This window comes from Pagrus pagrus (assembly GCF_965226575.1).
Source record: "Pagrus pagrus genome assembly, chromosome: 13".
Lineage (NCBI taxonomy): Eukaryota > Metazoa > Chordata > Actinopteri > Spariformes > Sparidae > Pagrus > Pagrus pagrus.
In genome coordinates this window covers 18,844,001-18,949,719 of record NC_140197.1, presented here as the reverse complement: position 1 = coordinate 18,949,719, position 105,719 = coordinate 18,844,001, and the positions used below count along the sequence as shown (strand labels likewise).

General features: G+C 37.7%; 4 protein-coding genes, 1 long non-coding RNA gene and 1 pseudogene across 10 annotated transcripts; 5 read left to right on the top strand and 1 right to left on the bottom strand.

Moving 5' to 3' along the window:
- The first annotated feature begins 12,578 nt into the window (after nt 1-12,578).
- Nucleotides 12,579-21,947, top strand: LOC311268497 (nuclear GTPase SLIP-GC-like; annotated as a pseudogene). Its single transcript, XR_014624910.1, has 17 exons — nt 12,579-12,661; nt 15,064-15,292; nt 15,425-15,634; nt 15,927-16,103; nt 16,230-16,401; nt 18,625-18,685; nt 18,771-18,783; nt 19,046-19,164; nt 19,584-19,766; nt 19,885-20,027; nt 20,186-20,303; nt 20,635-20,743; nt 20,835-20,962; nt 21,179-21,260; nt 21,385-21,466; nt 21,560-21,610; nt 21,749-21,947. The product of XR_014624910.1 is annotated as a nuclear GTPase SLIP-GC-like (transcript).
- A 7,629-nt stretch (nt 21,948-29,576) lies between these two features.
- Nucleotides 29,577-36,356, top strand: LOC311268496 (nuclear GTPase SLIP-GC-like; the record flags this gene model as incomplete). The annotated part of the gene is made up of 14 exons (XM_084372164.1): nt 29,577-29,660; nt 30,607-30,823; nt 30,959-31,186; nt 31,955-32,161; nt 32,289-32,464; nt 32,926-33,019; nt 33,110-33,197; nt 33,304-33,425; nt 33,844-34,017; nt 34,109-34,266; nt 34,444-34,561; nt 35,714-35,822; nt 35,933-36,066; nt 36,252-36,356. Exons 1-14 carry the CDS (start codon nt 29,602-29,604, stop codon nt 36,354-36,356), a joined length of 1,989 nt encoding a protein of 662 aa, XP_084228290.1. The 5' UTR covers nt 29,577-29,601.
- A 2,897-nt stretch (nt 36,357-39,253) lies between these two features.
- LOC311268620 (nuclear GTPase SLIP-GC-like) lies at nt 39,254-53,061 on the top strand. The gene is made up of 23 exons (XM_084372360.1): nt 39,254-39,354; nt 39,761-39,839; nt 40,789-40,901; nt 41,044-41,091; nt 41,219-41,257; nt 41,592-41,625; nt 41,792-41,884; nt 44,115-44,205; nt 45,394-45,610; nt 45,745-45,972; nt 47,255-47,461; nt 47,589-47,764; nt 48,184-48,277; nt 48,369-48,456; nt 48,618-48,739; nt 49,158-49,331; nt 49,427-49,584; nt 49,764-49,881; nt 51,293-51,401; nt 51,517-51,650; nt 51,862-51,943; nt 52,031-52,112; nt 52,246-53,061. Exons 2-23 carry the CDS (start codon nt 39,773-39,775, stop codon nt 52,277-52,279), a joined length of 2,508 nt encoding a protein of 835 aa, XP_084228486.1. The 5' UTR covers nt 39,254-39,354; nt 39,761-39,772; the 3' UTR covers nt 52,280-53,061.
- A 6,463-nt stretch (nt 53,062-59,524) lies between these two features.
- LOC311268042 (nuclear GTPase SLIP-GC-like) lies at nt 59,525-86,042 on the top strand. 5 transcript variants are annotated; one of them, XM_084371380.1, is made up of 24 exons: nt 59,525-60,627; nt 64,225-64,299; nt 64,489-64,601; nt 64,788-64,835; nt 64,975-65,004; nt 75,109-75,142; nt 75,317-75,412; nt 75,889-75,976; nt 79,496-79,730; nt 79,863-80,072; nt 80,736-80,912; nt 81,039-81,199; nt 82,557-82,629; nt 82,715-82,802; nt 82,983-83,101; nt 83,507-83,680; nt 83,772-83,926; nt 84,085-84,202; nt 84,556-84,664; nt 84,761-84,888; nt 85,114-85,195; nt 85,321-85,402; nt 85,496-85,546; nt 85,685-86,042. In XM_084371380.1, coding segments are annotated over exons 2-23 (2,388 nt in total). In that variant the 5' UTR covers nt 59,525-60,627; nt 64,225-64,232; the 3' UTR covers nt 85,497-85,546; nt 85,685-86,042. The 5 variants fall into 5 exon arrangements, with proteins under 5 accessions (XP_084227506.1, XP_084227504.1, XP_084227508.1 ...); XM_084371378.1 differs by having other exon boundaries at nt 75,314-75,412; XM_084371379.1 differs by lacking the exon at nt 59,525-60,627 and adding an exon at nt 61,571-61,773 and having other exon boundaries at nt 75,314-75,412.
- On the bottom strand, nt 61,169-62,215 carry LOC311268043. The gene is made up of 3 exons (XR_014623906.1): nt 62,122-62,215; nt 61,440-61,504; nt 61,169-61,350 (listed from the first exon to the last, which is right to left on the bottom strand). It is a non-coding gene; the product is annotated as an uncharacterized lncRNA (long non-coding RNA).
- Nucleotides 86,043-88,339: 2,297 nt separating the features above from the next.
- On the top strand, nt 88,340-105,396 carry LOC311268495 (nuclear GTPase SLIP-GC-like; the record flags this gene model as incomplete). Its single annotated transcript, XM_084372163.1, has 16 exons — nt 88,340-88,406; nt 91,255-91,345; nt 93,355-93,568; nt 98,204-98,368; nt 98,732-98,932; nt 99,019-99,194; nt 100,188-100,260; nt 100,349-100,436; nt 101,749-101,870; nt 102,238-102,411; nt 102,506-102,660; nt 102,810-102,927; nt 103,402-103,510; nt 103,600-103,733; nt 104,088-104,169; nt 104,316-105,396. 16 exons carry the CDS (start codon nt 88,340-88,342, stop codon nt 104,399-104,401), a joined length of 2,055 nt encoding a protein of 684 aa, XP_084228289.1. The 3' UTR covers nt 104,402-105,396.
- Nucleotides 105,397-105,719: the final 323 nt, after the last annotated feature.

The window sequence follows — 105,719 nt, the reverse complement described above, 5'->3', positions numbered from 1 at the left end:
TATCTTATGTTATTGATTCATTTTTTTATTTTTTGAGTTTAGTAGTTAAGTTTTAGTTGAGTTTAATGGTTGATTGGGATCAATGCACTGCATTTTAAATGATACTTTATTTATGGGTGTCTTTATTAAACCGTTAATCGTGATTACAAGCTATAGGTTGGATATGACATGGACATCAGGCTTTTCAAACAAATGATCTTGAATTACCATTTTGTCTTAATGCTAAATAATTTTTCTGTGCGTTCATATATGAGAAATAGAGAGAACTAGATGATAGTGATAAACCAGTTGATTGTTTTGTTTCTGATTTTAAATGCATAAATGTACAGACAGGTGACAAAGGAAAACCTGAATGAATGAGTGGAGATACATGACAAATGCAGATGCTTTCATACAGGACTCGAGGGGTCATTGATGTTTTTATGTGTGAGAAAATTATCTTTTGGTGACAATTATTAAATCGTCACCAATCTTTTCAGATTTTGTATACTGTTCAATAAAGTTCTCTTCTGAGTGAAAATGCCACTGGTTGTTTTTGGCTTCTTTGTCATTAATGTTGTCATTAAAGCAACCAAAAGCTGTTCAAGGTTCTGCCTGACATTTATTTTCATTGTTTTTGGTCTTCATGTTGTAAACGAAGAGAAAGAAATCTGCACAGTCCTGATGCTGTTCATCTTCAAAACTTCTTTCAGGGCAACGATGTTCAGCTGTTTTTCTGCCAATAATTAATCTACATGTCTAAACAGGTTCAGTAGAGGCGTGTTGTTATTCATTTTGGATTAATGGTAACTGCAGGTATTTGTTCATGTTTGGTCATGTTAGCAAACTGCAACTTATTGATGCAAGAAAATTGAACATGTTGACTCATAGATGACCCATAAATAGGGATGGGCATCAAGAGGACTTTTTTAAATTCTGCTTTTTCAGCCTAGAGTTTCATCAACACTCTTATCAGTTCCTTTTTTTATTTCTGTGCTAGAAAAAGACTAAATAAATAAAATAGAAGTTCCTTTATAAACCAGAGATAAAGAAAAGTGTGATTGCTAAGAGGAAGAACAATAATATCAGTGACATGATATCAGGCAACCACTTTATACAACAGTTAAACACTCTGTGTTTAACAGGTGTGGATCTGGTATTCTTCCTCTTCAGGATAAATAGTTTTCATCCTTTTGCATGGCTTTGTCTGTTTTCAGTGTGTGCAAGTTATGAGTGATGTGTACACAGGGTAGGAACAATTTTCATAAAGAAATGACTTTACTGAAAAAAGTTAAGCTTTCTGACAGGTCCAGAAGTGTGATTTGCAAAACATAATAATAACACAATACAACACAGTAACACAATAATTCCATATGAAAGTGGTCAAATAAAAAAAAACACTGTAAACTCCATCTCTAGCTGTATATAAGCCATATCTAACCTGTTTATTGATGCCTTTATCATATCCGTACGGTCTTTCATTGACCAACAGATCAAGAGAAGAGCCCAAACAAAATACCTGTTGTTTTAAGACTATCTTTCCATGCTGAGGTTTATAACTACTCTGATCAGTTCTTGTGTTAAAAAGTGACTCACCTCGTATGCCCTATGGGTTATTTCCACCTCAGGATAAATGTTTTGCATTCTATTTGCATGAGTTTGTCTGTTTTGTGGGTGTGCTACAGTAATGACACTGCTACAGATACAATGCACCAGCAAGTTACAAAGTATGAGTACACATTATATTAACTATTTAAGCACACAAATGGCCTTAGAAAGAAAAGGTCTAGAGCAAAAGTGAAAAAACACTACAATTACTTGAAGGAAAAAGAAGAAACTCCACAGATTTGGTAAAACTTTTGTTAAAATGTTCACATGATGTGCTGATTCTAACCTGTTTAAATAATGCTACACATGTTCAAAAGTACAAAGATGTAAAATATATCAAAATATTTTGCAGGTATTCATGTTAACAAAGCATCACTGACTGATGCAAGAAAATGGAACATGTAGCCATGAATAGGGTTGAGAATCATTAGCGTTGTTTTAAGACTATTTTTCTATGCTGAGGTTTATAACTTCTCTGATGAGTTCCTGTGTGATGACTGTGGCTGAAGGGGTGAGCATTCAGGTTAGATCATCCTCAGGATAAACGATCAGATCACAAAGTGTTTTGAAACACCTTGTGTTTAAAGGTGACTCACCTCGCATGCCCTATGGGTTCTTTCCACTTCAGGATAAATGTTTTTGCACCAGCAAGTTACAAAGTATGAGTACACATTATATAAACTATTTAAACACACAAATGGCCTTAAAAAGAAAACGTCTAGAGTGCTCAAGAATTTCAAACAAAATGTGATGAAGGTGCTCTTTGGTAGGGAGTACTGAAGTTCAAAAAGAGAAAAAATAACCAAGGCACTCTGGCAAAAAGGTTAAAAAGCCTTTATTGAGATGGCGAATAAAGAACTATGAAATAGTCGTCTCAATAAAGATCTCGAACCTTTTAGCCAGAACAGTGCCTTCGATATTTTTCTCTTTTTGAACACAGATGGCTTTACTATAAACAAAAGTTGCAAAACAACTAAAGCTTCCTTAAATACAGTGTATTAGAAGTGAATATATGATTGCAACACCCACATGCAATGCTTGCAAATGTTTTAAAGTGCTGATTTCTACATTGAAAAATCCAACCTAGACAGTCCTTCTCACAGATCTGATACACTGATAAGGTTGTGTTCTCTCAGGCTGTGTATTGGTCTCAACATGGTCCAAAAACTAACCTCATGTGAACCATATCTAACCGGTTTATCCATGCCTTTGTCTTTGTCTTATGGTCTTTCTGATGTAGCAGACCCATTGAACCATGTGATCTCTGTCACTGCAGGGAGGGGACAGTCATTATAAGAGTCAGAAGTATCCCGAGCATCAGAGGAGCAGATTTACAGAAGTTCAAAAGTGGGAAAAAACAGAATGTCAGTACAACTTAATTACCAAATACTATATTGTTACCATTGAATCATTAAGTTACATATTCTGTTGCCCAAATCAGAAATTGTGATAACACTGATTTTTGGTTTATGTCCGCAGGGCTGGTTATGATTATACAGTTGTGTTTTTGGTCTCTGTGGTTTTATTACTAAAGAGAAGCCCTGCTGTTTGTTGACATGCTGCAGGTGTGGTTCTCGTGGGTAAACAGCAGTAAAGGCAGTTGGAGTGATCAGTCCTGTATATGAATAGCATCTACAAATCAACTGACTGGGGACAATTTCATCACTAACTCACAACCCTTTCAACCTGTTAATCACACTTAAAACAACAAACATGTGATATTCTACATTCTACATCACTGCATCCAACAAATGACTTAAAGATATAATATGTAGGAATTCTGCATTAAAATGTCTAAAAACAACTCAACCTTTGTTATATATTTTGTTGAGTTGTGTACTAACATTAGCCCAAATGTCTCCAACAATGTTCAAACCCATGTTTTAATTAAGGTGATGGTACTTTTCATGTGGTTGCGTGTCACTACTTCCCGGATAGGGAAGTGCCTGATTTACATCAGATAGATTATCATCAGCAGTGGCGGTTGTTTAATGGTGTATACATCATCAGTGAAGCCAGTTTGACAGCAGGACCATTGTGGTCCACCTGTGTGACATCAAACCTGATACATCGTTCCACAAAATACACCCCAACCATCCATCAAAGTCTTTGAACAAGTTTGAAAAGACAGATCAACCTAAAGTCATCTTCTTAGAAGATATCAGGGGTAAATGTATGTATGTGGATGGTTGGCTTGTGCCTCTGCTGCACACATAGGAGAGATATTAGAGTCACTGCAGCAGGGCTGAAACATCTTTGCCTTTTTGACATCACACTTGTTAAAAAGGCTGCCTGTTGCTTTCTGACTGTGGAGACTGATTAGCCAATCACTGGTCAGCAGAGGGAGCTATTCTCAGCAGTGATGGAGACAGAACAAACCAGCTCACCTACTGCATGGAGGGCACACAGTTCATGGCTTAGTTACATGGTCTTTCGAACAGTTACGTGTTAATTGACTTCAACTCCATCTCCAGTGTGGCTTGTGCGGCCATAAAACAGTAAGTGGTCCCTTTTTGGCTTTCATTTACCGTGTTAAAGTGTGCTCCCTAATTAGCCTGAGAGGCTGTTAGTTTTGTGTTAGTTAATTACTGTTTGGAGTGAGGAGCCTTATTTAGACATGACAGAAGAGTAATTATGTACTGTTAACATTATTGTTTGAAGATGCTGTATGTTAATTAAAATGTGTACTGTAAGATAATGCTATTTAAAAGAGATTTTGAGGAGATTGACCAATAATAACTGTTGTGGGATTAAAGTTATGTGGCAGTGATGTTGCAGATCATACTGTATATAAACTGTTTTATATCTCACCTGTTTTTTTACGTGTTGTCTTATATTCATGTATTTTTTATGGGTTTCAGAAACCACAGAAATTGTCATCACCGGAAGTGAATTATATGCACCTTGAAGAGAATTAAAGGACACTTTCATGCAACAAGGCCCAGTTATTGGAACTACTCTGTGAAGGCAAATCCAGAGTTCTGACCAGACTCTCCACAGAGATTCGAACAATTATCCAACCACTCCACAATATACAGTAATCACTATTTTTCAACACTGTTTGGTCATAATCTGTAACTACATACAGTATGTGTTACTTCCCTTTTTATAACTTTTAGTGCAGATTATTCAATTGTAGGTATCATCAACAATCCATCGTGGTTCCCTGTTCTTTTATCAGTGTTCAAATATCAAGTTTTTTATTTATTTCCTGCTGTCAGCCAGTGAGGTGCTCCGTCAAATCAGGAAGGTCAGAAAGGACTACTGGCCCCTGGTCATTGTCTTTGATGTGTTATTATGTTAATGTAAATAATGTATGAGTGAGTATTTATTGTGTCACTTTTACTGATACTAGTCTAATGGGAAATAGGTTAAAGAAACATACATTATATGTATGCTGTAAACGCTATTTATTTACTTTGGTCAAACACAACCTTACATTTCTTTATCTGAGGTGACTTCTGACTTATTAGGTTCAGAGGGTAATATATCTTGATTGTATCTCCAATTGAAACCACAGGACATCTATTGTTCTTATTGACATTGTGAGATGTTTGTGTGCATTGTGCTTAATGTTAAAAACTATGTAAATATATTAGTATGTAAAATATTTTTGGATGGCTTCATGGTTCACCTGTATCATGTTAAAAGTCACTACTGCTGTACTGCAAGAACTACTGATAAACCTGTTTACTTTTATTTGGTGAAGCTCCAAATGTGCTGATGAGGCCTTCTCCATATGATCTGAAGATGTGTGCCAATCTTTTGGATTTCTAAATCCAGTGACAACGTTGATAACACAAAGATTTTTGTCAGTAAAAAATGCCTACTGTGTGTACTGCTCTTTTCGTTGCAAAATGTAGGGACAGCTACGGCATCGGCCAAAAATTCGTACAGGTTGCCATAGTGGAAAACAAATATCACTAAGAAACATTTAACTTTTACAACGACTACTTCTATAACTACCTTCTAACACTTTTTGACGTACTTCTGGGTGCGGCAAACCAGGTGTTCTCCCATCATAGACTGTTGTGCTACAACTTCAGGAAGGGTCGAGACAGAAAGGCGCAATGTGAAGCTTTTTTTTATCTCAAACACCAGAGCCGTCCCTTCAACCATCGCTGCTTAAAGTCCCCATTGTCATTAAAGTGTCACTGCTTGAAATGTGTGTTTTGTTTTTTTTAAATAAATGAAAAACAAAAAGCTTTAAGTTTGCTTCTTTACATGTGCCAGCAGGTTGATGGTGTTTACAATGGGTTTCATTCATGATCAATTTTCTCAGCAAAAAAAGTATAAAAGTATCTATAGATTTTTCTGGCCAGTAACTTCACTGTTTTGGTTTGCTCTCACTGCTCTCATAACGTTTCAGCCGCAGTAGCCTTTGTCAGAAAAATGTATGCTGTTACATAGAGTCTTTCCAAACCTTCAGAGAGAAAGAAACACCAGAGAGAGCTACGTTTGATCAAATATCTTTTACTTGCAGCAAGGGGAGCAATCATACACAGTTACAGGTTGTAAGGCTGTTTCTGCAGATCTCCACAGAATTATGTTAATCACAGTCTTTTATAACTCTGGATACAAAAGTCACACCCAATGCCAGATGACAAGTTTTCACAATACATGCCCTTATGTGTCTCATCTCCTTATACAGACTTTTCACAATCTTGCTTCTGTAAGTACATGCAAATTACACATTCAGCAAACAAGACAGTCTCACAAGTTGTCTGTCACAGTGGGTCAAGCAGGGTCAAACATAGACAAGAGTTGAACAAGTATTTCTCCATCATTTCCCTCCTGTTTAAACTCTTCACAATTACAAAGCATTCATTGAATATAATGTCATTCACTTCAACAAATAAGTTTCCTGTAGCATGTATATACAATGGTGATACAAAACAATCTTCGGGACCATGCCCCACGTCTCACATCAGCATTTTGGAGGCAGTGCTGGATGTGCCGAAATCGTTGATACGACTAATCCCATGTGGCCACACAGGCCAGTACCTTATAGTCATAGGCATACAGCGGTGTTGTATTTTCACAAAGCCACAAACAATTCAAAAGGGCCGAGAGCACAGAAGAATATGTTTTCATCAAACAGTCATTAGTCATTCTTATACAGGAGCAAGGCATCATGGTAATCACTGATAATACATCATCATTGAGAAGCATAATCATATACTGTCCAGGGGTGAGGACAGGCAAACCTGTGGAACAGCGGCATCCCCAGCTTCCCAAATACCAACAGTAATGAATGCAATGGATATTACACAGTGTTAATCCTGAGGCGTGTTTATAGTTTCCCTCAATTCTCACCCTCCTGAAGCAAGGTATGACTTCTCTGCATAAGGCTTTTGCAACTGTCAGTGCATCAGGACTCACACATGGAAATGCTTCCACCCATTTGGAAAATGCATCGATGATCACTAAACAGTATTTCTTGCCTTCACATTTGTTTAGTTCAATGAAATCCATGTGTATAACTTGAAATGGGTGTTCGGGCGCCGGAAACTATCTCCTGGTCTGTCTAATATTGCCCTGCGGGTTATATTTAGCACATATTTGGCATGCCAAACAACATTTTTTAGAGTAGTTTGTATATCCTGGTGCATTATATACTCTGTTTATTATCTGTACCATCCCTCCTGTTGACCCATGGCTTGACCCATGGCTCAATATTGCTGCCCATCTAAACAGAGAGCGTGGTAGGAATGGTTTCCCTTCAGGTCACAACATGAGATCTTCATCTGTATTTATGCCTATTTTTGTCCACACTGACTTCTCAGAATCAGGTGCGGTGATTTGCATACCGCGGAGAAGAGTAACATCAACTTGCTGTTCTGCAATAAAAGTACGTGCTTCATCTACATAGACATTAAAACAAAACATTAAAACAAGTTAAGAAATAGGAAAGTAGGCTAAAATAGAATAGATTTCCTACGCCAGCATTGTTCTACTTGTCACTCGTCCCAGTGCACTTTATATTTATCCTTAAGACCCGGTCATCACCGTGAATTCAGTCTGTTTACGCTACATATTCTGAAAAAAAGCAGGCAACCAGCAGTGATAACCTTAAGATAACCCTTGTCTCCACTTGGTTCCACTTGGCATCACTATAACAAATGCTGATTCAAGCCTTCCTACAGAGAGGAGGATGTTTACCATTAGTGTCAGTACCTAACTTAGGTCCTAAGACAAGTCACAAAACAAGTAATAAAACAAGATCATAGAAGAGGTCACTAGTCACAGGTCACAGTTCACATTTAACAGTCCCTCACAAGGGGGCTGTGTAACATCAATTCACATTCTTCTACATGTAGTAAAAAATTCTTATCACATCCGGCATTCCCAGAACCCGGTATTACTCTGCCCTGAATTGGTCCGAGTCGCCCAACTATCACAATGATCAACAGAAATCCAGCAAAAATTACTATTCACAATAATAGAAAACAAGTCACAGAGAAAATAAAAGTTACAGTGCAGTTCAAAGTCTTAAACTTGCTTCAGTGAAAGGCAAAATAGAATAGGTTTCTGGATCTGTAAACAACACCGGTTTTGACAAGTCTTCCATGTAAGAGCTACCATTAGCTGCTTTAACAAAAATGTTCTGTCTTGAAGGCTTCAAAAATGGAGCACAACTTGGCCTGATAACTGTTTTTGTTGCTCCTGTGTCACACAAGAAGTTGATCATTCTTCCTGCTACATTTAATACAACATCTGGCTTGCTCTCCTAGCATGCAAATGATGTACCTAATCTTAACACTTCCTCTTCTTCCCTTCTCTCTTCTATTCTCATGGGTCAGGGGTTCCGACCCCAGATAGTCATGCTTGATTTTGCGGTCTGCCCCCACTTACCCCTAATCTACCTTTCCTTTCAGGGCAATCTCGTGCCCTGTGTCCTGACTTCCCACATACATAACAAATATCCCTGCCTCTTGGCCTATGTCCTCGGCCTCTGAATCCTCCTCTGTAACCCCCTTTCCCTCTATAGTTATATCCTTCTCTGCTCTCGTTTGTGTCATACACTGTGTCGTCTTCTACCACTAATGTATGTGTATTTATTTTATTTTTTTTTTCTTTCTTCTTATTCTCTTATTTTGTGCCTGTCTTTCAGTGTGTAAGGCATAATCCTCATACTCTGCCATTGTAGCAGTATTGAAATTTACCATGTGTTTTTGCACAAAGTGCTTGATCTCCTCCTTACTATTTTGGTGGGTGACATTCTTCAATTGCTGCCAATAAGCTGCATTATCAACTGGCGGGTCAGGAGGAGTCAATCCACTATGTGCATCAAACACTCCTTTCATTCTCTGAGCAAATGTCTCAAAGGTTTCATCGACTCTCTGTCTGGTTCTCCCTATGATGGTCCAATCAGCCGTCACAGTATATTTTGTATATTCATCAGCGTTTGTTTTCAGCAAAAAAGTCTATAAGAAAACACTGTACAGAACCTGTTCAGCACCAAACAACAAACAGACACAGTTAACACGCAGCTGGAAAACATAAGCCTTTGGGAAACTTTAAACTTTATTTATTGATGTGTATTTGGTTCAATTTACTGTTATAGTGGTTTATTTTATTTCTTTGATGAGCCTTCAATAACCTTAAATAAATAAAACTAACATTAGCATACAGGCTTGTAGAAACCACTGTGACACCAAGAAAAAACTCTTGACGCCCTCAACACAATTTAGCTTATTCTTAAAGTCTGAATGCGAAGGGTTTAGATTCAGAATACAAGACGATGATACTTCTCCCAACATTCATTTTTAACCTAACCTTAGAGCAGTCTTCAGACACATAGTCAGATAAATAGAACTTAACTGATTCTTCGCTGTGATGAAAAGTTCTGATCAACAAACTTCCCAGGCTCTGTTTGGTGACAGCCAGCTCGTATTGCTTTCTGATTATAACACAACACAATGTTTTCATTAAAATGAACCAATCTTGGTTATGCAAATGATACAGCTGCTTTGAATAAAAGGATATAAAATGGTTTAAAATATAGAAAACACTTTCATTTCACACCACCCCAAACAACCAGCAGGAGTCCCCAGTGCACCAATAATTAGACAACCTTCTCTCTGTATTCTCTCTGTATTCACACATTTGAATTGATCTTGCTGAACCTGCTTCATGGGCAGAGAGGACAGACTGTTAGTGATGGGTGGAGACGATATAAAAGGAAGAGCTCAGAGTACATCAAGCACAGGAGGAGTCGTGTTCGTGCATGAAGGAGGAACAGACTTAATGTAAGTACACTAACATCTATGCATTACATTAACAACTGAATATGTTACTTAGATGTAGGGCTGGGCGATAAATCGACATTATCGAATAATTCGAGTTTGTGATTTAGGAAGATTTTTAAAAAATGAAAATCGTTTTTTCTCTTTAACTCTTTAACTCTTTAACAGCTCCCCATGGGCTCCCGAAGTTCATAGTGGGCTCATAGCGCTCTCCTTACTGATGAACACCTTCACTCAATCCTGAGGATTTCCTCATTTTCAGTTTTTTAATGCAATTTCATTTTTGCATTGTTTGTCTTGCTACTACAAGATATTTGATTTTTCATTGAGGGAAATATTTTTTTTGTCTGTTGTTTGCCTGTAGAAAAATCATGATGATCATAACTGTCTCAAAAAAAAAAAAGTGGGAATGATTTATTAAAACATAATTATTTGTCTCCCTTCCAGTTGCTGTCATGGATGATTTTGTTCGTAACAAATTAACTGAATGGAATCTCAGCAATCTCATACCAACATTTGAGGGTAAAGTATTACCATGCGTCCTTTCTTGGGCACAATTTTTATACAATATTGGAATGACGTGCACATTGTTAACATTCAAATAGTGAAATTAACCTATTTTTCTCTGTATGAAATATATTTCTGCAGCAATTTTTAAAATAATTCTTATTTCTGTATGACTAAGATTAAACTGATGTTTTTAAATTACAGCTGAGGACATTGACAAGGGAAATATTTGCAGTCTTCAAGATGATACAATCAGGGAGATGATCCCAAAAGCTGGACCAAGGGATCGTTTCAAGGCTAAACTCAAGTCGTTAAAGGTAATGTGTGAAGATCAGTTACATAAATACTGAATGTATTCATGTAGATACGTGCATTTACAATTTACAGGAGCTTGAAATTCTGTTAAAAGTTTTGATGACATCTAGAGACAAATGATTATAATATCTGATTGACAGTGACGCATTTACTACATTTATTTACTGTTATTGATCTTTTGTCACTAGAAAGAACGAAACAAAACAAATCAGGAAACACTGGATTCTTCTGCTCAAGTAAGTTGAATACAGTTTCATAAAATTAAGTAACATCAAGGAAATTAATATAGTCATACCGATTATACTGTCAGTGTCTGCTGTGGAAGCAGCTGGTTCTGCTCAGGTAAGGATGATACTGAATTTCACAGCCATGTAAGCAGTGAATGTGCCTCTTTTTTCATACATGTACAATTAAGTCACTGACTTGTCCTCAGACAAAGTCATCTTTGACTGGAGAATTGCCTCATTGGATCACAGCACTGTTTTCTGAGGAATAAAGGAACCTTACGGATCATTTGTTAGCCTCTTTCAGTACTCTACTTCCCAGAACTTTGCCAGGTTGTAAGGGAAATTCTCCTTGTTGAAGTAGAGAGTTGCTAATTCTCTGAAGAACTTTAGAATCAGTATCATGAATCAGATCTCTTTAATACATGCTGCATGGAGAGAAGACCCAAAGTGTTCTCTCTAGTCTTCCAAATGTTTCTGACTTAAATACAGTGGTTGCATACTTTACGACAGTCATGAATTACTTCTTCCCAAAACAATGACCCCCTGGTGTTTGTTTTGATCATGTCTTTCACAGGGCATTGACCACTTGCTGTTTTATTGAAATGTAAATGTCATCTTATCATCCTTTCTGTAAACACCTCAGACAGAGAGAATTGCCCTTCACGTGACTTTATGACTCTTACACCTGAGGAGGATTATCCCCTCCTCCTCTCACATCCTGATATGGTCGTTACAGTACATTGATTACTGAATGGAAAACTATTTAATTTCTCACAAGGTTCATCCCAGATTGGATCAGAACATAAATGCCATTACTGTTGTGTTAATTGTAAAGACGTTTGTTCAAGCCTGTAGAAACCTGTTAAAGGACAAATCCTGTGCGAAAATAATTTCTTCAAACATTCTTGCTTGTCCTCAGGTTTTGCCATCCACCAGTGGCACAGATTATAAAGGTGAGAAACACGGTATCTTATTGATTACATGTAGAACTCGTTGATGGTTTCAAGGCAGTAGTATTTGCTTTTATTAATTATATGGAGACCAAGTTTTATATTGTTAGAGGAATATACATTAACCTGTCTTTGACTTTGTTTTTAACTCTTTTCATTTTTTCCCCCCAAAAACAAACAAGGAAAGAGAAAGTGCAATCTTCAGGATGAGTCCAGCAATTGCCAGTCACCAACTAGCAAACGACAACAAGCCACTACAGCACAATCATCTAGTCAGGGTATTTATATAACTTTTGAAACAATTACAGCTTACTACAGGGTTTAAACTTTTATGTAATGTCATTTTTACTAGCAAATGTCCTAATAGCAAATGTCTATGTCTTGGCCACAGTAAATACCTTCTAACTGGCTGGCGTTAAAATCTCATCAGAACACCTCAAACAGTCAACAGCATACATGTTATATATGCCATTAATATTTATTATACCACAAGTATCCATAGCAACAAGAGTAATACGTAAATAACTTAACCATGGCATTTAACTGAATAATGTTTTGAACCCAGCCAACCTTTTTATTCTGTCAGAAGTAACCATAGTATAAGCCTGATAATACGGGGCTTCTAAATTGACTTGGCAGAATAATTTAATCTCACACTTTACATTATTTTCAACTCATTTTGCGTTACTGCTTGGTTTGTGGTTCCTGCTTAATAGTTCTTTACTTTTACTCTGACAGAACAAGACATACTGTTTCATGTGAAAGTCATCATGCGAGGTGTACTTGAAAAGATACCTAAGGAGGATAAGCTCAGTACCTTCCTGAAGTAAGTATTGAATATTACATATTCTTCTTGTGTTTTAGCAGCGGGTCCTTTGTTTGTCTCTGTTTTGTATTATGGGCACAACCAGAATCACATTTGCCACATGCTGTACATGATACAGCACAAATTCATGTGTTAAAGTTACCAATGCTGAACTTGATTGGAAACACTATAAGGACTGACCACATTCTCAAGCAAAACTAAAAAAAAAATGCTTTTCATTCAAATGAATTCAATGTGTTTAAGATTTTTTCTGCCACTAGTGCTGCTCTGATCCATCTTAATTGGCAGAATAAATGTTAGCCAAGTACACTAATGCAAAACCACAGATAAGTTGCAAAACCACAGATTTCCTATGTTGCAACTTTCTGTTTGTTTGTTTGAATTTTCTATTTCTCTTTTTTCCCAACGCTGTGCTTATACTCGGTTTAGGTTTAGGCACACCACTTGGTTAGTGTTAGAAAGCACCATGGTTTGTTTTAAATACCTGTTTTAGTTTCGACTTCCCGTGAAAAATAGCAAACTTTATGTAAATAAGCAAATGAATACATGAGCGTTATATATATAAAAAAAGATTGCTAAAGATTATTTCCTGTATTATTGGGGAGTAAGAATCCTTCAGGTGTGAATGATTATCAGGTCCTTTAAACAACACTATATAAGGGCTGTAGCTCTGCGTAATGGCTGTGCCACATGATACAATAGCTACTTTGGTGTTGCCAGAGGACATTGCCAATGCTCAATTTAGGCTAGAACGAGTTTTCAGGGACCGTACTGATGTTCTGGCCCATGATGATGACCCATCATCAAGCAGAGAGAGCGGGGGGATCCCATCTCCTAAAGTAGCTTGCACACTCTCACTGTCCACAGAGATGTGCTCTTGGCCTCTCGCTTGAATTCAGACTATGCAAAAATTGCGGCGTTCACTTCCTGCTATTTCACTTGCTTCATTTTATTGCTAACGACAAAAATTAAGCTTCCAAATAATACTCTTTTTCATCAGTTTGATCGATCATTACTTCAAGTTCATGGTCCATAAAATTACGCTTCCTGTTAGGGTTGGGCGATGTCTGCTGAATTGGCATATGACGTTTACAGTGAAACATTTTGATGGATGATGACATCGTTGTTTCCAAATTTGAGGCAGCATTTCCCCTCAGTGTTGTCGTTAGGCAGCAGTTGCTTTTTAGCTCACCACTGTAGCCGCCGCTGGTTCCCACCGTTGCTCTGACATGAATCTGCGGCTGTCTCACTCTGCAGAGGAAACTATCTCCCATCACCACCGACATACATCCCTGTGCCAGCTTTGTGTCCTCGTCTCCGCACCACATGTCTGTAACGTGGCTTTGTTTAGCCTCATAAGCATAAAATAAAGTTGGCCAACTAGCCAAGGAAGCTAAGCTAAAAAACTCTAAAAACAGGGGCCCACAGGAAAAGAAACACTGCTGGCACAAATATAACCAAGTGTCTTTGGTTCTCCTGAGCTGGTTTAATAAGAAAATAATAAACAGGATATGGACACATAATGTTAGTGCACCAACATACTTCTTTAATTTCCTACTTCTTTTCACCAACGGCAACGGCAACTTTGAGCCTTTTAAATCACGATGTTGCGATGGTCAGAGATTAGTAGTCGATGGCTGTCAGCCATTGGTGATGGACGATGGCATCGTTCATCGGCCCAACCCTACTTCCTGTTCCTCAACTGCTTCTTTGCTTCTGACTTTTCTCCTCAACACTAAACTACATTAGTTGGTAATTGGGGGCGTGTTTAGAGCGATTTATAGTAAATTGTGGGGACGGTCAGACAGCTCTTGCACGTGCGTGAAATTTGAGGATGATTGAGACTTATGAGCAAAAGACACCTGGGAACAGACGTACGTGGTATTTTATAAATCTGACGAAAACACTGTGTATGCATGTTTTCTGTTTTGTGTATACACAGATTTCTACACCTGAATATACACAGGTATAGGAGTTTTATACATTTGGACCCAGGTGTCTTTAAAAATGTCCAGTAGTGCAATTCTAAGTCCGGGTGCCCGTTTGGCAGCCTTGTTGGCTTGAAAGAATGCCATTACCTTCCCCTCCACCTCCTGCTGAGACAGGTGTCTAATAAGCAGATAATGTTACTGTGATATGTCACATTCGGTACACATGTAAACCTTGGACATTACTTTGGTTTGAAGAGAACTGCAAAACCTGGTGATAATTCTGTTTGATTTAATCTCTATGAGTGACCCATTTCACATACAAGAAGTACCATTGTAAATATAGAAATATTTATGTTATGTTTGAGTAGACTGCTCATAGACAGATGCCTTCCTGATTTTGACACATTATTTCAGTGTGTATACATTTTCTGAATGAATCAATTAACTTATATTCAAAATCTTGTACAACAGGGATAAAATCAGAGAAAAAATCAAGGATTTGGAGAAGGACAAGAAGGAGCTGGTCGGTGTCTTTGGTAAAACTGGGGCTGGAAAGAGCTCTTTGATAAATGCTGTCATTGGAGAGGAAAACCTTCTGCCTTCAGGAAGCATCCGTGCATGTACCTCAGTGATGATTAAAGTGGAGGCTGACATGCAGAGCGAAAAGTTTGAGGCGGACATTGAGTTCATCACAAAAGAGGTAAAATTAGTTGAATACATTTTGATTTACTTGAAGCTAGTTGAAAAGCAATGACATAGCTACAAATACAGCTTCTGGACATGTTACATACCATTTAATTAAACTAAATAAAACATAATTTTCTTTTTTTAGGAGTGGAGCAGAGAGGTGCATCATTTTCTTGGGCAAAATACAGTTCAGGAAGAGTACGATGACGATGATCAAGCCTTTGCTGAAAAGCTGTCAGCACTGTATGGAGATGAATGGAAAAACAAATCATTTGAAGACCTCATGGATGACAATAATTTCAAAGAAATTCCAGAGTTTCTCCTTTCAGAGAAGAAGACTTTGACATGTGACTCAGTAAGTAAAAGAAAACAAAAATGATACATCACTTCATAGAGAGCATTCTTGCTTATTTGATGGATGGTGAAATGTTATGGATTTTTAAGTATTACATACTGTAAACTCCAGCACGGTCCAGTTCAACAGTTGTAAAATCAGTGGAAAAAGTCAATGTAAATCACTGGGGAATGACCGTGGCCTTGACACTTATCCTGTTCTATTTTTTTATGCTACTTGTAGATCACTTTGAATGCCCATATAGATAAAATCACGTTGTGTTGCTTTTATTTTATTTTCTTTTTTATTGCAGGGTAAAGAGCAATCTGAGAAATTTGTCACATACGCAGGAAATGAAGAAAAGTATTGGCCACTAGTGAAACATGTGACTGTCAGGGTGCCTAAAAAGGATCTTCTCCAGCATGTCACACTTGTGGATCTTCCTGGAACTGGTGACCGCAACAAGACCAGAGATGAAATGTGGAAAAAGGTAATTTATACAAATGCACTTCTGTTTTTTGTGTGTTACTGTGTAATCTGTAAACAGCAACATTGTGTTATTACATAGCACTGATAATTAACTATTCATAATAAAGTTACAATTATGCCCCTTCAGTTGTTGGAAGTTGTTCTACCGTGTGGATTGTGACTGACTACAAACGAGCAGCAGCAGAGAAAGAAGCCTGGGAGATCCTGGAACGTACCTGTAGCCTCATGGGAAATGGTGGCCAGTGTCAGCAGATTCACTTCATCTGCACACAGATTGATCTTATTGATTCAGATGAAAAGTAAGTGATTTAAGATGCAGTACATGGTTTAAATTAACATCCAAATGAAACACTGATGCATATGGTGGCGTAGAGTTAGTAAGTTAATGTACATATAATAATAATAAAATTAATAATAATAATAATAATAATAATAATAATAATAACTCTTTATTCAACACCTTTTAAAAGCAATGTTATGAAGTGATGCTTCGTTGTTAGTTAAGGGGCAGTGTTTTTCAAAGTCTGACACTGTGACCCCCCCAAAAAACACAAAACTGAGACAATTGCACTCCCACAACATCCTCCGTCATCGCATTAAAAAACAAAAAAATGTGAAAGGAGTCAGTTATGAGTTATGGGGGTTAATTTTCAATTGGCATCAGAGATAAAATAAATAAATAAATAAATAAATAAATAAATAAATAAAATGTGTTATATATGTAAAAATGTGTGTACAAACATCAAGCTAACTGGCTAACAACATAATTGAGATTTGAGACACAAGCCTTAGGTGCTGGTGACTCTTCATAGTAGCAGAAATGATTGGATTTGACTATAGACTATATATATTGGAGAATGCATCAGGGCACTTCAACCACAGTTGTCCTCTCCACGTTGCTAATTGATTTGTTAACGAAATTCATTAACAGAAATGACTATTGCATGCATACATGAAGAGATCCTCAAAACACAAAAACAGTAAAGATGGGTTTGAATTAGTCCTTAATTAATCTTTAATCTTTTTTAATGCTAGTAAAATGCTAGCCAAATTAAAGTATCACACTACTTATGAAAAGGCACCAGAATACAGGAAATGACATCTGCTCTGTTAAAAATTGTCAAACCCCTGATTGTCCCGCTCACATTTGTCAAATCTTCCGACACCCAGAATATCCAGGTACCTGCATACAAGCAGTGTTGGAGTCGTTACTCAAAAAAGTAATATATTACACATTACTTATTACTTAAAAAAAAGTCATCCTTACTTCATTACTCCAGTGGACTGGTAATTTGTTACACTATTCATTACATTACGTTTGCATTACTCTATTATTGCCAGTTAACAATATATAACATTAATACATCTGCAGCACAAATTCCTTTCCTAATAAGGATGACATGTACAAGATCTTTCTTTTATGCACTTTAAGACCATGTGCTACGAACATTGCTACAAGCCTGTCCATCTCTGTTTTTGTTACCTGCTGTTCAACATCAAGCTTTTGCTGCTTGGGTGGGCTTGACAAACACTCTCGGTCATCACTCTGGCCCTGGGTCCGGGGGTCTTTCACAACTAGTTTTGTCTTGGCATGCTGCCTTTGTAGGTGCTTAGAGAGATTTGATGTTGTGTTCACAGTGGATAGGTGTTTCTGGGCTGAGCACAGTTTGCACTTAACTGTGATTTTCTTGCCCTTTACTGCAACAAATAAAAAAAGAAGTGCGTATCTCCACCCCTCAAAAGTTGTTGCCCACTCTGCCATTTTTGTCCTTTTATCTCCAGACTTTCCAAGTTACGACTAGTTGTTGGGCGATTGCTGCGCAAGCGTGAACTTACATTAAAGGGGTACATCAGCCCATTGTGTAGACAATTGAAGAAGAAGTTATGTAACGTTTTAACAACCTTGTTAGAATAATAACGATTACTTTGGGATTGATGAATTTGGAACCTTAATTCAATCCACTACTCATTACAGACAAATGTAATGTGATTACAGTAATTTGTTACTTTGTAATTCGTTACACCCAACTCTGCATACAAGTTTAGATAGTTTCCAAAATAAAACCAGAATACTAACATAAATACACTCACTAAGCACAGCTGACTTGCAATGCAGTTTAGTCCACAAAAATCATTGTTGCTGGACACTCTATTGAACTGTTTATGTATTTGCTTGTGCTTTATACATGGGAATGACTTAATACCTTACGGTTCTAAATTAATGGGGAATTTCCTGGAAAGTTCTATGTAATTATGTCATTTTTTGCTATTATTGGGAAATGGCACTGAGACTGTTTAATTGGCACCCTTCCAGTAACTTGATTCCAATTAATTCGTAGTGAAATCTAGACAGTCTTTTCAGTCAGTTCACAGCAAGTCAGCTGAACATGAAAAACTGTCTACAGGCAAGTAATCAGGGTAATATATGTGGACCATAAAGTTAGAGATAAATAATGATTTTGAGACAAAAACATGTTGGAACTTTCAGGTACACTCCACTTGATACAAACCTTTTCTTATAGGTCAGCAGCTGATGTCAAGGAAGAAGTGAGCAAAGAGTCCAGAAAACTCACCAAGGTTGAGGTGAGTTTTATAGACTGACAGAAAGTCTTACACAAATTCTTCCTACAACTGCAAACCTACTTTAAAATGTAAACCTTTTTTTCAGAGACAATTCAGTCGTGCTGACTATTTCAAAGTGTTCACAGTGAGCTCAGTTTCTGAAGAAAAATCATCCAGAACCAGAAAATGGTAGGTGAAGTCTCCATATATGAACACTCACTCTGTCTATCACAGAAAATGTAGAGTTCAAATACATATTTTGTTTTGTTTTAGTTTACTTTAACCCCCTTAATTCAAACAGGAACGACTTATTAGATTGTGACATTTAGATCTTAGTTTTTAATGTAAATATGTAAGAGACAAACTAATTTTTTTTCACAGAAATACCCAAACTTCAGGAGTTCTTGCAAGATCTCAATGACTGTCACTCCGAGACAAAACACTATGTGTCTGGAGCTCATGGGATTCTCTCTCTGATTAAAGGGGCCCGCAGCAGACAGGTGAGATGATTTGATTGACTGACTTTAATTACCTTAATTATTAATATTGCCAATAAATCAAAATATTAAGTAAGATGAAGTAAACTGAAGCTGAACTCATGGTAAAATCAAGTGACTTCTACGCAAATCTATGCATGTGGAGAAACTAAGTTTTAATATGAATGAAACACTGAAAGGGCTGACATGTAATGCCATCTCTTTAGAAACTTAAGCCATTAGGGGTAGTTGATTTTCTGAATTTCATTGCTTTAGAGAGGTAATTAAGTCATTAATGGTTGGTCATAGACAAGACTAAAGAATAAAGTCAAGAATAAAGACACATTGAATACTATCTTGAAAACAAAACAGAAACCAATTAGGTAGCAGTAAAGTGATATTGTCTATACTGCTACAATACTAAATGTGTTGTTTCATTTCAGGCTGGCAAAAAAGCAGATGTGTGCAAGGAGCTTGAAGACAAGATGAGGCGTGAACTTGAAAAAGTCAATAGAACCATGGACGAGGCCTGGAAGGATCTTGAAAAATGCCTCAGTGAGGGGGTTGAAAAATCAAAAAGAACAAGTGAAAGCGTCTTGAAGCCCATCTTATACTCATCTAAAAGTGTATGTATTTGAATAGTAATTACATTAATAACTAACACAATAACACAATAACTGATTGTGCACCTTGTGTGATTTGATATGTCTTTAAAATGTTTCTCTTTTGTTTTAAACTGGAAAGGGTTATTACGGGATCTTGAAGTGTGCGGTTGAGAAAAATGGCTCCTACAAATCAAAAAGAGCAGGAATAGAAATAGACCTCAATAAGGACTTAGCTTCATGTCTGACTGACACCATTGATGAGGAATTCAACAAGACCTTCCCGTAAGAAATTACTTCATGAGAACATTAAATCCCATTTTACAATATATTAAAAATATCTAGAATTAACAAATTCTACGTTACGCATTGATAATGTGCTAAAATCGTACATATATACAAATTATTTAATTTAAACATTTCAACTTGTTAACATGTTTCAGAAATGATGGAAAACATGGACCATTCTACAGGACCATCGATGCGTTTTCCCTTGACACAGAGGGGCTGATAGGAAAGTACAGAGATGTCGAACTGCAACTGACATTTCTCAAGACAGAGGTACAATATGAGAATAATACCATCCTACCTGTCAGTACATTATCAAGCCGTTGTCCAGCAGAAGGTTGCTCAAACCAACCAAAACATCAATTTGTGACTATTAGTGAAGAATTAAGGCAAAAATATTTATACTGTAACCTGTAAACATGCTTATATACACTGTTAATGAAGAATTTTATCAATGCAGTAAATGTTAAAAATGCAGCTAAAGCCAGGTTGTGTTCTGAAAATCAGTTAAATAATATACTACCTGTTGGGTAAAATCTATATTTGTATAACCCTGATTTGAATTTTAAATATCTTGATCTACATTTTATTTTCCCTCCTTAAGGAAGAAAAAATTAAGACAGAAACCAACGAAGGTGTCCAGGAAGACAAGAAAACAGTCTACAACAGTGTGAAACCAACAATCGATGAAATCATGAAAGAATGCTATAAAAGTAAGATAGAAGATCACGACATAGTATACAACAGTTTAATACACATTTACATCATCATGGAAGTTAACAGCTATTTTCTGTCTTCTTGTAGAAGCAGCAGAATGTAACGGACCGGGCATGCTGAAAGCCATGGGACACATTATTGAAAAGCATGTACAAGATTCAAATGTGTTTGAGCGGGCTAAAGATGAGATGCTGAGTAAGCTGAGAGCCTTGAAGGTTTGTTACATTTTATAATACATCATACAATGATGATATAGTTAAACATGGTCTGCTGAACACCTTTTTCTTTAGCCACAATTCTGGTTGATCTTTTTTTGTAATTTGCATCATTCTGAAAGCTGCTTTTGCTGCTAAAACACTGCAGGCACTGCTACAAAAAGAATACAACGTTTACAATATTATATTATAATAAAGTTTTTGATACTGACTTAGGAGGAAAGCCTGAAGAAACTGGACGAAACAATGCAGAAATCAATTGAGATGTCACTCAAGACAGATGGTGACTCAATACCAGGTAATGAGAAATTGTGGGAAAAAAACACTCTAAATATTTAATTGAAATGAATAAGTCACAATTTAAATAGTGTCATTAATAGTGCTGTAGTTGTTAACAATAGGTTTTGTGGTGTTTTTCTAAGATGTTACACGTGAGCTTGTCGCTGTGGAGAAATGCTGCGAAAAACTGATTGGGAGCTCTGATGAAGAAACATCACTTATTTGGTAAAACTTTTTTTAAATGTCTACATTGTGTACAATGTGCCCTGATTATACGCTTTTCTTAATAATGTTAAAATTGCTTTTAATTTCACTAAGGTCCGATCCAACCGACCAGGCAGCTCCTCTGTGTCCATGACATGTGCACAGGTATGTTTTAGTGAAACTGATGATCCGAACTGAGCATTTAAACAGATACATGATAGATGATACGACAGCCCTACTGTTTCAGCTCATTACTGCTCAATGTCACAGTCTTGCTGTTTGTCTCTCTGGTGGATGTTTCAGTTTTGCTCAGTGGGGAAAGGGAAGCGGAGGCCCTGTGGACCGGCTGCGTAGAGATGGGAGGCCTCTGAAATTTGGTCTCAACCATTTTTGTCCGTTGATTCCCTGTTTTCTTTGAGGGTTGTTTTGATATGTACGTTGTACTCAGTCAAATTTAAACCAATTTTCATGGTACCAGTCCTAGCCACTAGGCCATTATGATGCAGAGACTATTTTGTTTATAATTTTTTCTCTCTCTTGAGTATATATACTATTATTTTCATGTTTTTATTTTCTGAGTGTAGTAATCGCTGATTGGGATTAATGCACTGCAACTTTAGAGATGTTTTAGTTTTGGGTGTCTACACATTAAACCTTGAGCCTTAATTTCAAGCTATAGGTTGGATTTAAAATGAACGTTAGGCTTTTAAATTACTTTGTTTTCTTTCATTTTCAAGGATAAAACTTGTTTATAGGGAGAACTAGATGATAGTGATTGTTTTCTTTTAATCTACACTGATGATTTTAAATGCATAAATGTACAGACAGGTGAAAAAGAAAAACCTGAATGAATGAGTGGAGATACATTATAAATGCAGATGCTTTCATACAGGACTCGAGGGGTCATTAGATATTTTTATGAAATGAAAATGATGTGAATCAATTAAACACCTGTGGGAGACGGTTCCAGACACTTTGAGCCTCAAGTTTTAAAGTGTCACCAATCTTTATTTGATTTTGTATACTGTTCAATAAAGTTCTCTTCCGAATGAAAATGCCACTGGTTGTTTGGCTTCTTTGTCGTTAATGTTTTCATTAAAGCACCCAAAAGCTGCTCAAGGTTCTCCCTGACATTTATTTTCATTTTTTTTGGTCTTCATTTTGTAAATGAAGAGAAAGAAATTGTCACAGTCCTGATGCTGTTCATCTTCAAAATTTTCATACAGGGCAACGATGTTCAGCTGTTTTTCTGATGATAATTAACAGTTCTTATTTATTCGGGATTAATGGTAACTGCAGGTTTTTGTTCACATTTGCTCAAGTTAGCAAACTCACCTACTGATGCAAGAAAATGAAACACGTTGACACATAGATGGCCCATAAATAGGGACGGGTAGCAACAGGCCATGTTTGGTTTTTTATTCTGTTTTTTCAGCCTAGAGTTTTATCACCTCTCTTATCAATTCCTTTCTTTTGTTACTGTGCAAGAAGACTGAATTAATTCAGTTTCTTTATAAACCAGAAATATAGAAAAGTGTTATTGCTAAGAGGAAGAACAATAATATCAGTGGCATGATATCACATGTGTTTAACAAGTGTAACAAGTGGCAGATCTCGTATTCTTTAATTTTTTATTTCTCTTCAGGGTAAATAGTCTTCATCCTTTTTGCATGGCTGTCTGTTTTGGGTGTATATAAGTAATGAGTGATACACAATACACACAAGGTCCAACAGGATTTTGTGAGTGTGATTTGCAACAAGGATATACAATATGTCCATAGTACAGTGGTAAAATCAGAAGAACACTATGAAATTTGTATAATAAGCACTGATTTCTACATTTAAAAAATCTAGTTATTTTTACAATCACTCCTCAAAAGACTCAATCCTGGACTTCTATAAGCTTTTTTACAAGTAGGTAATGGTTTGATACATTGATTGAGTTGTTTTCTCTGGCAGCACTCAGGGTCGGTTTTGTCTCTAAATGCTTCCAAAACCATTTGTAGCTACACATGAACAATATCTAACCTGTTTATTTCATGCCTTTACCATAATTTTAAAGTCTTTCAGTAAACACCAGATTAAGGATATCACTGTCAAGATACTGAAAAGTCTAAGTTCAGTTCACCTAACTTCACATTAACTTACTCCTTATAGTACGTAGCCAAGCAGATACATTAAAGATACAGTTTGTTTTTACATGAACCATTTCATGCAGTAGAAATTATAAAACTGTTGATAGTGAAGTCTGTGGATTATTATCTGGATTGATATATTGCTGTTAAATCTAAGTGTAAAATTCAATGCGTCAAGCAGCACAAACCAAATTCCATTTACTTTTGTTTTATTTGTTTCATTTTGAGACAACTGGCCCCACAATGACTGAATAAATCCACCCAAACAAACCTGATGTGATTTTCTTTATATAACTCCCACATCATCATGGAGCAGGTGTTGCTGTGTTGAGCCAAACCGGTAACGTTTAGGGGGAAATCTTTACTTTTTGTTCCTGTAAACAACTCAGATACATTGTTTTGTAAAGCGCATTTGTGTGCGGCATTTTAGTGCTGCAGATGTTTAGCTACTTTAAACACTGCTGCGTTGTTAAATCAGTGCCATTCATATTTTGTATGTGGCTGCCCTGTAAGAAAAAACATCTCTAAAAAGTCAACTTTTGACTTTTTAGCTTTGTGATAATGTATTTTTCAGCTAATCCAAGAGGATTTTAAGATTTCAATCCCACTTGCCTGTGCACTAAAGGGCCTCATGCATGTGCTTGGTTTAAAGACATTTAGCCACTTTCTGATGAAAACCACAAATATGGGTCTATGAGCCCCATGTACAGAGGCTGTGTCCTCGCCGCAGCAAACCTGTGGCCCTTTGCTGCATCTCATCACCCCTCGTCTCTCATCCCATTTCCTGTCTGCTCCTCTCTCTGTCCTATCTTATTAAGCCTTGAAGAAGGCAAGGTAGTACTGCGTTCTCTGGTCCTGGCATCAAGCTGGAAAATAGGTGTCATTTTTGGGACTGCCTGTTTTGTCTAAATCAAAAGGGGAAAAAATCTTCAGTGCTCAAATGTTACATACATAAATTCTGTGAGGATAAATACAGTATCTGTCCAGCAAAACATTGACTTCTACTCCCCTCTGGTGTTCACAGCAGGAAAAGCATAGAAAATAGTTTCAGTGTACTACTGTATGTGCGCCCACATGCATGCACAAGAAACAGACAACTGATAATGTATCGTATCAGATGTAGTCATACACATGATTAAATACCTACTTCAGAAGTTGCTTTGGCATTATGATAGTCAGTAGCTGCTAAACATTAAACTTTATTAAGCTTTATTCATTAATGGGTGATCTGATTTCATTTGCTAGTGCAGGCCTGACTAGTTTTAGCCAGTGAAGCACTGTGGTAGGGATTTATTTATTTAGTTATTTATTTATTTATTTATTTAATTATTTATTGATAAGCCTTCAATAAATAAACACTAACAGGCAAGTAGAAATCAAACACTTTTGCTTTCATTGATTAAAATGAACCAATCTTTGTTATGCAAATAATATAGGCTAGTTGTTTGCTTTGAATAAAAAAAGCTCATCTAGGATTACTTAAGTACAGTCTTGAGGTACTTGGAGATTGCTGTTTCCTTTTTATGTTACTTTGTGCTTCAACTCCATTATCTGTATTCACACATTTGAATTGATCGTGCTGAACCTGCTTCATGGGCAGAGAGGACAGACTGTTGGTGATGGGTGGAGACGATATAAAAGGAAGAGCTCAGAGTTCATCAAGCACATGAGGAGTCGTGTTCCTGCATGAAGGAGGAACAGACTTACTGTAAGTACACTAACATCAATGCATTACATTCAAAACTGAGGGTTAAACTAAAGTTAAACATTAGTGTAATATGTAAGAAACTTACTGTGCTATTTTGTATGTAATTAATGTAATACAGATTTATTATCTATAGGCCTACATAATGTTGCTACAACTCCTTTTGTTAAAGCTGCACTCTGTAAAGCTCAGCCCCTTTATTTCCTTTATTGCAAAGCTTTTATAGCGGTAGGACTCCGCAGTGGCGGTTCCTCATATGGGCAGTATGGGCAGCCGCTCAGGGCGGCATTTGTGGAGGGACGGCATGAGCGCCCGCAAAAAAAAAAAAAAAAAAAGCGAGCGGACAGTCGCCCACAGTAACCGGCTCTGTAGCAGCCGCCTCTGGGCTTATCTCATCTCGGCGGATCGCCCCCGGTGCCGACCCGTACTGGCTGCCTTAAATTTGTTTGCATTCATTTCATCCGGTTTTTGTATTGCTCATTCACTCAAGTCTGAAGTCATGTTGCCTTGTGGGGAGCGGGCAGCTGGGCGCCCTCTGTTTTGTAAAGGTGCGTCTGCTGCTGCAGAGAAAGTCTCACATACAGAGGTTGTGGAAGAAGCGGAGGGGGGCGGGCTGTGGCGGATTTAGCAATTTGGGGACCCAAGGCGAACTTAGCTAGGGGGCCCTCCACATCTGTTCTTTTAACACAAAAAAAGTAGGAAGGGCCACCCCAAAGGCACCTGCCAGTACTTGCTCTAAATAAAGAGTGAATGGAATGCAATAATTAAGGTTTAGTTATAACACCAGTGTATGTCAAAATGCCAAATGTTTGTTTTTTCTAAAAATCTCACCAGACACGCGCGTGTGTGTCTGTGTGAGAGTGTGAGAGAGAGAGTGTGTGAGTGAGAGAAAAAGAGAGAGAGAGAGAGAGCAAGAGAGAGAGCTTAGTTGGACTAGTAGAGAGTGAGTGTATGGGAGTGAGATTGTAATAACGAAATGGTAATTATTAACAGACATTGTATAAAGCAACTAATGCTAGAGAGCTTGTTTTTTGTTGTTTTTTCTTTATTTTCTGTTTAGAAATACACAATTATAATTTACAAAGACAATGATGGGGGGCTACTGGCCGGAGGTCCCGGGCCCTGCTGGTCTGGGAGGGGGCAGCTGGTTGGGGGCCCCTGCAGGTTGGGGGGCCCAAGGCAATTGCCTACCTTTGCCTTAATGATGAGACCGCGCCTGGGGGCGGGGGCTAGGTTCACCTCTGGACCTCAGCTCTCCCTGCTGGTGTTGGGGAGCAGAGAAGCAGGGCATTCAGAATCAGAATCAGAATCAGAATCAGAATCAGAATTCCTTCATTTGTCCCGCAAACGAGGAAATTTGTATTTTATATTTTATATTATATTTCAATATAACAATAAACAATAATAATAGTAAAAATAAACAATATAATAAAAAGGTAAGAAATAGAATAGTATATGTACAAGGACAGGCCTGGCGCTGAGGGTGAGGTTCGCCCAGGGCCTCATGCAAGCTATGGGTAGGAGGTAGTGGAGACTAAAACAAACATTTTAAAATGCTTTCAGTTCAGCAGGTGTTTCCAGTTGTGATAGAATTACATTATTAAACATCCATGAAATGGTTTTTTTTTTAATCAAATATGGAAATAGAAAATACATTTTTAAAAATTGCCCTTTGGTTAAACTTGTCTCTTTTCACTAAGAATATCAAACACTGATGATTGCTTGTATTATGATTGTTTGCCTTCTAGTTGCTGTTGATCATGGATGCTTTTGTCCGTAACATATTAACTGAATGGGGCCTCAGCGAATATATCCAAAGATTTAAAGGTAAAGTATTTCAGTGCTTCTTTGTTGGGCACAGATATTATTGTATTGGTGCTGGCTCAGAACTGGCATAACACGACATGTATGACATAGAGCAGCATATGTTAGGAGCAAAGTTTTAAAATCCTTGTTGAATCAGGGAGGGGTTCGGGCAAGCAGGATGAGGAAAACAGGAAACAATGAACACTGGACAATCTGGCAGAGGGCAAGTGGAAGTGGGCCAGTATCAGAACTTATTAAATGTTTAATGACTCACTATGTTTCATCCATTTATAACATTTTTGTTTTGTGAGTAGCATACATGGACTACAACTTGCATTCTTGTTTTACAACCCTGTGTTGTATAAATGTAAATAAATGAGCCTCGTATGTTGCACTGAGGTAATCAGGAGGAATGAGGAGTAAGTGGGTGGAGCAGGTCAGGTGATGAAACTGGCGGGAGCAGTGTTAAGAGAAGGCAGGAGGGTGTGGCTGGGTCTGTGTTGATGGGAAAAAACAGGCAGAATATGTGACAGTTATACATTATTGATATGACCAACAGATACTGAGACATCTACTACAGACACAAACAATGCTGGATCATATTTTTGCAGTTCTGACATTTTAAGAAAATGGGAGAGCTCAGTGTTAATAAATTCTGTCAATTCTTGTCTGTGTTCAGAGTACAAAACCACTTACAGTAAAGATCTTGTACATTTTCACACAATTAGAGGAGCACTTAACTAACTTGAGAGCAGCAAAGTGACAAATACTTAAAATACAATTAAATAAATAAGCAATCAGCTCAAACAACAATGCTGTTTGTTCTGTGAGGCTGTAGCACTTTTAGAAAATATTAAATTAAATGATGTTTTCATGACTGTTGCACCTTTTAGTAAACACATTTCTGCAGCAATTGAAATAATTCTCATTTCTGCATGACCAAAATTCACATGACTATTTTTGGATTACAGATGAAGGCATTGATGAGGAAAGTTTTTTCTACCTTGATGATCAAGACATTATTGCTAAAATGATACCACAAGTGGGACCAATGCTCAAATTCAAGAAAAGATTCAAGTTGTTAAAGGTAATGTTCTGCACCATGAAGATACTTTACTGTATTTGTTCTCATTAATCTTACTTAAAAAGATATATGTTTCATCACTGACAGGAGCATCAACAAGTTACTGTATAACATTTTGGATTTGCAACTATTTTCTTTTGTCACTAGGGAGAAGAAAACACAACAAAGCAGGAAACAATTGATTCTCCTGCTCAAGTAAGTTGACTTCAGTCTGTTACAATGTTTTTTATCTTCTAAGGAATTTATCACAATCACACAGGTTGTTTCAATGTCTGCTCAAAATTTTACATGGCCGTCATCTTAGAGTGTTATTTATATTTGCAGTTGCAACAGGAGAATGAAGAAGCAGCTGAATCAGATCAGGTAAAGATCACACTGGATTTCACAGGCATGTTATCAGTGAATGTGCCTCTCCACTTCTGCGTATGCAACTAAGTTACTGGATTATCCTGAGACAGTCATTGTTGACTAAAGAAGTGAACAAGCGATCACTTGTTATCCCCTTCCCGGTCTCTATTTCCCAGGGTTTTGTCAGGCTCATCCCAGATTGGATGAGAACACAAATACGGATATTGTTGTGTGAATTGTAAAGATTTTTGTTCAAGCCTGAAGACCCATGTTACAAGGGAAAGGCCTCAGTGGATATCATTTCATGATCAAATCATCAAATATTCTTATTCATTCTTCAGGTTCTGCCATCCACCAGTGTCACAAAGAATAAAGGTGAGATACACATTATCTTATTGATTACATGAAGAGTTCATTGATGTTTTCTAGATAGAAATATCTTTAAATCTTAAATATCCATGTTTTAATATCGTGAGAGGAACATTTAACAAACTCTTGATTTTGTATGTAAAAAACAATAAGGAAAGAGAAAGCTGGATCTTCAGGGTGAGTCCAGCAAATGGCATTCACCAACTATTAAACGCCAACGTGACAGTGGACTGGGATCATACACAGGTATTTAAATCACTTTCTAAACAATTAAAACATACTATATGGTAAAACCTGTTATGTAATGGAATCATTTACCATCTGTTTCTATATCTTGGCAACAGAAAATGCTTCTGATCAGAACACCTCAAACAGTTAAACCATACATTTTATGAACGCCCTAAATGTATGTTTAACTGCACGTATTTAGCAATGTTATGTAGTCTTCTTTTTTACTGGATGATGTTTTCAACCCAGACAACCTTGTATCCTGTGGCCCAAGTGGCCACAGTATGAGCCTGATGATACAATCTAAGGCATTCTAAATCAAGTACCGCTCACCCTTTACATTATTTTTCTCCTTCTTTGTATTTTAATGCACTCGTTGTACATTACTGCTGACTGGATACACTGATTCGTTGTTTCTGCTGAATAGTTATTTACTTATGTTCTTACAGAAGAAATCATACTGTCTGATGTGAAAATCATCATGGGGTGTGTCCAACAGAGGCTACTTAACCAAGACAACAACCTCAATAATTTCCTGAGGTAAGTATTAAGTTTATTAAGATTTATATATTTAACAATCCTTGTTGTATGAGCCTCGTTCTACTTTTGGCACATTTCAGCTCTGCATGCTTTCAGCAACAGAAACCATTCAAATATGAAAACATTCAGCTCTTTTCAGGAACAGTGTGTTTATATTCACTATCATATCTCTTGCACTTTTCAAAAGAATAAGCTATTTTCCAACAACATTTTACTGTAGAGAATGAATGAGAGGCACATGATGATCACTAGGTTGGCAGTTCAAATCCTTCCTCTGGCTACTAATACAACCTTTACCATGACTACTGCTACTACTACTGCTACTACTGTAATAGCCTACTGGTACTACTACTACTACTAGTGCTACTACAACCGTCGCGTATCGACTTCTTAATCTTTGTTCGTCCAAAAAGGTTTTTCAGAGTTTCAAAAATTCACCAATAAAAAGGAAATAATCTCCAGGAGTCTTCCAAAGCTGAGTGCAGTAATGTTTACATAAACATACTCCTTATATTCACTAATTCGGGGGCTGGGCACCATGGTTTGTCCAATCCTCGCTCGTCCTTTTGTTTATGTCCAAATTTTGCTGACTCTGGTATTTTCCTGCATGAGGCAAAAACACGTGATCCAACCTGTAGCAGTATCTGCTTGATGTTTTAAATAAGTAAACAGAAGTACTGAGGCCTGCCACTTTAAGAAGCCACAATATCTCAGCTCACTGAAGGTCTGCACTACATTGAGATTTTATGGTACTAGAAGTTTTTCGTATGATTACATCCTTCACTAAATTTTACTTATTTAGGTCTATTCCCTCTCCTTTAGCTGTCATTTTGGTCTCCACCAAATCCTGAAGAAAATATTGTTAATATTGTCTATGTATTTCTTTGATCAATTGATCAATCAACAAATATTTAAACTAAACTTTAACTTAAATCTGTTGCAACAGGAATAAAATCAGTGACTTGGAGACAGACAAGAGGGTCCTGGTTGGTGTCTTTGGTAAAACTGGGGCTGGAAAGAGCTCTTTGATAAATGCTGTCATTGGAGAGAAGAACCTTCTGCCTTCAGGAAGCATCAGTGCATGTACCTCAGTCATGATTAAAGTGGAGGCTAACATGAAGAGCCCAAAGTATGAGGCGGACATTGAGTTCATCACAAAAGAGGTAAAATGTTTAGAGTTTAGTTTAGATTTAGTTAAAGCTAGTTAAAAAAAAAAAAAAGATATAGCTACAAAAATATAGTTGTTAGATATGTTACATGCCATTAAACCAAGTTAAACACAATCATTTATATTTTAGGAGTGGAAAGACGAGTTGTGGTCCTTGTTAAATTTCCTTGGCGATAATGCAGATCAGGGAAATGATCAGGACGAAGAGGAAGATAATCGTGACATTGATGAAAAGCTGTCAGCAGTGTATGGAGAAGAATGGAGAAACAAATCCCCTGAAGACCTCATGGATAACAAATATTTCAAAGAAATTCCAGAATTCCTCCAATCCAAGAGGAAGATTTTGACATGTGAATCAGTGAGTAAGATAAAATATTATGTTTACATGGTCTATCTCATATCGCCATGTTGATGTTGTTCTTGGAACATCATAATTAACGTTGTTCCAGGATCATCATTTAAACTCCAACTACAAAGCCCATGTTTGCAATGAGCTGATGTGGAAAAATGGGTTAAAGGTGCACTATGCAGTTTTGGAGAAGAAGAAGATTAAGATTAAGAAATCTTAATCAGATCTTCATTGGCTGATTTTTAATGTCTAAACAAACTACATAAACAAACTCTTCATTTTCATGACTGAATAAACAAACTGACCTTAAAGGACAACACAGTTTCATACTGTTTTACTTTGTTTATATTTGGCGGACCCTGCCACCTTTGTAGCTTCAAACAGTGTTCTGAGGACCTTATTTTCCTCTGAGAACAGCTTGTTTATTCAGTTATGGAAAAAATAAATATTTCTGAGTTTGTATTATTACCTCATTAATACTGTAAATATTAAAATTCAGAGTTTGAATTTCTTCTCCAAAACTACGTAGTGCCCCTTAAAATACAGAACTCTCACTCAAGACACTGAGGTTCAAAACCAGTTTGGAACATAGTGTTATACTGTTCACTTATCATATCCATAGATATACGTATATATGGTTAGAATTCGGCAACACAGTTACCACTTTGGTGGTTGGCATTATACTGTGTACCACTGCATGTACCAGTACACACAGTAAGGAATTTGTCTACCAGTATCTAAATGAATTTATATAACTGCTTTCATTATTTGTTGCAGGCTAAAGAGCTGTCTGCAAAATGTGTCAAATACACAAAAACTGACTCAAAAGACGGAGATGGTAAAGAAAGAAAGAGATGGTATTGGCCACTAGTGAAGTGTGTGACTGTCAGGGTGCCGAATAATGATCTTCTCCAGCATGTCACAATTGTGGATCTTCCTGGAACTGGTGACCGGAACAAGAGCAGAGATGAAATGTGGAAATCGGTAATTTAATTGTATGACTGCTGTTTAATGTGCATTACTTTGTTATCAGGAAAACTGTTACATCATATTATTACAAAGCACTGATAAAATACCTTTTCATAGTTACCTTGGGATTATTCTCCTTCAGGTTGTTGGACGTTGTTCCACTGTGTGGATTGTGACTGAACTTAATCGAGCAGCAGCAGAGAAAGAAACCTGGGAGATCCTGAAAAGTGCCAGCAGCATCATGGGAAATGGTGGCGAGTGCCAGCAGATTCATTTTATCTGCACCAAGTCGGATAATATTGAGGATTCGGATGATCAGTAAGTGATTTAGCAAACCAGTAGATATTTAAATACTGTATAAGATCCAAATTAGACAGTGACACCCAGGAAACCAAGACCTCAAAACTAGTAAACGCAAGCAAATGCAATACATATAATATCAGGGATATGACCCAGTTCTGGGGTCACAGTTTGGTCCGTTTCTGGTGCAACAGGGAAAACAAAGAATGTGTAGTATTAGTAGTATAGTAGAAAATAACATTTCATTCACTTCAAAATGTAAGATTCAGTAGCTCATTAGTTCTGTTGGATTCTTACTGTAACCAATAGTGCAGTTCAATGTTAAATTAAAGTGTTACTGCTTAAGATATGAATGATAGAAACATTAGTAACAGGCACAGGTTTACAAAAAGATCTTTTTGACAGGAAAGAACACTGTATGCAAAAAATGAAACTTTATACTGTACGAGGTTCCTCTTCATACAAATCTTTTCTTACAGTTCAGCAGCTGGTGTCAGTGCACTCATATTTAAAAAAAACATGAAAGCCAAGGAAGAAGTGAGCAAAGAATTCAAAAAACTGAACAAGGTTAAGGTGAGTTTTATAGACAGACAAAACATCTAACCAAAGATTGTCTACAACTGCAAGTCGACTTAAAACCTTTCAATTTTGTTTGTTTTTCAGAAACATTTCAGTGATGACTGTTTCAAAGTGTTCACAGTGAGCTCCAAAGAGTTTCTCAAGAAAAAACTTCTAGCACCAGATGAAACTGGTAGGAGAAGTCTCCATATATGAACACTTTGTGGATAACAGAAAATGTACAGCTAAAAAACATACAGTATATACAGAATGTTTTTGTTTTTTGTTTTTTTTAATAGAAATACCCAAACTCCAGGAATTTCTGCAAGATCTCAATGATTGTCACTCAGAGACATTAAACTATGTGTCTGGAGCTCTTGGGATTCTCTCTCTGATTCAAGGGGCCCGCAGCAGAAACATGGTAAGATGAATTAATAAAACTTTTCTTCATTTTCATCAATTGTCTTAATTGTCATTAATATATTGACAGCAAACATTTAGAGCAACTCAGTAAGCTTCTGTAAACTAGGCTCAAATGTAATTAAAACATGGCAAAGTCAAATAACAGACTTCTGTGTTGATTGAATTTTATTACTAATTAAAAATTGTAATGGAAGAAATTTACAGTTACAATAACACTGTCTGCCAAAGGCCAAGTTAGTTAATTTCCTGATTTTTTGTTTGAGAGGCTGCATAATCACAGTAAGGCTGGTCATACCGTGAGCAACAGAATTTCAGAAATAAATAAGCCTTATCAAACAATGTGCAAAAATAAACTCTGATCACTGAAGCATTATGGTTTCATTTCTTTAAATACTGAATGTGTTGTTTCATTTCAGACTGCCAATACAGCAGATGTGTGCACAGAGCTTGAAGAAAAAATAAATCATGAACTTGAGAAAGTCAAAAGACCCATGGATGAGGCTTACGTGGCTTTTGAAAAATGCCTGAGTGAGGGGGTTGAAAAATCAGAAAGCTCATGTGAAAGAGTCTTAAAGTCCCTCTTACAACCTGTACGTATTTCAAACATTATTAAATCAAAATTGATTTTGGTCTTTATATGAATATGTTAATTGTCTTTTCATTTGTTCTGTTGTGTTTCAGAGAGGGGTATCAGGTTGTGCTTTTCACAGGACATTGAAGTGTGTGGTTGAGAATGGTGGCGTCCACAAACCAAAAAAAAAGAAACCAATAAACTTTAATGTCAAGTTAGCTTCATACCTGACTGACAGCATTGATGAGGAATTCAAGGGGACCTTCCCGTAAGAAACTAATTAATAAGGGTATATAACTGTGTAGAATGTACAGAATTAAGAGATTCTTCAATATACAGTTAATATAAATGATGTCAGAAAATACATATGTACAAATGTAATTGCTGAAATCCAAACTTGTCAGTGCTTCTTTCATGAAACGTACAATTTGTTAACATGTTTCAGAAATGAGAGAAAATGTGGAGCATTCAATGGGGTCATCAATACGTTTTCCCTTGACACGGAGGGGCTGATTCAAAAGTACAACGATGTCGAACTGCAACTGATATTTCTCAAGACAGAGGTACAATATGAGAACAATACCATCCTATTCATTAGTCTATTGTCAAGCTGTTTGTCCAGGGAAAACATCCATCTAACTATCATCTATTCACTGCATTGCTGTGTAAGTTACGCAGAATTTGATACTGAGATGAAATAATGTACGCGTGTATGTACAGTGAGCAATAAACACACCCGGGGGTGAGATCTTAGCCAGTGCCTTGGTCATGGGCACTGACTTGAGAATAAACCTAATGAAAACCAGGGTGCACAGGGAGAACATGCAAACTTGGCAGAGAAAGGCCCTGCCCCAGTGGGAATCCAACCCAGGACCTTCTTGCTGTGAGGCGACAGTGCTAACAGATAAAAAACGCTGACTGCCAAAGGTCCTGCTATGAAAGTAAGATTAAATTGATAAATTAAAAAAATAATATATATATGTATGTATGTATATATATATATATATATATATATATATATATATATATATATATATATATATATATATACAGGGGCGGACTGGCCATCTGTGTGTTCTGGAGAATCACAGAAAGGCCGGTACTCCAGGACGGCCGGCGGCCGCCACGCAGTCATCACCAGTTTTTTGTTTTTTGTTTTTTTTTCCTGCTAATCTACTGTTTCACACTCACCTTATAATCAATTGGATACATAAAACCTGTTTTTTTTAAAAAATCCATTCCATCATTTGTTTATTCAGGTTGAGCTTAGACCAAGGGCAGAGGATGACTTTGTGAATATTCAAGTAAGACTAGAATACTATGCTCTAACCCAACCCAACATCTAGTCAACATCAGTGCTATTGCTGTAATTTGGATGGTATAGTGTCATGAGTCATGATTAAAGTATTGTGACACCTGTGCCAGGCGTTGATGACTTTCCACGTACCGATTGTTGTGGGCCGGCCGAGTCAAAGTCCAGGGCTGTTTTGTAGTCCCAGTCCGTCCCTGTATATATATATATATATATATATACAGGGACGGACTGAAACACAGAAACACCTGCCAAAATACTTAAAATCCCTTTTGTGGTAGTTTCCACCACAATAGTTAGTCTCCAGGAACACATTTTGCGATGATGACAAAATGACACACACACACATTCCACAAGGTGAAAACATAAAAAATATGGTGCCCTGTATTGTTTTTTCTCTAAGGAAGAAACAGTTAAGATGAGACTCAACAAAATCATCCGGGAGTACAAGAAACTACTCTACAATAGTCTGACAAAGATAATCGAGGAAAAGATGCAGGACTGCTATCAAAGTAAGATAGATGATCATGACATATACAACCTGGTAGTATAATAATATACATTTACATCATTATCATAGCGCAGAAAATGTAGTTGACATAATTTTTCTGTTTTATTGCAGAAGCAGCAGGATTCAGAGGAAAGGACTCACTGAAAAATATGAGGGACACTATCAAGCAGCATGTACATTCTTCAAAGAACATCATGTTCAAGCAGGCTAAAGATGTAATGTTGAGCCAGCTGAGAGAACTGAAGGTTTGTGACAGTCTATCACATCCATTGATGATATAGTCAAGGCACATCTTTCTTGTAAGTCTTTTTTTTCCCTTTTGATCAGTCTGAACACAAATGTAGACAGTCAATTCACATGGGATTCAGTTTAATATTGAACACTGTTTGACAGTGAGTGATAACTAATAAAGTTTCTGATGCTGAATTAGGTTTTCATCCTGAAGAAACTGAAGGAAACGATGCAGAAATCAATCGAGCTGTCACTCAAGGCAGATGACTACACACTCCCAGGTAAAGGAGATGTATCAAAGTAAAAAAAATAAAAGACTCAAAATGTAAATACTGTAAATGTTTATTGAAATGAATGTCAAGACATTTCCAATAGTGTTATTGATAGTGCATTTATTGTGAACAAAATGCTTTGTTTTTCCTTTCATTTTATTTAGATTTCACAGTGGAACTTGCAGAAGTGAAAAAACACTACAATGACTTGACTAAAAGCCAAGAAGAAGAAACTCCACAGATTTGGTAAAATTTTTGTTAAAATGTTCACATGATGCGCGATTAATTTCTAACCTGTTTTAAATAATGCTAACAATGTATTTACTTACAGTAGCAGCTGATTACTGTTCAGTGTCAAAGTCTTGCTGTTAGTCCCTCTGGTGGATGTCTCAGGTTTGGCCTGACTACCAACTCATGGTCCCTGCAGACCTGCTGATTTGAGATGTGAGGCCTCTGAGATTTGGTCTCAACCATTTTTGTCAAATTGTTATACCTGTTCTCTTTGAGAGTTGCTTTGGTATGTTCGTGAGTTAACTTGTTGTAAATTACAGTCAGTTTTCCTGAGTAGGACATTTTCACTTTTAATTGATTAAAGATCAGAGGCAGACAGAAAAAAAACGTGTGTGTGTCATAGCAAAGTTCCCCAGTCAGATTTTTTTTCTCCTTCTTGAGTATATTTTATATGTTATTCGTTCACATTTTTTATTTTTGGAGTTTAGTTGTTATTTTTTAGTTAAGTTAAATGGTTGATTGGGATCAATGCACTGCAATTTAAATGATATTTTATGTATAGATGTTTTCATTAAGCCTTGATTACAGGCTATAGGTTGGATATATCACGGACATCAGGCTTTTCAAACAAATGATCTTAAATGACCCTTTTGTCTTCATGCTAAATATTTTTTCTGTGTGTTCATATTTGAGAAATAGAGAGAACTAGATGATAGTGATAAACCAGTTGATTGTTGAGTTGTTGTTTTGTTTCTGATTTAAATGCATAAATGTACAGACAGGTGACAAAGGAAAACCTGAATGAATGAGTGGAGATACATGACAAATGCAGATGCTTTCATACAGGACTCGATTGGTCACTGGATGTTTTTATGAGAATGAAAATTATGTTTTGGTGACAATTAAAAAATTTTCACCAATCTTTTTAGATTTTGTATACTGTTCAATAAAGTTCTCTTCTGAGTGAAAATGCCACTGGTTGTTTGGCTTCTTTGTCATTAATGTTGTCATTAAAGCACCCAAAAGCTGTTCAAGGTTCTGCCTGACATTTATTTTCATTGTTTTTGGTCTTCATTTTGTAAATGAAAAGAAAGAAATTGTCACAGTCCTGATGCTGTTCATCTTCAAAACTTCTTTCATACAGGGCAACGATGTTCAGCTGTTTTTCTGCCAATAATTAATCTTCATGTCTAAACAGGTTCAGTAGAGGCATGTTGTTATTCATTTTGGATTAATGGTAACTGCAGGTATTTGTTCATGTTTGGTCATGTTAGCAAACTGCAACTTATTGATGCAAGAAAATGGAACATGTTGACTCATAGATGACCCATAAATAGGGATGGGCATCAGGAAGACTTTTTTAAATTCTGCTTTTTCAGCCTAGAGTTTCATCAACACTCTTATCAGTTCCTTTTTTTATTTCTGTGCTAGAAAAAGACTAAATTAATAAAATAGAAGTTCCTTTATAAACCAGAGATAAAGAAAAGTGTGATTGCTAAGAGGAAGAACAATTATATCAATGACATGATATCAGGCAACCACTTTATACAACAGTAAAACACTCTGTGTTTAACAGGTGGTGGATCTGATATTCTTTAATGTAATGTATATATTAAATCAATCCTAACCTCTGAACTGGTCAGTTCTCAGTGTGGGCCTCTTCCTTCAGCTACTCTCTGACGCACACTACAGGCTAAGGACTTGTTGTTCAGTACATAAGACCTTTACGTCGTCATCTTCCCACATATACTTTAAGGGAAGCATCTGGTCCTGTCCCATCCTGTCCTGTCACTCAGAGCACAGGAGGTATAAGAAACACACAGACACTACAAGTGCTCAAATGTTACATACATAAATACTGTGAGCGTAAATACAGTATCTGTCCAGCAAAACATTGACTTCTACTCCCCTCTGGTGTTCACAGCAGGAAAAGCATAGAAAATAGTTTCAGTGTACTACTGTATGTGCGCCCACATGCATGCACAAGAAAGAGACAACTGATAATCTGCTTTTTATCTTATTGAGCACAATGATTCATTTAAAAAACACAAACTTCATGTAGTATCAGATGTAGTCATACCCATGATTAAATACCTACTTCAGAAGTTGCTTTGGCATTATGATAGTCAGTAGCTGCTAAACATGAAACTTTATGAAGCTTTATTCATTAATGGGTGACCTGATTTTTTTTTACTAGTGCAGTCCTGACTAGTTTTATGTGAAGCCATGTGAAGCACTGTGGTAGCGGTTTATTTATTTATTTATTTATTCATTTATTGATAAGCCTTCAATAAATAAACACTAACAGGCACATAGAAATCAAACACTTTTGCCTTTGTTGGTTAAAATGAACCAATCTTTGTTATGCAAATAATATAGTTGCTTGCTTTGAATAAATTAAGCTCATTTAGGATATACAGTAAAACAGATCATACAGAAAATGTCCTTCACCACCACCCCAAACAACCAGCAGGAGTCCCCAGTGCACCAATAATTAGACAACCCTCTCCTGCCGTTCCATCCTTTTAACAGAGGTGGAAAAGTAACTAGTACTCTAGCACAGTACTTAAGTACAGTCTTGAGGTACTTGGAGATTGCTGTTTCCTTTTTATGTTACTTTTACTTCAACTCTACTCCATCATCTGTATTCACACATTTGAATTGATCGTGCTGAACCTGCTTCGTGGGCAGAGAGGACAGACTGTTGGTGATGGGTGGAGACGATATAAAAGGAAGAGCTCAGAGTTCATCAAGCACAGGAGGAGTCGTGTTCCTGCATGAAGGAGGAACAGACTTAATGTAAGTACACTAACATCAATGCATTACATTCAAAACTGAGGGTTAAACTAAAGTTAAACATTAGTGTAATATGTAAGAAACTTACTGTGCTATTTTGTATGTAATTAATGTAATATAGATTTATTATGTATAGCTACATAATGTTGCTACAACTCCTTTTGTTAAAGCTGCACTCTGTAAAGCTCAGCCCCTTCATTTCCTTTATTGCAAAGCTTTTAGAGTGGTAGGAGGCAGTGGAGAGTAAATCAAACAAAAGAAATGCTTTCAGTTCAGCAGGTGTTTTCAGTTGTGATAGAATTACATCAAAAATCATTTTTAAAAAATGGTCCTTTGGTTAAACTTGTCTCTTTTCACTCAGAATATCAAACACTGATGTTTGCTTGTACTATGATTGTTTACCTTCCAGTTGCTGTTGATCATGGATGATTTTGTTTGTAACAAATTAACTGAATGGGGCCTCAGCGAATATATCCAAAAATTTGAAGGTAAAGTATTTCAGTGCTTCTTTGTTGGGCACAGATATTATTGTATTGGTGCTGACTCAGAACTGGCATAACACGACATGTACGACACAGAGCAGCATATGTTAGGAGCAAATTTTTAAAATCCTTAATTCAAAACTAACAGAGATTGAATCAGGGAACGGTTCAGGCAAGCAGGATGAGGAAAACAGGAAGAGGGCAAGGTGAAGTGGGCCAGTATCAGAACTTATTAAATGTTTTATGACTCACTATGTTGCATCCATTTATAAAAATGTTGTTTTGTGAGTAGCATACATGGACTACAACTTGCATTCTCGTTTTACAATCCTGTGTTGTATAAATGTAAATGAATGAGCCTCGTATGTTGCACTGAGGTAATCAGGAGGAATGAGGAGTTAGTGGGTGGAGCAGATCAGGTGATGAAACTGGCAGGAGCAGTGTTTAGAGAAGGCAGGAGGGTGTGGCTGGGTCTGTGGTGAGGGGAAAAAACAGGCAGAATATGTGACAGTTGTGACAGTTATACATTATTGATATGACCGACCAATACTGAGACATCTACTACAGACACAAACAATGCTGGATCATATTTTTTGCAGTTTTGACATTTGAAGAAAATGGAAGAGATCAGTGTTAATAAATTCTGGCAATTCTTGTGTGTGTGCAGAGTACAAAACCACTTACAGTAAAGATCTTGTGCATTTTCACACAATTAGAGGAGCACTTAACTAACTTGAGAGCAGCAAAGTGACAAATACTTAAATACAATCAAATAATTAAGCATCAGTTCAAACAACAATTCTGTTTGTTCTGTGAGGCTGTAGCACTTTTAGAAAATATTAAATTAACAATGTTTTCACGACTCTTTCACCTTTATAAAACACATTTCTGCAGCAATTGAAATAATTCTCATTTCTGCATGACTAAAATTCACATGACTGTTTTTGGATTACAGATGAAGGCATTGATGAGGAAAGTTTTTACTGCCTTGATTTTCAAGACATTGCTAACTTGATACCAAAAGTGGGACGAAGGGCAATATTCAAGAAAAGATTCAAGTTGTTAAAGGTAATGTTCTGCACCACGAAGAGACTTTACTGTATTTGTTCTCATTAACCTCATTTAAAAAGATATATGTTTCATCATTGACGGGAGCATCAACAAGTTACTGTATAACATTTTGGTTTGCAACCATTTTGTTTTGTTGCAGGGAGAAGAAAACACAACAAACCAGGAAACAATTGATTCTCCTGCTCAAGTAAGTTGACTTCAGTCTGATACAATTTTGTATCTTCTAAGGAATTTATCACAATCACACAGGTTGTTTCAATGTCTGCTCAAAAGTTTACATGGCCGTCATCTTAGACTGTTATTTATATTTGCAGCTGCAACAGGAGAATGAAGAAGCAGCTGAATCAGATCAGGTAAAGGTCACACTGGATTTCACAGGCATGTTATCGGTGAATGTGCCTCTCCTCCTCTGCTTATGCAACTAAGTTACTGAATAATCCTGAAACAGTCATTGTTGACTAAAGGAGTGAACAAATGATCACTTGTTTGAGCCTTCCTGGACTACACTTCCCAGCGTTTTGTCAGGCTCATCCCAGATTGGATGAGAACACAAATACAGATATTGTTGTGTGAATTGTAAAGATTTTTTGTTCAAGCCTGAAGACCCATGTTACAAGGAAAAGGCCAGTGTGGATATCATTTCTTGATCAAATCATTTAAAGAGTCAACATTCTTATTCATTCCCAGGTTTTGCCGTCCACCAGTGGCACAAAGGATAAAGGTCAGATACACATTATCTTATTGATTACATGAAGAGTTCATGTTCATGTTAAAGCTAGCAATATCTTTCAGCTTTGAGTAAACCAAATTTTAATACCTTGAGAGGAACATTTAACACATTTTTATTTTATTTTATTTTTTTTATTTTGTATGTAAAAAACAATAAGGAAAGAGAAAGCTGGATCTTCAGCGCGAGTCCAGCAAATGGCATTCACCACCTTTTAAACGCCAACGTGACAGTGGACTGGGATCATACACAGGTATTTAAATCACTTTCTAAACAATTAAATCATACTATATGGTAAAACCTGTTATGTAATGGAATAATTTACCATCTGTTTCTATATCTTGGCCACGGAAAATACTTCTGATCAGAACACCTCAAACTGTTAAACCATACATTTTATGAATGCCCTAAATGTATATTTAACTGCAGCTATTTAACAATGTTATGTAGTCTTCTTTTTTTACTGCATGATGTTTTCAACCCAGACAACCTTGTATCCTGTGGTAAGTGGCCACAGTATGAGCCTGATGATACTAAGGCAGGGGTGTCAAACATACGGCCCGTGGGCGAGATGACTTTGCGAAGTGTAATAATTACAGAGAAGACATTAACTGTGACCCTGAGTGCTGCCAGAGCAAACAACTCAATCAATGTATCAAACCTTTACGTACTTGTAAGAAAGTTTATGGAAGTCCAGGATTGAGTCTTTTGAGGAGTGATCTTAAAAATAACTTGATTTTTGAAATGTAGAAATCAGAGCTTATTACATAAATTTTGAAGTATTCTTCTGATTTGACCACTTTACTATGAAAATATTGTATATCCTTGTTGCAAATCACACTCACAAAATCTTGTCGGACCTATCAGAAAGCTTAACTTTTTTCACTAAAGCCATTTGTATGTCGAAATTGTTCCTAGTGTCTGTATTGTGTATCACTCATGACTTGCATACAGTCAAAACAGACAAAGCCATGCAAAAAGGATGAAAACTATTTATCCTAAAGAGAAATTAACTCTTAAAGCAGGGGTGTCAAACATACGGACCGTGGGCTAGAACCGGCCCGCCGGAGGGTCCAATCCGGCCCACGGGATGACTTTGCAAAGTGTAAAAATTACAGAGAAGACATTAACTGCAGTTTTTCAACAAAAGTAACTGCTATTTCAAATTCGCACTGAACACTGTCAAGCAAGCAAACTGTTCTGGCAAAGTGAAAGAGGATGTGGTCTGTGTCACATCCTCTTGAATTAGACCGTAGTTAACAGCAACAGTTTCAGATCTCTGGTGAACTTGAGACAGATTTCACTCTGACATTTTTCACTCGCCATTCAGAGTCAAGGCTTCTGATCTGCACGTCAACATCAACACAGCAAGTAACCCTACTTACCGCTGCCGCTGGTCATTCATTCCAACTACTGTCAGACTGTTCAACACCACTAACCTTTAATGTAGCACCATAAGCACCTACTTATCTTGCACTACTTCCACTTCTACCTCCGCCATCTTGTGCAATATTTATATTTTGTGCAATATTTATATTAATATTTTATATTTTTCTTTCTCTTATCTAAATATTTTTTAGTATTTCTAAGTCTACTTGTTTTTGTCTACTTGTATGTCTGTCTACCTGCTACTGTGACCAGTAAATTTCCCCGATGTCTGATGAATAAAAGTCTAAAGTCTAAAGTCTAAAGTCTTAAGTCTACTTAATGTAAAATGCTACTTTTACACCCTGAAGAATATAGTTCTGTGAAAATAAATACTTACTGTGGAAATATGATTGTGCAATATAATGTCAGTGAGCAGCTTCAGTACAAAAGAGTTTGGTTTGATGGAACGGAAATGGTTCATGCATTGCCACAACTTTTATGGGTTTTTTTCATTGTATACATTTACAAGGCAGTGGGATAACTCAACCCTCTTCTTTAATGGTTCCTACTTTAGTTTGTATGCTGTGTAGTGTCAGTTGGTCAGGATTACTAGACAGATATGGAAATTAATGTAAATTTAAAATAATTTCTTGTTGTATTGATCACAAAGTAAAACACTATATTGTTCAGTTCCAGGTACCTGTGACTGAATGTTTTGTGTCTTTGTAGATACACTGTGATCTGTAAGTTGTAATGCACATGTGTAAATGATAAATCGAGGCATAATATTGTTGAAATTGCACTTTCAGGTTGTTAATAATGTTTTGTAAAAAGATTGTTCATTAAATGTGAACATTTTCAGAATGTACTTGTTTTTTGCACTAAAATGTGGCTGTATGTGGCCCCTGAACCACAATGAGTTTGACACCCTGCTCTAGGCTGATAAAACAGAATTTTAAAAAAGTCCCGTTGCTACCTATTCCTTTTTATGGGCCATCTACGCTCACCCTTTAGAATTATTTTTCTCCTTTTTTCTATTGTAATGTAAATTCCTGCTTACTGGATACACTGGTTTGTTGTTTCTGCTGAATAGTTCTTTATTTGCGTTCTTACAGAAGAAATCATACTGTCTGATGTGAAAAACATCATGAAGTTTGTCCAACAGAGGCTACCTAACCAAGACAACAGGCTCAATAATTTCCTGAGGTAAGTATTAAGTTTATTAAGATTTATATATTTAACATTCCTTGTTGTATGAGCCTGGTTCTACTTTCGGCACATTTCAGCTCCTGCATGCTTTCAGCAACAGAAACCATTAAACAATCAAAACATTCAGCTCTCTCAGGAACAGTGTGCAGGGGCGAGGCCAGGGGGGGGAAGGTTAGGACGATTCCAAGGGCCCGGCACTGACAGGGGGCCCTTTGAGGGGCTAATAATATTATTATCTATCTTGAATATTTTAATCTGTCATGGGGCCCAAGATTTCTGGCGGCGCCCCTGACAGTGTGCTTATATTAATTATCATACCTCTTGTACTTTTAAGTTATTTTCCAACAAAATTTTACTATAGAGAATGCATGAGAGGCACATTAGGTTGGTGGTTCAAATCCTGCCTCTGGCTACTACTACAACCTTTACTATGACTAATGCATCTACTGCTGCTACCAATTGTTAAGGTGAGGTTATATCTTAGCGCGCACACACACACACACACACACACACACACGGCAGGATATGGGGGAAACAAAAAGCGAGCTTTATTAATAAAAGCTGACTAAAAACAAAAACCAAGGGAACCTAGACCCACAAGCAACAAGACAAAATGCAAAGTAGCAACTAAAAGGCTCAAAAAACAAAGCGCAAAGAAAAAGCAAAGTTCAAATCAAAACGAGAAGTAGGAAACCAAATCATACCAAAGGGGAGACAAAAGGAACGACAGACCAAGACAGGGTAGCCAGGAACAGACAGACTGACAGAGTACGGGGGACATCACAAACAGAGGCTGATGGATGACAGAACTAACTGACAAAGAAAGGAGGTAGGACAAAGACTATATACAGACACTAATGACAAGACGAGGAACAGGTGAGGAGAGTGAGGAGGGGAGAGGACAGGTAACAAAGGGAAAAACACACAGGGAAGATCACACAGTAGAGATTGAAAAGGAAGAAGAGACACACCAGGGCCTGATTTCAAAATAAAACACAACAAAAAGACACTGAATCATAACACTAATAGCCTACTGGTACTACTACTACTACTACTAGTGCTACTACAACTGCTACTGCTCTTCCAGATTTTGATCTCTTCGTGTCTATGTATTTCCTTGATCAATTGATCAATTAACAAATATTTAAACTAAAACTTAACTTTAACTTAAATCTGTTGCAACAGGAATAAAATCAGTGACTTGGAGACAGACAAGAGGGTCCTGGTTGGTGTCTTTGGTAAAACTGGGGCTGGAAAGAGCTCTTTGATAAATGCTGTCATTGGAGAGAAGAACCTTCTGCCTTCAGGAAGCATCAGTGCATGTACCTCAGTCATGATTAAAGTGGAGGCTAACATGAAGAGCCCAAAGTATGAGGCGGACATTGAGTTCATCACAAAAGAGGTATAATGAGTTGTTTAGATTTACTTGAAACCAGTTGACAAATTGTGATATCGGTGCAAAAAGATCTATTAGCATAGATATTATTGTTGTTACATGCCATTAAACCAAGTTAAACACAATCATTTATATTTTAGGAGTGGAAAGACGAGTTGTGGTCCTTGTTAAATTTCCTTGGGGATAATGCAGATCAGGGAAATGATCAGGACGAAGAGGAAGATTATCGTGACATTGATGAAAAGCTGTCAGCAGTGTATGGAGAAGAATGGAGAAACAAACCCCCTGAAGACCTCATGGATAACAAATATTTCAAAGAAGTTCCAGAATTTCTCCAATCCAAGAGGAAGATTTTGACATGTGAATCAGTGAGTAAGATAAAATATTATGTACATGGTTTATCTCATATCGCCGTGTTGATGTTGTTCGTGGAACATCATAATTAATGTTGCTCCAGGATCATCATTTAAACTCCAACTACAAAGCCCATGTTTGCAATGAGTTGATGTGGAAAAATGGGTTAAAGGTGCACTACGCAGTTTTGGAGAAGAAATCTTAATCAGATCTTCATTGACTGATTTTTAATGTCCAAACAAACTACATAAACAAACTCTCTTCATTTTCATGACTGAATAAACAAACTGACCTTAAAGGACAACACAGTTTCATACTGTTTTACTTTATTTATATTTGGCAGACCCTGCCACCTTTGTAGCTTCAAACAGGGTTCTGAGGATCTTATTTTCCTCTGAGAACAGCTTGTTTATTCAGTTATGGAAAAAATAAATATTTCTGAGTTTGTATTATTACCTCATTAATATGCAAATATTAAAATTCAGAGTTTATCCGTATATATACGTTCATGATTAGAATTCGGCAACACAGTTACCACTTTGGTGGGTGGCATTACACTATGTACTGCTGCATGTACCAGTACACACAGTAAGGAATTTGTCTACCAGTATCTAAATGAATTTATATAACTGTGAGGTATCTGAACAACAGCACAATCTGTATTATGAGTAATGAGACTGTGATAGGGTGTTCATCTGTGAGAGGTTTAAGGAATGCAGCTGCATGTGTGTGCATTACATGTTAGCTATAAGATGAGGCCTCAAAAGGTATTGAACTGAGCTCGGCTCTCATCCCACTTGTTTGGATCTGGCTTAACGTATACATTTCCATATAGAGGCTGAGAGAGAGATGCAGAGCTGCTTTAGGTCGTAAAATCCAGAAGTGACATCAGCAGAGTTAGGCCACTTATAGATTCAACTACTATTGGATAGATGGACCCTCAATCCACCCAAAGTGACCAATTAGAAGAAGTAGATAGTTGTAGGCAGAAGGGATCTAAAAAGGCCCACACAGGCAGAGAAAGTCAGTGGTGGATACTTGTAGATTTCCTAGAGCAGAGAGGTTTTTCTGATAGAGCAGAGGGCAAAGCATTTTGGGCATCACTTTGCCAAGATTTGAGAATACCAGGGAGTGCACATTCTGGTTCGGACGCTGACTTGAGATCTGTTACAATAAAGATTGCTCTATCTTTCACCCAGCCTGCCTCCGCAGAATTTCTTTATCAACATACTACACACCGACACCTTTGGAGGACGACAGCCCATACACTTCAACTGCTTTCATTATTTGTTGCAGGCTAAAGAGCTGACAGCAAAATGTGTCAAATACACAAAAACTGACTCAAAAGACGGAAATGGTAAAGAAAGAAAGAGATGGTATTGGCCACTAGTGAAGTGTGTGACTGTCAGGGTGCCTAAGTGTCGTCTTCTCCAGCATGTCACAATTGTGGATCTTCCTGGAACTGGTGACCGGAACAAGAGCAGAGATGAAATGTGGAAATCGGTAATTTAAATGCATGACTGCTGTTTAATGTGCATTACTGTGTTATCAGGAAAACTGTTACATCATATTATTACAAAGCACTGATAAAATACCTATTCATAGTTACCTTGGGATTATTCTCCTTCAGGTTGTTGGAAGTTGTTCCATTGTGTGGATTGTGACTGAAATTAATCGAGCAGCTGCAGAGAAAGAAACCTGGGAGATCCTGAAAAGTGCCAGCAGCATCATGGGAAATGGTGGCGAGTGCCAGCAGATTCATTTTATCTGCACCAAGTCGGATAATATTGAAGATTCGGATGATCGGTAAGTGATTTAGCAAACCAGTAGATATTTAAATACTGTATAACATCCAAATTAGACAGTGACACCCAGGAAACCAAGAACTCAAAACGAGTAAACGCAAGCAAATGCAATACATATAATATCAGGGATATGACCCAGTTCTGGGGTCACAGTTTGGTCCGTTTCTGGTGCAACAGGGAAAACAAAGACTGTGTAGTATTAGTAGTATAGTAAAAAATAACATATTTATCATTCACTTTGAAAAATATAAGATTCAACAGTAGCTCAGTGTTACCGCTATAGATGTGAATCATAGAAACATTAGTAACAGGAACAGGTTTACAAAAACCTGTACCTGTTTGAAAGAACACTGTACGCAAAAAAAACAAACAAACGTTATACTGTACGAGGTTCCTCTTCATACAAATCTTTTCTTACAGTTCAGCAGCTGGTGTCCGTGCGCTCATATTTAAAAAAAATATGAAAGCCAAGGAAGAAGTGAGCAAAGAATTCAAAAAACTGCACAAGGTTAAGGTGAGTTTTATAGACGGACAGAAAATCTAACCAAAGATTGTCTACAACTGCAAGCCTGCCTTAAAACCCTTCAATTTTGTTTGTTTTTCAGAAACATTTCAATGACGACTCTTTCAAAGTGTTCACAGTGAGCTCCAACGAGTTTCTCAAGAAAAAACTTCTAGCACCAGATGAAACTGGTAGGAGAAGTCTCCATATAGGAACACTTTGTGGACAGAAAATGTACAGCTCAAATACATACAGTATACACAGAAATGACGAATTGGATTATGACACATAAATGTAAGTGTTAAACATAAATACATGTGATGCAAACTGCGTTTTATTTTTATTTTTACAGAAATACCCAAACTCCAGGAATTTCTGAAGGATCTCAATGACTGTCACTCAGAGACATTAAACTATGTGTCTGGAGCTTATGGGATTCTCTCTCTGATTCAAGGGGCCCGCAGCAGAAACATGGTAAGATAAATTACTTTTCTTCATTTTCTTCAATTGTCTTAATTGTCATTAATATTGACAGAAAATATTCAGCGCAACTCAGTAAGCTTCTGTAAACTAGGCTCGAATTTAATGAAAACATGGTAAAGTCAAATAACAGACTTCTGTGTTGATTGAATTTTATTACTAATTAAAAATTGTAATGGAAGAAATTTACAGTTACAATAACACTGTCTGCCAAAGGCCAAGTTAGTTAGTTAGTTAATTTCCTGATTTTTTGTTTGAGAGGCTGCATAATCACAGTAAGGCTGGTCATACCGTAAGCAACAGAAGTTCAGAAATAAATAAGCCTTATCAAACAATGTACGAAAATAAACTCTGATCACTGAAGCATTATGGTTTCATTTCTTTAAATTCTGAATGTGTTGTTTCATTTCAGGCTGGCAATACAGCAGATGTGTGCACAGAGCTTGAAGAAAAAATAATTCATGAACTTGAGAAAGTCAAAAGACCCATGGATGAGGCTTACGAGACTTTTGAAAAATGCCTGAGTGAGGGGGTTGAAAAATCAGAAAGCTCATGTGACAAAGTCTTAAAGTCCATCTTACAACCTGTACGTACAGTATTTAAAACGTTATTAAATCAAAACTGATTTTGGTTTTATATGAATATGTTAACTGTCTTTTCATTTTTTCTGTTGTGTTTCAGAGAGGGGTATCAGGTCGTGCTTTTCACAAGACATTGAAGTGTGTGGTTGAGAACGGTGGCGTCCACAAACCAAAAAACAAGAAACCAATAAACCTCAATGTCAAGTTAGCTTCATACCTGACTGACAGCATTGATGAGGAATTCAAGAAGACCTTCCCGTAAGAAATGAATGAATTAGGGTATATAACACTGTGTAGAATGTACAGAATTAAGAGATTCTTCAATATGCAATTAATATAAATTATGTCAGAAAATACTTATGTACAAATGTAATTGCTGAAATCCAAACTTGTCAGTGCTTCTTTCATGAAACATACAATTTGTTAACATGTTTCAGAAATGAGAGGAAATGTGGAGCATTCAATGGGGTCATCAATACGTTTTCCCTTGACACGGAGGGGCTGATTGAGAAGTACAACGATGTCGAACTGCAACTGATATTTCTCAAGACAGAGGTACAATATGAGAACAATACCATCCTATTCATTAGTCCATTGTCAAGCTGTTTGTCCAGGGAAAACATCCATCTAACTATCATCTATTCACTGCATTGCTGTGTTAGTTACACAGAATTGAACACTGAGAAGAAACAATGTACATGGACCAACTCCAGATCTTAGCCAGTGCCTTGGTCATGGGCACTGACTTGAGAATAAACCTAATGAAAACCAGAATGCAGAGAACATGCAAACTTGACAGAGAAAGGCCCTGCCCCAGTGGGTATCCAACCCAGGACTTTCTTGCTGTGAGGCGACAGTGCTAACAGATAGATAAAAAAAAGCTGACTGCCAAAGGTCCTGCTATGAAAATAAGATTAAATACATTTTAAAAAATTAATAGATAAACATATATTTTTTATAAGATAAGAAGAAAAAAGATAACCTGAAAATGATTAGCCTTATTTATATTACCTTGGCATTAACAAGAGACCATCTTGCAATGGGATCCCACCAGCAATGACATCCATCAACATGTACACATTTGGACCCATAACTACTCCATCGTCATTACTATATTATTACATTATAACTCAGTAGTCACACCCATCTCTTAATTTTGATGTTAACTGCTGTCGTGGCAACTGAAAATCAGTAGCTTGTCTAGTGCAGATGAGAATTCAAAACACCAAGTTTGACACAATATTTATTTTCTAGAAGTTCTGTTTTGCTTGCAAGCAAGAGTCACTCATCAGCAGCGCATAGATATTGACTGAAGAGAGGCAGTCTCTCCTCATCCTTTATAATAGCAGAAACCAATACACACAATTGTAGCATAGTAACAAGATTACATAAGATCTCACTCCAGACAACATTCCAATCATCTCCACATCTCCATTGTTGTGTGTCATACGTCAACCTAAGTTCAAAACACTTGTACACAGAAAGAGGCTTCATCAACCCCCTCCAGGATGAGCTCCTTAATCGAGTTCCTTTATGCTCTCACTGCACATTATACCATGTACAATACATCCCATTCATAATCTGCAACCAGATGGCTGTCATTAGACAGAACACCTGCCAGAAGCCCACAGACACAAGATTTCACCCTACACACATATTAATGTTGCATCTATATTTGTTAGGTTTCATATGCAAGAACAACATATCAAACCAATAATGAGACATTAGAGAATTTCCTTCACACTGCACAGCTGTAGAGTTTCATGACTGCATCTTGCACGCTTGTGACGCTATCGTGTTTACAAATATCTGTCCACAGACAGAAACTCCTGCCAAAATACTCAAATCACTCGTCGTAGTTACCATATCAATAGGTGTCCCCAGGAACACATTTTGCTATGACACAATCTACAAGTTGAACACTTTAAAAAAGAATATGTTGCCTTGTATTGTTTTTTTCTCTAAGGAAGAAAAAATTAAGACTGTACTCAACAAAACCATCCGGGAGTACAAGAAAACAGTCTACAACAGTCTGACAACAACAATCGAGGAAAACATGCAGGACTGCTATCAAAGTAAGTAAAGATAGAAGATCATGACATATACAACCTGGTAGTATAATAATACACATTTACATTATTATCATAGTGCAGAAAATGTAGTTGACTTCATTTTTCTGTTTTATTGCAGAAGCAGCAGGATTTAGAGGAAAGGACTCACTGAAACATATGAGGGACACTATCAAGCAGCATGTACATTCTTTAAAGAACAGCATGTTTGAGCAGGCTAAAGATGTAATGTTGGGCCAGCTGAGAGACCTGAAGGTTTGTGACAGTCTATCAAATCCAATGATGATCAAGTCAAACATGTTGTGCAGCTCATCTTTATTTTCATCCACGATTCTAGGTCATCTTTTTGTTTTTTGCTCAATCTGAACACAAATGTAGACGGTCAAATCACATAGGATTCAGTTTAATATTGAACACACTTTGACAGTGTGAGTGATAACTAACAAAGTTTCTGATGCTGAATTAGGTTTTCATCCTGAAGAGACTGAAGGAAACGATGCAGAAATCAATCGAGCTGTCACTCAAGACAGATGATGACTCACTCCCAGGTAAAGGACTTAAAAAAAGATAGTCCAATCCAATAGTGTTATTGATAGCGCACTTGTTGTGAACAAAATGTTTTTTTGTTGTTTTAGATTTCACAGTGGAATTTGCAGAGGTGAAAAAACACTACAATGACTTGAAGAAAAGTCAAGGAGAAGAAACACCACAGATTTGGTAAAACTTGTTCACATGATGCGCTGATTCTAACCTGTTTTAAATAATGCTGACAATGTATTTACTTACAGTAGCAGCTGATTACTGTTCATTGTCATAACGTTGCTGTTTGTCTTTCTGGTGGATGTTATAGTTTTGCTCAGTGGGGAGAAGCAGCAGAGGCCTGACTACCAACTCATGGTCCCTGCGGACCTGCTGCTTAGAGACACGACGCCTCTGAGATTTGGTCTCAACCATATTTGTGAAGTTGTCATCCCAGTTCTCTTTGAGAGTTGTATGTTGAGTTTGCTTGCTGTAAATTTCATTCAGAAAGATATAAAGACGTTTGTTTTTTTTTCCTGAAATGATTAAAGATCAGAGGCAGACAGGAAATGTTTGTGTGTCGTAGCAAAGTTCCTCAGTCAGATTTAAACCAGGGACATTTTTTTTTTTTTCATTTTTTCTTCTTCTTGAGTATATTTTATATGTTATTCATTCATATTTTTATTTTTTGAGTTTAGTTGTTATTTTTTAGTTGAGTTTAATGGTTGATTGGGATCAATGCACTGCATTTTAAATGATACTTTATTTATGGGTGTCTTTATTAAACCGTTAATCGTGATTACAAGCTATAGGTTGGATATGACATGGACATCAGGCTTTTCAAACAAATGATCTTGAATGACCCATTTGTCTTCATGCTAAATAATTTTTCTGTGTTCATATTTGAGAAATAGAGAGAACTAGATGATAGTGATAAACCAGTTGATTGTTTTATTTTGATTCGAAATGCATAAATGTACAGACAGGTGACAAAGGAAAACCTGAATGAATGAGTGGAGATACAGTACATTACAAATACAGATGCTTTCATACAGGACTCGATTGGTCACTGGATGTTTTTATGAGAATGAAAATTATCTTTTGGTGACAATTATTAAATTGTCACCAATCTTTTTAGATTTTGTATACTGTTCAATAAAGTTATCTTCTGAGTGAAAATGCCACTGGTTGCTTGGCTGATTGTCACAGTCCTGATGCTGTTCATCTTCAAAACTTCTTTCATACAGGGCAACGATGTTCAGCTGTTTTTCTGCCAATAATTAATCTTCATGTCTAAACAGGTTCAGTTGTTATTCATTTTGGATTAATGCAGGTATTTGTTCATGTTTGGTCATGTTAGCAAACTGCAACTTATTGATGCAAGAAAATGGAACATGTTGACTCATAGATGGCCCATAAATAGGGATGGGCATCAGGAGGACTTTCTTAAATTCTGCTTTTTTCAGCCTAGAGTTTCATCACCACTCTTATCAGTTCCTTTTGTTTTTTACTGTGCAAGAAAAAGACTAAATTAATAAAATAGAAGATCCTTTATAAACCAGAGAAAAAGAAACGTGTAATTGCTAAGAGGAAGAACAATAATATTAGTGACATGATATCAGGCAACCACTTTATAGTGGTTTTTTACTTTTATAGGTGTGGATCTGGTATTCCTCTCTTCAGGATAAATAGTTTTCATCCTTTTGCATGGCTTTGTCTGTTCTCAGTGTGTGCAAGTTATGAGTGATGTGTTCACAGGGTAGGAACAATTTTCATAAAGAAATGACTTTACTGAAAAAAGTTAAGCTTTCTAATAGGTCCAGAAGTGTGATTTGCAAAACATAATAATAACACAATACAACACAGTAACACAATAATTCCATATGAAAGTGGTCAAATAAAAAAAACACTGTAAACTCCATCTCTAACTGTATATAAGCCATATCTAACCTGTTTATTGATGCCTTTATCATATCCGTACGGTCTTTCATTGACCAACAGATTAAGAGAAGAGCTCAAACAAAATACTTTTCACATTTATATTATTAGTTTCACGGCGAGACAACGAAAGAGTGAAGAAATCAGCCCAAACTGGTTGATGTCAAAATATTTTGCAGGTATTCATGTTAACAAAGCATCACTGACTGATGCAAGAAAATGGAACATGTAGCCATGAATAGGGTTGAGAATCATTAGTGTTGTTTTAGGACAATTTTTCCATGCTGAGGTTTATAACTTCTCTGATCAGTTCCTGTGTGATGACTGTGGCTGAAGGGGTGAGCCTTCAGGGTAGATCCTCCTCACGATAAATGATCAGATCACAAAGTGAAACAAGAGTAATACCAGTGACGTGAGTTCAGGCCACGACTCACAAATGATGTTGTGATAAACCCTGTGTTTAAAAGTCGCTCACCTTGTATGCCCTATGGGTTATTTCCACCTCAGGAGAAATGTTTTGCATTCTATTTGCATGAGTTTGTCTGTTTTGTGGGTGTGCTACAGTGATAACACCGCTGTAGATACAATGCACCAGCAAGTTACAAAGTATGAGTAGGCCTACACATTATGAACAATTTAAGCACACAAATGGCATTAGAAAGGTCTAGAAAATGTAAAGGTCTAGTGCTCAAGAATTTTAAACAAAATGTGATGAAGGTGCGCTTTGGCAGGGAGTACTGAAATTCAAAAAGAGAAAAAAAACAAAAACCAAGGCACTCCTCTGGCAAAAAGGTTAAAAAGCCTTTATTGAGATGGTGATTAAAGAACTATGAAATAGTCGTCTCAATAAAGATCTTGAACCTTTTAGCCAGAACCTTGCCTTTGATATTTTTTCTCTTTTGAACACAGATGCTTTACTATCAACAAAAGTTGCAAAACAACCAAAGCTTCCATATATACAGTATATTAGCGGTGAAAATATGATTGCAACACCCACATGCAATGCTTGCAAATTTTTTAAAATGCTGATTTCTACTTTGAAAAATCCAACCTAGACAGTCCTTCTCACAGACCTGATACACTGATGAAGTTGTGTTCTCTGGCAGCACTCTCAGGCTGTGTATTGGTCTCAACATGAACTAACCTCATGTGAACCATATCTAACCGGTTTATCCATGTCTTTGTTTTAGACTTATGGTCTTTCTGATGCAGCAGACCCATTGAACCATGTGATCTCTGTCACTGCAGGGAGGGGACAGTCATTATAAGAGTCAGAAGTATCCCGAGCATCAGAGGAGCAGATTTACAGAAGTTCAAAAGTGGGAAAAAACAGAATGTCAGTACAACTTAATTACCAAATACTATATTGTTACCATTGAATCATTAAGTTACATATTCTGTTGCCCAAATCAGAAATTGTGATTACAACGAGTTTCGGTTTATGTCAGCAGGGCTGGATATGATTATACAGTCTCTGTGGTTTTATTACTAAAAAGAGAAGCCCTGCTGTTTGTTGACATACTGCAGGTGTGGTTCTCATGGGTAAACAGCAGTTAAAGGCAGTTGGAGTGATCAGTCCTGTATATGAATAGCATCTACAAATCAACTGACTGGGGACAATTTCATCAATAAATCACAACCCTTTCAACCTGTTAATCACACTTAAAACAACAAACGTGATATTCTACATTCTACATCACTGCTTCCAAAAAATGACTTAAAGGTATAATATGTAGGAATTCTGCATTAAAATGTCTAAAAACAACTCGACCTTTGTTTTATGTTTTACATGTTTTTATTCATATGTTTTGTTGAGTTGTGTACTAACATTCTCCCAAATGTCTCCAACAATGTTCAAACCCATGTCTTACTTAAGGTGATGGTACTTTCCATGTGGTTGCGTGTCACTACTTACCGGATAGGGAAGTGCCTGATTTACATCAGATAGATTATCATCAGCAGTGGCGGTTGTTTAATGGTGTATACATCATCAGTGAAGCCAGTTTGACAGCAGGACCAGTGTGGTCCACCTGTGTGACATCAAGCCTGATACATTGTTCCACAAAATACACCCCAACCATCCATCAAAGTCTTTGAACAAGTTTGAAAAGACAGATCAACCTAAAGTCATCTTCTTAGAAGATATCAGGTGTAAATGTATGTTTGTGGATGATTGGCTTGTGCCTCTGCCAAACACATATGAGAGATATTAGAGTCACTGCAGCAGGGCTGAAACATCTTTGGCTTTTTGACATCACACTTGTTAAAAAGGCTGCCTGTTGCTTTCTGACTGTGGAGACTGAGTAGCCAATCACTGGTCAGCAGAGGGAGCTATTCTCATACAGAGCACACCAGCTCACCTACTGCATGGAGGACACAGAGTTCATAGCTTAGTTACCTGGTCTTTTGTACAGTTACGTGTTAATTGACTTCAACTCCATCTCCAGTGTGGCTTGTGCATCCATAAAACTGTAAGTGGTCCCTTTTGGGTTTCATTTACTGTGTTAAAGTGTGCTCACTAATTAGCCTGAGAGGCTGTAAGTTTTGTGTTAGTTAATTACTGTTTGGAGTGAGGAGCCTTATTTAGACATGACAGAAGAGTAATTATGTGGATTCCACAGTTCAAGGTTGTTGTTAATATTATGGTTTAAAGATGCTGTATGTTAATTAAAAGTGTACTGTAAGATAATGCTATTTAAGGGGGAACTCCGGCACTTTATTGACACCTGGACCTTATTTATAGGTGTAATTATGCTCATATACTCACACAGACAATTGTAGTGCAGCTTGGAGTCCTTCGGACGTTATTTAGATCCAACCGATCATGACCGCAGCGCACAGGGGCCACGACAATGGAGCTTCTACATAGGAATTATCTGCCGCGAAACTCGCTCATTTCACCTACATTTTGTCATGAATGGCCAGTGTTTTAATCATGTCAGCTCGCAGCTATTCGTGGACGTGCAGCGGTTTCTTGTTCTTGGGCCAGCTGTTCCGCTCTCTGCCTCCGCGTCCTCCTTTCATGGAGCTCCTCGTCAGTGCATTCTGGCTCAAAACGGTAAGGACACCCATCATACTCAAAGTCGTCGTCCGACACCTCTACATCAACAGCTGAGTTTTTGCGGCGCATGTCTATGACATCATCAAAAGTTTGTTTGAAAAAATCCCCGGGTGACAACAAGGTAGCTGAGCTGACATGATGATAACACTGGCCATTCATGACAAAATGTAGGTGAAATGAGCGAGTTTCGCGGCAGATAATTCCTATGTAGAAGCTCCATTGTCGTGGCCCCTGTGCGCTGCGGTCATGATCGGTTGGATCTAAATAACGTCCGAAGGACTCCAAGCTGCACTACAATTGTCTGTGTGAGTATATGAGCATAATTACACCTATAAATAAGGTCCAGGTGTCAAAAAACCAAAGTTCCCCTTTAGAGGAGGTTTTGAGGAGATTGACCAATAATAACTGTTGTGGGATTAAAGTTATGTTGCAGTGATGTTGCAGATCATACTGTATGTAAACTGTTTTATATCTCACCTGTGTTTGTACGTGTTGTCTTATATTCATGTATTTTTTACGGGTTTCAGAAACCACAGAAATTGTCATCACTGGAAGTGAATTATATGCACCTTGAAGAGAATTAAAGGACACTTTCATGCAACAAGGCCCAGTTATTGGAACTACTCTGTAAAGGCAAATCCAGAGTTCTGACCAGACTCTCCACAGAGATTCGAACAATTATCCAACCACTCCACAATATAATCACTATTTTTCAACACTGTTAAGTCATAATCTGTAACTACTTATAGTAGGTGTTCCCTATTCTTTTATCAGTTTTCAATTATCAAGTTTTTCATCTCTTTCCTGCTGTCAGCCAGTGAGATACTCTGTCAAATCAGGAAGGTCAGAAAGGACTACTGGCCCCTGGTCATTGTCTTTGAAGTGTAATTATGTTTATGTAAATAATGTATAATTGAGTATTTATTGTGTCACTTTTACTGACACTAGTCTAATGGGAAATAGGTTAAAGAAACATACATTATATATGTAGCTGTGAAAGATATTTAGTTACTCTGGTCAAACACAACCTTACATTTCTTTATCTGAGGTGACTTCTGACTTATTAGGTTCAGAGGGTAATATACTGTATCTTGATTGTATCTCCAATTGAAACCACAGGACATCTATTGTTCTTATTGACATTGTGAGATGTTTGTGTGGATTGTGCATAATGTTAAAAACTATGTAAATATATTAGTATGTAAAATATTTTTGGATGGCTTCATCGTTCACCTGTATCATGTTAAAAGTCACTACTGCTGTACTGCAAGAACTACTGATGAACCTGTTTACTTTTATTTGGTGAAGCTCCAAATGTGCTGATGAGGCCTTCTCCATATGATCTTAAGATGTGTGCCAATCTTTTGGATTTCTAAATGCAGTGTCAACGTTGATAACAAAGATTTGTGTCAGTAAAAAATGCCTACTGTGTGTACTGCTCTTGTTGTTGCAAAATGTAGGGGCAGCTACGGCATCGGCCAAAAATGTGTACAGGTTGCCATAGTAGTGGAAAACTAAGAAACATTTAACTTTTACAACGACTACTTCTATAACTACCTTCTAACACTTTTTGACGTACTTCTGGGTGCGGCAAACCAGGTGTTCTCCCATCATAGACTGTTGTGCTACAACTTCAGGAAGGGTCGAGACAGAAAGGCGCAATGTGAAGCTTTTTTCAATCTCAAACACCAGAGCCGTCCCTTCAACCATCGCTGCTTAAAGTCCCTATTGTCATTAAAGTGTCACTGCTTGAAATGTTGTTGTTTTTTGTGTTTGTTTTTTAAAAAAAAGCTTTTAGTTTGCTTCTTTACATGTAGCGGCAGGTTGATGGTGTTTACAATGCGTTTCATTCATGATCAATTTTCTCAGCAAAAAAAGTATAAAAGTATCTAGAGAATTTTCTGGCCAGTAACGTCACTGTTTTGCTTTGATCTCACTGCTCTCATAACATTTCAGCCGCAGTAGAGTTTGTTTTCAGCAAAAAGTCTGTAAAAAAAACACAGAACCTGTTCAGCACCAAACAATGAACAGACACAGTTAACAAGCAGCTGGAAAACATTAAAGTTTATTTATTGATTTGTATTTGATTCCATTTCATTCTATGTAAATTTTCCAGATTTTACTTAATTACAGTCTCTATTTGATTTCCCCATGTAAAGTACTGTTATAGTGGTTTATTTTCTTTCTTTGATGAGCCTTCAACAACCTTAAATAAATAAACGCTAACCTTAGCATATACAGGCTTGTAGAAACCAAACACTGTGACACCAAGAAAGAACTCTTGACGCCCACTACACAATGTAGCTTGTAACGCCCGCCATAATGTCCACAAACGTAATAAACCACAAACGTAATAAAAATCTGCAGCATTTAATGTAATAAACCCACAAATGTAATACATTTTCCACAAACGTAATAGCCGCTGCCTACTACAAACGTAACACGCGATTTCCCACAAATGTAATAACTATTACGTTTGCAGGGAAGTGAAAATCTACAATAACTTCCCACAATACAATGAATAATGGTCGTTGTGGTTGTTGTTTGTTTGCCTATACACCTACTAATACTACTGACTGTGGGTGCAAAATCCAGCTGCTGAAATTGGTTTAGTAACGTTAGGTCAGAGGGTTTTCCCCCAAACACCTGTTAATTGACAGCGCTGAATAAAGTTTATTGACAGAGGAGACAGATTGTGGTTGACAGAGGGAGATAGCTAGCTTGAAAGAAAATAATTTCCGTGAGGAAAACATCGCCTGACATTTAAATTTGAATTCCCATTTGCAATAAAAATCTGAAGAAATCTGGATGTATTGCTCATTTGTAAACACAACACTTATCAGTGTGGGGGGGGGATCCGTTGCGTGATAGCGGAGCGGAGAGTCAGCAGCTGGATTTTGCACCCATGGTCAGTAGTATAATAAGGTGTATAGGCAAACAAACAAACAACCACAACGACCATTATTCATTGTATTATTACATTTGTGGGAAGTTATTGTAATAAAGATTTTCAAGTCCCCGCAAACGTAATTACATTTGTGGGAAATCGCGTGTTACATTTCCGGGTTTATTACATTAAATGCTGCAGATTTTTATTACGTGTGTGGTTTATTACGTTTGTGGACATTATTAAATTGGCGGGCGTTACATAGCTTATTCTTAAAATCTGTAGGCTCTGCGAAGGGTTTAGATTCAGAATACAAGACAATGATACTTCTCCCAAAATTCATTTTTAACCTAACCTTAGAAGCAGTCTTCAGACACATAGTCAGATAAACAGAACTTAACTGATTCTTCGCTGTGATGAAAAGTTCTGATCAACAAACTTCCCAGGCTCTGTTTGGTGACAGCCAGCTCGTATTGCTTTCTGATTATAACACAACACAATGTTTTCATTAAAATGAAACAATCTTGTTTATGCAAATTATACAGCTGCTTTGAATAAAAGGATATAAAATGGTTTAAAATATAGAAAACACTTTCATTTCACACCACCCCAAACAACCAGCAGGAGTCCCCAGTGCACCAATAATTAGACAACCCTCTCTCTGTATTCTCTCTGTATTCACACATTTGAATTGATCGTGCTGAACCTGCTTCATGGGCAGAGAGGACAGACTTGGTGATGGGCGGAGACGATATAAAAGGAAGAGCTCAGAGTTCATCAAGCACAGGAGGAGTCGTGTTCGTGCATGAACGAGGAACAGACTTAATGTAAGTACACTTACATCCATGCATTACATTAACAACTGAATATGTTACTTAGATGTAGGGCTGGGCGATAAATCGACATTATCGATTAATTCGAGTTTGTGATTTAGGAAGATTTTTAAAAAACAAAATCGGTTTTTCTCTTTAACAGCTCCCCATGGGCTCCCGTAGTTCATACCCACTGCGCAAAGAGACGTCCAAACGACGTCTTTTCCAAGTCATTTTTGCACGTCTAATTTTGGTCAACTCAAGGTGCAGACTGTTACTCCAGACGACGTCTTTCTTTCAACGTATACTTGACGTCCATTTATGACGTCCACAGTACCGCCGTGCAGGAGCTATTTCTAGTCCAAATATGGTCGTTGTGGACGTCTTTTCTACGTCAAATTATAACTCCTATTACTCTTTTTTTTTTTTGCTGGTTTAGTTCCTATGCATAACCAAATGACGCTACAGTAAAATTAGCTGGTACAGGAAAACAGGTTCCTACCTTCTGGACACGTTTCTACAGTCACGTTATAATAAATCACAATCAAATCCTGACTGTTTTGTCACCAATTTTTAATTGCAGACGTCAGTTGACAATACAACAGCAGGCAGTATATACAAACGTGTAAAAAAAAAAAAAAAAAAAGGTTAGCTCTGATGTTCATCTTCGCTGTCATGACGCAGAAGTTCATCCATGTCTCTTTGGCCTTTCCGCCATTGTCTCATTTTCATAGCCATCTGTAGACACAGATGCAGTACAAGTCAGTTTAGTCTGACAATTTATTTGACTGGGTGTGTGCAAAGGAGCATGAGGTCACAATCTGTACCTTGTTTAGGTGGCTTCCAAAGGGCAGGACACCTCACTCACTTTCAAAAGAGGACCAAACACCACCTGACAAAAGGATAAGAAAAAAGGATTTAGAAACACATTACTAACGTGGCTGTGTCTGAAGCGCCCCCTCCCCCCGCCTGTATATTGGTCTGTGCTGCTAGCCCCATTAGCTGTCCCGGGTGTTAGCAAGTGCTAATCTCTCTCTCTCTCTATCTCAGCAGCAGCACGTCAAAGAAAAAGAAATAAGCGCTGGAGCCGCGGACCCATAACCGGCTGTCACCGACAAATAAAGCCTCGACCGCTAACAAGAAAGATGGCTGTGTTGTGAGGTAGCTCGATGCCAACTTCGACTAGCATTAGCGGTTAGCATCCGCTGCTAACACCCGGCCGCTCCCCAGCTCAACACAATGGCCCTCCTGCTCGTTAACACTGGAGGCCTGTTGCCGATAACGGTCATGTAATGGCCCACGGCTCCAGCGCTTCACTCCATGTATTTATTTTTCGCCGGTTTCGTTGTACGTTAAACAAAATTGGTCGTGTTCAAAAGCTAACGTTAGCAGATGTAATGCTAATTGTAGCAACAACAGGTTTGAGGCATAAAGCTAAAACGGCAAACGCTATAAATGCATAAATGAACATAAAATTAACTTACGGGTCTATGTGCTGACCGAACTTACCTGCAATTTAGTGGACGACGCTGATTTTCGGGTTGTTGTAGAGGTCGAAGGTGCACAGAGCCGAGCGGCCATTTGCTTTCACCGTAGAGAAACACCTGGGCCAATGGGAGAGGCTCTTATGATGTACGTTGATGACGCAATGCCTCAGCCAATCACAATGGCGTTGACTGTAACATCCCCCCCCCCCTTCCCCAAAGGCTACACCTTTATTGTTGTAATAAACAGAATAACACTATTTTAAAAGAGAAAAACAAAAATGTAAACAAACAAAAATATTACTTTTATTCAAAAATAATGTGTAATCACAAAATATGTCATCATGCCCATACTACTACTACTACTACTACTACTATGATAATAATAATAATAATAATAATAATGTAAATAAATAAATTACATCATGTCAATTACCTGCACCTGTCTTAGACGTCGAAATAAGTGACCTAGCCCGACATTCAAATGTTCAACTGCATATTGACGTCCAAGTGGGGTCATGATTAGATGTCCAAATAGCAGACCTAGTTTGCACATCGTGTAGTGGTCCAGAATTGGTCTTGGACCGACGGACGCAATATAGACATGATCTGGACGTCTATCAGACGTCTAATGTTTGGTGGGTAGTGGGCTCACAGCGCTCTCCCCCCGCCTATACTTTCAGTGTTGCCAATTTAACGACTTTTTTGCGAGTTTTCAGACCCCTCTAGCAACTCTTTTTCAAAAAAGCGACTTTTTCTGGCGTTATTGGAGACTTTTGGAGACTCTGACGTGAAAGCACACATTGTTCTTACTCTTCTCAACGAACAGTGGGTGCTGCCGTGGGCCCGTCCCCCGTCAAATAATTTCAATTGTATCAACAGTCCAGGCCCAGAACCTCCTTCCCAATATATCCAAAGACAAGACAGTAACAGAGTAACTGGGAGCATGGTTATTGGTAACTTTAAAATATCACATATCACTAATTTTGGACAACCAGCTTTCTCCATAAATCAGCTCTTACCAACTGAAATCAAATTAATGCCACAAATAGGCCTACAATCTTTTACATTTACCTTTCATTATGCAACCCTGTGCTGTGATGATTGAATTGTCATTTACCTTGTAATTCACGTGTCAAACTCAAGGCCCGCGGGCCACATCCGGCCCGTGAATTAATTATCTTCGGTCTGCATGATTATATCTAATGACTATTAAAGCTGGCCCGCCGGTATATTGCACGCACCACCATAATACTCCAAGTCCCACAGTGCATTGCCAGTGCGTTGGCACGGCCTCGCGGGAATGTGCCTCACTCGTTCATTGACAGCCCTATGGAGCTACTCACCTGTGTCAACTTTCAACTACCCCTCTCCCCCAAAAAAATGGCTTAATGAAAGGTGGACTTTGAGAACAGGTGGGAGGCAGAGTATATGTTCGCGGATGTAAAGGGCAAAGCTGTGTGCGGAGTGAGGGCTTTTAAAACCAAGGTGCGCCTGTGGGATGCTGCAAGAAAACTTGAGCCATTTTCCGTGCTGCCAAACTATGAAAGAGCAGGTCTCTACCGCCGTTTTCCCAAGTACACAGTTTGCCGATTTTGAAGCCCAAAAAAGCAGGTTTGAACTGCTCAGTAATCCATTTGCAGCTGACATGGAAAGCGCACCATCAAACCTCCAAATGGAGCTGATTGAGCTCCAGTGTGACACACTTAAATATGAGGCAAAATATGAGTCTGTGGGCGCTGCAGAGTTTCCACTTTCATCCTCGACAGAATGCTACAGCTGCGCACCCAAGCTGCTCAAACGCTCTCTATGTTTGGCAGCACATACCTGTGTGAACATCAGTTCTCTTTGATGAAGATAAACAAAACATCACACAGGAGTCGTCTTACTGATGAACGCCTTCACTCAATCCTGAGGATTTCCTCATTTTCAGTTTTTTAATGCAATTTCATTTTTGCATTGTTTGTCTTGCTACTACAGGATATTTGATTTTTCTTTGAGAGAAATTATTTTTTTGTCTGTTGTTTTCCTGTAGAAAAATCATGATGATCATACAGTAACTGTCTCAAAAAAATTAAAATAAAGTGGGAATGATTTATTAAAACATAATTATTTGTCTCCCTTCCAGTTGCTGTCATGGATGATTTTGTTCGTAACAAATTAACTGAATGGGATCTCAGCGATCTCATACCAACATTTGAGGGTAAAGTATTACCATGCGTCTTTTCTTGGGCACAATTTTTATACAATATTGGAATGACATGCACATTGTTAACATTCAAATAGTGAAATTAACCTATTTTTCTCTGTATGAAATATATTTCTGCAGCAATTTTTAAAATAATTCTTATTTCTGTATGACTAAGATTAAACTGATGTTTTTAAATTACAGTTGAGGACATTCACAAGGGAAATATTTGCTATCTTCAAGATGATACAATCAGGGAGATGATCCCGAAAGCTGGACCAAGGGATTGTTTCAAGGCTAAACTCAAGTCGTTAAAGGTAATGTGTGAAGATCACTTACATAAATACTGAATGTATTCATGTAGATACGTGCATTTACAATTTACAGGAGCATGAAAGTCTGTTAAAAGTTTTGATGACATCTAGAGACAAATGATTATAATATCTCATTGACAATGATGCATTTACTACATTTATTTACTGTTATTGATCTTTTGTCACTAGAAAGAACAAAACAAAACAAATCAGGAAACACTGGATTCTTCTGCTCAAGTAAGTTGAATACAGTTTCATAAAAATTAGGCAACATCAAGGAATTAAATATAGTCATACTGATTATACTTTCAGTGTCTGCTCAAAGTTTTATGTGGCCTTGTTATTAGAGTGTTACTTTTTTGTGTCGGGTCAACAGGAGCATGAAGAAGCAGCTGGTTCTGCTCAGGTAAGGATGATACTGAATTTCACAGCCATGTAAGCAGTGAACGTGCCTCTTTTTTTCATACATATGCAATTAAGTCACTGACTTGTCCATAGAAAAAGTCATCTTTGACTGAAGGATTGCCTCATTGGATCACAGCACTGTTTTCTGAGGAATAAAGGAACCTGCTGCGATCATTTGTTAGCCCCTTTCAGTACTCTACAGTACTTCCCAGAACTTTGCCAGTTTCATCCCAGATCGGATCAGAACATCAAATCAAATCAAATCAAATTTTATTTGTATAGCCCAAATTCACAAATCACAGTTTGCCTCAGAGGGCTTTACAATCTGTACAGAGACGACACCCTCTGTCCTTCGACCCTCGATTCGAGTGAGGAAAAACTTGCCCCAAAAAAGGCCCTTTTAACAGGGAAAAAATGTGGAAGAAACCTCAGGGAGAGCCACAGAGGAGGGATCCCTCTCCCAGGACGGACAGACGTGCAATAGATGTCGCATGTACAGAGCAGATCAACGAGATCACAATGTATTCAATTATAAGCGATGGTTGACAGGAGTGAAAGTACACAAAGATGTATTACAGCAATAATGATGAAATGCACATGGAAATGTGATTACTAGTGATAACAGTAGTAATGATCAATGGCAAGGATGGTATGTAGCAATGCAGTACGATAATAGTAGTGGAACGTATGTAACAGAGATGTGACTAATATTAGCGACAGTAGTGGTGGGTGTCAGGCAGGGTCATGGCAGTAGGTGCATCCACGATCAGGCAGGGCCATAGCAGTAGGCGCATCCACGATCAGGCAGGGCCATAGCAGTGGGCGCATCCACGATCAGGCAGGGCCATAGCAGTGGGCGCATCCACGATCCACGACCCGGGCGCGGCCAGGATCCAAGGGAGCCTGTAGGACTAGAAAGCACAAGGACTCCGGGGAAGAAGCAAGTCAGTGACATGCAGAGATGGGGCATGTATACAGGCATAATGTATACAGATGGAGAGGAGAGGAGAGGGGAGGAGAGAGAAGCTCAGTGTGTCATTGTCCCCCGGACTAGGCCTATAGCAGCATAACTAAGAGCTGGTCCAGGACAGGCCTGGGCCTGTCCTGGACCAGCCCTAACTATAAGCTCTATCGAAGAGGAAGGTCTTAAGTCTACTCTTAAAGGTAGAGAGGGTGTCCGCCTCCCGGACCAAAACAGGAAGATGGTTCCACAGAAGAGGAGCTTGATAACTGAAGGCTCTGGCTCCCATTCTACTTTTGGAGACTTTAGGAACTACAAGTAATCCTGCGTTCTGGGAGCGTAATGCTCTAGTTGGGTGATAGGGTAATATGAGCTCCTGGAGATATGATGGTGCCTGACCATTAACAGCTTTGTAAGTGAGGAGAAGGATTTTAAACTCTATTCTTGATTTTACAGGGAGCCAGTGCAGAGAGGCCAGTACAGGAGTAATATGATCTCTTTTCTTAGTTCCTGTCAGTACACGTGCTGCAGCATTCTGGACCAGCTGGAGACTCTTTAGAGACTTGTTAGGGCAGCCTGATAATAGAGAATTACAATAGTCCAGTCTGGAAGTAACAAATGCATGGACTAGCTTTTCTGCGTCTTTTTGAGACAGGATGGGCCTGATTTTTGCAATGTTACGTAGATGAAAAAATGCAGACCTTGAAATTTGTTTTATGTGGGAGTTGAAGGACATATCTTGATCAAAGATAACTCCCAGATTCCTGACGGTGGTGCTGGAGGCCAAGTTAGTGCCATCCAAACTCGCTATATCATTAGATAATGCATCTCTAAGGTGTTTAGGACCAAGTACTATAACTTCGGTTTTATCTGAGTTTAACAGCAGAAAATTGCAGGTCATCCAGGTCTTGATGTCCTTGAGACATGCATGGAGTTTAGTAAGCTGATTAGTTTCATTTGGCTTTATTGATAGGTATAACTGTGTATCATCTGCATAACAATGAAAGTTTATGGAGTGTTTCCGAATTATATTTCCTAGAGGGAGCATATATAAGGTGAATAGTATGGGTCCAAGCACGGAGCCTTGAGGAACACCATGACTAACCTTGGTATACAGGGATGACTCATCATTAACATGTACAAACTGAAATCGATCCGATAAATAGGACTTAAACCAGTTTAATGCGGGTCCTTTAATGCCAATTAAGTGTTCCAGTCTCTGTAGTAGAATGTGATGATCAATGGTATCAAATGCAGCACTAAGATCTAGTAAGACCAGGACAGAGACAAGTCCTTTGTCAGAAGCGATTAGGAGGTCATTTGTAACTTTCACCAGCGCCGTCTCTGTGCTATGATGTGCTCTAAAACCTGATTGAAAATCCTCATATAAACTATTTTTATGAAGAAAGTCACATAGCTGGTTGGCGACTGCTTTCTCAAGGATCTTGGAGAGGAAAGGGAGGTTGGATATAGGTCTATAGTTGGCTAAAGTTTCTGGATCAAGATTAGGCTTTTTAAGGAGCGGTCTAATTACAGCTAGTTTAAAGGATTGTGGTACGTATCCTGTTAATAGAGACAGGTTGATCATTTCTAGTAAAGATGTGCTAATTAAAGGTAAAGTTTCTTTCAGCAGCCTAGTTGGGATGGGGTCTAGGAGACAAGTTGTTGGTCTAGATGAAGAAACCATCGAAGTTAGTTGGTGGAGGTCAATGGGAGAGAAGCAGTCTAAATATAAGTCAGAATTTAGAACTGTTTCTGAGGTTCCTGTGTTTAAAGATACAATAGTGCCAGTTGAGGGCAAGCGATGATGGATTTTGTCTCTAATAGTTAAAATTTTATCATTGAAGAAGCTCATGAAGTCATTACCACTGAGCGTTGTAGGAATACATGGTTCAGTAGAGCTGTGACTTTCTGTCAGCCTGGCTACAGTGCTGAAAAGAAACCTGGTGTTGTTTTTGTTTTCCTCTATTAATGACGAGTAATAGCTTGCTCTGGCATTGCGGAGGGCCTTCCTATATGTTTTAAGGCTATCTTTCCAGGCTAAGCGGGATTCTTCCAAGTTGGTGGAACGCCATTTCCTTTCAAATTTCCGTGATGTTTGCTTCAATTTGCGGGTATCCGAGTTATACCAGGGTGCTAACCTCCTGTGCTTTATAGGTTTCCTTTTCAGGGGGGCAATAGAGTCCAGTGTTGTTCGCAATGAGCCTGCAGTGCTATCAACAAGATGATCGATTTGTGAGGAACTGAGGTTAGTGGAGGAGTCCTCTATTATATTGAGACATGGCATTGAGTTTAGTGCCAGCGGTATAATTTCCTTAAATTTAGCTACAGCACTATCAGATAGACATCTAGTGAAGGAGTTTTTGCCTAATGGTGTGTAGTCCAGTAATAGAACTTCAAAAGTTATTAAGTGATGGTCTGATAAAAGAGGATTCTGTGGAGAAACTGTTAGATTTTCAATCTCGATACCATAAGCTAGAACAAGGTCAAGGGTGTGGTCAAAACAGTGAGTTGGTTTATGTACACACTGAGAGAAGCCAATAGATTCTAATAATGAGATAAATGCAGTACTAAGGCTATCATTAACGACATCCACATGAATATTAAAATCACCTACAATAATTACTTTATCTGATTTGAGGACTAGACTTGATAAAAACTCAGAGAATTCAGATAAAAATTCTGAGTAAGGACCAGGTGCTCGATACACTACAACAAATAGAACTGGCTGTAAAGTTTTCCACGTTGGATGTGAAAGACTCAGAACAAGGCTTTCAAATGAGTTATAATTTAATTTAGGTTTAGGAATGATTGACAGACTTAAGTCATAAATAGCTGCAACACCACCTCCTCGGCCGGAGCCTCGAGGAATGTGAGTATTAATGTGACTGGGTGGAGTGGATTCATTCAGGCTGACATATTCTTCAGGATGCAGCCAAGTTTCAGTAAGACAGAATAAATCAATATTACAATCTGAAATTAAGTCATTTACTAGTACAGCTTTCGATGACAGGGATCTGATATTTAGGAGTCCGCATTTAATTCTCTTGTCTTGTTTTGAGATTGCAGAGTTGCTGTTAATTTTTATTAGATTTTCATGCACAACTCCTCTTCTGTGGACTTTTGATTTGATTAATTTAATTAATTTAGGTGGTCGGGGGGCAGACACAGTCTCAATGAAGTTTTGGGTGTGCAACTGATCTAATGGAAGCTCAGAGAAGCGTGTAAGACTGCAGCTCTGCCTCCTGGTCTCAACTCTGGGTTGTCAGGCTGGTTGTTGGCTAATGAAATGGGTTAAATTTCTAGAGATGAGAGCCGCTCCGTCCAAAGTGGGATGGATGCCGTCTCTCCTAATGAGACCAGGTTTTCCCCAGAAAGTCCGCCAATTATCAACAAAGCCCACATCGTTTGCTGGACACCACCTCGACAGCCAGCGGTTGAATGATGACATGCGGCTGAACATGTCATCACTGGTTAGGTTTGGCAGGGGCCCAGAGAAAACTACGGAGTCCGACATTGTTTTGGCGTAGTTACACACCGACTCAACATTAATCTTAGTGACTTCCGACTGGCGTCGCCGGCAGTCATTACCGCCGACATGTATTATGATCTTACTATATTTACGTTTAGCTTTAGCCAGCAGTTTCAAATTTGATTCGATGTCGCCCGCTCTGGCCCCTGGGATGCATTTCACTATGGTCGCTGGTGCCGCTAACTTCACGTTTCGTACTATGGAGCTGCCAATAACCAGAGTTTGTTTCTCAGCGGGTGTGTCGCTGAGTGGGGAAAATTTGTTTGAAACGTGAAGCGGCTGGTGGTGTAACGTGGGCTTTGGTTTGGTATTATGCTTCCTTCGTTCAGTCACCCAGCCGCCCTGCTGTCCCGGCTGCTCGGGAGTTGCCGAGGGACGGCTAGCTGAAGCTACAGTTGCTCGGTCCGCACTAGCTAAGTGGCTAACTGCAGCAGTTACAGTCGGAGTTTCCATGCTGCGGAGCCGAGCCTCCAACTCACTGAGCCTCGCCTCCAACACTACAAATAAACTACACTTAATACATGTACCAGTATCACTAAGGGAGGCAGAGGTGTAACTGAACATCTGGCACACTGAGCAAGAGAAAAGAGGAGAGCGAGAGGGAGAGAGAGAAGCCATCGCTAGCTGATAGTGGCTAAGCTAGGACACGATAGATCAGCCAGCAGAGCTAAGAGAGCTACAAACAGCAGCAAGCCCGGCGACCAAGCTATAAACACAGAGTATTGTTGAATGCCTTAGTGGACCAGCAAGTGCCCGATCACAAGCGGGATCTCGGTCGCTGCAGAAAGGAATACAACAATAATCTGCTTGGACGAGCCGGAGCAGCACAGTTACGCTATCAGTCAGTAACACAACAACAGGAAATGACGCAATGACGCAACACGCTTACCGTAGTACGTAGACAGTCCTGTGTCGACAACTGCAGCAAAAAATCTGCTGCTACATAAATGCCATTACTGTTGTGTGAATTATAAAGACATTTGTTCAAGCCCGTAGAAGCCTGTTTAGTTTTAGTTTAGTTTAGTTTAGTTTATTTCGAACATGTGCGAGTAACACAACAAAGTAAACTGAAAAAACAAAACAAAAAAAAAAACAAATCCAATAAGAATAGTCAAAACAACAATAACAATAGTCAAAACAAAAAGAATAATGTAAACCCAACATGTCCGAAAAGGAGTAGGATGAAGCATATGCTTATTTAATCCTACCCCTTCTCCACTACTCAATTACAATCTTTCTCCCCAACATATATGTATATTACATTAAAAAAAAGAAGAAAAGAAATAGAAAATAAATAGATTAAATAAACAAATACATAAATCATTTACCATTTATGAAAACACCCAATTGTTAAAGCCCTTCTTCTTCACTGTACCTCGTGAAAACCATGTGTTTGTACCGCTTTTTAAACTGGCTCATGCTTGGACATTGCCTTAGCCCCACACCCAGTCTGTTCCACAGCCTCACTCCACAAACTGAAAGACAAAAACTTTTTAATGTTGTCCGTGCCCGCTGATGTTTTAAATTGAACTCACCCCTCAGATTATAACCCCCGTCTCTGTACAAAAAAACAGTTTTTGAATATTTCCAGGAAGTAGATTGTTTATTGCTTTGTACATGATTTGTGCTGTTTGGAAATGAACCAGGTCAGTGAATTTTAATGTTTTTGATTTTAAGAATAGTGAATTTGCGTGGTCTCTATAACCGGTATTATTCTTATGGCTCTTTTCTGCAGTATGAATAGAGATCGTATTGTACATTTATAAGTATTGCCCCAAACCTATGCACAGTATTGTAAATATGGTAAAATCAGTGAACAGTAGAGAATGTGGAGTGATTTGTGGTCCAGAATGTGTTTTGCTTTGCTCAGAACTGAAATGCTTCTTGACAGTTTGCTTTGTACATGTTTTATATGAGACCTCCAGTTTATTTTATCATCAATTGTTATCCCAAGAAACTTGTTTTCATATACTCTTTCAACGTCCACCCCATCTACTTGTAACTGTATTTGTGTATTCTTATTGCAATTGCCGAATAACATGAATTTGGTTTTACTTAAGTTTAACGATAATTTGTTTCTGTCAAACCACATTTTCAGTTTGCACATTTCAGTGGTGATCCTCCCCATTAGTTCATGTAAATCCCCCCCAGGACAAAAAATACTAGTGTCATCTGCAAATAACACTAATTTTAATGTTCTTGAAACTTTGCATATGTCATTTATGTAAAGTATAAATAGTTTTGGACCTAATACTGACCCCTGTGGGACGCCACAAGCAATGTCCAAGCATGACGATGAATGTTCCCCCAACTTCACAAATTGTTTTCTGTTACTTAAATAACTTCTCACCCAGTGCAATACTAACCCCCTGATCCCGTACCGTTCAAGTTTATTGATTAATATGTTATGATTAATTGTATCAAAAGCTTTTTTGAGATCTATGAATACTCCAACTGAATACAGTTTGTGATCTATAGCGTTTGTGATCTCCTCAATTGATTCTGTTAATGCCAGTGATGTTGAGCTGTTTGCTCTAAAATCCGTATTGACTGTCGGAAAGTAATTTATGTTTGTTTATGAATTTGTCTAACCTGTTATTGAATAGTTTTTCTAGAATTTTTGAGAATTGTGGAAGTAAAGAAACTGGCCTGTAATTTGTGAAGTGGTGTTTATCCCCAGTTTTATACAGCGGCACAACTTTAGCTATTTTCATGTTGTTAGGAAATTTTCCAGTTTGGAATGATAAGTTACAGATGTACAGTACAGACCAAAAGTTTGGACACACCTTCTCATTCAATGAGTTTCCTTTCTTTTCATGACTACTGACAGTGTAGATTCACACTGAAGGCATCAAAACGATGAATTAACACATGTGGAAATATGTACTTAACAAAAAAGTGTAAAACAACTGAAAATGCGCCTTATATTCTAGTTTCTTCAAAGTAGCCACCTTTTGCTCTGATTACTGCTTTGCACACACTCTGCATTCTCTTGATGAGCTTCAAGAGGTAGTCACCTGAAATGGTTTTCACTTCACAGGTGTGCCCTGTCAGGTTTAATAAGTGGGATTTCTTGCCTTATAAATGGGGTTGGGACCATCAGTTGTGTTGTGCAGAAGTCAGGTGGATACACAGCTGATAGTCCTACTGAATAGACTGTTAGAATTTGTATTATGGCAAGAAAAAAGCAGCTAAGTAAAGAAAAACGAGTGGCCATCATTACTTACTAAACTTTGAAAGTGTCCCCAAGTGCAGTCGCAAAAACCATCAAGCGCTACAAAGAAACTGGCTCACATGAGGACCGCCCCAGGAAAGGAAGACCAAGAGTCACCTCTGCTGCGGAGGACAAGTTCATCCGAGTCACCAGCCTCAGAAATCGCAGGTTAACAGCAGCTCAGATTAGAGACCAGGTCAATGCCACACAGAGTTCTAGCAGCAGACACATCTCTAGAACAACTGTTAAGAGGAGACTGTGTGAATCAGGCCTTCATGGTAGAATAGCTGCTAGGAAACCACTGCTCAGGACAGGCAACAAGCAGAAGAGACTTGTTTGGGCTAAAGAACACAAGGAATGGACATTAGACCAGTGGAAATCTGTGCTTTGGTCTGATGAGTCCAAATTTGAGATTTCTTGCGTTTCTTGTGCGACGCAGAAAAGGTGAACGGATGGACTCTACATGCCTGGTTCCCACCGTGAAGCATGGAGGAGGAGGTGTGATGGTGTGGGGGTGCTTTGCTGGTGACACTGTTGGGGATTTATTCAAAATTGAAGGCATACTGAACCAGCATGGCTACCACAGCATCTTGCAGCGGCATGCTATTCCATCCGGTTTGCGTTTAGTTGGACCATCATTTATTTTTCAACAGGACAATGACCCCAAACACACCTCCAGGCTATGTAAGGGCTATTTGACCAAGAAGGAGAGTGATGGGGTGCTGCGCCAGATGACCTGGCCTCCACAGTCACCGGACCTGAACCCAATCGAGATGGTTTGGGGTGAGCTGGACCGCAGAGTGAAGGCAAAAGGGCCAACAAGTGCTAAGCATCTCTGGGAACTCCTTCAAGACTGTTGGAAGACCATTTCAGGTGACTACCTCTTGAAGCTCATCAAGAGAATGCCAAGAGTGTGCGAAGCAGTAATCAAAGCAAAAGGTGGCTACTTTGAAGAACCTAGAATATAAGACATATTTTCAGTTGTATCACACTTTTTTGTTAAGTATATAATTCCACATGTGTCAATTCATAGTTTTGATGCCTTCAGTGTGAATCTACAATTTTCATAGTCATGAAAATAAAGAAAACTCTTTGAATGAGAAGGTGTGTCCAAACTTTTGGTCTGTACTGTATGTAAGTGGTTCAGAAATCCCCTCAATGACATTTTTTACAACTTTCATATCAATTTCATTTGAATCAGTAGATGTTTTGTATATACATTTATTTACAATATCTATTATTTCTTTTTCTTCCACTGCTGTAAGGAACATTGAACTGGGATTTCTCACTATAAGGTTATCATTCCAATCCTCAGATAACAATGGATCTGGAATTTTACTTGCCAGGTTTGGTCCAACATTTACAAAAAAATTATTAAAGCTGTTGACCACATCATCCATATTGTCCTTTTTAATGTTATTATCAATAAAATATTGAGGGTAGCTCTGTTGTTTAGCACTATTTTTAATAATACTATTTAATATGTCCCATATTCCTTTAATATTGCTTTTGTTATAATATAATATTTTACTATAGTATTCTTTCCTACATACCCTTATAATATTGGTTAACTTGTTTTTATAGTTTTTATATTTCTTTTCTGCTTCTTTAGTCCTTTGTTTTATGAATTCTCTATATAGTGTATTTTTCTTTTTACAGGCATTTTCTAATCCCTTCGTGAACCATGGTCGATCTTTGTATTTTTGTTTTCTGTAGTATCGTTTTATTGGACAATTTTTATCATATAATGATGTGAATATTCTTAAAAAGGTTTCATATGCACTATCAATATCACTTTCATTATATACCTTTTCCCAATTTTGTGCCAGTAAATCATTCTTAAATATACTCATAGTTTCCTCTGTCCTCACACGTCTGTATTTTAGTTTTTCCTCTGGCTGATTTCTCTCGCAATTGCTGTTATAAACTGTAAACACTGGTAGGTGGTCACTGATGTCGTTAATTAATAGTCCGCTCATTGTAATATTTTCAATATCATTGGTAAATATGTTATCGATTAAAGTGGCACAATGGGATGTGATTCTACTAGGTCTGGTGATTTTTGGATATAAACTCATGCTGTACATTGTATTGATAAAGTCGTCGGTCATTTTGTGCTTATTTGGATTGAGCAAATCAATATTGAAGTCACCACAAATAAAAACAACTTTTGATTAGTTTTTGAAAACGTTTCCCCTATCCAGTCCTTGAATGCTTCAATACTAGAGCCCGGTGCTCTGTATATACAGCTGATTATTACATTTTAGTTTTTTTTCTTCACATATTTCAATTGTTATACATTCTAATAAGTTATCAATGACAGTTGTCATATTTCCTCCTGTTAAAGGACAAATCCTGTGTGAAAATAATTTCTTCAAACATTCTTGCTTGTCCTCAGGTTTTGCCATCCACCAGTGGCACAGATAATAAAGGTGAGAAACACAGTATCTTATTAATTACATGTAGAACTCGTTGATGTTTTCAAGGCAGTAGTATTTGTTTTTATTAATTATATTGAGACCAAGTTTTATTACTTTTAGAGGAATATACATTAACCTGTCTTTGACTTTGTTTTTGACTCTTTTCACTTTTTTTTTCCAAAGAAGGAAAGAGAAAGTGCAATCGTCAAGACGAGTCCAGCAATTGCCAAGCACTAACTAGCAAACGACAACGAGCCACTACAGCACGATCATCAAGTCTGGGTATTTATATAACTTTTGAAACAATGACAGCTTACTATAGGGTTTAAACTTTTATGTAATGTCATTTTTACTAGCAAATGTCTGTATAGCAAATGTCTATGTCTTGGCCACAGTAAATACCTTCTAACTGGCTGGCGTTAAAATCTCATCAGAACACCTCAAACAGTCAACAGCATACATGTTATATATGCCATTATTATATATTTTACCGCAGGTATCCATAGCAACAAGAGTAATAAGTAAATAACTTAACCATGGCTTTTAAGTGAATAATGTTTTAAACCCAGCCAACCTTTTTATTCTGTCAGAAGTAACCATAGTATAAGTCTGATAATACGGGGCTTCTAAATTGACTTGGCAGATTAAGTTAATCTCACACTTTACATTATCTTCCTATTTGATACAAGACGACTCATTTTGCGTTACTGCTTGGTTTGTGGTTCCTGCTTAATAGTTATTTACTTTTACTCTGACAGAACGTTACATACTGTTTCAAGTGAAAATCATCATGCGAGGTGTACTTGACAAAATACCTAAGGACGATAAGCTCAGTACCTTCCTGAAGTAAGTATTGAATATTACATATTCTTCTTGTGTTTTAGCAGCTGGTCCTTTGTTTGTCTTTGTTTTGTATTGTGGGCACAACCAGAATCACATTTGCCTCATACTGTACATGATACAGCACAAATTCATGTGTTAAAGTTACCAATGCTGAACTTGATGTGAAACACTTTAAGGACTGACGACATTCTCAAGCAAAAAAAAAATAATATGCTATTCATTCAAATGAATTCAATGTGGTTAAGATCCATCTTAATTGGCAGAATAAATGTTAGCCAAGTACACTTCTGCAAAACCACAGATAAGTTAAAACTGGTTTCTTATGTTGCAACTCTCCGTTTGTTTGGTTGAATTTTCTATTTCTCTTTTTTCACAACGCTGTGCTTATGCCTGTTGTGTCTCGACTTCCTATACTTTGTTTGTTCAAAAAGGTTTTTCAGAGTTTCAAAATTCACCAATAGAAATCAAAAAAGGAGTCCTCAAAGCTGAGTGCGATAATGCTTTATTGCCGACAATAAGAACATGAGATCAAACGAGACACAAGCCCGTAAAAAAGTGATCTGGTGTCGTATACTGAACGTTTTCCTTATATCTACTCTTAGGGGCGGTGAGCTGCATGACTCATCCAATCACTCTTCTTTGTTCCACTCTTTGTTCGCTGACACAGCTGTTTTCCATTATGACTATCTCGTCTTACCGGGACTTGCTTTGAACTCAAGCTAGAGCGACATGGTCGGACACTCACTCCCTTTTGGCGCGATGTGGCTGACGCTCGCTAATGAGGTGTTCATCCTTGAGTGAACTCTGCTGCGTTTAAAGCTGCATTGAGCCTGCCGCAAGGCCTCTGAGACGGTCTAAGATGGCGTCGACCCAAAAACTCATTCGGTTTTGCAGAAGCGCTCTGCAGGATATGGCCTTGAACTTTATCTGCACTTCCTCGACTGCATGTTCCCTTCCTGAACATCTCCCCCTCGCAGGTGTTTCTGCGTTACAATTATTTGGTGCTTATTCACTCAGATGATGTGGCATAACATACATTTTTAACCAATTACTTAACACACACACAGCCGTTATACTCGATTAATTATTAATTATTTTGATTTTATTATTCTACAATACTCTGTTTAGGTTTAGGCAAAAAAAAAAACCTTGGTTAGTGTTAGAAAGCACCATGGTTTGTTTTAAAATACCTGTTTTAGTTGCTGCGCTTACAGATGGAGATGGTCTGACTTCCTGTGAAAAATAGCAAACTTTATGTAAATAAGCAAATAAATACCTGAGTGTTATATATGTAAATAAAGATTATTTTCCTGTATTATTGGGGAGTAAGAATCCTTCAGGTGTGAATGATTATCAGGTCCTTTAAACAACACTATATAAGGGCTGTAGCTCTGCGTAATAGCTGTGCCACATGATACAATAGCTACTTTGGCGTTGCTAGAGGACATTGCCAATGCGCAATTTAGGCTAGAGCGAGTTTTCAGGGACCGTACTGATGTTCTGGCCCATGATGATGACCACTCATTAAGTGAAGAGAGTGCAGGGATCCCCTCTCCTAAAGTAGCTCGCACACTCTCACTGTGCAGAAATGTGAATTCAAAATACGCAGAACTTGTGGCGTTCACTTTCTGCCATTTCACTTGCTTCATTTTATTGCTAAAGACAAAAATTAAGCCTTCAAATAATACTCTTTTTCGTCTGTCAGTTTGATCAATCATTACTTCAAGTTCACGTTCCATAAAATTACGCTTCCTGTTAGGGTTGGGCGATGTCTGCCGAATTGGCATATGACGATGTTTACAGTGAAACATCTTGATGGACGATGACATCAGCATCGTCCATCAGGCAGCATTTCCCCTCAGTGTCGTCATAAGGCAGCAGTTTCTTATTAGCTCATCACTGTAGCCGCCGCTGTTTCCCACCGTTTCTCTGACATGAATCTCCGGCTGTCTCACCCTGCAGAGGAACCTATCTCCCATTAGCACCAACATACATCCCTGTGCCAGCTTTAAAAGCATCCTTGTCTCCACACCACTCACTCCCACACCACTTAGCCTCATATTCATGAAAAAAGGTTGGCCGACTAGCCAAGGAAGCTAAGCTAAGAAAACTGTATATAAAAACAGCATGACTGAGAGAAACAGGGGCCCGCGGGAAAAGAAACACTGCTACCACAAATCTAACCGAGTGTCTTGGGTTCTCCTAACTGAGCTGGTTTAATAAGAAAATAAAAAACGGGACATGGACGAGTAATGTTAGTGCACTGAGCAGCAACATACTACTTTTCATTTCCTCTTCCCACATATGGCAACTGTGAGGGGACACGCCACTTCATTGTGCTCTCTGTTGGGGAGGCTTTTAAATCACGATGTTGCGATGGTCAGAGATTAGTAGTCGATGGCTGTCAGCCATGGGTGATGGATGATGGCATCGTTCATCGGCCCAACCCTTCTTCCTGTTCCTCAACTGCTTCTTTGCTTCTGACTTTTCTCCTCAACGCTAAACTAAATTAGTTGGTAATTGGGGGCGTGCTATTGCAGCTCTTGCACGTGCGTAAAAATTCAGGATGATTGAGAAATATGAGGAAAAGACATCTGGGAACAGTAAATCTGATGAAAAGACTGCGTATGCATGCTTTCTGTTTTGTGTGTACACAGATTTCTACACCTGAATATACAGAGTTTTATACATTTGGACCCAGGTGTCCTTAAAAATGTCCAGTAGTGCAATGAAAAACTCTGGTTGCCCGTTTGGCAGCCTTGTTGGCTTGTAAGAGTGCCATTACCTTTCCCTCCACCTCCTGCTGTGACAGGTGTCTAATAAGCAGATAATGTGATTGTGATATGTCACATTTGGTTACTTTGGTTTGCATAAATGTTAACTGCTAACATAATATACTGGCGACTGCGCTGTCTAATCAGACACACAGTCAAAGTCTAATTTGTCTTGAAGCTATTTCAAAAACTCTTCTTTAATATCTTGTCAGTACTGCTTCAATAGTGCTATCAGTTAAACATCAGGTACAGTTCTTCACACACTTGACTTCATTATTATTATGATTAATTTAACATGTATGTGTTAATTCATGCATACGTAAGATAAGCTGGATATATGACTGATGAATGGCATTAAGTTGGACATCTCTCTTGGGTGACTCTTACATTTAAATCTGCAATAAAAAAAAAATTTGGGCCACTGAGGGGTATCAGAAACAAGCTGCAATCACAAGACTGACTGATGCACCTTTTAAATTGATAGGCAACCTTGTTAGCATTCTTATAGCGGTAGAGCTCTACAGAGCTGAAGAGAACTGCAAAACCTGGTGATAATTCAGTTTGATTTAATCTCTATGAGTGACCCATCTCACATACAAGAGGTACCATTGTAAATATAGAAATATTTATGTTATGTTTGAGTAGACTGCTCATAGACAGACACCTTCCTGATTTTGACACATTATTTCAGTGTGTATATATTTTCTGAATGAATCAATTAACTTATATTCAAAATCTTGTACAACAGGGATAAAATCAATGAAAAAATCATGGATTTGGACAAGGACAAGGACAAGAAGGAGATGGTTGGTGTCTTTGGTAAAACTGGGGCTGGAAAGAGCTCTTTGATAAATGCTGTCATTGGAGAGGAAAACCTTCTGCCTTCAGGAAGCATCCGTGCATGTACCTCAGTGATGATTAAAGTGGAGGCTGACATGCAGAGCGAAAAGTTTGAGGCGGACATTGAGTTTATCACAAAAGAGGTAAAATTAGTTGAATACATTTTGATTTACTTGAAGGTAGTTGAAAAGCAATGATAAAGCTACAAATACTGCTGTTGGACATGTTACATACCATTTAATTAAACTAAATAAAACGTCATTTTCTTTTTTTAGGAGTGGAGCAGAGAGGTGCATCATTTTCTTGGGCAAAATACAGTTCAGGAAGAGTACGATGACGATGATCAAGCCTTTGCTGAAAAGCTGTCAGCACTGTATGGAGATGAATGGAAAAACAAATCATTTGAAGACCTCATGGATGACAATAATTTCAAAGAAATTCCAGAGTTTCTCCTTTCAGAGAAGAAGACTTTGACATGTGACTCAGTAAGTAAAAGAAAACAAAAATGATACATCACTTCATAGAGAGCATTCTTGCTCACTTGCGTGTGTTCACACAGGCAGTGTTGCTGCTGCAGCTCAGCTCCTGCCTGCCCTATCTGTTTATATGGAGTTTCCCTTTGATAATTATCAATGAAAATGAAGACCTGGACTAGTCATCCCTGAAATGCATACTTGCTAAGCCCATTTATTAAAGGCTTCTTATACAAAGCAGTGTTCCTTGGTATTTTTTGGTGACAATCTATTGATGACAAAGCAAAGTACAAGTCTAACCTCTGTCTTTTGTTTCATGAACCTTAAATAACCGCTTTGACAAATTCCATTTAGCATTTTGCCTCAGTCATTGTGTATGCATGCAGCATGTGTATGCTCTACGCTCCTCATTGGGAACAATTTAAGCCTGCTGAGTCGGGGAGGCAGACCACGCCTCCAGCACAGACACAGACACAGACACAGACACAGAGAGACACAAGCAGGAGCAAAGGAGAAACAAGGAAGGACAAGAAAACTCTGCGGAAAACACTGGGGAACGACCGTGGCCATGACACTTATCCTGTTCTATTTTTTTATGCTACTTGTAGATCACTTTGAGTGCCCATATAAATATAATCACCTTGTGTTGCTTTCATTTTATTTGATTTATTGCAGGCTGAAGAGCTATCTAAGAAATTTGTCAGATTCGCCGGAAATAAAGAAAAGTATTGGCCACTAGTGAAGTGTGTGACTGTCAGGGTGCCTAGAAAGGATCTTCTCCAGCATGTCACACTTGTGGATCTTCCTGGAACTGGTGACCGTAACAAGACCAGAGATGAAATGTGGAAAAAGGTAATTTATACAAATGCACTTCTGTTTTTTGTGTGTTACTGTGTAATCTGTAAACAGTTACATCATGTTATTACATAGCACTGATAATTAACTATTCATAATGAAGTTATGATTATGCCCCTTCAGGTTATTGGAAGTTGTTCTACCGTGTGGATTGTGACTGACATCGATCGAGCAGCATCAGAGAAAGAGCCCTGGAAGATCCTGGAACGTACCTGTAGCCTCATGGGAAATGGTGGCCAGTGTCAGCAGATTCACTTCATCTGCACCAAGACGGATCTTAAAAAGTAAATGATTTAAGATACAGTACATGGTTAAAATGAACATCCAAATGAAACACTGATGCATATGGTGGCGTAGAGTTAGTAAGTTAATGTACATATAATAATTATAATAATTGCAATTGGCATCAGAGATAAAAAAAACAAAAAACAAATTAATTTGTTAACGAAATTCATGTTGAATGAATGTTCTTTTAATTGTTCTTCAAGCAATGTATTTCTCGTAACAGTTGCCAACTTACCATGAACACACTACACCGATGATCTCAGTCATGGATAACTGGTTCGCTCTCCCGACTGTGGCTGGATCAGCTGGTTGTAGGGTTTGTGGCGTTCTAAACACGAGTGTTGCCAACAGGGACGTTGTAGAGTGTCCTCGGGTGGACAAACTATGCAACGCCAACACTCATAACATGGTTGAAGGGTGTTTCGTCCGTTTTTATTTTATTTTTTAAATATTAATTTATCGGGCATTATAAATGCCAATACCGTTTGGAAAATGCCTAATATCGGCCGATAATATCAGCCAGCCAATATATCGGTCGGGCTCTAATCTTCACCCCTCAAAAGTCGTTGCCCACTCTGCCATTTTTGTCCTCTTATCTCCAAACTTCTTATTTACTTACAATAAAGGGGCACATCGGCCCATTGTGTAGACAGTTGAAGAAGCAGCTATGTAATGCTTTAACAACCTTGTTAAAAATAGTAACGATTACTTTGGGATTAATGAATTTGGAACAGTAATTCAATCCACTACTCATTACAGACAAATGTAATGTGATTACCGTAATGTGTTGCTTTGTAATTCGTTACACCCAACTCTGCATACAAGTATAGATAGTTTCCAAAATATAACCAGAATACTTACATGAACACACTCACTAAGCACAGCTGACTTACAACGCAGTTTAGTCCACAAAAATCATTGTTGCTGGACACTCTATTGAACTGTTTATGTATTTGCTTGTGCTTTATGCATTAGCAGAAAATTAAGTTTAAGTTCTCAATTAAGGGAATGACTTTGTACTTTATGTTTATAAATTCATGGGGAATTTCCTGGAAATGACTATGTAATTATGGCATTTTTTGCTATTATTGGGAAATGGCACAGAGACTGTTTCATTGACACCTTTCCAGTTAATTGATTCCAATTAAATCGTAGTGAAATCTAGACAGTCTTTCAGTCAGTTCACAGCAAGTCAGCTGAACATGAAAAACTGTCTACAGGCAAGTAATCAGGGTAACATATGTGGACCATAAAGTTAGAGATAAATAATGATTTTGAGACAAAAACATGTTGGAATTTTCAGGTATACTCCAATTATTGTATGAAGTGCCACTTGATACAAACCTTTTCTTATAGGTCAGCCGCTGCTGACTGTGATCGAGCCAAGGAAGAAGTGAGCAAAGAGTTCAGAGACCTACCCAAGGTTAAGGTGAGTTTTATAGACTGACAGAAAGTCTTGACAAATTCTTCCTACAACTGCAAACCTACCTCAAAATGGAAACCTTTCTTTTCAGAGACAATTTAGTCGTGATGACTATTTCAAAGTGTTCACAGTGAGCTCCACAGAGTTTCTGGAGAAAAATCATCCAGAACCAGAAAATGGTAGGTGAAGTCTCCATATATGAACACTGTGTATCACAGATAATGTAAAGTTCAAACACATATTTTTTTTGTTTTAGTTTACTTTAACCTCCTTAATTCAAACAGGAACGACTTATGATACATTTAGATTTTAGTTTTAATGTAAATATGTAAGAGGCAAACAAAAAACTTTTTTCACAGAAATACCCAAACTTCAGGAGTTCTTGCAAAATCTCAATGACCGTCACTCCGAGACAAAACGCTATGTGTCTGGAGCTCATGGGATTCTCTCTCTGATTAAAGGGGCCCGCAGCAGAGAGGTGAGATGATTCCATTGACTGACTTTAATTACCTTAATAATTAATATTGCCAATAAATAGAAATATTAAGTAAGATGAAGTAAACTGAAGTTGAACTCATGGTAAAGTCAAGTGACTTCTACGCAAATCTATGCATGTGGAGAAACTAAGTTTTAATATTAATGAAACACTGAAAGACATGTGATGTCATCTCTTTAGAAATTTAAGCCATTAGGGATTTTTCTGAATTTTTATTGCTTTGGAGAGGTAATTAAGTCAATAATGGTTGGTCATAGACAAGACTAAAGAATAAAGTCAAGAATAAAGACACACTGATTACTGTCTTGAAAATAAAACAGAAACCGATTAGGTAGCAGTATAGTGTCATTATCTATACTTCATAGCAGATGTGTTGTTTCATTTCAGGCTGGCAAAAAAGCAGATGTGTGCAAGGAGCTTGAAGACAAGATGAGGCGTGAACTTGAAAAAGTCAATAGAACCATGGACGAGGCCTGTAAGGATCTTGAAAAATGCCTCAGTGAGGGGGTTGAAAAATCAAAAACAAAAAGTGGACGTGTCTTGAAGTCCATCTTAAACCCTGTATGTATTTGAATTGTAATTACATCAAAATAACTGATTGTGCACCTTGTGTGATTTGATATGTCTTTAAAATGTTTCTCTTTTGTTTTAGGATGACGGAAGGGGTTTTCACAAGATATTGAAGTGTGCGGTTAAGAAAAATGGCTCCTACAAATCAGAAAAAGCAGAAATAGAATTAGACCTCAATAAGGACTTAGCTTCATGTCTGACTGACAGCATTGATGAGGAATTCAACAAGACCTTCCCGTAAGAAATTACTTCATGAGAACATTAAATCCCATTTTACAATATATTAAAAATATCTAGAATTAACAAATTCTACGTTACGCATTGATAATGTGCTAAAATCGTACATATATACAAATTATTTAATTTAAACATTTCAACTTGTTAACATGTTTCAGAAATGATGGAAAACATGGACCATTCTACAGGACCATCGATGCGTTTTCCCTTGACACAGAGGGGCTGATAGGAAAGTACAGAGATGTCGAACTGCAACTGACATTTCTCAAGACAGAGGTACAACATGAGAATAATACCATCCTATCTGTCAGTACGTTATCAAGCTGTTGTCCAGCAGAAGGTTGCTCAAATCAACCAAAACATCAATTTGTGACTGAATACTGGAAGACTGAAGACTAATAATGAAGAATTAAGGCAAAAATAGTTATACTGTAACCTGTAAACATGTTTATATACACTGTTCATGAAGAATTTTATCAATGCAGTAAATGTTAAAAATGCAGCTAAAGCCAGGTTGTGTTCTCAAAATCAGTTTAATAATTTACTGCCTGTTGGGTAAAATCTATATTTGTATAACCCTGATTTGAATTTTAAATATCTTGATCTACATTTTATTTTCCCTCCTTAAGGAAGAAAAAATGAAGACAGAAACCAACAAAGGTGTCCAGGAAGGCAAGAAAACAGTCTACAACAGTGTGAAAACAAAAATTGATGAAATCATGGAGAAATGCTATGAAGGTAAGATAGAAGATCATGACATAGTATACAATCGGACAGTATAATACACATTCACATCATCATTGACGTTAACAGCTATTTTCTGTCTTCTTGTAGAAGCAGCAAAATGTAGCGGAAAGGGCACGCTGCAAAACATGAGAGACATTATTGAAAAGCATGTACGAGCTTCACATGTGTTTGAGCGGGCTAAAGATGAGATGCTGAGTAAGCTGAGAGGCTTGAAGGTTTGTCACATTTTATAATACGTCATACAATAATGATATAGTTAAAGATGCTCTGCTGTACATCTTTTTCTTTAGCCATAATTGTGGTTTATCTTTTTTGTTATTTGCATCATTCTGAAAGCTGCTTTTGCTGCTAAAAACACTGCAGGCACTGCTACAAATACAACATATACAGTATTATGATAGTGTGAGTGATGCGTAATAAAGTTTTTGATATTGAATTAGGATGAAAGCCTGAAGAAACTGGAGGAAACAATGCAGAAATCAATCGAGATGTCATTCAATACAGATGGTGACTCAATACCAGGTAATGAGAAATTATGAAAATAAAAACACTGTAAATATTCAATTGAATTTAATAAGTCTCGATTTAAATAGTGTAATCAATAGTACTGTCGTTGTTAACAAAAGTTTTTGTGGTGTTTTTCTAAGATGTTACACATGAGCTTGTGGCTGTGAAGGAATTCTACAATGAACTGATCAGGAGCTCAGATGAAGAAACGTCACTTATTTGGTAAAACTTTATTTAAATGTCTACATTGTGTACAATTTGCCCTGATTATACGCTTTTCTTAATAATGTTAAAATTGCTTTTATATTCACTAAGATCTGATCCAACCGACCAGGCAGCTCCTCTGTGTCCATGACATGTGCACAGGTATGTTTTAGTGAAACTGATGATCCGAACTGAGCATTTAAACAGATACATGATAGATGATACGACAGCCCTACTGTTTCAGCTCATTACTGTTCAATGTCACAGTCTTGCTGTTTGTCTCTCTGGTGGATGTTTCAGTTTTTCTCAGTGGGGAGAAGCAGCAGAGGCCCTGTGGACCGGCTGCGTAGAGACGGGAGGCCTCTGAAATTTGGTCTCAACCATTTTTGTCCGTTGATTCCCTGTTTTCTTTGAGGGTTGTTTTGATATGTACGTTGTACTCCAGTCAAATTTATAATAATTTGATAATGAAAATGATGTGAATCAATTAAACACCTGTGGGAGACGGTTCCAGACACTTTGAGCTTCAAGTTTTAAAGTGTCACCAATCTTTATTTGATTTTGTATACTGTTCAATAAAGTTCTCTTCTGAATGAAAATGCCACTGGTTGTTTGGCTTCTTTGTCATTAATGTTTTCATTAAAGCACCCAAAAGCTGCTCAAGGTTCTCCCTGACATTTATTTTCATTGTTTTTGGTCTTCATTTTGTAAATGAAGAGAAAGAAATTGTCACAGTCCTGATGCTGTTCATCTTCAAAATTTTCATACAGGGCAACGATGTTCAGCTGTTTTTCTGATGATAATTAACAGTTCTTATTTATTCGGGATTAATGGTAACTGCAGGTTTTTGTTCACATTTGCTCATGTTAGCAAACTCACCTACTGATGCAAGAAAATGAAACACGTTGACACATAGATGGCCCATAAATAGGGACGGGTAGCAACAGGCCATGTTTGTTTTTTTATTCTGTTTTTTCAGCCTAGAGTTTTATCACCTCTCTTATCAATTCCTTTTTTTTGTTACTGTGCACAAAAAAGACTGAATTAATTCAGTTTCTTTATGAACCAGAAATATAGAAAAGTGTTATTGCTAAGAGGAAGAACAATAATATCAGTGGCATGATATCACGTGTGTTTAACAAGTGTAACAAGTGGCAGATCTCGTGTTCTTTAAGGTTTAATTTCTCTTCAGGGTAAATAGTCTTCATCCTTTTTGCATGGCTTTGTCTGTTTTGGGTGTATGTAAGTAATGAGTGATACACAATACAGACAAGGTCCAACAGGATTTATGAGTGTGATTTGCAACAAGGATATACAATATGTCCATAGTACAGTGGTAAAATCAGAAGAACACTATGAAATTTGTATAATAAGCACTGAGTCCTACATTTAAAAAATCAAGTTATTTTTTACGATCACTCCTCAAAAGACTCAATCCTGGACTTCTATAAGCTTTTTTTACAAGTACGTAATGGTTTGATACATTGATTGAGTTGTTTTCTCTGGCAGCACTCAGGGTCAGTTTTGTCTCTTGCTTCCAAAACCATTTCTAGCTACACATGAACAATATCTAACCTGTTTATCCATGCCTTTACCATAATTTTAAAGTATTTCAATAAACACCAGATTAAGAGGATATCACTGTTAAGATACTGAAAAGTCTAAGTTCAGTTCACGTAACAAAAATTCACATTGACTTACTCCTTATAGTACGTAGCCAAGCAGATACATTGAAGATACAGTTTGTTTGTTTCTACATGAACCATTTCATGCAGTAGAAATTATAAAACTGTTGATAGGAAAGTCTGTGGATTATTATCTGGATTGATATATTGCCGTTAAGTCTTACACTGTAAGATTCAATGCATTAGATTCATTAATGGGTGACCTGATTTTTTTTTTACTAGTGCAGGCCTGACTAGTTTTATGTGAAGCCATGTGAAGCACTGTGGTAGTGGTTTATTTATTTATTCATTTATTGATAAGCCTTCAATAAATAAACACTAACAGGCACGTAGACATCAAATACTTTTGCTTTTGTTGATTAAAATGAACCAATCTTTGTTGTGCAAATAATATAGTTGCTTGCTTTGAATAAAATAAGCTCATCTAGGATATACAGTAAAATAGATTATACAGAAAATGTCCCTCACCACCACCCCAAACAACCAGCAGGAGTCCCCAGTGCACCAATAATTAGACAACCCTCTCCTGCCGTTCCATTCTTTTAACAGAGGTGGAAAAGTAACTAAGTACTCTAGCACAGTACTTAAGTACAGTCTTGAGGTACTTGGAGATTGCTGTTTCTTTTTTATGTTACTTTTACTTCAACTCTACTCCATTATCTGTATTCACACATTTGAATTGATCGTGCTGAACCTGCTTCATCGGCAGAGAGGACAGACTGTTGGCGATGGGTGGAGACGATATAAAAGAAAGAGCTCAGAGTTCATCGAGCACAGGAGGAGTCGTGTTCCTGCATGAAGGAGGAACAGCCTTAATGTAAGTACACTAACATCAATGCATTACATTAGAAACTGAGGGTTAAACTAAAGTTAAACATTAGTGTTACTGTGCTATTTTGTATGTAATTAATGTAATATAGATTTATTATGTATACATATTGTATACATATTGCAACTCCTTTTGTTAAATCTTCACTCTGTATAGCTCGGCCCCTTTATTTCCTTTATTGCAAAGCTTTTAGAGTGGTTGGAGGTAATGAAGACCAAAACAAACATTTTAAAATGCTTTCAGTTCAGCAGGTGTTTTCAGTTGTGATAGAATTACATTATTAAACATCGATGAAATTTTTTATTATTATTATTAAATATGGAAATGGAAAATGAATGTAATAAAATTGTCTTTTGGTTAAACTTGTCTCTTTTCACTCAGAATATCAAACACTGATGTTTGCTTGTATTATGATAGTTTACCTTCTAGTTGCTGTTGATCATGGATGATTTTGTCCGTAACAAATTAACTGAATGGGGCCTCAGCGAATGGATCGAAAAATTTGAAGGTAAAGTATTTCAGTGTTTCTTTGTTGGGCACAGATATTATTGTATTGGTGCTGGCTCAGAACTGGCATAACACGACATGTACGACACAGCGCAGCATATGTTAGGAGCAAAGTTTTAAAATCCTTTATTCAAAACTAACAGAGGTTGAAACCAGTTAGGTGAACACAAAGGCAAACTTAAGCAGGTATAAGACAACGAAAAAAAGTCAGAAAATCAGGGAGGGGTTCAGGGAAGCAGGATGAGGAAAACAGGAAACAGTGGACGCTGGAAAATCTGGCAGAGGACAAGTGGAAGTGGGCCAGTATCAGAAATTATTATATTATAATATTATTAAATGTTTTATGACTCACTATGTTTATCCATTTATAAATGAGCCTCGTATGTTGCACTGAGGTAATCAGGAGGAATGAGGATAAGTGGGTGGAGCAGGTCAGGTAATGAAACTGGCAGGAGCAGTGTTAAGAGAAGGCAGGAGGGTGTGGCTGGGTCTGTGGTGAGGGGAAAAAACAGGCAGAATATGTGACAGTTATACATTATTGATATGACCGACCAATATTGAGACATCTACTACAGACATAAAAAATGCTGGAACCAGGGGCGATTCTAGGGTCAGAGCTTTAGGGGTGCTGAGCACCCAATGAGCCCCTTTGCCACCACCCACCCTTTTTTAACACAAAAACCAAACAAATGTCTATATAATATTACTCACCCAGATAGTTAGTATATATATATACACTAGGGGGGTCCGGGGGCATGACCCCCCGGAAGAAAATTTTGAAAAACGACCCTTTAAGTTCACAAAAAGCTTCCCAAGTTTTGCCGGGAAGATAAAGCTACGTGACTTTAGCGTCTTCCTGACACGTTTGTAACACTACAACTAAAAGGATTCTCACTCTGCGTACTGTATGTGACGCGCTGGACGACGGTCGGGCTGCGGAGCGGTGCAGGTACAGGAGGAGAAGCAGCGCGTGAGAAGGGGATGATACCATTTGCTAAGCGGGGGTGCTTTCATTTTCGTCCTTAACATATAAATTTTAAACCACAAACTACGGAGTATGTTTTGGACATTATTTAATCTTGTCAAAGACGAACAAAAATTTTAGAATAAAAACATTTCTTTCTGCAAGTTTTAGGGGCTAGCCTCGCCCATGGCTGGAACATATTGCTGCATTTTTTACATTTTAAGAAAATGGGAGAGATCAGTGTTAATAAATTCTGGCAATTCTTGTCTATGATCAGAGTAGCCTACAAAACCACTTACAGTAAAGATCTTGTACATGTTCACACAATTAGAAGGAGCACTTAATTAACTTGAGAGCAGCACTGTATATACAGTGTACTGTATACTGTATATAGTATATTTACTGTCTGCAATAAAGACTGAAAAGTGGCAAATACTTAAAATACAATCAAATAAATAAGCATTCACCTCATACAACAATGCGGTTAGTTCTGTGTAGCACTTTTAAAAATGTTAAATTAACAATGTTTTCACGACTGTATCACCTTTTATTAAACACATTTCTGCAGCAATTGAAATATTTTCATTTCTACATGACTAAGATTCCTTTTAATATTTTTGGATTACAGAAGAACGTATTAAGGAGGAAAGTTTCTTCTGCCTTGATAATCAAGAAACCATTGCTAAATTGATACCACAAATGGGACCAATGCTTATATTCCAGAAAAGATTGAAGTCGTTAAAGGTAATGTTCTTCACCAAGAAAATATTTTACTGTATGTGTTCTTATCAATCTCACTTATAAAGATATATGTTTTTATCACTGACAGGAGCATCACGAGTTTCAATGATGCCTAAAGGCAGAGTTATAATACTGTATAACATTTTGGTTTGCAACTATTTTCTTTTTTCTTTTTTTTTTTTTTTGTCACTAGGGAGAAGAAAACACAACAAACCAGGAAACAATTGATTCTCCTGCTCAAGTAAGTTGACTTCAGTCTGATACAATTTTGTATATTCTGAGGAATTTATCACAATCACACAGGTTGTTTCAAAGTCTGCTCAACATTTTACATGGCCGTCATCTTAGAGTGTTATTTATATTTGCAGTTGCAACAGGAGAATGAAGAAGCAGCTGAATCAGATCAGGTAAAGATCACACTGGATTTCACAGGCATGTTATCAGTGAATGTGCCTGAATTGTTACTGAGACAAAATCATTGTTGACTGAAGAAGTGAACAAGTGATCACTTGTTATCCCCTTCTGGTCTTCACTCCCCAGCGTTTTGTCAGGCTCATCCCAGATTGGATGAGAACACAAATACAGATAATGTTTTATGAATATTAAAGATTTTGGTTCAAGCCTGAAGACCCGTGTTAAAAGGAAAAGGCCTGTGTGAATATTTCTTGATCAAATAATTTTAAGAATCAATCTTCTTATTCATTCCCAGGTTTTGCCATCCACCAGTGTCACAAAGGATAAAAGTGAGATACACAATATACTTATTGATTACATATAGAGTTCATTAATGTTTTAAAGATAGCAATATCTTTTAGCTTTGAGTAAACCAGGTTTTAGTATTTTGAGAGGAACATTCAACAAACTTTTGATTTTTTATTTAAAAAAACAAGAAGGAAAGAGACAGCCGGATCTTCAGGGCGGGTCCAGTAAGTGGCATTCACCACCTCGTAAACGCCAACGTGACAGTGGACCGGGATCATACACAGGTATTTAAATCACTTTCTAAACATTTAAAACATACTACATGGTGAAAAGCTGTTATGTAATATAATTTCTTACTTGACACATCATTGTACATTACTATTTACCGGATACTCTGATTCATGGTTGCTACTGAAAAATTCTTGAATTTCTATTCTGACAGAAATCATACTGTCTGATGTGAAAAATATCATGAGCTATGTCCAAAAGAGGCTACCTAACCAGGACAACAACAAGCTCATTGAGTTCCTGAAGTAAGTATGACGTTTTCATTTTCAACATTCCTTGTTGTATGAGCCATGCTCTACTTTTAAGCAGGGGCCAGTTTCACAAAGATATTTTAAACTGGTCTGTAGTGTTGAGCCAGTCTTAAGATTAGTCCAATGCAAGACAGTTCTATAAAAATACATGCTGACTTATTTTAAGGACTTACGCCACCTCTGTCCTAACTCAGAACTAAGAGCTATGTTTCCAATGTTGATTTTTTTTTCTACATTCTTCTCTGAATTTCTTTCAGAGAGCAAACATTTTTTGTGGGAGTGAAGGAAGCTGAGTAGTTTGAAGTAGTTGCTCTGTCACCCATGTTCTTGCTTTGAAGAAAGTAGTAATTAACCAAGAATTCATAACAAATCCGACCTACAAACGATAGTCAATAGTCTATCTAAAGTCTTGGACATAGTCTTATCTTTGTGGAACCAAACCCAGGTCTTCAAGAGCTTCAGTGTACCTTGGATTTTTTCACATCCTTTCTTAATCACAAACTCATCTTGAATGCACATAAAAAAACTGCTCCTCCCAGAGTCACAGTCAACCCGAAAGTAGCAGGTTTCTTTGTTGTTACCAATATAACCTGTATTGGTTGATTCATGCACATATTGGCTAAGCTGCACTATTGCACAATTAAAAAAATATCTGTCTTTCTACTGCACAGACAGCCCAGATTTATGCAAGGTCCATCTGGTGAAGTACTTTAAAAATGCAAGTTGTAATTGGATTCCCCTTTAAAGATCCCATGAAGTTAAAATCGCTGTTGTGTTTTTTTTCTTCACATGTGCCTTGTTTCATATCTCACCTATATGTCAGTAACAGGTCCAACAGTGGCATTAAATCTGTTTTGTAGGTATTTTTTTATGGTATTTTAGAGTTTGTAACTTCCTGGAAACTCAGTAAATGTTACAGTAAATGTTGATGACTCATCCTGCACTCAGGAGCATATAGTGATTATAAAGACTTTCCTTATTTTATGAGGCTGCCATGGATGTATAAAAACAAAAACATTGCCGGAGGTATATGGTGCTCGGGTACCAGATTACTGTAAAAAAACAAAAAACACAACTTTCTAATTTGTACAAAATCACAATTTCATAATTTTATTCACTGATTTGGGTGAAACTGGAAACATTTTTTATGGTGAAAATATTTTCAGATTTTCATTTTGCTGTCTTAAGCAGCTCCGGACAGACAGCAGTATTTGTACACAGCCCCTGGGAACGACAAAGGAGGCTAGTTACTGTACCGAGGTAATTTATGGGGCTGGTGGACAGATATCGGTAGCTTTGTTGCTATAGTAAGCATTAACTGCTGCTACTGCACATGTAGTTAGCTGCTGTTAAGTTAGTAATAAATGTACCTTTATTAATCCCCTACAGAAGAAATTCAATTTGACAGCAGCACCAGGTAACAAACAGTATCTAAAAAATAACAAATAGTAGCAGCATGAGGTAGAAATTGACTAAGAGAATGAAATAGAAAAAAATTAAAATATATATTTAAAAAAATAACATAAAACACCTGATGGATCTGTGTGCATATACCTGTGCAATGTTCATGTAAACATGTGATGTGCAAAAAATTTCCCAGGATATGAACAGTGTTTACACTCATACAGAGTGTTTGTATATACATGTGCAATATCGGTCATTTACTATAAGTGGTGTATAATATGAGTCTAAAGGGGGTTAGGAATCAAAGTACGAAAGGGAAGAGGAAACACTCTGTTGTGGCAGCGGAAGTGAAGATGAGCATCAGGAGTCAACTACTACGCGGTTTGGGGATGTGTTTGGGCTAAACATGAATTCCGCACTATTGGCTGCTAAACGCTGAACGCGTTACTATGCGGAAGCAAATAGGATTCCATTTCTGAGAACTATAATATGAAAATATTGATTATGGCTGCTTTAAATTACACTCCAGTAGGTTGTTCATAGAGTAATGTGTTCCAGATTTCACGGTTTTCCCAATTGATCAAACTTTTATCCAACAGGACTGAAATCAGTAACTTGGAGACAGACAAGAGAGAGCTGGTCGGTGTCTTTGGTAAAACTGGGGCCGGAAAGAGCTCATTGATAAATGCTGTTATTGAAAAGAATGTTCTGCCTTCAGGAATCATCAGTGCATGTACCTCAGTCATTATTAAAGTGGAGGCTAACATGAAGAGCAAAAAGTATGAGGCGGACATTGAGTTCATCACAAAAGAGGTAAAATGAGCTGAATATGTTAATGTTTAACATTAAGCTATTTGAAAAGTTATGATGTAGCCGCAAAAATACAGTTGCTGGATATGTTGCTACCAACTAAATCAAACTTAATTAAAGTTAAATGTAATTTTTTTCCTTTTTTTTCCAGGAGTGGCAATATGAGTTGCCGTCCATATTGAGGTTTCACGAGCATTTATTGAACCGAAACACGGAGCATACATAGCACCACAAGGTGGCAGTATTTCACATCCTGACCTGCATTAACCTGCATTGTCAAATTACTGTATTACAACACTCCCACTTAATTTAACAATAAACTTAAGTCTTACTTTCTTTAACTTAAATCACTTAGGAGATGTATTTAACTTAGACTCTTCTCTTAGACTATAAGTCCCCTTTTTAACAAACGTAAAAGAGTACTAGAATACTAGCAAGCCATTTTAATTCCCCTTATTTCCTTTTACCTTACTTACCAGTAGTCTTAACTTGGGCTCTAACAATACTAAACATTGGCCTACGACTTGTACTTATCTGAGTTACACAGCACAAAGTCCAATTTCTCTCCTAAGATACTCAAATTTCTGCTTTGGTAAGGGCTTGGTCAAGATATCTGCCCTCATATCATCTGTAGGACAGTATTGCAGTTGAATTTGTCCATTCTGCACACATTCACGAATGTAGTGGTACCGAATGTCTATGTGCTTTGTTCTTGAATGGTCAACTGGATTCTTAGCTATGGCAATAGCTCCTTGGTTGTCCTCCAGAATCACTGTTGGTGTAACGTCCATGCCTAGATCACTGAGAAGTCGTGTAAGCCAGGTACATTCTTGTGCTGCCTGGCTGAGAGCAACGTATTCTGCTTCAGCAGTTGACAGTGCGACTGTGTTCTGTTTCTTGCTGAGCCAGCTTACTGCTCCTCCACTCAGTAGGAAGACGTTCCCGGTTGTAGAACGACGATCATCCTGATCTCCTGCCCAGTCAGCGTCTGAGAAGCCGACTAAAGTTCCAGACTCTGACCGCTGGTACTTGAGAGCGAGGTTTGCGGTACCTTTCAGGTAGCGAAGAATCCTCTTCACAGCAGTCATGTGTGCAGTGTTTGGTTCGGCGTTGAACTTTGACACAGCACTCACTGCTTGTGCGATGTCTGGCCTGGTGGCCATTGCTGCGTACAACAGGCTTCCTACAATTGACTGGTAGGTACCTGGGTTCACTGGCTTACTGACACCATCATTTTTCTGTAACTTCACATTTGCATCAGCTGGGGTTGTGACCGGATTGGCTTTATCCATGCCGTATTTCTGAAGAACGGCTTCAATGTAATGCTTTTGGTGAAGGTACACACAGTTGTTTGTCTTGTCTTGAATCACTGAGATGCCCAGTATGTAAGACAACTCACCCATGTCTTTCATCTTGTATCTGTTTTTCAGAGCAACTTTCAACTCACTCATGCTCTGCAGTGACTCTGTGATCAGAATCAGATCATCGACATAAACAGCTAAGATCTCTAGCTCCTGTCGAGCTCTCACGAACACACAGGGATCTGATGTGCTCTGGTTGAATCCAAGATTTTTCATGAACTCTGTGAAAGTCTTACTCCAGCAGCGAGGTGACTGCTTAAGACCGTAGATTGCCTTTTTCAACTTGCACACCAAGTGCTCTTGGCCTGGCTTGACGTACCCGTCTGGTTGCTCCATGTAGATTTCCTCCTCTAGATGTCCATTTAGAAATGCAGTAACGACATCCATCTGGTGTACATGCATGTTATTCTGAACAGCAAAGGACAGCAATGCACGAATTGAGCTGAATCGTACAACAGGTGAGAACGTTTCATCATAGTCAGCGCCATACTTCTGTGAGTAACCCTTGGCAACAAGTCTGCACTTGTATCTCTCCACTTCTCCATCACTATGGTGCTTGACTTTGAACACCCATCTCGAACCTATCGGCTTTCTGTCTTTTGGCAATTTCACTAAGTCCCAAGTATCATTTTCAAGCAGGGACTCGTACTCCAAATCAGCTGCTTCCTTCCATTCCTTAGCATTAGAGCTCATCATTGCTTCCTTCAGTGTACTTGGCTCATTTACACTACAGACATTTGCATAATGTTCAACAGTCACTGTGTCTGCATATTCATCATAGCCATACCTTGTTGGGGGCTTTCTGACTCTGCCGCACTCTCTCGGAGCTTCATTGACTGCTGTGTCATCGTTGACTGATGCTCCTCTCTCATCAGGACCACTGCCAGCATCACTGTCTGAACAAGACACTTCCACTTCCTGTTTCCAGTCGAAGTCGGTCTCATTGAAGATGACGTCCCGGCGAATCAGAATTCTCCTTTTCTCCTCATCCCACAGACGATAGCCCTTTGCATTGTTGGCATATCCCACGAAGCGAAGCTTCACCGCTTTCTTGTCCAGCTTTCTCCTCTCTACTTCTGGAACATGTGCATATGCCACACAGCCAAAAACTCTCATGTGACTGATGTTCGGCTTTTTGCCACTCCATCTCTGGTACGGGGTCTGTTGCTTTAGAAGTGATGTGGGCAACCTGTTCTGCACGTAGGCTGCTGTTGCCACAGCCTCTGCCCAATACATGTTTGGCAGCTTTGCATGAGACAGCATACTCCTTGCTGCTTCAACTAAAGTCCGATTTTTTCTTTCAGCTACACCGTTTTGCTGTGGTGTATGGGGTACAGACATTTCATGGTGGATGCCTTGAGCTTTCAGGTATTCCTGGAATTCTTTCGACGTGTATTCCCCACCGTTGTCTGTTCTCAGTCTTGCAACTCTTTGTCCACACTCATTGGAGAAGGTTCTCTCGAACTCCTTGAACTTGCTGAGCACTTCACTTTTCTGCCTCATGAAGTATACTTTGCAGCATCTTGAGTAATCATCAATGAATGTCACGAAATACTTTGACCCTCCTATGGATTCAGTCTGCATGGGACCACAGACGTCACTATGAATCAGCTGCAGTTTTCGCTTTGAGCGTATTGCTCCCACTGACTTGAATGGCTTCCTAGCCAGCTTGCCCTCCACACACGCTTCACAGAAGGAGTTCTCTTTTTCGGCAGAAAAGTCCATTCCACTCACCAGAGGTTTCAGCTCCTTCAGCATGGTAGTGTGGCCCAGTCTTTGATGCCATAGGCTGGCTGCAACTGATGCACTTCCTGCTGTATGAGGGACAGGCGTACTCCCTTCCACATCCAACTGGTATAGTCCATCGGATCGTTGTGTTCCCATCCCGTGAAGATCTCCATCTTTTCCACGAATGTAGCACCGGGCCTTCTTGAACTGCACAGTATTCCCTTTTTTCACAGCAGCTCCCACTGAGAAAAGATTCCCTGACAACTTGGGAACATACAGCACATCGTACATTGTGACATCTTTGACATCACTCACTTTGAAAATCATTTTCATTTTTACAGTGCCGAGTCCTTGTGCATCGACTACTCTGCCATCGCCCAGTTTCACTGACTGTGGCTTTGTGAATTCCTGGTAATCCTGCAGTATTTCTTTTGAGCATGTCATGTGTTTTGACGCTCCAGAGTCGATTAGCCATTCGACCTGTTTCACTTTTTCATTCTGATTTTCTCTGACAACAAATGCACTTTCGTTTGCACTCTCAGAATTTTCATTATCCTCATATGTCATTTGTTTAGCCTTGTGGGTTTGATTTTTATTTTTTAACTTTGGACAATTTCGTTTCAGATGTCCCTCTTTCCCACATTTAAAACATTTCCACTTGGATCTGTCGATTCCCTCAGGCTGTGGATCCCCACGCACTTGAGTTTGCATCGCAGAGGCGGCACCTGGTGGCGCAACACTGGTACTGCCGTTTGCCTGCACTCGCTTTTGTTCCTCATTTACTAATGACTGCTGCACGAATTGAAGAGTCAAACTGTCCATCTTTGTCTCCAGGGCAGTGACAATTGTTGCATAGCTGGATGGAAGACTACCTAGCAATGTCACAATCTGATCCTCCTCCTCAATTACAGCACCAATAGCACTGAGCTGATCTGTTAATTCTTTCATGCGCTTCAAATGCTCGGTTATCGTTTCTCCTTCCTTCATTTCACACCTGAAGTACTTCTTCTTTAGAAACAATTTATTTGCTAGAGTGTCTCTCTCAAAATGTCCCTTCAGCGTATCCCACGCTTCTTTAGGTGACTGGCAACTTGTAATCAGGTACAGTTGAGATGTACTTACATTAAGCACCAACATTGAAAACGCTTTTTCTTTCTTCCTAGCGAATTCGGCTCGTGCAGCTGCGTTAGCATCCTGTGCTAATGTTTCCGTCTCCATTACCATGCCCCATAGACTTTTAGCTTTCAGCAGGTGCTCGATCTGGAATTTCCACGTAGCCCAGTTGTCTGGTCCACTTAGCTTGTCGATAAACAGTCTGTCCTCCATTGTGAATCACACAACACCGAGTACTCCACACAGAATCCGTGTAAAACAACTGTTTTTAAGCTTATTACTAGAACTGACTGGGACCGACTGGGCCCATAACCTATTGAGGTTTCACGAGCATTTATTGAACCGAAACACGGAGCATACATAGCACCACAAGGTGGCAGTATTTCACATCCTGACCTGCATTAACCTGCATTGTCAAATTACTGTATTACAACAGTCCAGGCCTTTGGATGATGTGGATCAAGACATTGATGACAAACTGTCAGCAGTGTATGGAGAAGAATGGAGAAACATACCTGGTGAAAACTTCATGGATACCAAGTATTTCAAAGAAATTCCAGAATTTCTCCAATCCAAGAACAAGAATTTGACATGTGGATCGGTATGTAAGAAATAAAATATTTTTTTACATACAATATTATATAATCACTTTACAGAAAGCACTCTAGCCTGAAATGCTATGATTTTTTAGTATTCAGATTCATGTTATGTACACATTGCCAAGCCAATCTAGATTTTGTTTAGTTAAACAAATGTACAAGTAAAATCAGTATGTAAAATGAAGTGGTATTGATCCATCTGTGCTCAAAACAATGTCAAATTTACCATTCTTAGGAAAACCATCACGAACGTGAGGTTTCATTAAGGTCCTAAATGGCATTCACATGAACATGACTAGACTTGAAGGTTCATGTACATAAAATCGCCTTGTGTTGCCTTTATTTTATTTTGCTATTTATTGCAGGCTGAAGAGCTGTCTGCAAAATTTGTCAGGTACACAAGTAGTGACTCCAACAGCGGTAAAGGGAAAAAAAGGTGGTATTGGCCACTAGTGAAGTGTGTGACTGTCAGGGTGCCAAATAATGCTTTTCTCCACCATGTCACAATTGTGGATCTTCCTGGCACTGGTGACCGTAATGAGAGCAGAGATAAAATGTGGAAAGAGGTAATTTATTTGCATGCACTGCTGTTTACAGTATATAGTACTTATAAGTACATATTCATAGTTACCTTGCTCTTATGCTCCTTCAGGTTGTTGGAACATGTTCTACTGTGTGGATTGTGACTGAAATTAATCGAGCAGCAGCAGACAGAGATGCCTGGGAGATCTTAGAAAGTGCCAGCAGCCTCATGGGAAATGGTGGCGAGTGTCAGCAAATTCACTTTATCTGCACCAAGTCCGATCTTATTAAAGATTCAGATAATGAGTGAGTTGTTTAAAATGCCATTAGTAGAAATCTATGGCTAAGAGTTCAACTTGAGTAAACACAGGCAAACATACAGTACATATAATAGTTTACATACCGGTTTGGTATGTATCTCAGTTTTGGGGTCACAGTTTGGTACATTTTTTGGTACAGCAGGGAAAATAAAACAAAAAAACTAAGGAAATTAAATTTGTGTCAAAGTCATTTATTAAGTCATTTTATTTTTATGCAAATGCAAAAAAAAAAAAATTGACAAAGTAAATAACATAATTATCAGTATGGCCCCAGATGTTGATAAATCCTGCAGCCAGTTTTTGGTTATCAGCACAGGCACAATAGTGTGATTAAGATGCACATGTGATGGTTGATGGCACAATAAAAATTCCATAGTATTAAATAAAGTTTACTTTGTCTCAGCCAATACCAATAACGGGTATTTTCAATTTTTTTTTTATTTAAAAAAAAAGTAATTAACCTGTAGTTTACACCTGAGGGTAAAAAAGGTGAAGGTGTATTTAACAAAGATGGATGATGATCTGGCGGAGCCAAAAACCTACTTCCTTCTGCTTTGTTTTGTCAAAGCAGTTTGTAAACTGTGGTTTTAAAAAGTGCTATTTAAGTAAAGTTTATTATTATTATTATTATTATTATTATATTAAGTTCCCAATAACAGATGAATAAATAATTAAAAAAACACTTAAACTCAGCACAACTAAACTAAATAGATGTTTCCAAATTCCTCCTCCCTATAATGATTACCAAATTAGATGGTGCTTTCCATAAAACCTACAAAGAAATCATTTACTTTTAAAGTGTTACCCTTTCCAGCTGGATGGTAGAGTCAATAGTAACAGGTACAGGCTAACAGAAAGATCATTTTGACCTTTATTCTGAGAGGAGAGAAGAAGACTGTATGCAAAACATGTTGTAATTTCTAGTGACTGTTTCCAAATCCTGTATAAGTTGCCTCTTGATATTTATATTTTCCTATAGGTCAGCAGCTGATGTTCGTGCTCGTTCCAAGGATGAAGTGAGCAAAGCGTTCCACAAACAAACCAAGGTTAAGGTGAGTTTTATAGACTGACAGCAAATCGGACGCAAATTTTGTCTACACTTGCAAGCCTGTCTTAAAATGTAAACCGTATTCTTTTCAGAAACATTTCAGTGATGACTCTTTCAAAGTGTTCACAGTGAGCTCTGAAGAGTTCCTGGAAAAAAAACGACTACAACCAGATGAAACTGGTAGGCAAAGTCTTTATATGCAAGCACTTTGTGGATAACAGAAAATGTATAGTTCAAATACAATATTTTGTTTTAGTTTACTTTAACCTCTTTAACTGAACCAGGAATGACTAAATTGATTCTGCCATTTAAATTTAAGTATGTTATAGGCAAGGCATGGCAAGCTTATAGCACAATTCAGATACAAGGCAACTCAAAGTGCTTTACGGGGGCATAAAAATTACATTAAAAGAAATTTTAAAAAATTGCATTCAAAGTACATTAAAAACAAGCAGGAAGACATCAAGAAACAACACATTAAAACAAGTTAAGAAATAGGAAAGTAGGCATACTTACTATATAATAGGTTCAAAGCCTTAAAATTGCTTCAGTGAAAGGCAGTGGCAAACAGACAGGTCTTCAGCCCTGATTTAAAAGAGGTGAGAGTTGGAGCAGACCTGCAGTTTTCTGGGAGTTTGTTCCACATATGTGGTGCATAATAACTGAACGCTGCTTCTCCATGTTTAGTTTTGACTCTAGGGACTGAAGGCAGACCTGTAACTGACGACCTCAGAGGTCTGGATGGTTCATAACGTAGCAGCAGATCAGAAATGTATTGTAGCCCGAAACCATTCAGTGCTTTATAAACCAACAGCAGGATTTTGAAATCTATTCTTTGACTGATAGGAAGCCAGTGTAAGGATCTGAGAACTGGAGTGATGTGATCTACCTTTTTGGTTCTTGTTAGGACTCAAGCAGCAGTGTTCTGAATCAGAATCAGTCCTGTAAAGACATTGTTACAGTAGTCAAGTCTGCTGAAGATAAATGCATGGACAAGTTTTTCCAAATCCTGCCGAGACATAAGTCCTTTTATCCTGGATACATTCTATATTTGATAGTAGGCCGACTTTGTAATTGTCGTAGTGTGGCTGCTGAAATTAAGGTCTGAGTCTATGATTACACACAGGTTTCTGGCTCGGTTTGTTACAGATTGAAGCTGAGCAAAGAGTGTCAGTCGTTCCTCCTTGGCTCCAAGAACAATTATTTCAGTCTTATCTTTGTTTAACTGAAGAAAACTCTGGCACATCCAATCATTGATTTGTTCAACACATCTACTCAGCGTTTGTATGGGATTATAGTGCCCTGGTGAGATGGTTATGTAAATTTGTGTGTCATCTGCATAACTATGGTAATATATTTTGTTGTTTTCCATTATCTGAGCAAGAGGAAGCATGTAAATGTTGAATAGTAGAGGCCCCAGAATGAAGCCCTGGGGTACCCCGCTTGCAATTTTATATAAATATGTAAGATAAAAACCGCATTTTTTTTACAGAAATACCCAAACTTCAGGAATTTCTGCAAAAACTCAATGACTGTCACTCAGAAACATTTAACTATGTTTCTGGAGCTTATGGGATTCTCTCTCTGATTCAAGGAGCCAGCCATAGAGAAGTGGTAAGATCAATGAATGAAGTAACTTAATTTGTTGTCTTTAGTAGTCGTAATTGTTATTAATATGACAGAAGATAATATCTAAAGCAAATAAGCAAGCTAAAGTATGCTGTGACTTCTCAAATCTACATATATGGATACATTTTAATAGCAATGAAACACTAAAAGTTTCAATATGTAATGCCACCCCCCCAGGCATTTAAGCCATTAAGGTAGTTGATTTCCTGAATTTTTGTTACATTATATAACCACAGTTATTATAGCATAACAGAATTTCATGAATAAATAAACAATAAAAATACATCTTGGAAAAGTCAGTAGCACGGTTGTTTCATGGCTTTGAATACTGAATGTGTTTTTGTAATTTCAGGCTGGCAAAAAAAACGAAGTGTGCACAGAACTCAATAAAAAGATGAGGCATGAACTTGATGAAGTCAGAAAACCCATGGATGACACTTACAATGCTTTAAGAAAATACCTCAGTGAGGGAGTTGAAAACTCAAAAAAAACATGTAAAAAAGAGTTGGAGTCCAACTTATACCCTGTATGTAATTTAATTATATTTAGATAAAAACACTTTATTTTGGTCTTGATATGAATGAGTCTAACTCTTTTTATTGTTTTCTGTTTTGTTTCAGAGAGTATCAGGTCGTGGTTTTCACAGAACCTTAAAGTGTGTGGTTAGGAATCGTGGCATCCACAGAACAAAAAAAGGGAAACAAATCAACCTCAATGAGAAGTTAGCTTCATGCCTGACTGACAGCATTGATGAGGAATTCAGGAAGACCTTCCCGTAAGAAATTCATTAATGAGGACATAAAACCATTTATTGGCCCAATTTACAATACATGGAGAATGTTTAAAAAACTCTACATTATGCAGTTATACAAATTATATATACATGCATACAAATTACATAACATCTCAACTTTCATGTTTCAGAAATGAAAGAAAATGCGAGCCATTCAACGGGGTCATCACTAAGTTTTCACTGGACACAAAGAGCCTGATTAAGAGGTTCAAAGATGTCAAACTTCAACTGATATTTCTTGAGACAGAGGTAAAATATGAGGATACTATCCTATCTATTATGCTAGTGTCAAGATGTTTTTCCATCAGGGAGACATCAGGAGAAGGGTGGGCAAATCAAATCAATTTTATTTATACAGCCCAAAATCACAATCACATTGCCTCAGTGGGCTTTATCCAAATCAACTCAAGTTGATCAAATTTGTGACTGAAGATTAAACATTTAAGAATTAAAAACAAAAAAACATATTTTGAGATTAACATATCTATATACAGTACAGTATACATAACTCATTCTATCAGTATAGTAAATGTTGGCAACAATGGAGATAAAAACTCTTTAAACACCACATTTCCTACTTTGAAAATCCGTTTAAATACAACTTTAGGTACAATGTTTTTTTTTAAAAAAGGAAAGAGAAACAGAGAAAAGATTACCCCCTTTGTATTATCTTGATTTTATTTTAAAAACATGTTGATCTACATTTATTTTTCTCTCTCTTAGGAAAAGAAAATGAAAACAAAACTCAACAAAAAAATCCGTGATCGTAAGAAAAAAATCTACAACAGTCTGACACTGAATATTGAGGAAAGCATGCAAGAATGCTATGAAAGTAAGACAGAAGATCATGACGTATACAACCTGATAATATTATAATACACATTTACACCATCATGACAGCTATTTTCTGTATTATTGTAGAAGCAGCTGACTTCAAAGGAGACGACACACTGAAAAACATGAGGGAGACTATTATGAAGCATGTGCTTTCATCAAAGGACATCATGTTTAAGCAAGCTAAAGAGGAAATGTTGGGCCATCTGAGAGACTTGATGGTTTGTCACATTCTATGAAATTTCATAAAATGATGATGATATAGTAATACATGTCATGCTGCAAATCTTTATCTTTATCCACGTTTCTAGGTCATCATTCTTTTTGATATTCAAGTGGAATAATTATCATTCATTCTACCTTTTCTTCTAAAAACATTGCAGATGTCACAAACATTTAACTATTGTTATTAATCTAAGACAGAAACATAGAAAAGAATCCATTAAACCGTTTTGCCCAGTTTCAGCAGCCCTGTGAACACATGTAAACGATTAATTCACGTAGCATACAGTTTATCATGGATGCACTATTAGCCATATGAGTGATAACTAATGAAGTGTTTGATGCTGAATTAGGAGGACATCCTGAAGACACTGGAGGAAACGATGCAGAAATCAATCGAGGTGTCACTCAAGACAGATGGTTACTCACTCCCAGGTAAAGGAGTATCATAGAAAGAAAAAAAAAAGGACAGTCAATAAAATAGTGTTTATATTTATTGAAATGAATGTCAAGAAATTTCCAGTGTTATTGATAGTGCATTTGTTGAAGACAATGTTTGTTTTTCTTTTGCTTTTTTTTAGATTTCACAGTGGAACTTGCAGAGGTGGAAAAACACCACACTGACTTGAAGAAAATCCAAGAAGAAGAAACACCACAGATTTGGTAAAGCTTTTGTTAAAATGTTCACATGATGCGCTGATTCTAACCTGTTTTAAATACTGCTACCAATGTATTTACTTACAGTAGCAGCTGATTACTGTTCAATGTCACAGTCTTGCTGTTAGTATCTGGTGGATGTCTCAGGTTTGGTCCCTGCAGACCTGCTGATTTGAGATGTGAGGCCTCTGAGATTTGGTCTCAAATATTTTTGTCAAGTTGTTATCCCTGTTCTCTTTGAGAGTTGCTTTGGTATGTTCGTGAGTTAACTTGTTGTAAATCACAGTCAGTTTTCCTGAATAGGACATTTTCACTTTTAATTGATCAAAGATCAGAAGCAGACAGAAAATGTGTGTGTGTCATAGCAAAGTTCCTCACCAGAGAGGTTGTCGTTTTCATTGTTCTGGTCCGAGCCTCCAAGCCATCATGACGCAGAGACATTTTGTTTTTTAATTTTTTCTCCTTCTTGAGTAGGCCTATATCTTATATGTTATTCATTCATGTTTTTATTTTTTGAGCTTAGTTGTTATGTTTTAGTTAAGTTTAATGGTTGTTTAGGATCAATGGACTGCCATTCTAATGATATTTTATGTATACTGTAGATGTTTTTATTAAGCCTTGAACTTTGATAACAAGCTATATTTTCTGTGTGTTCATATGTGAGAAATAGAGAGAACTAGATGATAGTGATAAACCAGTTGATTGCTTTGTTTTGATTTTAAATGCATATATTTACAGACAGGTGACAAAGGAAAACCTGAATGAATGAGTGGAGATACATTACAAATACAGATGCTTTCATACAGGACTCGAGGGGTCATTGATGTTTTTATGAGAATGAAAATTATGTTTTAGTGACAATTATTAAATTGTCACCAATCTTTTTAGATATTTTATACTGTTCAATAAAGTTCTCTTCTGTGAGAAAATGCCACTGGTTTTTGGCTTCTTTGTCATTAATGTTTTCATTAAAGCACCCAAAAGCTGCTCAAGGTTCTCCCTGACATTTATTTTCATTGTTTTTGGTCTTCATTTTGTAAATGAAGAGAAAGAAATGGTCAAAGTCCTGATGCTGTTCATCTTCAAAACTTCTTTCATACAGGGCAACGATGTTCAGCTGTTTTTCTGCTAATAATTAATCTTCATGCCTAAACAGGTTCAGTAGAGGCATGTTGTTATGCATTTTGGATTAATGGTAACTGCAGGTATTTGTTCATGTTTGGTCATGTTAGCAAACTGCCACTTACTGATGCAAGAAAATGGAACATGTTGACTCAGAGATGACCCATAAACAAGGATGGGCATCAATTTTTAAATTCTTCTTTTTC

What these genes read in the sequence shown, in the direction of transcription:
- LOC311268042 (XM_084371378.1), top strand. Translation starts at nt 64,233, where the DNA reads ATGGATGATTTTGTTCGTAACAAATTAACTGAATGGGATCTCAGCGAT. An exon ending in CAGTGGCACAGATAATAAAG is followed by an intron (nt 75,143 to 75,313) that starts GTGAGAAACACA and finishes TTTTTTCCAAAG; the next exon opens with AAGGAAAGAGAAAGTGCAAT. An exon ending in TTGAGTTTATCACAAAAGAG is followed by an intron (nt 79,731 to 79,862) that starts GTAAAATTAGTT and finishes TTCTTTTTTTAG; the next exon opens with GAGTGGAGCAGAGAGGTGCA.
- LOC311268620 (XM_084372360.1), top strand. Translation starts at nt 39,773, where the DNA reads ATGGATGATTTTGTTTGTAACAAATTAACTGAATGGGGCCTCAGCGAA. An exon ending in TGGACTGGGATCATACACAG is followed by an intron (nt 41,885 to 44,114) that starts GTATTTAAATCA and finishes GCGTTCTTACAG; the next exon opens with AAGAAATCATACTGTCTGAT. An exon ending in GAGATGAAATGTGGAAATCG is followed by an intron (nt 47,462 to 47,588) that starts GTAATTTAAATG and finishes ATTCTCCTTCAG; the next exon opens with GTTGTTGGAAGTTGTTCCAT.